General features: G+C 47.1%; 3 protein-coding genes, 1 long non-coding RNA gene and 3 pseudogenes across 10 annotated transcripts; 4 read left to right on the plus strand and 3 right to left on the minus strand.

Moving 5' to 3' along the window:
• Positions 1-3,490: 3,490 nt before the first annotated feature.
• LOC136500133 (receptor kinase-like protein Xa21) lies at positions 3,491-7,095 on the minus strand (annotated as a pseudogene).
• A 29,269-nt stretch (positions 7,096-36,364) lies between these two features.
• On the plus strand, positions 36,365-42,842 carry LOC136501229 (MADS-box transcription factor 51-like). Of its 3 annotated transcripts, XM_066496725.1 has the most exons (6): positions 36,369-36,883; positions 38,086-38,182; positions 42,067-42,119; positions 42,216-42,283; positions 42,436-42,513; positions 42,611-42,842. In XM_066496725.1, the coding sequence occupies exons 1-6, from the start codon at positions 36,393-36,395 to the stop codon at positions 42,709-42,711; spliced, it is 888 nt and encodes a 295-aa protein (XP_066352822.1). In that variant the 5' UTR covers positions 36,369-36,392; the 3' UTR covers positions 42,712-42,842. The 3 variants fall into 3 exon arrangements, with proteins under 3 accessions (XP_066352824.1, XP_066352822.1, XP_066352823.1); XM_066496727.1 differs by lacking the exon at positions 42,611-42,842 and having other exon boundaries at positions 36,365-36,883; positions 42,216-42,311; XM_066496726.1 differs by lacking the exon at positions 42,611-42,842 and having other exon boundaries at positions 42,216-42,303.
• A 4,168-nt stretch (positions 42,843-47,010) lies between these two features.
• LOC136500452 (uncharacterized) lies at positions 47,011-47,487 on the minus strand. The gene is made up of 3 exons (XR_010770040.1): positions 47,444-47,487; positions 47,197-47,325; positions 47,011-47,113 (listed from the first exon to the last, which is right to left on the minus strand). It is a non-coding gene; the product is annotated as an uncharacterized lncRNA (long non-coding RNA).
• Positions 47,488-68,073: 20,586 nt separating this feature from the next.
• On the plus strand, positions 68,074-90,122 carry LOC136499130 (MADS-box transcription factor 51-like; annotated as a pseudogene).
• Positions 90,123-99,028: 8,906 nt separating this feature from the next.
• On the plus strand, positions 99,029-114,666 carry LOC136499126 (MADS-box transcription factor 51-like). Of its 5 annotated transcripts, none has more exons than XR_010769912.1 (7): positions 99,029-99,497; positions 99,758-99,860; positions 111,569-111,621; positions 111,718-111,785; positions 111,938-112,015; positions 112,113-113,620; positions 113,832-114,666. XR_010769912.1 is itself a non-coding variant. In XM_066494819.1 (6 exons), the coding sequence occupies exons 1-6, from the start codon at positions 99,262-99,264 to the stop codon at positions 112,211-112,213; spliced, it is 639 nt and encodes a 212-aa protein (XP_066350916.1). In that variant the 5' UTR covers positions 99,029-99,261; the 3' UTR covers positions 112,214-114,666. The 5 variants fall into 5 exon arrangements, 2 of the variants coding, with proteins under 2 accessions (XP_066350916.1, XP_066350917.1); XR_010769913.1 differs by having other exon boundaries at positions 112,113-113,478; XM_066494819.1 differs by having other exon boundaries at positions 112,113-114,666.
• A 2,792-nt stretch (positions 114,667-117,458) lies between these two features.
• LOC136500337 (26S proteasome regulatory subunit 7A-like) lies at positions 117,459-118,855 on the minus strand. Its single transcript, XM_066495672.1, has 4 exons — positions 118,610-118,855; positions 117,892-117,980; positions 117,659-117,737; positions 117,459-117,572 (listed from the first exon to the last, which is right to left on the minus strand). Exons 1-3 carry the CDS (start codon positions 118,701-118,703, stop codon positions 117,696-117,698), a joined length of 225 nt encoding a protein of 74 aa, XP_066351769.1. The 5' UTR covers positions 118,704-118,855; the 3' UTR covers positions 117,459-117,572; positions 117,659-117,695.
• A 2,506-nt stretch (positions 118,856-121,361) lies between these two features.
• The window catches only part of LOC136499129 (MADS-box transcription factor 51-like), a 29,674-nt pseudogene continuing 6,856 nt past the window's right edge, over positions 121,362-144,179 (plus strand).

Raw genomic sequence — 144,179 nt, forward strand, 5'->3', positions numbered from 1 at the left:
GTGTTGCAACGTGAGTCGCGGCCTTGCGGGCATGCAGGAGTGCGGGCATCGCTAGCTAGGGCGTCGGGGACCGAGGATATGTGACTCTGTTATTGGACCGGGACGTATCCCATAAGGCCGATACGTATCAGCCCATGTATCCAATATTCACGAAAATTATTAAAATTCGGATACTCCAATGATACATATCCTTAGCGTATCGGACACGTATCCGTATCCAATACGTATCGGATACGCGATACGCGCCTTCCTGGACGTATCCGTGTAACATAGAGCAAAGTTATTGCCATCAGAAAATTCCCAGCAGATACTTTCTTTGTCTGTATTCATTAATTTGCTTCAATTGATTCATGCTGCCTATCACTCAAAGTTTATCAACCATGAAGTTGCCGGTTCATAGCCTGTGTTGCTTTCTTACGGTTGGTAATGGGTTTCAGGTTGTTGGTGAAAAGATATTTTCACTAAAACTGTTCTATGTTGCAAACAAAAAATTTGTACTTGTATAGCTGTCTTCATATTCCAAGCCATGGTCTTATTTTCTGGAACAAGTTGTTTCTAAGAGTTTCTTTTCCAGCCAGACTACCACAAGCAGGAGTATCAGTTCAAAGCTTAGCTGCAGTTAGGGTCTTGGTGCATTGCAGTGACTATCATCTATGCTTAATACGAGTCATTGACATGAATGACTTTTAATACAAGTCATTGAGATGAATGACTTTTAACTTAGTATTTTTTTATTTAGATGGACAAGAGGGCAAAGATTTGAATTTATTTAGCTACAGCACAGATGTTGCTTTCAATGATGGCTACCATTGTTCAAACTAGAAAAAGAAAAGGATGTGAACCTAGAGAAAGAAAGAATTACTTATGTGGTCCAATAGATTAGAGAGATAGAATGAGATCTGAGCATCTAAATAACAAAGTATTGGAAGAATGATGTAACTTGTGTGGACATGGAAATTATAATAAATTTACTTTTTCTGAAAGGACTTTTTTTTAGATGAACATATACATGATATCTGTGTTCGGGCATTGCAGTGACTGCCATCTATGCTTATTACGTGGCATTGAGATGAATGACTTTTAGCTTAGTAATTTTTTTTCATTTAGATGGACAAGAGGGCAATTTAAATTTATATAGCTGCTGCACAGATGTTGCTTTCAATGATGGCTACCATTATTCAAACTAGAAAAAGACAAAGATGTGAACCTAGAGACGCTTCAGGATTTGAGTGGCAGGACACTCGTGCAAGTTGAGGGCCCTGATTTGCCTTTGTTTGCGCTTGAGGATAGTGACTTTAGAATCTGAAAAGTGACAAGGTGCTATGAAACAAGCAGGTCAACATGCTATTCTGATATAGACATGTATGAAAACTGATTTCCATTGGCCATCAGCTGCTTTGATGTATACAATATTAAATCAGTTTGTGTCATTATTGGTTACTCTTGCAAAAGTTTAAAACATGATATGTTGAACCACCCAGAGTTACTGGAACTGAATGCCACCCTAGCATTTGAAGCAACTATTTGGAGGAAGCAACCATCATACCATTGTGTTTTTGTTGGCAATTGAAAACCCCACCGAGAATGACACTTGTCCAAGAGATATCATGGCTTTGGTACTACTATGAGCGTCCTGCTACTATGGAGATAACTTGGATTGTGGTGACCAGGTGGCCTTTAATAAATTGTCAAACAATTTTGACTCCTAAGCATGCTTTCTCAAAGATGTGTTTTCCTGTATATTTTGGATCATTGCCTTGGTTTCCCAAGCTATAGAGATCAAGCATGTGAAACAAAAGATGTTGATGTTTAAATCCTCTATGAAACATGCCTGTAAACGAGCTTGTCAAAGCTTGGCATCTCGTACTTCTGTTGAGTTGGACTCTGAGTCCGTCAGCTTGGATAGATATGAGGCTTGGCTTGGGTTTTTTTTTTGTGTTCGTATCATTTTTTTGAATCATAAGTCAATCCCATTCCATGTTTGAGTATGATTTGAATTATCTAATATCACCATAGCGTTAGCACGGACATTATACTAGTTTTAGGTAAATGATCGTCTGCAGGCATCGTTCCCATTTCTAGTTCTACGTATTCATTATAGTGGAAACTCATTGTGAACTGTTGCTACTCTCCATTTTTTTCCGATAATCAGATAAAGGATAAAAATCCGGCTTCATCTACTCAGGGTAGAATAAGACCACATTATTACAAACTATCTGAGCCCAAGTCCCAAACACAAACGCGTCCGAGCTGTTAGAGTGCATGGTTAGTTCAGACCCAAACAGATCTACTAACCGATGAACACGGAAGTATAACCACCATAAAAGAAAATACGTAAACGAGAACGATACCGAGGCACGATGTTTTCTCAATGAGATTCGGTGACGTGCCTAATCCTCAGGGCAATAACTATGGGCGCTCCTTCTCATAATATAGCAGCTACACCGACATCGGGTTGATCCACCATGCAAACACCCGAGACAAGATCCATCCAAGAGACTCCTTACCGCACATCAGGCCTGCCGCCTACCAATACCTAGACATCTGCCGCACCGAAAGTACACCCACCGCTCCATCAGAACAACACAGTCCACGACTGTGGCTTTTGCCACCATCATTGCTAATCATGCAATGACCACCCCGATCAAGATCAACCACCCGTTAGTCTGACCGCGAGTCAAAGCTGCCGTCTTCATTCACGACGTCTTTCAACCGCACCGTCGAACTTGGCCGTCACATCTGACCGACCCTTATCGAACAGCTGCCACCAGCCGTCATCAACCCGATCTCTATGTCTAGACGAATCCCTGTTGATTGCAGCCCATTGGACGGTCCGAGCCACCCGCTCGAAGTTTCCAACTACACCGATCGTGTCGTCGATTGCCGCTATGCTCCACCTTGCACCATGTCCTTTCTCGGACACTCGTGCAAGCCTTGCGCGGTGTGGAACATATACATTGCACCTCCCATGATCTTCTTCTATGAAGCTGGCTGTAGATACCACTTGTTAGAGTGCATGGTTAGTTCCAGACCCAAACGGATCTACTAACCGATGAACACGGAAGCATAACCACCATAGAAGAAAATACACAAACAAGAACGACACCAAGGCACAATGTTTTTTTAACGAGGTTCGGTGATGTGCCTAATCCTCGGGGCAATGATTACGGGCACTCCTCCCCATAAAACCAGCTGTCTCGTAGCCATCCAAACCAGCTGCCGAGTCGTATCATGGTTACAACAGGGATTGCCTCATATTTATGGCCTGCTAGGATACAGAGTTCGACTCCAACTCTATTCTAGCCCCTAATACAACTCAAGTTGTAGCGTAACCAAATTATACACATATTCGACGAATATCTAACACGAGCTGAATTTAAACAAATACCAGAGCAACACTAATGGAGACCCATCCGACAAGTAGATAACCAACCAAACGACGCAAAAAACGCAACGCGGCCTCCTCCAGTAGCCGAGCAGCGTGAAGGCGCTACTCTTCATGATCCACCAAATGAGATCTGGCAAATTTAAGATACAAATCTCTAATAGCATGCATCTCAATAGCTGCATCTTGTATTGGGATCCGTTCTCTAGGTTGTTTCTTCGAGCAGGATATTCCAAGAGCAACAACAGAAACCAAGCAATTCCGAATTCTACTTCTTGTAGCTCTGTTGTTAGCATCTATGTGCATCCAAATTGTTGGGTCAACAATCTCCCATATTCTCTCTGGAAGTGCATTCTCTGAAAACTTGTGCAGATCCAATGAATCACTGAACATCTGATCTGTTGGGCTCCTTCCAGTAAACATCTCAAGAAGTAATATGCCGAGGCTATAAACATCACCTTGTGTCGAGACAAAAGAACCTTCGCCACACTCTATGAATGTGCAAAAGAACAAAAGTCACTACGCTATGTTCATAAAAGAACTAGGAATAATGTGCAAATACCAAAATAACTATATCAATTACCTGGAGCAACATAACCGATGGTGCCTCTTATTCCAGTTGTGCTAGTTGAATTTTGTTGGGTTCTATTAGCACTTTCTGGAAGGATTTTTGATATGCCAAAGTCTCCAACTCGAGCACTCATGTCTTCTGCAAGAAGGATGTTGCTTGTCTTGAGATCGCAATGAATGATTGATGGCTGACAGTGATTGTGAAGATAGTCCAAAGCATCGAAGATATTGACAGCAATGTGTAACTTTTGTTCAAGGCTAAGAGTATTTGTCTAAGCAAGTGTGTCAGACTCTGGGTGGAGCCAACTCTTCAGGTCACCATTTGGCATGAACTCAAAAACTAGTGCCTTGAACTCTTCACCCTGGTGATTGATATTTGAGCAGCAAGTGATTATCTTAATAAGACAACGGTGACGCACGCTTCTCAGTGCCTCACATTCAGCCACAAAGCTTCTAGTGCAGTCCTAGACTGCTTTGTGTTAAAAACCTTTACAGCTACTGTAGTGCCCAGATCATGTAAAGTACATTATAAACCATGCCATAGCTTCCTTGTCCAACCAAATTGGCCTCGGAAAACCCATTGGTTCCATTTGACAATGCATGATAAGAAACTCTTTCATATTGTTCCTCAGTTGTGGATATGAGTTGAGTTTCATGCCTTTTTCTGAGCTTCTTGTGGATCAGCTGAATAAGTATAACTACTAAAACTGAAGATACAAGCACGCTGATTGATGTTAGGGTAATCATAAGGGATTTCGATAAATGCCTTTTCTTCTTTTTTGAAGCAAATATGGAACATGGAGCTAGATGAAGCTCAGGTATTCCGCCACAAAGCCCATCGTTCCCTAGCTTGAACCGACATGTTCATTCCATTTTAAAAAAACACCCTTTTTTGGCACTTCACCCTGTAAATCATTAAAGGACAGATCTAATTTTGACAATGATGTCAAATTCTGAAGACATGTGGGGATCAAACCTGACAAGTTGTTGTGTGCTAGATACAATTCTTGTAGGCCAACAACACTCAAAGGGCATCAGGAATACTCCCGTACAACTTGTTCATGGTCATGTTGAGTATATCAAGGCCGTTTAAATTCTTCACAGATTGTGGTACACTGTTCTCAAATGAGTTCTGGTCCAGGAATAACCATTCCAATGATTCGCATTTTCGAATACTATCAGGTATGTTGCCAGACAACTGGTTTCCTGATAGAAGCAGTCGATTAATTAATGCTTGTCAGGCTACCAACTTCAGTAGGAAGTGGTCCAGACTCCAGACAACGAATTATATGATAAGTCTAAGTAGAATGAGAGCGCAGTAAGTTTGAAAACCTCTCTAGGGATTGAACCATTCAGTTGATTCGTTGAGAGATCAAGGGCAACCAGATTTTTTAAGTTCCCGAAGCTTGCTGGAATTGGCCCCTCTAGGTTGCCATTGTATAAACCAAGCAAATTCAACTGTGTAAGATTTCCTAGTGATGAAGGTATGAGGCCTGACAAGTTAGTGTTGTAAAGGTATAAATCAACCAGGTTTTCAAGCCTACCAATGCTCTCTGGAATCGCTCCTGATATGGATGTATTCTCAATGCCAAATATTTCCAGACCAACCAAATTGCCAATTAATGTTGGTCGGAATAGACCCGAAAATTCTATTTTCTCCTAACATAAGATATCTGAGAGTTGTCGATAGGTTTGTAACTGAACTAGGAAGTTTTCCAATGAAGGAGTTATGGCTGAGATCGAGATCCTGAAGCTGACTGCAGTTCGATAGCATGGTGATGAATTCCCACCCCTCCTCATTCGCTTCTATCTTGCTGTCATATACCATTAGGGAACGGAGACCTTTCAATCTCCCCAAAGTAGGAGGAACGGGTCCTCAGAAATTGTTCTTAGAAAGCTGAATGTTCATGAGAGCAGAGAGGTTGGATAGTGAAACTGGGATAGTTCCATGAAACTTGTTGTCACAAAAGTTGAGAGTTTCTATGTTGGGGAACCTATCGCCGATATTAGTAGGGATAGTTCCAGACAACGAGTTTGAATTTACAAAGAAATCTTGCAACATAGACAAATTGTACAGAGTGTGGAAGCACACCTGAGAGGTTGTTATTTTGGAGATAAAGGAGTCTTAGGCCTCCAATGCTGCCAAGTTCAGTTGGTATTGGGCCTTCCAGCTGGCCGGTTTCTACGCGGATCAAGAATGTGTAGAGATGACATGTTGGCTAGTGATACTGGGATATAGCCCGTCAGGCTATTGTTTCCCAGAGAGAGGATTCGAAGGTTTGTGAGCTTGCGGCCAAGCTCAACAGGAATACGACCATGTAGCTGGTTAGTTCTGGCTCCCAAGAAATTTAAGCTGACGCAGGAGCTGAGGCTGGCAGGCAGTGCTCCGGAGAGCATGTTGTTGCTCAGGTCAAGCTTACGAAGACGTACCAGGTGGCCGATGCTCGGAGGGATGCTCCCTTCAAACCAATTGAAGGTCAGGTTCAGTGTCCTGAGGAAGGTGAGGTTCCCGATGGCCGGAGACAGGGTGCCGGTGAGTCCACGGGAGGTCAGGTTGAGGCCCACCACTTGGCGGTGCCTAGCCCCGCACAGGACCCCCTCCCAACCGCAGAAGCCACCAACGTTGCTGCTGTTCCGCGAAGCAAGCGGGTTGCCATGATCATGACCGCCGTTGATCGCCGCGGCTTTGAACGCAAGCAGCGCGGCCTCGTCGCCGGATTGTCCGGCGGTCACGGGTACCGAGATGGACACGGAGGCGGACAGCAGGAGGAGCGGCAACAGCAGTAAGCTCGCCGAGCCCATTACTGCCGTGCAGATTTCTTTGTAGCTTGTGGTGCTTCTTGAGCGCGCGATCGATCGATGGGTATGTGTCACACCCAATTTTAAGAACAAAAGAGGATGTATAAAAGTCTTATGTGCACCCCAGGAACGGTCGCACACATAAGTAGACAAATTGTAAATTGTACCATCACAATGTTTATTACATAGCGAATAAATATTCAACACATAGTCTCAAACATAAATATAATAACTACTAAGATAACTCTCTTGCGGAAGCTCCAACAGGGACGTCAACTGGTGAACACCAAGCCTAATACTCATCACGGTAATCTTCAATCCATTCCTGATCTGTTACCCATCCGGGATTTTTCCAACATAAAAGGTAAAGCAAGGCATAAGTACATGTCGTACTTAACAAGGTAACTGAGGGTTCATGAGGCTCAAGTAGCTGACACTGGTTTACTGCGGTTAGCATTTAAGTAATCATCAAGTTTAGCAATTATTAACAACAAGGTAGTACCATAATTCCCATAACACATGATCATTATACTGAGACATCAATTAGCTTAAAGACAACTTAGTTAAGCACAATTAATCAAGAGCTCATTTATGGTGTAAGAATCCCTTGGCCGCTCGTGACCGTGAGCACGGCTAGTATACCAGTTATTAACTCTGCGCAGAGGTGTACACTTTCACTGTGAGTCATGTTGTTCAAATGTATGGGTTAATTACGTCCAAACACCGAACACCATATAAAACTACTCAGAAGTTCGTCTAACCGGGAAGGGCCGCAGGGTCATCGGATATAGGAACCCCCCTTCCAAAAAAAAAGGGCCGCTTCCATAGCAAGGCACAACAGGATAGAGGCTGTCCTATACCCAACTCGCAGTATCCTCTAAGCCTGCTAGAAAAGGTCTCCCAAGCAACTAAAGCCAGAGCCATGTAGCCCTCACAGCTGTACTTTAAGTCCCGGATGATCACTTACAAACAAGTCCTTGAGGAGAGGGAATTAAACCCTCCTGTCATTGCTAGCAAGTCATCTTAAATTGTTTAAAGCTCAATTATCAGTCAAGTATCAAGATCATGGTTATTATTTAGCGCTAGCGTAACACTACCCAAATGCATAAATCCAGGTTTTCAAGGTATTCAAGATCAAATTCTAGGAAATCCTACCATAGGTAGCAAGGAAGACACATGCATATGTATTTTAGTGAGCGTCATGAATAGGACAACAAGGAAGGTCCTTAGCTATACTTGCCTTAATCAAAGTTCTCCTGAAAGTCTTGCTGGTCTTGCTGGTCGTAGAAGTTCTCTTGTTCACCAACGTAAACCTCACCGTCTGAACTCGATCAACAACACCAAGCAGCAACATACAATCATCCGAGCAATCATACACGAGGCAAACAAATAGATTTAATTAGAACAGTACACCACCAGCGATAAAAACAGTTTGAAAAGCGCATGAAAACATTCTACTTGTCACTACGATCGGATAGACGCGAAGATCACGAAAAACGGAGTTACGAAGAGAAAGTTATGATTAAAACAAGTTTTCCTATTAAAGAAATAGATTAAATATAAACTCAAAATTTAAAGTTCAAAAACATGGTGGCAACCTATATGAACAGATAGATCTCGAAAAGACGAATCTAACGCAAGTTGAATGATCCAATTTGGAGTTAAAACGAATAAGTTATGAGCAATTAAAGGTAGTGGCAAAACTGTAATTAATTAGAACTTCTATTTGAATCTGCAAATTGGAAAATACGTTTTCAAAACGAGAAAACGTATTCACTGGAATACGCCAAGGGACGGCGGGTTCTATATTTAAAAACGGCAGGGTCTCTTTAACAACAATGCCAACCGAAAGGGTACGGGGGTTAGTCAGCCGCTGGATCCAATCTGAACGGCCCAGATTAAATCGGGGAAAGGGGGAGGCGGCACTGTCGGCCGGAACGGAGGCAGACCGCGGCGGCGGCCATTGCCGACTGCGAGAACCTCGCCGGCGTTGCTGGTTAGGGCGACTCCGGTCACCAAACTAGGCGGGGCCGGTACCAAAAGAAAGAGGGGAACACGACGGACTCACCAGCGACGAAGATGGTGTTTGGGGGTGACAGCGAACGACGTGCGGCAGCGGATGGCGGACGGAGAAGACCTGTGCACGGTGGCGTCCTGAGATAAGCAAAATTGAACCAAAATAAATGACGCGAGGAGTTCACGATGACGATGCGAGACTCGTTTGCTTCTTACGGCGGCTCCGAAGATGACAAAGCGGCAGAATTAATCTCGGTGGCGGCCGAATAGGGTTGCGGCTGCACTCGAGCTCGGAAAACGATGGCGGCGGTTCGCTTAGGGTTGCCAAAGGCGTCGCGGACGCAGGCTCTTGGACTATATAGGGGAGACGGGTGACGCGAACGGCCACACGCAAGAACTCGGCGTCCGGTTTGGGATAAAGCCTGGCTCGTTGCCGAGTCGGAGGAGGAAGAAGGGTGCGGCCCCAGCGGTCGGCGGCTCAAGGAAGAAAAAGGCGGCTGCTGCCCGCGGCTGGGCCTCGGCCTCGGCCCAAGAAGGAGGGGAAGGCCGGCAACTGCGTTGGGCCTGGAGGAACGAAATGGCCAAGCGCCCGAGCAGGCTGAAAGCAAGGAGGGATGGGCCTTTCGGCCAGAAACAGTGAAAACAGGGTTTCTCTTTTTCTTTCTTTTTATTTATCAAGCACTTAGAATCCTTTTCAAAAGAACTTGAATTCTCTTTCGAAATCAAACAAAACCAAATCAATTCAACACAAAATATGCACCAGCATGAATGCTCAAGCATGTATTTAACTTTGACATTGATTTTATTTTATTTGACCTATGTTTACATGCTCACACAAATAAAAGTAAATCAATTTAGCTACTACAAATTTTCGGGTGTTACAAATCTACCCCCCTTAAGAGAATCTCGTCCTCGAGATTAGGCTATGCTTACTCAAACAACTGCGGGTATGTCTTTCTCAATTCATCTTCTCTTTCCCAAGTTGCCTCTGCTTTCGAATACCGATTCCACTGAACCTTGCACATCCTAATTGTTCTGCTTCTTGTAACTTTCTCTGCTATATCCAAAATCTTAATTGGAAACTCCTCATATGTCAGATCATCCTTAACAGCAAGTTCCTCTAATGGTATTTGCTCCTCAGGCACACGCAAACACTTCTTAAGTTGAGAAACATGGAACACATCATGCACTCCTGATAAATTTTCAGGCAATTCCAACTGATACGCCACTTCTCCACGTCTCTTTAGAATTTTGAAAGGACCAACATACCTCGGTGCTAACTTTCCTTTCATGTTAAACCTCTTTACACTCCTCATTGGTGACACCTTCAAGTACACATAATCTCCTTCTTCGAAAACTAATTCTCTCCTTCGATTATCAGCATAACTCTTCTGACGGGTTTGTGCCACTCTCAGATTCTCTCTAATCTTTCTCACTTGCTCTTCAGCGTTTCTAAGCACATCTGGTCCAAACACTTGACTTTCACCTGTTTGATTCCAAAATAAGGGTGTTCTACACTTACGCCCATACAAAGCTTCAAATGGTGACATCTTGAGACTCTGTTGATAGCTGTTGTTGTATGAGAACTCTGCATAAGACAAACTCTTATCCCAACTAGTACCATACTGCAACGTACATGCTCTCAACATGTCTTCTAGTATCTGATTAAGTCTTTCTGTTTGCCCATCTGTCTGAGGATGATAAGCAGTACTGAAGTTCAACTCTGTACCCAAAGAACTGTGGATTTGCTTCCAAAAGTGAGAGGTAAACTGTGATCCTCTATCAGACACAATTTTCTTTGGAACCCCATGCAGACACACTATTCTTTCCATGTATAGCTCTGCTAATTTTGGCCCATCGTAAGTAGTCTTAACAGGTAGAAAGTGAGCAACTTTAGTCAATCGATCCACAATTACCCATATCGAATCATAACCTTTCTGGGTATGGGGTAATCCTACTATGAAGTCCATACCAACTTCTTCCCACTTCCACTCTGGGATCTTCATCGGTTGCAACAATCCTGCAGGTCTCTGGTGCTCAGCTTTCACTCTCTGACATGTGTCACACAAAGCTACGTACTCAGCCACATCTCTCTTTAATCCGTACCACCAGTACTTTTCCTTAAGATCTAGATACATCTTAGTACTTCCAGGATGAATAGAGTAAGCTGACTCATGTGCCTCCCGCAGAATTGCATTACGAATAGATTTCACTTCAGGCACACAAATCCTCTTCCCAAACCACAAAGTACCATTCTCATCTATAGTGAATCCGGGTGCTTTCCCAATCACTACGTTCTCTGCGATCTCTTTTAACTTCTCATCCTCTAACTGACCTTTACGTATCTCCTGCTCTAACGTAGGAGTCACTTCTACCTCCATAACGTTTGCAACTATACCAAGATTCAAGTGTTTCAACTCTTCACATAACTTCTCTGACTCAGGTCCCTTGATACAACTATTGTCATATCTCTTCCTACTAAGAGCATCGGCCACCACGTTTGCCTTACCAGGATGATAGTGCACTTCTAGATCATAATCCTTGATTAGTTCCAACCAACGACGTTGTCTCAAATTCAGATCTGTCTGAGTGAATATGTACTTCAAACTCTTATGATCGGTAAAGATATCACTCTTATGCCCAATCAGATAGTGTCTCCAGATTTTTAAGGCATGAACCACAGCCGCTAACTCCAAATCATGAGTAGGATAATTCAACTCATGTTTCCTCAGCTGTCTAGATGCATAAGCAACAACTCTACCCTCTTGCATAAGAACACATCCCAATCCTTGACGAGATGCATCACAATAGATAGAGAATTTCTTATTTAGATCAGGCAAAATCAGCACTGGAGCTGTTGTCAATCGCTTCTTTAATTCTTCAAAACTAGCTTGACACTTACTAGACCACTCAAACTTAGCATTCTTCTCTAACAGGGCTGTCATGGGTTTAGCAAGCTTGGAGAAACCTTCAATGAATCTTCGATAATAACCAGCTAAACCAAGAAAGCTACGGATCTCACTTACATCAGTAGGTGGCTTCCAATTCAGTACATCCTTCACCTTGCCTGGATCCACTGCTATACCACCATTAGAAACAACATGTCCAAGAAAAGAGACTTCTTTTAACCAGAATTCACACTTACTACGCTTAGCATACAACTTATGCTCTCTAAGCTTCTGCAGCACCAATCTCAGATGTTCAGCATGATCATCTTCAGTCTTAGAGAATACCAATATATCGTCAATGAATACTACCACAAACTTATCAAGATACTCCATAAACACCTTATTCATCATATACATAAAGTAGGCAGGTGCGTTGGTCAAACCAAACGACATAATTGTATACTCATATAACCCGTACCTTGTAGTAAAAGTTGTTTTTGGTATATCAGTATTCCGAATCTTCAACTGATGATAACCAGAACGCAGATCAATCTTAGAAAACACACAAGCACCTCTCAACTGGTCAAACAAGTCATCAATTCTAGGCAATGGGTACTTGTTTTTGATAGTTACCTCATTAAGAGATCGATAATCCACACACATACGCTGTGTTCCATCCTTCTTGTCAACAAAGATCATAGGCGCTCCCCAAGGTGATGCACTAGGACGTATGAAACCTTTCTCTGACAACTCTTTCAATTGTTTCTTAAGTTCTTCTAATTCGTTAACCCCCATTCTATATGGTCTCTTAGCTATAGGTGCAGTACCAGGTAATAATTCAATTATAAACTCAATATCACGGTCAGGTGGCATACCTGGCAAATCATCGGGGAAGACATCTAGGAATTCCTCCACAACACGATCCTGGGGATTAGCATCATCATCTAGTTGATTCACTGTAGCTGTTGGTGGTGGTTGCACTGTCACGCCAACACTGATTCGTTCTCCCTTTGGTGTTGTCACTACCACAACTCTCTCCTGACACTGAATCACAGCTCGGTGTTCCTTCATCCAATCCATACCCAGGATCACATCGATCCTAAAGGTTCTCAACACAATAGGACTGACTGTGAAGTCTACCCCCCTTAAGGTAAGACTTGCTGAAGGGCAACAATGTGCAACTGGTATTGATCCCCCCGGTGAGTTTACTAGCATTTGAGTCTTCATTGTAATTAAAGGTATGCTATGTGTTCTAACAAATGCTTGAGAAATAAAAGTATGCGAAGCTCCAGAGTCAAAAAGAACATTAGCAGGGATAGAGTTGATGTTGAACGTACCCATCATAACTTCTGGTGCACCATCCACACTCTCAGGCGCCACATGGTTCACTCTTCCCGTGTTGTACGTGGGCTTCTGGTTGCTATTCTGCCTCTGAGGTATCTGTTGATTCGGCTTCTGTGGGCAATGATTAGCATAATGCCCCACATCTCCACACCGAAAACACCTATTGGGGGTACTAGGTGCACTGCTCTTCATCGGGGTGCTCTTGGGCATTCCCTGGCGTGGAGTCTGATTGCCCCCTTGTGGCGGAGCACGCTGGTTCCAATTCTGCTGTTGGTTCTGAGAGTGTTGTGGAAACTGACCCCGGTTCCACAGACTGACTGGACCTTGATACCTTTGCTGATTATTGTAGCGCGGGCGTGTGTTGCTTCCGGAGGCCTGTCCCTTCATCTTTCTCTTCCTGTCCCTCTCCAATCGCATATTGTCAAGCACAATAGCGCGATTCACTAACTGCTGGAAATTAGCATACGTGTTACCAGCCAACTGCAACCTGAGATCATAGTAGATTCCCTTGAGGAAGAGACGTTGCTTATCTGCATCCTCCCTCACGTCATTAGGAGCATAGCGAGCCAACTGAGCAAACTTGTCGTGATACTCACTGACAGACATAGAACCCATCCTGAGAGACCTGAATTCCTCCTGCTTGAGCTCTATCAAACCATCTGGAATATGGTGTGCCTTGAAATCCCTCACAAATTCTAGCCAAGTGATGGCAGGAGCATTGTTGGGACGAGCAGACTGATATGACTCCCACCAAGTCTGAGCTGCTCCCTGAAGCTGTCCCGATGCATACAACACCTTTTGTTGATCATCACACTGAGCGATGTTGAGTTGTTTCTCCACTGCGCGTAGCCAATCACCTGCCTCCAAGGGGTCAGCGGCATGAGAGAAAACTGGAGGATGTCCTTGCATGAATTCCCTCCGCTTGTCTCTCGGTGGTGGAGGGGCTGGCGCTCCAATCGGTTGGTTCTGAAAGAACTGCATCATGGACTGCATGAACCGTCCTTGCATCGCCAACACCTCTGCTGCGGTCATGGGTGGTGGTGGGGGTGGTGGAGCATCTCTCCCACGTCCTCTATTTCCTCCACGGCCAGACATCTGAAATCCAACACGAAACATCACCAATATGTAAGAGATAGGCAATTCTGAAAATTTCTGGGCGTGATGCAGAATCAGCAGGTCAGAAAAACTGCCATAACTCGAGTTCCATACATCCAAATAAGATGATCTTTATACGGTTGGAAAGATTAAGAAATTTTCTACAACTTTCATTTAGACCACATTTTCTGATTCTAAAGTTATGTTAATCAAAAACAGACCACAACAGAAACTGTTCTCAGATTCCAGACAGCACAGAGACTTCAGCTTGCAACCGTTATAACTTTTAATCCAGAATCGATAATGAGGTGGTTCTTGCGGCATTGGAAAGATACAAAGGTCTATTTATTCCCACAAAAATTTCATGTCCATAGCTCGAACAGGTGAAAAGTTATAACCAGAACATCACAGACTGTCCCAGAAAACAGCAAGCACAGAGACATGATAGACTAACCCAAACCATATATTATAGCACTTTTAACCTTAATATTTTTAACTAAGGAACTCGTGGACATGCCCACAAGGTTCCAGCACTCAACACAAAGATCCAAATCACACATATATCACAATAATAATTCAGCAAGCACACCAATAGTTCACAAACACTTAAAAGACTTGAATCGACTCCCGATACTAAAACGTGTCCATTACAGTGGTTTCATAAACTTAAGGGGCGGCGTTCTTCTTGGTGGAGGGCTCATCTAGCTTCTCAAACAGCTTGGGACGGCCTAATTCAGCGTTTAGGCCATCAATATCTTTCTGGTATTCTTTGATCATGTCTTGTGCCTTCATCAGCTCTCCTTCTAACGCTCCCACCTTATTTGTAAGTTCACGGTTTAACTCAACGGTGGCCTCAAGAGTCTTCGATCCTTTTACCACGACCTCTATGGTCCAACTATTTTCCTTCGGAAGATAGCATGGGTAATACAAAAGTCCATCGTCCTTCTTATCATCAGAGAGACGGCCACGGTAGTAGGCAAGTGCGATGGAAGCAGCATCCTCCATGCTTCTTTCCGCGGTAGCTTGACTTACACGGTGGGTGACAACTGCATCTATCTTGCGAGTATTCGGCGTCCTGATCAGCAACCGAGTATCCCAAGATGAACCAATCAGAGGGTGACTGTGCTCCGTAGTGTGATACTCCAGAGTGGCTTGTAGGTCTGGATAATAATACTCCAACAGCAATGTCAGCAAGTCATGATAGAAGGCATTGTCATCCGGCTCCTTGATGCTTGACTTGTCAGTCCAACCTATACGAGGCAGTGGCTGGAGTACTTCATCTTCATCATCGTTGGTCAAGTCAATGGCCTCCACACGTGCTGGGGATTGAGCTATCGGAGTTGAAGAAGAATGGACCTCTTCTCCAACCTCAATCTTCCAGTTTTTCCTCTGGACGTCCTCTCTAGGCTCCATTGGTTCATACACAGCACGCTGTGGTTGAAAGCATCCAACGTACAAGCGGGAAGACTTGCGGTCACGTGTCATCTACAGAAGTTTCAAATTAATTAGAATAGGATCAATTGATTTTATAATAGAATAAGACAAAAGAAGCACAAAAAAAAACTTAGCAGATAGCAAGATCGAGGTGGAAAGCATGAAACCAGTGAAGCAAAGGAAGCTAAAAACGGCCATTCTAACTAGGCTTGCGTCCTACAGTCAACAATGCTCTGATACCAATCTGTCACACCCAATTTTAAGAACAAAAGAGGATGTATAAAAGTCTTATGTGCACCCCAGGAACGGTCGCACACATAAGTAGACAAATTGTAAATTGTACCATCACAATGTTTATTACATAGCGAATAAATATTCAACACATAGTCTCAAACATAAATATAATAACTACTAAGATAACTCTCTTGCGGAAGCTCCAACAGGGACGTCAACTGGTGAACACCAAGCCTAATACTCATCACGGTAATCTTCAATCCATTCCTGATCTGTTACCCATCCGGGATTTTTCCAACATAAAAGGTAAAGCAAGGCATAAGTACATGTCGTACTTAACAAGATAATTGAGGGTTCATGAGGCTCAAGTAGCTGACACTGGTTTACTGCGGTTAGCATTTAAGTAATCATCAAGTTTAGCAATTATTAACAACAAGGTAGTACCATAATTCCCATAACACATGATCATTATACTGAGACATCAATTAGCTTAAAGACAACTTAGTTAAGCACAATTAATCAAGAGCTCATTTATGGTGTAAGAATCCCTTGGCCGCTCGTGACCGTGAGCACGGCTAGTATACCAGTTATTAACTCCGCGCAGAGGTGTACACTTTCACTGTGAGTCATGTTGTTCAAATGTATGGGTTAATTACGTCCAAACACCGAACACCATATAAAACTACTCAGAAGTTCGTCTAACCAGGAAGGGCCGCAGGGTCATCGGATATAGGAACCCCCCTTCCAAAAAAAAGGGCCGCTTCCATAGCAAGGCACAACAGGATAGAGGCTGTCCTATACCCAACTCGCAGTATCCTCTAAGCCTGCTAGAAAATGTCTCCCAAGCAACTAAAGCCAGAGCCATGTAGCCCTCACAGCTGTACTTTAAGTCCCGGATGATCACTTACAAACAAGTCCTTGAGGAGAGGGAATTAAACCCTCCTGTCATTGCTAGCAAGTCATCTTAAATTGTTTAAAGCTCAATTATCAGTCAAGTATCAAGATCATGGTTATTATTTAGCGCTAGCGTAACACTACCCAAATGCATAAATCCAGGTTTTCAAGGTATTCAAGATCAAATTCTAGGAAATCCTACCATAGGTAGCAAGGAAGACACATGCATATGTATTTTAGTGAGCGTCATGAATAGGACAACAAGGAAGGTCCTTAGCTATACTTGCCTTGATCAAAGTTCTCCTGAAAGTCTTGCTGGTCTTGCTGGTCGTAGAAGTTCTCTTGTTCACCAACGTAAACCTCACCGTCTGAACTCGATCAACAACACCAAGCAGCAACATACAATCATCCGAGCAATCATACACGAGGCAAACAAATAGATTTAATTAGAACAGTACACCACCAGCGATAAAAACAGTTTGAAAAGCGCATGAAAACATTCTACTTGTCACTACGATCGTATAGACGCGAAGATCACGAAAAACGGAGTTACGACGAGAAAGTTATGATTAAAACAAGTTTTCCTATTAAAGAAATAGATTAAATATAAACTCGAAATTTAAAGTTCAAAAACATGGTGGCAACCTATATGAACAGATAGATCTCGAAAAGACGAATCTAACGCAAGTTGAATGGTCCAATTTGGAGTTAAAACGAATAAGTTATGAGCAATTAAAGGTAGTGGCAAAACTGTAATTAATTAGAACTTCTATTTGAATCTGCAAATTGGAAAATACGTTTTCAAAACGAGAAAACGTATTCACTGGAATACGCCAAGGGACGGCGGGTTCTATATTTAAAAACGGCAGGGTCTCTTTAACAACAATGCCAACCGAAAGGGTACGGGGGTTAGTCAGCCGCTGGATCCAATCTGAACGGCCCAGATTAAATCGGGGAAAGGGGGAGGCGGCACTGTCGGCCGGAACGGAGGCAGACCGCGGCGGCGGCCATTGCCGACTGCGAGAACCTCGCCGGCGTTGCTGGTTAGGGCGACTCCGGTCACCAAACTAGGCGGGGCCGGTACCAAAAGAAAGAGGGGAACACGACGGACTCACCAGCGACGAAGGTGGTGTCCGGGGGTGACAGCGAACGACGTGCGGCAGCGGATGGCGGACGGAGAAGACCTGTGCACGGTGGCGTCCTGAGATAAGCAAAATTGAACCAAAATAAATGACGCGAGGAGTTCACGATGACGATGCGAGACTCGTTTGCTTCTTACGGCGGCTCCGAAGATGACAAAGCGGCAGAATTAATCTCGGTGGCGGCCGAATAGGGTTGCGGCTGCACTCGAGCTCGGAAAACGATGGCGGCGGTTCGCTTAGGGTTGCCAAAGGCGTCGCGGACGCAGGCTCTTGGACTATATAGGGGAGACGGGTGACGCGAACGGCCACACGCGAGAACTCGGCGTCCGGTTCGGGATAAAGCCTGGCTCGTTGCCGAGTCGGAGGAGGAAGAAGGGTGCGGCCCCAGCGGTCGGCGGCTCAAGGAAGAAAAAGGCGGCTGCTGCCCGCGGCTGGGCCTCGGCCTCGGCCCAAGAAGGAGGGGAAGGCCGGCAACTGCGTTGGGCCTGGAGGAACGAAATGGCCAAGCGCCCGAGCAGGCTGAAAGCAAGGAGGGATGGGCCTTTCGGCCAGAAACAGTGAAAACAGGGTTTCTCTTTTTCTTTCTTTTTATTTATCAAGCACTTAGAATCCTTTTCAAAAGAACTTGAATTCTCTTTCGAAATCAAACAAAACCAAATCAATTCAACACAAAATATGCACCAGCATGAATGCTCAAGCATGTATTTAACTTTGACATTGATTTTATTTTATTTGACCTATGTTTACATGCTCACACAAATAAAAGTAAATCAATTTAGCTACTACAAATTTTCGGGTGTTACAGTATGAGGGAGTACTAGTAGCGAACCGTGGCGGGAATACGTGAATAAAGAACTTGTATCCGATGACTTGACCGGTCAGTATCCTGTATCTGGCTGAGACCGAGAGCCATTCCCGAGACACCGCCGCGCCTCAGCCGCCACATGCTCACATGCACTAACTGAAACACGTACTACAACTATATTTTATGAGAATTGCTTTAATTTCCAGCTCATGATGCCCCCAACTCAGGACTAATAAGTGCCGTTTGGTTCGGCTCCCGCCAGCTCCGGCTCCTCCATGTCATTTCACGGTTTATTCACTGTAGCAAGAGCCGGTTTTCTCTCTTCTACTGCCTTCTTTCACTGTAGCGGGGGTACTGTTCACGGAGCCAGCGGAACATTTCGAGGTTGGCCGGTGAAGCCGCTGGCTGTGACTGTCTGTGAGAGGGAGAGAGAAGAAGATAGAAAACCGGTTCTTGCTACAGTGAATGAACAGTGAAATGACAGGCGGGAGCCAGAGCTGCGAGCCGTGCCAAATGGCACCTTAGTCTTGTTTGGTAGGTTTCTTCTATGGCTTCGGCTCCGCTTTCGAAGTAGCTCTAACAAACAATTTATAGAAGCTATTTGGAGCTGTTTTTTTAAATAAGGGCTAGTTTGGCACCGCTCCTGCGTGCGCCGGCTCCGGCACTGTTCATGTACTGTACCGGAGCCGCAGGAGCTGCGAAAACGAGCTCCGCCGGTTTCGTGAACAGTGCCCAGTGAGCAGTGAGACGAAAAAGTAGGAGAGAGAAAAACAGCTTCAATGAACAGTGTTGCTACAGTATAGGAGAGAGAAAAACGGCTTCATAAACAGTGCCGGTGTCGATGGAAGCCGGAGCCGTCGGAGCCGAAACAAACGAGTCCTAAAAGAAGAAGAGCCAGAACAGAGAAGACCTCTGTTGCACCGATCCATGCTGAAAATATGAGCTCAAATCACCGGCGGTCCAATGCAACCGGCTAATTGCCTAGCTAATGAATGGCCGTCACATATACGTCGGCCGGTGTTTGCAGTTGACTTGAGGTCGTCGTCGGTCTCCTGCGAAACGAGAAAGAAATTATGCCGGCCCTACGCACCCTTGGGAATCTTTCATCCAACTTGACCACCATACGCTCGGTCAAGTTTTCACCCAAACTTGTTGTCCATATATGCCATCATCCGTCTTTATTGGACGCGTCTCACGATCATTTCACCGTAGGCAATATTGTCAACTAGGAGTACTCGTACCTAACCTTCCCTTATCGCTTCACAACGCGTGAACCACATGCCAGATGTTGCTGGATTTTTTTTTTTTTTTGAGAGCTTCCAGATGCTCGAGGGCAGCTGAAACGCGCTTGACTACGGCCCATCTGCAGTTGGTGGCACCACACAGCCCATAAAACTCCTGCTCTGGGTCTCTATGGGCTGTTTCTTATGACGCCCTTGTCCTCGCGCCTCCGCGAGACCGCGGCGCCGCATCGCAACCGCTGAGATCCACCGAAGGGGCCGGGAGCGCACAGCCACGCGCCAGGGCACCACCAACGACGAGCCGACGACGGACGTCCGTTTGTTAGGACACGCCGCCACGGGTGTCCACCAAGTCGACGAGGCCACACGCGCGAGCCCCGGCCGCCGGCCCGCCGACCGGCGGGCGTGCCGTGTCGTGACGTGCGTTGCATGCACTGGCGTCAAGCATACTAGACTGCATAGTAAATAGTACTCCTGCTCTACTGCCCTCTGGGCTGGTGCCACGCTCCGCCACAGTGCCCCGGTACTACTGCAAAACTGTGGTACGAGTACGACCTAAACTTTAGGTTGTGGATTTAAACAAGGCCACGTCAGTACGGATAGGATAGATCACCGACTATAAGGCTGAGACCTTCCTAGCAGAGCTTATCTGATGTCAGGCCCGTTTAGATCAAAATTTTTTTTTAGATTTTGGCTATTGAATTATTTTCGTTTGTATTTGACAATTAGTGTTTAATTATGGACTAATGAGGTTTAAAAGTTTCGTCTCGCGATTTCTCACCTAACTGTGTAATTAGTTTTTTTTCATCTATATTTAATACTACATGCATGTGTCGCAAGATTCGATGTGTGATTCATGTCACAGGACATGACTTGTACGGACTACGGTGAGAGAGAGACTGCTCTTTCCCAGGTGCCTTCGCGGCACGGTCGCTGGTCGATTCGGCCTCGGCTGGCGGGTAAAACCGGATAAATATACAGAGCACCGGATAGAATACCATTCCAGAACAGTATTATGTTTTATTATATCAAATTTAATCTATTATAAAGTACTAGTAAATATACACATGTGAGGTACATGTATATATTAAAACATTTTTTTTATAATAGAGCAATATTAAAAAAACTCTCGATTCTTAGTTTTTTTTCTAACAATGCAAATTATCAAAATAAGAACAAAAAAACCAATTACATCGAAGCTGAGTACGTGCACAAGGTCAACTTACACTAGGTAGAAATGCTTTTTGACGTAGTGTTAATTGCAACATTCATTACAAGGCTATAATTACTTCATATTTCACTTAGATCATTGCGATATGCATAAATATGTTGAATACTTTATACTTTATAAATAACAACATTTGCACATCCTTCATTGCTAGAGTTTTTTTTTTGTTTCTTTGCAAGGTCGACTCTTCTGTCACCTCTCTAGCAGACAAAAGCTGCGTTCGGCTGATACAGTTTCAGCTAATTTCGATTGATTTCGGTTGATTTAATAGTGTTCTGTGAGAGAGAATAGGTTGAAACTGGATCAGCCAAACGCCCTAAAAATTTATGAAACAAACATTTATCATTAATCATTCTCTTCCTTAACAAGCCCTTTTTTTATTTACTATAATGTTAGATATTTGAAACTCCTTTGTTGGTTGCAAGTGAACCACATGTCTAATTTTGGTAATAACAAATATCAAATCTGTTGCATAATAGAGAATTCTTCACTGTATAACAATTAACAAGTGCTTAGCTGAAGGCAAACTTTGTGAAAAGAAAACCTCCAGTGCTTGTTCACGTTACCTGCAAGAAAGATCACAATAATATCTTAGCAAATTTTTGCTAGAGCGTGAAGAGAGGTAACGGATAAATGGGTTTGCAGATGCAAAATGTTAGCAACATGTTATATCTTACCAAATGTAGTTGAGGTGATATGCCAACAAAGAATCCTGGATTTATGAAAAGTATAAAAACTACATGCATGCCCGATGCCAAAGAAATATTGGTGCTGTTTGGTTTGGATCTTTTGGTCCGTAATCAATTTACACCGGTAAATAGATTTCCTTGGTTGGCGTTTGGTTGGACACAACTGCAAACAGCATCTCCTAATTCAACAGATATATTGAAACACCACCTAACAATTAGAGCTCTCAGCATGCATACCTTTTCCTTATTATTAATTTAACACATTTATTCAATCTCTCAAGCAAACAACAGCTACTTGTGAGGAATCATTAACCTGCATATCATTCAGCACAAATAAAAATCAAAAGGAAACTATGATTCATCTATATAAGTAAAGTGCACCGTGCAACAATAGATGAAGGTTCAGTAAACAAGAACTAAGAAATCAGTACCTGCCGTCCACTCTTATCCTTCTCATAATCGGTGTCCCTGTTGATTGCGACCTTTAAGTTTGAAATTTGGTTCAGCGACGCCATCACTGAAAAGGAACCAGTCAAGCAGATCTTTGTTTTGCGTGCAATCAAGATAAAATTAATTATTCTGCGTCAAACTGTATAAATAGTAGAGAGCACAGGTCAGTCTTGTATATATCCATTTGCTTAACAGCGTGTGATGGTATTGGTATAATTCTATATTTGAACCAAGTCAAATTCAAATCTATAAAAAATAGTATCAATATCTACATCTTCGGTGGATATATTCAATAGTTAACCTAATAATATCTATTTAATATTTTAAATAGTTTTCTTATAGATTTTATTAAATTTAAAATAACTTAGCTACTTGATGTTAGATTAATCCCACCAACTGGCCCAACGGTCAATTGGGTCTTGTTTCGCGCCCTGATCAGGGGCACCCAACCCTAACTATAGTTGGTGGGCCCCCGTCGCACAGCGCTATAAAAAAGGGAGGTAGAGGCCAGGGCACAAGGCACGAGGTTCACCTGAGCCGCCAGACATCCCACCGACATCCTAACCCTAGCCGATCTAGAGAGGAGGCGTTGCCAGCGACAAGAAGCACTGCCACCGGCTTCACCGCCACTCTGCAACCACGCCTCCAATGCGTCACCGACATCGACGCGATGGCCATCTCGTCTTCCTCCAAGGCGGCCGATGGTTTGCTACCTCCGCAACCCCATCTCTCTCTGTTTCCTCGCACTAGATCATGTTCTAGGGTTTACTCATGTTCTAAATTCAAGTAAGCACCTGCTAGATCTGCAACTAGGTGATCCTAAGCTTCTATCAATGGTACCAGAGCCTATCTAGTGTGTAGATCCAGATCGGGGTATAAAACCGAGTAGAAGAGTAGAAGGAGGGGATTCGATTTGTAGAAACGGATCGAAACCCTAACCCCAAACCCTAACCCTAACCTAAGAAAGTAAGGACGGAGAAGGGGAGGACCTACCTGGTTTTCTCGCCACCGTCGCTACCACCGCGGGCGGGAAGAAGGACCCACCGCCGCCTCGCCAACACGTGGGAAGACAACCAAGCCACGCTCGTCGCCGTGCGCGCGAGCCCCGACCGAGAACACTGTGACAGAACCGACCAATTATACGAAATTAAGTAAGAAAAATCATCCACCGGAGCAGACGATTGACAAACTTAAGCCCGTATAACCCGGTAGTCCGTGAAATCACGAAGGATTTCAAACCAACTCGTGTCCCAGCCATGATCGTAGTAAGTTTAGCGGTCACCATCACATATTACATAAAAGTTTGCGGTCTCAGATACATCAAAGTTTAAACATAGTTATTACAAACCAGTTCGAATAAAAGTAGCGGAAGTCATTTGTTCAAACCACACACACACTCACGCGGAGTTTAAATACAGTGCCAGCGGATGATCATCTCCAACAAAAGCATTAGATGAGACGTAAGGAATGACCATGCCCATGGTCCTAAGCATCACCCATCGCAGGATAAAGGCAGTTGATACAGTAGCCGTAATACATCTGCCCATCTGCAACAAGTGGGAATAAAACCCTGAGTACGAGAAGGTACTCAGCCAGACTTACCCGACATAACCGAAAATAAATGACACCAAGGATTATGAAGGGCTTTATAGTAGGGTAGCTGACTCATTTGCAAAAAGAAGCATTTTTAGCATTTCAAGAACCTTTCTAAAAGCATTATTGCCAAGTTAATTATTATTAACCTGTTAACTAGATTTGCACCTATGCTAGAGTAATCATGTGATTAAGCAGATAATGATAACCAATGATCATTAAACAATTTCCATACTGTCATATTCACTATAACTGTCCAAGTGTTCCATAACATTTACTACGATGAAGTAACTCAAGTCAAGTGCTCACTATCCAGGAGCGATGGCGATTCGAATCGATTCCTAACCAGCTGGTGATTTATTCCTTACACAAACCTCACTCACCCGCTAAAGTGAGATATTGATCACCGAGTCAACTTTCCAGGAATCTCGAGTTTGCCAGGAACCACATGTACCCGGGGGCCGACCGACTGCACTTTGGTCTTATCATCCCGCCCCCGTGTCCTACCACACCTGCTCCGGTACAGTGCATTGCGGGCAATCTACTCGGCCCGAAAAATCTCCCAGCTTCGCGGTCGGAAGGTACTTTATCCGGCCAGCTAAATGTAAGGCATGCGTTCAACATGACTCGAGGCCCAACAACGGTCGGTCCTTAATCGACACAGACGGAAACACTACAGTCCAAAACTCTGCAAGTCTCCGTCCGGTCTCAACTTCATTTAACACTTAGTTATACCATGACTTCATAGTCATCCAAGCAGATCCAGGTAACCACCTATAGCTCGCAGGTGATAGGAAATCACCCGACTTCTACCGGTCTAAGCCAGCTAAGCATTGACTCGACTGCGGATATCAGAGTAACAAGGATATAGTATAACAAAGGTGAGCAAGGTATAATGCAGCAACGGTTGCAAACAACTCCTGAACATAATGCATCAATTTAAAGTAAAGTATTTAATTAAATAATTGCAAACCGGGAGAAAATGCTCCAGGGCTTGCCTCTCTCGAAGGAGCTCGGACGGTGATCGGGGCACTCCGGAAGTTCCTCAACGTCCTCCTCGTCGACTTCTGGCACTTCCTGATGCTGCACCTCGAGCTGCTCCTTGGGTATGACGACTGGGTTCTCGGTTTGCGATCCTATATGATGCAATGCGCGTAAGTGATTATGCAAACGGTGCATCGAAGGAGATGAATGTAATGGGTATGTTGAAATGCAAGGTAGTCAACATCATCCAAGAACTATACTACAAGCACATGTCATCTACTGCATTCTCTTCTACTACTAATATGTTAAGTTAACATACCTTATGAAATGCTTCAAAGATACACCAAAGCTTTACTAATTTCCTAATCACACTTAAAGCAACACTTGCTTAAACTCTAGTTAATAATAGGTTTGAATAGCAACATATATTTTTGATGTTCCTAAAAATCTGAGAAAATTACAGTAGCATACTACTACACTAAACAGACTACCATAAAAATTTCATGGCATTTGGATAAGTAAACTATCCTACACAAAAATGACAAGCTATAGCATAAAAATGAGCATGAAATTACTTTGTACTATGAAAAGTGTCAAACAACAGAATTAGTATTTTTCCTAGGTTCTTAATAGCATATAATGACTGTACAAAAATTATCACATGTATGTTTTATACAAAGTTTGCTCTCTAACAAAAATAACAGAATTCAGCCATTAAAGGTACTTGAACTACACCTCAAAATTTTCCCACAACACATGCATGAAACATATTTTTCCTAAGAAGTACATGACACTAGAAGATTAACAAACTTAGAATCATATTTTTCTGAATCCTATAGATTTTTCTGCATATTTTTCAAGTTATCAGCAATATTCATGATTAAATAAAGTTCCACAGAAAAGTATTTCAAAAATGACATGCAATAAATTTCCCTAGTAGATCTGATGATAAGGAACCTAGCAAAATTTGTTTCAACAAATTTGGAGCAAGTTTGACCATCCAAATATTTTTCAAACCATTTCATATTTCAAATAATAAAGAATAATGAAAATCAATTCACTTAAGCGTTACTGGGCCGGCCCGAAGGGACCCGACGGCCCACGACACAGCGCAGCCCAAGCCTGGCTCCCCCTTCGGCTCAGCGACTGATGCGCGGGACCCCCATGTCAGTGACACAAAACAGGGGAGACGGCACACGTCGGCGCGGCGATGATCGAGCTCGCCGACGGTGATCTCCCCGGCGAAACCGACGGCACCAACGTGCACAGCACGCTGCCCCGCATCGATGGAAGTACAAAACGGACCCCCTAGCCATAACGGATGAGGTCGCCGGCGGCAATGGTGGTCGCGGCGGCGCTGCGCGAGGTACGCCGGCCAACTCCGGCCCTAGCGGCCCGCTCTGAGCTTGGCGTGAGCAATAAGGTGACACAGGGAAACAGATGGAAGGGAGAGAAAGGAGTGAGCAGGCTCCGGTGGTGCTTGGCCACGGCGAGCACGCACTCCGGCGAGGCGTCAGCCATGGCGGAGCTCACAGAATCAGCAAAAGGGATCCTCACCGGGGCTTGATTGACGCAAAAACTGGCGCAGCAGGTGCGGCTAAGCAAAGCGGGGCTCGTGGCTCACTGGAGACGGCAATGACATGGAGGCGAGCGAGCTGAGCAGCGGCGACTCACCCTGCGGCAATGGCGGAGGCGCGAGCTCGGCTCAGAGTGGACTAACGAGGCGAAGGGACGCGGGTGAAACAAATAGGCCAGCTGCGGGGCGCGTGGCGTCTTCGTGGCGGCGATGGCCTGACCGGTGGGGGCAGCGACGGCGTACGGCCACCACTTGGCCGCCGCGGCCTGACGATGTCGGCCAGCTGGCCGGCCTGAACCGTCCATCAGAGACCACCGAGACCGACTGACAGCGCGTTTTCGTTGCTTCCAAACTCCAAAACGGTGACGAGTTAGAAATTTTTCTTTGAAGCAAAGTTGTAGATCTACAATAGGGCTGCATTTGTTCTATAGAAATCCTAAGCTAATTCGCAAAGGACAGAGAGTAATTTCGTGCCAAAGTCGTGTTCAAGAAACTGAAAACTGGAATTTATACTTAGAAATTTCTAAGTGTTGAAATCAACCCAATTTCTGACTTGTGGGACCATTTTGAGCATGTTGTGCACATTTTCATGACTTGGTCACAAAATACTTTTTGTTCCTCATATAATTTGCTACAACTTTGTTTTAGGTCGCTCAGACATGCAAACATTCTAAGTGGCACTTTTTGAATAGTCAAACCAAAAAGTCCTAGGGTCAAAACAAGTCAAACCATGATTTGAAATCTTAATTTGGCAAAATGATCAACATGAACATTGCTCCTAATGACTTTCTAAGCATAGCTAAGATGTTTAATAATGTATTTAGCCATACCACACCTTGGTCATACAATAATCAAGCACTAAAGGTACTGAAACGATGAAAAACACTTGGAATGGTACTCTTGTTTCAAAGTCATGTTTCCCATGTTTCAAGTGATATATGCTCATGAATGGATGAATGATGCTCATGAACATGAAATGCAAGTGCAATTAGGCAAGAATAACACCAGGGTTGTTACAGCCCTCCCCCCTTATAAAAATCTCGTCCCGAGATTTGGGTTACGAACCATTTGTTATAAAATTCTTCATAAGCTTTTTGTAGATACTCTCCTGTTTCCCAAGTTGCATCTCCCTCATCATGATGATCCCATTGTATCTTGTATGTTTTCACCACACTATTTCGAGTAGCACGTTCCTTAGTATCTAACACCCGGACTGGTTGCTCACGATACACCAAATCTGATTTGAGTTGGATACCTCGAGGTTCTATTCTTTCTTCCGGAACACGCAAACATTTCTTGAGATGTGATACATGGAAAACTGGGAAAACGGTACTCATTGTCTCAGGTAACTCTAACTTGTAGGCTACCGAACCTCTTCGTTCCAAGATCTTGTATGGTCCTACGAATCTCGCGGCAAGCTTTCTTCGAATTCCAAACCTTTTTTTCTTCATTGGCGTGACTTTTAGATAAACATAGTCACCAACTTCAAACACAAGGGGTCTCCTTCTTTTGTCTGCATAGCTTTTTTGACGTGATTGGGCAGCTTTCATATTCTACTGAATAATATGAACTTTCTTCTCGGCTTCTTCTACAAAGTCAATGCCATAATACCTTCTATCACCAGGCTCGATCCAATTCAATGGTGTTCTACATTTTCTGCCATATAAAGCTTCGAATGGGGCCATCTTGATGCTTTCTTGATAGCTATTATTATAAGAAAACTCAGCTAACGGTAACCATGACTCCCATGATCCCTTAGAAGACAATACACAGGCTCTCAACATATCCTCCAAAACAGCATTTACTCGTTCAGTCTGACCATCTATCTGAGGATGATAAGCGGTACTGCGTATCAAACTAGTTCCTAAGCCTTTGTGTAAATGTTCCCAAAAATGAGCCGTGAACTGTGAGCCTCTATCAGACACTATGGTCTTTGGTATTCCATGTAACCTCACAATTTCTGCGATATATCTCTCGGCATATTGAGGTGGTCGATAGTCTGTTTTGACAGGCAAGAAATGAGCGGTCTTGGTAAGACGATCCACAATTACCCATATCGAATCATGTCCTTTTTGAGTAGTGGGCAAACCCGTGATAAAATCCATGCTGATGTCGTCCCACTTCCAACTAGGGACTGATAAGGGTTGCAACATACCGGCAGGTTTCATGTGAATGGCTTTCACTCGACAACATGTGTCACATCTGACAACATATGCTGTAATTTCTTTCTTCATTTTGGTCCACCAATAACGAGATCTTAGTTCTTGATACATCTTACTACTTCCGGGATGGATAGATAGCTTAGAAAGGTGAGCTTCATCCATGAGTTTTATTCCTAAGCTCTCGATCCTTGGGAACCACAAGACGGTTGTCAAACCACAACACGCCCTGTTCATCCACTTTAAAGGGTTGAGACGGCTTTTCTTTTATTTTCTCTTTGATGTGGAATATCCCCTTGTCAGTTTTCTGACCTTCTATTATCTTACTCTCCAAAGAGCAACTAATCTGAATACTATGTAACACAGCAGGATGCATTAGATCGAATCCATCTTCAAGTAATGGCTGCACATTCAAGTAATGTGACTTTCTGCTCAAAGCATCTGCCACTACATTGGCTTTACCAGGATGATATTGCACATTCAAGTTGTAATCCTTGATTAATTTCAACCATCTATGTTGTCTCATGTTTAGCTCTGGTTGGGTAAAGATATACTTAAGACTCTTATGATCTGTGAAAATATTGCACACATTACCAAGTAGATAATGTCTCCAAATTTTGAGGGCGTGCACAACTGCAGCAAGTTCAAGATCATGTGTTGGATAGTTGACCTCGTGCTTTCTCAACTGTCGTGATGCATAAGCAATGACTCTCCTTTCTTGCATAAGGACACAACCCAATCTAGTTTTTGATGCGTCGCAAAATACATCAAATGGTTTCTCAATATCTGGTTGTGCTAGAACCGGAGCAGTGGTCAACAGTTTCTGCAAAGTGTGGAAAGCTGCTTCACACTCTTCTGTCCACACAAATTTATGATCCTTCTGAATGAGGCTTGTCATTGGTTTGGCGATCTTCGAGAAATCTGGTATAAAGCGACGGTAATAACCTGCTAATCCTAAGAAACTTTTAACCTCAGGAACTATGGTCGGTGCTTTCCAATTCATAACTTCTTGCACCTTACTTGGATCGACTGAAACTCCATTCTCTGACAGAATGTGACCAAGGAAAGGAACTTCCTTCAACCAGAATTCGCATTTGCTAAACTTAGCATACAATTGATGATCTCTAAGTCTGGTCAAGACAGTTCTTAGATGCTCTTCATGATCTTTTTCGTTCTCGAAGTACACCAGAATGTCATCGATGAACACTACCACAAACTTATCCAATTCTGGCATGAAAACTGTATTCATTAAAAACATAAAGTATGTGGGAGCATTCGTCAAGCCAAAAGACATGACAAGATACTCATATAACCCGTATCTGGTGGAAAATGCAGTTTTCGGTATATCCTGTGGCCTAATCTTGATCTGATGATAACTGGATCTCAAATCTATTTTTGAGAACACCTTGGCCTTGGATAATTGGTCAAACAGAACATCAATATGAGGCAAGGGATATTTATTCTTGATGGTCACAGCGTTGAGTGGCCTATAATCTACGCACATTCTCAACGTGCCCTCTTTCTTTTTCTTCACAAACAAAGCGGGACATCCCCATTCAGACTTGCTTGGCCGAATAAACCCCTTTTTCGACAAATCTTCTAATTGCTTCTTTAGCTCAGCTAACTCATCTGGAGGCATCCGATAAGGTCTCCTTGAAATCGGAGCTGTTCCGGGGACTAGCTCGATTCCAAACTTAATCTCCCTATCTGGCGGAAGACCAGGTAGCTCATCCGAAAATACGTCCGGAAATTTACACACTACCGGAATCTGATGAATAGGTGTGACTGCCGTAGCACATGTAACACTTATAAGGTCTGTCCTTTGAGGCAATGGTACTTGGAAAGTACCCTTACCTAGGGGATCCTTAAGGGTAAGTACTCGACTTCCCGTATCTATGACTGCTCCCCAATCCTTCATCCAATTCATCCCGATAATGACATCCAAAACTAACCCAGGCATAACTATTAAATTCACTCAAAACTTCCTGCTACCTAATTCAAGGGTTGCCCCTCGAACCATCTGGTTGGTCAAAACATCAGCCCCTGCTGAACTTATACGGTACCCATAACCCAATTCTGTGCATAGTTGTCCATGTTTCTGTGCAAATGCTTGACTCATAAAAGAATGCGATGATCCAGAATCAAATAGAACAACTGCAGGGTTTTCGTTGACAGGAAACTTACCAGCAGTGACGGGCTCTCCCTCTGGAATTTCATCCACTATTGTACTATGCACTCTAGCATTATAAGTTCTACTGCTTCTTAGGCGGGTACGGACAAAACCTCGAGAAATGACCGGGTTGATCACAGTTATAGCAGGGTCCTCTTACTGTCCCGGCAGATCCCACAGCTCCCTTGGAACTGCCTTGCACCACAGTTGCGGCTGCTTTGTTGGGCTGTACTATCATCTTGTACGGCTTTTGAGGTCCACGGAAATTCTGACTTCTTGGTTAAGGTGGCCTGAATCTAGCGCCAGGTGCCGATGGGCGATAAGGAGGACGACCTCCCATAGGTGCCCTAGCTTGAGACGGCCCACCTTCAAAGGCTCTCTTGCGTGTCTTGGCTGTGGTGCTTGCGTTGTTATTCTTCTCCTGCTTCAGACAGTCGCTGATGAAGTCGTTGAATCTGACGCGGTTGTTGATACCAACATGCTTCATCATTTTTGGATTAAGACCCCTCTTAAAACTGGCTATCCTTTTAGCATCTGTGTCAACCTTGTCGGGAGCATAGCGACACAAGTTGTTGAAGGCATGCAGGTATTGCGTCACGGTTTTGGTGCCCTGGTTCAATGCTAGAAACTCTCCCAACTTCATCTCGGTCAGTCCGGGTGGAATATAGACTCCACGGAAGGCCTCAGCAAACTCTCTCCAAGAAATTTGAGCATTTGGAGGGAAGGTGGTGCGATGGTGGCTTCCACCACATTCTCGCCAGTCCTTGCAATTGAAGTGCAGCATATTCCGTTTTCAGCACCTCAGTCATTCTCAACACACGGAATTTATCTTCCATCGTGTTGATCCATTCCTCAGCATCGAGTGGCTCTGTTGCTTCCTTGAATACTGGTGGCCTGGTGTCCATGAAATCTTTGAAGCTGCTATATTGGTTCACTCCCATGCCACCACCTTGATTGTTACCACGTTGAACGTTGTTGGCGATGGTTCTGAGAAGATCCTCCATGTTCTTCTGAGATTGTTCTGTGTTGCGCTGACTCCCGAGCAGCTGTGCGAGGAACATTTCGGGGGTAAACGGGGGAGGAGGTGGCAAATGCGGTTCATGGGGAGGTTCATTGTTGTTGCTGTGGTTTCCACCACCACCACCACCACCACCACCGGTCCCCGCACCGTTGGCACCGGGCTCAGCGGCCTCATACGTGGTTCGGCGAGTGTTTGTCATCTGCATATTTCAGCAACAAGTACGATTGAGTGACGCTGTAATAATTGCGAGTGAAGGAAAAATTATGCCATACTGAATTTACTGGAGAGAATAAATTCATACAATAAAAACAGAGGCACAACAATCGCATTCCAATTAAAACAACAGCACTTAATCGAATTACTTCAACGGCAAACATTGCATCCATACAATCACATTGCCAGCACACATACACTGGACTTTTTATGCGTTCAGATATCGCATTCTAAAATCAAGTTCCAACCATATGCCAAGTCTCATACATTCGAAGCAACATACGATAGATTACATGCCAACAAAAGAAAGGTCATCGCGACAAGACCTAGATACTAGCACAAAGCAACTAGCCTACTCCTCGGGGCCATCGTCGGGATCGGAGACATCACCATCGCCCCCAGGTGAAACTGCAGGCTCGTCCTCGTTGTCGTTGTCAACGTCCATACCAGCGACATTCGGTGGAGCATATGGGCCAACCCCATTGTAGAGCGCGTGAAACTCCTCGTGCAAGTAGCCGTTGTATTCCTCTAGCTCATCGACCCTCTGCAGCAGAAGGTTTCTTGCGTTCCAGGCTTCATTCCTTTCTTGAACCAACTGTCCAATCATGCGGTCTGCATTGTTGTTGGCTTGAGTCAACGTATGCACTCGCTGCATAGCTCTATCACCTCTCTCAACCGCTTGGTCTCGCTGTAAGTTCATATCAGCTAACTGCTCCTGCAAGCTAGCTATAGCTCGTGCCTGTCTCTTCTTCTGCTTCTTCCCTTTGAGCATACTACTACCCTAAACAGACTACCATAAAAATTTCATGGCATTTGGATAAGTAAACTATCCTACACAAAAATGACAAGCTATAGCATAAAAATGAGCATGAAATTACTTTGTACTATGAAAAGTGTCAAACAATAGAATTAGTATTTTTCCTAGGTTCTTAATAGCATATAATGACTGTACAAAAATTATCACATGTATGTTTTATACAAAGTTTGCTCTCTAACAAAAATAACAGAATTCAGCCATTAAAGGTACTTGAACTACACCTCAAAATTTTCCCACAACACATGCATGAAACATATTTTTCCTAAGAAGTACATGACACTAGAAGATTAACAAACTTAGAATCATATTTTCTGAATCCTATAGATTTTTCTGCATATTTTTCAAGTTATCAGCAATATTCATGATTAAATAAAGTTCCACAGAAAAGTATTTCAAAAATGACATGCAATAAATTTCCCTAGTAGATCTGATGATAAGGAACCTAGCAAAATTTGTTTCAACAAATTTGGAGCAAGTTTGACCATCCAAATATTTTTCAAACCATTTCATATTTCAAATAATAAAGAATAATGAAAATCAATTCACTTAAGCGTTACTGGGCCGGCCCGAAGGGACCCGACGGCCCACGACACAGCGCAGCCCAAGCCTGGCTCCCCCTTCGGCTCAGCGACTGATGCGCGGGACCCCCATGTCAGTGACACAAAACAGGGAGACGGCACACGTCGGCGCGGCGATGATCGAGCTCGCCGACGGTGGCGAAACCGACGGCACCAACGTGCACAGCACGCTGCCCCGCATCGATGGAAGTACAAAACGGACCCCCTAGCCATAACGGATGAGGTCGCCGGCGGCAATGGCGGTCGCGGCGACGCTGCACGAGGTACGCCGGCCAACTCCGGCCCTAGCGGCCCGCTCTGAGCTTGGCGTGAGCAATAAGGTGACGCAGGGAAACAGATGGAAGGGAGAGAAAGGAGTGAGCAGGCTCCGGTGGTGCTTGGCCACGGCGAGCACGCACTCCGGCGAGGCGTCAGCCATGGCGGAGCTCACAGAATCAGCAAAAGGGATCCTCACCGGGGCTTGATTGACGCAAAAAACTGGCGCAGCAGGTGTGGCTAAGCAAAGCGGGGCTCGTGGCTCACTGGAGACGGCAACGACACGGAGGCGAGCGAGCTGAGCAGCGGCGACTCACCCTGTGGCAATGGCGGAGGCGCGAGCTCGGCTCAGAGTGGACTGACGAGGCGAAGGGACGCGGGTGAAACAAATAGGCCAGCTGCGGGGCGCGTGGCGTCTTCGTGGCGGCGATGGCCTGACCGGTGGGGGCAGCGACGGCGTACGGCCACCACTTGGCCACCGCGGCCTGACGATGTCGGCCAGCTGGCCGGCCTGAACCGTCCATCAGAGACCGCCGAGACCGACTGACAGCGCGTTTTCGTTGCTTCCAAACTCCAAAACGGTGACGAGTTAGAAATTTTTCTTTGAAGCAAAGTTGTAGATCTACAATAGGGCTGCATTTGTTCTATAGAAATCCTAAGCTAATTCGCAAAGGACAGAGAGTAATTTCGTACCAAAGTCGTGTTCAAGAAACTAAAAACTGGAATTTATACTTAGAAATTTCTAAGTGTTGAAATCAACCCAATTTCTGACTTGTGGGACCATTTTGAGCATGTTGTGCACATTTCATGACTTGGTCACAAAATACTTTTTGTTCCTCATATAATTTGCTACAACTTTGTTTTAGGTCGCTCAGACATGCAAACATTCTAAGTGGCACTTTTTGAACAGTCAAACCAAAAAGTCCTAGGGTCAAAACAAGTCAAACCATGATTTGAAATCTTAATTTGGCAAAATGATCAACATGAACATTGCTCCTAATGACTTTCTAAGCATAGCTAAGATGTTTAATAATGTATTTAGCCATACCACACCTTGGTCATACAATAATCAAGCACTAAAGGTACTGAAACGATGAAAAACACTTGGAATGGTACTCTTGTTTCAAAGTCATGTTTCCCATGTTTCAAGTGATATATGCTCATGAATGGATGAATGATGCTCATGAACATGAAATGCAAGTGCAATTAGGCAAGAATAACACCAGGGGTGTTACAAATATAGTATACATAATTGCATTTTGAAAGGATCAAGATGCCTGGGGTGTGTGTGAATTGGGCTAATATAAAATTCTCGTGAAGTTAAAACCTATCCCTTAGCCTAATTCACCCATTGTGCCTAAAAGTGTTTCTAGCCTAGGCACAAGAGTTTTGCAACCTAGTCCCAAACCTAAGATAATATGGAAATGCAATTTTAGGAACGTAAAAACATGTAAGTGATTGCACAAATGTAAATGTTCAATGTAAAGAGAGGGTTATGAACACAATGATATTTTCCCGAGATATCTAAGAGTCGACACTCTCCACTAGTCTTCGTTGGAGCACCTACACAAGAGCCCCTTGATCCACACAAGGACCAAGTACTCTCTACGAGTTAATTCTTCGCTGCTCCGCACGGTGAATTACCCACAACCCTTTAATTATACCATGACTTGGGCATCTCACAATCGCCTCCGAGAGATCACCAAGCTCCTCAACACCACCAAGTCTCGTAAGTGATGCCAATCACCAAGAGTAACATGCACAAACTCACACTTTACCTAAATAAGCCTAATGAGGAAGGTGGAGGCACACTTGCTACTCCCTAAACAGTAATGGAGTCCTTAATCTTACAATTAGCAATTCCTCATCACTCCAATAGCTTGAACTCTCCAATGGGTGTATGGCACGTACTATTCTGAATGGCAAGAGTGGTGCTACTGTCGAGGTGGAGTATAAATACTTCCCACTCTAGGAACTAGCCGTTTGAACCCTACTCATAGAAATCGGCGGCACCAGATTTCTATGAGTACTCCCCCTTTGAAGTGAGCACCAGACTAATATAATCCGGTGCCCTTCTAATAATGGCTCTATGTCAAACTAGCTGTTACTGTACGACAACACAGTATGGATCCATAAAAGAATGCAACTCAAGCTTTTTGAGGAGCGAAACAATCTGAACTTTGACTAAATTGATATAAAAAGAACACTAACATTCATGATACAAAATAAGTGTCGTTAGATTAGTCATAGAATATATTTATAGAACAATTTATTTGAAGATATAATGCTAGTACTATTTAGTATAAATTTGATCAAACTTAAACTAGTGTGACCGGTACGGATCCTATACTTGTATTTTTTTTTTTGACTTAGGGAGTAATACGGTGACCACTTGTCTTAATCCTGAAAAGGCCTCAGTGGCTCAGTTGATGTGTGTCAACGTCACAACCAGGTCAACAAAGGTAATTAATAACGTCTAAAAAAACAAATTCACAGCTTTATTCGATGACATGTCGATCTAGTGAAGTGCTTCCCTTCCATTAGGGCGAAGACGAGGCTTTGGCAAAGCAGACAAAACTATGAAGCCACAACCTTGCATTGCCATTTCTAGGTGGCAAATTCCTCTACACCACACTGTCCACAGTAGCGACCTCGCAGCATCCAATACCGTTGCGAAACGCGTCCTTGCGCCGAGCTCTTCGTCTTTCCGGGGAGGGGTCCGGACACTGACAGCAACAGCCGGGCTGCGAGCGGCGGTGTAGCCTTTACCCATCGCTCTAGGTGGAGCGGGAGATGGAGGACAGGAGGAGGCATGGAGCCCACCCATCCCGCAGTCCTGCTGCTATCCCTTATCCACAAGACACAACTTTCGCAGCAGGGAGGGGATTCATCGCCCCTGGGTCGCCTTCGCCCGCCTCACTCATCACCAAGATTTGTTCCGATCCTCTCTTTATATCCGTCCTTTCGTCCGGCTCCTCGCAGCAGCGAAGGTACAAGTTCATTCTCATTGCGAGGTTGCTGTTTGAGGTCGGCTTGGGAAGGAGGAATAATGGAGGCGGCGGCGAGGCGGTCGGCGGGGCAGCCGCAGCCGCAGCAGGAGAAGGGCAAGGGGAAGAGGAAGCGCGGCCCGGTGGAGCTGCGGCGGATCGAGGACCGGACGAGCCGGCAGGTGCGCTTCTCCAAGCGCCAGAGCGGGCTGTTCAAGAAGGCCTACGAGCTCTCCGTGCTGTGCGACGCCCAGGTCGCGCTCGTCGTCTTCTCCCCCGCCGGCCGCCTCTACGAGTTCGCCTCCGCCGACTCCAGGTGATTTTAACTTCTCACACAATCAATCATGCAGCAGGCTTAAGCTGGCCTTCCTGTGGGGGTTTTGGGCGTCGTTCGATTAGATCGCTCGCTCGATCGCTTTTCTTTGTGGGTCAATTAGTTTTCTTTTTGTTTTGCGGCGTTCGCGCGCGGCTGATCGATTCGTCTAGAAACCCCGCGTTCCGGCGCGCGCTGTTCGCTTATTAGCTGTATTTTTTTTTAAGTTAACGAACAATATTTTTCTCCCTCGTTAAATTAGCCAACAGTATTTTTAGCTATGGCTTATGAGGCAAGCCACATGCAGTGGCTAGAACAAGCTGGATCTGTCCACTCCAGGACGCCTCGTGAACTGTGCAAGGAGCATGCTATAATGATCTACAGCAAACAAGAACAATCTCACAAATGCTGCATTACCTGATATCAGTATATGCACAGTGGGACATTACCTTCATCATGAGATATGGTAGTGCCCTGACGAGAAACACTCAAACAAGACTGCATGCTTAGATCCCATCGTGCTGTTCTAGAACTTCTAATTGGCCAAGGGCCCAAGGCTACTGTGTAAACAACATGACTTAGTGACGACAATACTGGGAACTAATATAGATACTGTACAAGCAGATAGCCTCATACTACATGAGGAGGGTCAATGTTTTCTTAATAAATGGCATATATGGCTAGTTCGAAAACATGTGCATGAAATATGTGTGCAAATGCAAATCACAGCATTTTTTTTGAGAGGCAAATCAAAGCATTATAGAGAGCTTTTTCACAACAAACCAGATTTGAAGTGATTTGTTTGTAAGTCAGTTCCTTTGTGTAGTGAACACTCTTTGTGCTTTGAACATTATGCACATATATTTTTTAAGTGGTAGATTATCTTTAATTTTGTATGAAGTTTGTGATTAGTTTAGGGAACATCCATCTACTTAATGATCGAGCTACGATAGTATTTTCTTTATGAGAAACATATATAGAACTATTAACAGAGGTGAGCCCTTTATGATGTCTGCCTCTATTAATGGATTTACAGCGCCTGTAAACATAGCCCACTAAAACAGACCATGGCGGTCAGGCTGCTCGTCTTTGAAAATGCTAAAGGCCCGTCTTAGAAAATCGTTTTTGCAGTAGCTATGTATCCACAATTGCTTTTCTCTTTGAATTAATAAGAATATTTTTTGTGCATTGTATCTCTCTTGCAGCATTGACGAAACTTTTGGTCGATATTGGGACCTTGCCAACACATTAAACGATCTCAATATTGAAGCACGAGACTCAAGGATTGACTGCAATATACAGGTCAAGCATAAATAGTTGATAATATATATAAGCAATCGACAATTGCTATTTGTGATAATATATGCTGTTGTCATGAGTTGTCTGAATGCATAAATCTATACCAACACACCAAATTTGTCATTTCATTTATGCACACTTGACCAATATCAGCACATCATTGTATGATTTATCTCCTTCGCAAAAAAGTATGATGATATATCTTAAATATAATGTACTGTGAACATAATTACATATACGTCCCCCAACCTCAAATATATAGATGGAGCTTACATGGATGCATGCAGACAGACTTTACAAGCTCTTGCCACGAATATACACAGAACTATTAGTACTTTTCACATGGAAAATATGGTAGCTGAGGTTTCTTATGAGTAATAACACATTTTCATAGAATTCCAACAAAAGTTGCTTAAAAGAGTACGTAATAGTCAAGACATGAGTCTGTCAATGTCTAAAACATACACCAAAAGTAAAAAAGGGAAAAGGAGGCAGTAGGAAATATGCATGCCCAGCTTATAGGACCAGAAACTTCTCAACTCCAATGAAGATCATTAGATGATCATAGCCCTAGCTCTATCAACTCATCATCGTATCTGTTTCCAAATATTTAGAGTCTTCTATAAACTACATGTTCTACACTTCTAGGCAACTTTGGCCTTGGAGTCTTAACGCTCCTTTATTGCATCACTAACTAATAACTTCTTTTCCCATCGATGCACACTTTAGAGAGATTAATTGACTGTAAAATTGTCATTTTATATACCTCCTTATGATTCTTGTGTGCTTAGCTAACTCTAAAACAACAAGTATTATGATCCATAGAGTCTCCAGCACCTTGGATCCCAAGACTTGTATAGAGGATATACAAAAAGGTCGACAATCACCAGTTTTAAATAACCAGAAAGATAATATTTCATCCAGTATTTTTCTTGTCAGGTTTTAGAACATTTGTTCTGTGATTTTTCATTATGTTTTATGATTTTTCTAGATCTAGCTAGATGCCCATTATATATATCGATAGAGTTACTTAGGAAGGTTGTTAAACGTACTGCCTCCATCTTGAAGAACAAAATATGAAAACACACATACAATTTGTACGTACAGTCTATTTTTGTGAATTTTTTCTACTAGATCGTTTTCAGATTGAGTACACACTATTCACAAAAGGTTAGGTATACCCAATGACTGAAATGGTTTTATTCTCCGATTTCAAATCTCAGGAAACCATCATTCTTGTTTAAGCCTTTCTCAATGGTGAACTTGCTGTGATGGTTACCTTGGACATATATAGACAAATACAATATTTTGAAGTTTAAATTAAAGGGTAGCAGTCACACGCACGTGAAAGTTTATTTAGCAAAATCTTTGCAGCGAAGGTAGTCAAGTGGTGATAAAATGTGAAAGTTATGTTCAGATGTTCTAGTGGGTCATCAGATGAAGCAAATTTTAATTGAAAAGTGCTTGCGAGGTGTGAAATCATCAAACTTATAGTACCAAAAGGGTTAAAGAACAAAAATTTGAGGTTAAGATTCTGGTTTAAACTAGCGCTAGCTTTTGCCGGCCTGGGCCTAGCTCACCTGCACAGGTTCATTTCGAAGAAAAGATTTTATATTATCTACCACAATGTGTGGTACTATGTGGTTTACAATTTCACCATAAAGATAGATCTTCCATTGTCCCCCGATGCATGAAATTATTAGAATAACCAGGCCTAAAATTTGTAGCAGGTCTAAAATTTCACTGCAACTGAAAACACAATCTAAAGCATGATGAACCTATTACGGACCAAACACATCCCTCCCCCCGCGTCGCTCCCACGTGAGCGGCTCGGGCGGCTCCTCCCCCCAAACCCTAGCATCCCTCCCCTCCCCTCCCCCCGCCGCCGGAGCTGGCCGCCGGCATGGCCGCTCGGCCGGCAGGGATGGCAGCGGCGGGGCCTTTCTCCTTTATCTTGGCGGCGCATGCGGCAGCAGGCCGACGGCCCCTCCCCTCGCGTGAGCTGCCTGGAGCTCAGCGTGGAGGGCCATCGCGGCTATGGCGGCGCCGGCTGGTGCCCGAGTTGGCGCAGGGGACAGCGGCGGGCTCTCCTTCTCCTCCGCGCGTTCCCCTCCTCCTCTCTTGACGGCGACGGCGGCGACAGCTGGGGCCGCCGGTCCGGGCCACGTGAGGTCAGATCCGGTGCCCGGGAGGCCGGATCTGGACTCCAAGTGGCCAGTTCGGCTTCGGGGCCGGCGGCGGGCGGTGCCTGCGGTTGTGGTCAAGACGGGGGGCGGCGGCGGCATGGGGCGCCGGGTTCGGGGCCTGGTGTCCAGATCCGGCGGTCCCAGGGCAGGGGCGGCGCCCGAGATGGTGGGGCACACGCCCTCTAGCGTCTGGCGGCGAGGTCGGCTGCGACATCGGCGGGTGCCTGGGCCGACGAAGATGGTCAGTGGCGGCCTCGTCGTGCGGCACTGGGACGCAAGCGGCGGAGCCAGGTCCGGCTATGCGTGACCCGGACGGAGGGGGTGACGGCCGACGCAGCTGTGCGGCTGCTGCGTGCAGCCGGCGCGTCGATGCCCCTCTGAAGGGGATTTCGTGGGACGGCGGGACAGCAACGATGGCGGTGAAGGCTGGCAGGGGGTCCGGCTTCGCGACCCGGCGTTCGTGCTAGAGGGTTCTTGGGCGAAAGCCTTGGCGACGGCGACGCTATTGGGCGCCGCTTCCTTGTTGGGGGCATCGTGTTTCCCCTCTAGCATGTCATCCAAGGGTGAAAACCCGGTCCACTTTGGACGTGCGACGGTGGCGCCATCGGCGTCGCTCCCTTCCTGAAGGCGTCGTATCTGGATTATCGCCGTGGCCTCGATGCGAGGCATGGGTTCGCGACTGGAAGTCGGAGCTGCTCTTCGATGGTTGAGCTTGGCAACGATGACCGGTGGCGGTCGTTCCTTTGGACCCGTCGGGAGGTGACCAGTGGGTGGCCTGCCATGGGAAGTCCAAGCTGCTGGCAGCTGTGCTTCCATGCTCGGCAACGATGATCCATGGCGGTGTGTCGTGTTTGTGTTCAATCGCGTCACGTGGGGTGGTTAGCCCCTCGGGTGCCATTTTGGCTACTCGGTTGGCTAACCTTCTTGTACATTATTACTTTCTTTCGTCTTAATTGAGCGGCATAGCTTCTGCCTTTTGTTTCAAAAAAATGATGAACCTATTACAGCGCCGACTAATTAAACTCTCAATCTGTACTGTTCTCTTTGTTTTTTTTTCATTAAACTAACGCAGTAAGTTATTAACCAAATGAATAAGCAAAAGGAAAGAAATCTGCACTTCTCGGTCGGGTGAGGGGGGAATCACACTGTGCATATTGTCTTTCCAGGAAATTGCAGCATATATGCTACAATGCTACTGCCTACGTACTACGCAGATTGAATTTCTAGCCTGTTTTGGATAAAGTTTTTCTTTTTACATATAAATTAACTGATGAATTCCTTCCACAAATGATCCATATGATTCTGAAAATGAAACTATCTTGCATTGCTCTTGTTTTATTCCATGCACAAGGACCTTTCAAAGGACTGTAGACCGTCAGTAGACTACACCACTATGAATCTATATTCCAATCCTCCCTTTCTGTTTAAACTGATCTAGTGCTGATGGAAGGCCAGTATTTGCACAACTTTGGATACAGTTTTTTATGTGCATATAAGTTTCTTCTAGTATGTACCGCAGCAAAGCTTTTGCTGTCCTTTCTAAAAAAAATATGGATATAAGAATTAATTTTGGATTCTGGGAATATTATCTAGTTCATATGTCAAATATCTGATCAAGTACCTTTCTTTCTTTAAGTTCTCCCAGCATACACTAATATTGCCTGTCTTTTTTGTGCTTGCCCTCCTGCTTAACTTGCTCAGGAGCAGCCATCTACTAGAGGGTTACCTGATCAGCTAAATGTCGTTGCTCAATGGTATACATGATGTACTTGAACAATCTTTGGTTAGGTCTTGGAAGATGTACAATGTTTTGCATTACTTGCTATCAAAATTGGTTAAGTAAATTCCAGGGCCATGGAAGCAAATGCAAACGGAATGAGCATGGCCGACATAAGAAGCTTGGAGGAAACAATTACCGGTGCTCTGACAGCTATAAGGGTCATACTGTACTGTAGATATGTCTTGTAGTATCTATACCGCATGAACTTGACCTGCTGCATCACGAAGATGCAACGTTCGTGCAGAACACATGACATTATTTCTGACAGTATCTTAATTCGGTGATTGCAGAACAAACTGATGATGAAGGTGATTGGGTTGCCCAAACCTGTCATTTGTGTGAACTAGATTTTTTGCAGCAGAAAGAAGGTACGTTTCAAAAAGTTCTACCATATCCAGCTCGTATATAGTACTAAAATTCCTAATCCCGCTGGTTGAGTGGTTGTGCTTTATTTTTGGTGAGCAGAAAAGCAGAAGGCCTCTGAAGACAAGGAGGAGGTGACTATATCTGTGGACTCCAGAGAGACGAGTAGCTCGAAACTGGAAATGAGCCATATGTATGTGTGACTATGTGTATATATACATACTTGCCAGCTCCAAGCCTGGAGGGAATTCGGAAACAGGTTTAATTGGGGCCCAGTCATGGTCATGGTCATGGTCATGGTCAGCAACTATCATAAACACTACTAGAAATATCCACTTATATGACAAAAATTTTAATGACGAATCTGAAACTGTCATAGAAGGGCGCTTTTATGGTGAATATTTTCGTTTCATCATAGATCAGTGGTGATGATCCTCTAACCCTCCCTATCTATGACGAAATTAGGCATTGTTACAAAAAAAAACGTCATAGAAGAGCACATTTTCGTCACAGATCACTCGCGTGACTCATTTGTGATGATCTCCTTTAATATTGTGATGAACAGGGTTTGTCATTGAACTAATTACACATCTGTGACGAACAATATTCGATCTGTAACGAATGACGTTTTGTCATAGATCTTCGTATGATACTGTCTTCATTCAATGTGTACTTATGGGACCTGTAGTTACTTATCCGTGACATTTGCAATTCGTCATAAAAGTGTTTGCTCGATCCTTTCTTCATGTGACGTGTACCTGTGGGACCCTTCTCGATCCGACGTGTATCTGTTGGATCTGCAGTTACTCATTCGTGACGCTTGTAATTCGTCATAAAAGTCTTCGCTCGGTCCTTTCTTCGTTCGACGTGTACCTGCTGATCCCTTTAGCATCCGACCTGTGGGACCTGATGGCTTACGTGTCACGTGTACTTGTGGGACCGTCCTCCATCTCCATCCGACCTATGGGACCCGATAGCTTCCGTGCCACGTGTACCTGTGGGACCATGCGACCTATGGGATCCGACGGCTCACGTGTCATGTGTACCTATGGGACTTTTCTCCATCTTCATCCGATCTGTGGGACCTAACGGCTTGTGTGTCACTTGTACCTTTGTGTCGTAGGGGTCTAATAAATTAAAAACCCCCTCAATACCTGGGAGTCAAACCCGGGACCCGGAGGAAGGAATACACGGTCTTTACCATTGCGCTAGATGTTTGGTTGTATTGACATGTCTTTGGAGTCATTATAGTATTATATTCTCTGTGTGGATGCCCTACAGGTTGACCTATATTGGATATTCCCCTTCAAGTGGAAATAAATCTATGCCCGTTAGACTAGCGGCGGTGGAGGATCCCTGGTGTGTTGTGGTGACTCCAGCGTCCTTTTGGAGGCTAGGTGGCGGGGCTTGCCGGTGGAGCGCGATGGCATTGGAGTTCGTGTCCGTTGTGTGCCGCGACAGAGACGACATATCCGATCCGCAGGTCTCCTTTCTCGTCTTTTCCCATTCGCTTTATTATTTTCGTCCTTGCTTGAACATAAGGTATACAAGAAATATTCTAGCGTTGGAGATCTGGTTAGGCCAATGATATGACAATGAAAAGAACTAGGAGGTGGCACTGGTTAGTTTTCTGGTGATGTATTGGTTTTCTGCATATGTTCAGTTTTGTTACTGTAAATGCCTGTGTGCAACTAGGCCTGTTAATTGTCAAGTGCTTGCTTGATTATACCTATCTGTCTAGGCAAACAAATAGGCCCATTGCTTCTGCCTTCAAAACCGTTGTAATTATCGTCCTCTTATACCTATCTTTGTTGGATTATTTTTCTCGGCAGTGATCTCATTACTGAGCAAGCTCTCATCCTACTGCACACTAACGAAATGGAGGAGGGTCCCAACAAGAGGAACGCACTAGCCAGCCTCACGGACGATGTCGTTGTCGAGATCCTCCACCGCCTCCCTGCCTACTCCTTGTTCTGCTGCAAATATGTCTATCGCTCCTAGAAACGCCTCATCTCGCACAGCAATAAGTTAATGACACAGACTATGGCCGGCTTCTTCTACAACACTAAGAACGGCCATCGACACTACACCAGCATCATCGATGATGTCGATACAGGACCTCGGGGGTTCCCTATCAGGTGAACTTCTATGCTAGGCCCATGACTGGCCCACAGTCTGTTTGAAGGACACGGAGCAAGGTGGCGTGGACGTCAAGCCTTCAAGGATCGACCTAGTCGGCTTACTAGGAAAGCAAGATTCTGTAACATAATTAGGACTCTTCAGTTATAACTGACTAGGACTAGAAACGCACCTCTGCCCTCTCTCCCTATATAAAGAGAGGCACGGTGCACCCCCTTATACCTCTAACAATTATACAATCAATCCAACGCAAAAGGCTCATGCCATAGGGTAACTAGAACAGGGGTCAGGGTGGCGCACAATCACCCTACCGCCACCAATGGCACCAATACAGCAATAGGGACGGCAGAGGCGAGTCTGAGTACAGGGAAGCTGCCATCTCCCTAGATAGGTTCCCATGTTTCTCCAGCAGACTACTCTCTGTCCGGCTTCCTTACAAGTTCAAGCCGTCCAATCACAACAAGTATGATGGCAAGACGGAGCCGAATCAATGGCTTCGCATTTATTCCTAGTCGATCGAACTAGTGGGTGGAGATGGTGACATTAAGGCACTTTCATTTCCCCATGGCTCTTGAGTCGGTACCTCTCGCATGGTTTGACAAGCTGCACCCCGGTTCGATTACGTGTTGGGAGGATCTAACGAGAAAATTCTACAACAACTTTGCGGGAGTCCTTACCCATCCGAGTACTCAGATAAATCTTAGAAGTTGCCAACAACTCCCCAACAAAAGCTTCTGGGATTACTATCGCTGTTTTGCAGAATTACGGTCCCAAGTCTTTAATGTTACCGAGAGGGAGGTAATCGATAACTTTTCAAACAGGATCAAGGCCAAGTGGTAGTTTTAGGCCTTTTACAATGATAACCCAAAGATGCAGATGAGTTCAAGCACACTGTTCAGAAGATGATCGCCTCCAAGGAAAGAACTCAGGAGAGATTACCCGATCGGTAGGACAACCGCAACAATAGAGGTAACGACAACAGAGGCAACCAGGGTGGGCAGCAAAGCAGAAAGCGAGGCCCCGATAACACCCTGGCCTCCATTGACAAACCCAAGAAGAACAATAAGCCGAAGAAGTTCAAAGATCTAGGTGGACTACCTTGCCCTTTTCACAAAGGCGCTTGGCACATGGCAGATTAGTGCCGACAACTGAAGGAGTTGGGATTCTATCATAAGAATGACAAGGGCAAGGGCAAGGAAGTAGTTGGGATTATATTAAAGTTTTATATTTTTGAATTCAAATTCTTTAATTATATTAAATTTGTAGTACTCGACGGGATCTAAAACTTTGTAGTTTTTTTTTCATTTGAAGTCACTTGGGTCTGAATATTCAATACAAGATTCGTGAAAGTTATACAAAAGGATAGCATCCTAAACTTGGTCACAAGTGACCTTGTGGAACGGTGGTATAGGGGAGGCTTGTGTGAGCCTTCAGGTCTTGAATTCGATCTTGATTAAAAAACACTTGCTATTTTTTTGATCCAAATGCCTCTACATCTCTGTTGTAGGAGGGTCCGATTTAGATAGCTTGAAGTTGATCGGAGCAGAAGAGCTACCCATTGTCAATGGAGATGCACCCCTTCACTTTGAGGAGCTAAGCAAAGAGGGGAGAGCACTACATCAGATATGGTTTTTAGGGGCGGCTAATAGGCATTTGTAGGGGTGGTTCGGCCAGCCGCCCCTACCATACCGTCTCTACAAATCATGCATTTGTAGGGGCGGTTCCCAGACCGCCCCTATAAATCGATTTATAGGGGCGGCTACAGTACCAACTGCCCCTACAAATCATTTTTCCGCCAAAAAAAAATTTACAATTCAAATTCGATCATAACATATATTTTCATGCACAACTCCATCATGACTTATCTGTGTCTGAACTTGTACATGTAGGATGGGCGTTGGTCAGGCTTGATAAGCAAATCTGAGACAAGTTTTCAGATGCTTTGCGAAGACTAAAAATGAATGTAGTCAAGTACTCAACTAGATCTAATAGCTACACATCAGGAAAAAATAATACTATGAGCTCTTATTCTTCTCTAGACACACCTGCTACCCGACCACAGACAGCTCTATCGACATTATAGATTTGAAATGCCTTGGAAACTTCCTTCTCATTCTCAATCGCATCAGCTATCTGCAAATTAGATAATATAAATAATGGTGCTCCAAGCAGATAAAACTTGGGTTCCTAGCAACCGCACTTCATTTTAGACAGGTTAAGGCTGTGCATGGACCATAAATACAGTTCTAGTTTCATGAACATAGAATGATGAGTTGCTTTGATTGTTGATACTGGAAAATTAGGTTTAGTGGACAGCCATTAGTCAAGTTAGTCCATGTAACTAAGAGAACTTATCAAAAACACTACCTCAGGATCTGCAAGGATTGTCTCATCAAGAACAGGGCCATTAGAGTGGACGTCCTGGCTCCTAAGCTGGGAGCTGCTCCATTCGGGCAATCCAGCATTCTTATGTAAAAACCATTGATTTAAATAGAAAGCACATGGAAGATATGCTAATGCTTCAAATAATAATGGCTGCTAATACATACTGATAAGAGGTATCCAAGATCGATGTGCTGCGTTTTCACCAACGAGACATGCTTTGGTTTAAGCAAATATGTTCGCCCAATGATGTCATCTAGCTTCTCATAACCCAACTGAGCTAATGCAGCTCGAACCTAAATGAATTAACCAATTTTCAAAAGTTACAATTATCCCTAAAAAATAGGCAGGTCTTGCAACAATCAAGGAACAAGGCTAAGACAAACAGCATCAGTAATGAGAATCATGACATACCTCCTCGGCAACAAAGAGCAAGTAGTTAACCAAAGCCATATTCATCAGCCCCCATAGCAGAAGCCATAAGAACGTCTTGACCACTCCTGAATCCACCATCCACCCTAAGTACTACCCTCTCTCTTAATCCATTTTGTATAAGTGTCTGGAGGAAGTTAAGTAGCATTACAAAATAGAAAATAATTTCATGGAAAAACTGTTACAGCAAAAAAAATGTAGGAAACCTGATTTGTTTCTGTAAGACCAAGTTCCCAAGGACCCCCAGCATGTTTGATGGAGCTGATTGGGCTAGCTCCATGTTGGGAACCTAATACCGGGGTACCCCAGAAGGTGGAACCAATAAACCACCAAACGTTAAAAACTTCTGGACACATGAGAGCGCCGTTTGATCTCTTGTTCGAATGATAGGAGTTTGGTTCTGCCTCGCCCGACGCCTTTTGAGATAGCCCTGCCTCGCCCGAGGGCTCAGGGTTAGTCTCCGTCTCGCCCGACGCCTTTAGGGAGGGCTCGGTCTTGCCCGAGGGCGGAGGGATAGATTCCGCCTCGCCCGACCCCAGAGGGGCAGGGTCGGTCGCACCCAAGAGATAGGGATTGGTCTCTGTTTCACCCGATGGCAAGGAACGAGCCTCACCCTGCTCCATATCTAAAGACTGGATTCATCTTACCTGACAACTTCTCCCCGTTCCCTCAAGATGATAGGTACAGGGTGAGACAAGACGTTCGGGTCAACCATGGCTCTAAGGACCATACCCTGCGCCCTGGCAGGAAAAGTACTGCCAGGGGATGATAGGACAGGTGCTTTAGACCCTTCCGGGCGCCGCAGAGCCCGAAAGGTTGTACAGGTGTGTGCTCCTCGCCCTGTAGAGTTGTAGGCGCTGCCTTCAGCCCTAGGACACGGAACCCGACGAAGATATACGACAACCACTATGCTCCAGAGAAGGATTTGCTATCTCCACGAACGACGGATATTCCGTCACCACGCTATGGACCCGAGGGAGCGGCGCCCGCTTTCCGACCCCTCAGGTCCGCCAAGTCAGAAGGCCTTGACCACGGTGTTACGCCAGACCCAGACCCCTCGTCCCTCCGATGAAGACTCACAGGAACCAGAAGGCATGCAGAGCAAGGCCGGGAGAGGCTAATAAGTCAAAACCACTATACTATAGCCCATACCCTGCGCAGGGCAGCGTTCTGTAATCAACCTGACATTCTACAGAGACATCGACAGTACTATAGGCACTTATCTTCCTTCGCACTCATCAGGATGAAAAACGAGGCCGGGTAGACGTGAGCCACAAGATTAGGTAAAGCCCTCATCCTTGTAAAGCCAGCCCCTTCATCTATAAAAGGGGATGCGCTTCTCCCATCAAAAGGGGAGACTTTGGACCGAACAATACAAGAACACACACATACACACAGTCAAGCGGCTACGAAGCTCTTGACCTCCTTTCAACCCTTCCATCGGAGACTTTGGACCGAACAATACAAGAACACACACATACACACAGTCAAGCGGCTACGAAGCTCTTGACCTCCTTTCGACCCTTCCATCAGAGACTTGGGACCAGTCCCTCTCTCGATCGTTTGTACCCCTTACTACAGACCGTTTATGGTGCTAATAACACGAGAAGCAACAAACTGGACGTAGGGACATTCGACCCGAACCAGTATAAATCTTGTGTCCTTTAGCGCACCATCCGAGCCCAACGCGTATTACTATAAATTTACTTGCCGGTGCTCGTACGAAACACCAACAGTTGGCGCGCCAGGTAGGGGACTTTGCGCGTTCCAGAAAAGGCCTCGGATGGCCACCCACGCAATCAGCTAGGCCCCAGGCGCACATGTGCGTTTCGGCGACCTAGATTTCATCATCACACTAGAAAGAGAGCTGGCACTGACTCACACAGCGGCCCAGTCTCTCTCTTCCATCGACCTTAGCCGTCTTAGGCTTGAGGCCCTGCCGGGCAACTCCCTGGGACCCCAGTCATCAAGGGAGGCCTCGCACAATGTCACCCTGTGTTCGGAAGGTCCCGTACGGAGCGCCCCGACAGCGTTTCCATTTGGTCTCCGCAACGCTGCGGCGACCGCTGGCCACCTTCTGGCACTGTGTGTAGTTCAGTCACCCACAAACATCGAGTTTGTGGGGGCGATTGAGCATGATCCGAAGACCCTCTATGGGCTCCTCAATGAGGAGCTAGGATCGTTCTCCAGCTCGGATTCCAGTAGGGGGAGCCACCACCCTTCCCAGGAATGCTTCATGATGCAAACCCCCGAGGGTCACGTCGAAAGTGTCTCCAGGGAAGAGGTCACCCCTACAAGCAACCCTAACGGCAGATCCGGGGAAGAGACGACAGCCCCATCTCTCCTCAGGATGGAGCAGCTGAGGGCCCATCAGCAAGAGATCGATGAGGCCGGGCAAGGGCTCGTCTGGGAGTACGCGGACATCAATCGTGAGATTGAACGCCGCAAAGACAGGGGGCGCGCGTGCCACGGCCCGCACCATACACCAAAGGATCCTCACCGATGATGGGACCCTTCCTCACTTTGCCCGAGCCAGCTAGAACATTGCCGCAGCAACCGCCTTGCTGCATGGCCTTCCGGAGGCCACGACATCAGAAGATCGTCGGGCCCACAGGGAGATTTGCACGTTGCTTGAGCGTGCGGCGGCGCAGCAGGCAGAAAGTTCATTGTCTCGGTGACATGAACCCGACACCAGCCAGCGCACGCCCTCAGTACGTCCCAACAGGGACGTGTCCGTTCACTAAACACCGCCAGCCGGCAGGCAGCCCTCCGCCGTCCCAGTACATCAACGCCTTGGCCATGGCCACAACGTACGCAACATCATCGACACTCGGAAATGCGCCCATGGCGACGATGGAGAAGCAGCACGCCGTGGCTACCATCCCCGACATGGCGGATGCTACGACAGCAACGAAGATCGAAGCCCGAGCCCCGGCCTACTAGGTCCTCAGGCCTTCGGTCGGCACATCCTCAACGCTGCGTTCCCCCTAAGGTATCGACCGCCTACCAACATCCCTAAATATTCTGGCGAAACAAATCCCGGGCTTTGGCTCAAAGACTATCGGCTTGCATGTCAAGCCAGTGGTGTGAGTGATGACAATTTCATTATTCGCAATCTCCCACTGTTCTTGGCCGATTCGGTGCGAGCATGGCTAGAGCACCTACCATCCAATGCTATTCAGAGTTGGGCGGATCTGACGGAGATCTTCATGGGCAACTTCCAGGGCACGTACAAACGCCCTAGAAACCCATGGGACCTCAAGAACTGCCGCCAGAAGGCCAATGAAACCCTTCGTGGGTACATTTGGCGCTTCTCTTGGCAGTGCAATGAGCTCCCTAACGTCGCCAACGCCGACGTGATAGGAGCCTTTTTATCCGGAACAACCTGCGAATCCCTGGTCCACAAGCTAGGATGCAGGGGCCCGCAGACTACCAAGGAACTCCTGGACATCGCCACCAGTCACGCCTCTAGAGAGGAGGCGGTCGAAGCCATCTTTGATCGCTCCGACGGAAAGATGAGGCGGGATGAGGACGCCGGCGAAGGCGCCTCCAACTATCCTGCCAAAAGGAAAAATAAGAAGCAACGGCGTGACAACTCGCTCGTGGCCGTTGCTGACCGCAAAGGTGGCCGGAAGCCCATGGAGGGCACTCCGAACCACTTCGAGAAAATGCTCGAGGGGCCATGCCCAAACCACGCCTTCCCGGCCAAGCATCTATGCAAGGATTGTGGCCTCATGCGCAAATACTTGGCCAGGGGCCTTAACAAAGGGGAGCAGGGGAAGGAGCCTGTTCCCACCACAGATGACGCAGAGGAGAAGGACGATGCCTTCCCAATGCCGACCGGTGCCCTCATGATCTTCGAAGGATCGACGGTCTACGACTCTAAGCGTCGCCAGAAGCTCGCACGCCGCGAAGTCTATACAGCCGGACCGGCCATGCCAGCCTTCCTCCGGTGGTCGGAATCCGCCATAACCTTCGACCAAACCGACCATCTAGATGCCGTCCCACATCTAGGAAGGTACCCGCTTGTCGTCGATCCGATTGTCGGACCAAAGCGGCTCACAAAAGTACTGATGGATGGAGGCAGCGGCCTCAACATCATGTACGCCAAGACTCTCGACGAGATGGGCGTTGATCGAACGAACCTCCGCCCTGTCCGAGCGCCTTTCCATGGCATCGTGCCTGGTTGGCAAGCCGTGCCACTGGGGCAGATCGACCTGCCCGTCACTTTCGGGGATCGGTCCAATTATCGGACTGAGACCCTCACCTTCGACATAGTGGGGTTCCCGAGGACTTTCACGCCATTCTGGGATGACCATGCTACGCGAAGTTCATGGCCGTTCCCAATTATACGTACCTTAAGCTGAAGATGCCGGGCCCCCGTGGGGTCATCACCATCGGCACCTCCTTCCAGCGCGCTTATGAGTGCGAGGTCGAATGCTGTGGACATGCATCCGCAGTCATCACCTCCGAAGAACTCACCAGGGAAGAGGTCGTTGAAGAGGCACCCGATGCGAAGAAATCAACCAGGTCGTTCGAATCAGCAGAAGGCTCCAGGGAGGTCCTCTTGGACCCTAGCAGCTCCGAGGGCAAAAAAGTCCGTATCGGGACCGCACTCTCCTCCGAATAGGAAAGCGTGCTCGTCAACTTCCTCTGTGACCACAAAGACATCTTTGCGTGGAAACCCTCGGATATGCCGGGCATCCCGAGGGAGGTCACCGAGCATACTCTCCAGATCCTCCCGGGCTCCAAGCCGGTAAAGCAACGCCTATGCCGCTTCGATGATGAGAAACGCAGGGCCATCGATGAGGAGATAGCCAAACTGCTGGCCACAGGATTCATTAAGGAAGTATACCACCCAGAGTGGTTGGCGAATCCCGTTCTTGTGCGAAAAAAGAGCGGGAAATGGAGAATGTGTGTCGATTATACCGGCATCAACAAAGTGTGTCCAAAGGATCCGTTTCCTTTGCCACGAATAGACCAAATAGTCGATTCCACCTCAGGGTGCGAAACCCTCTGCTTCCTTGACGCATACTCCGGTTACCACCAAATCGTGATGAAAGAGTCCGACCAGCTCGCGACATCTTTTATCACCCCTTCGGATCGTTTTGCTACATTTCAATGCCTTTCGGTCTGAAGAATGCCGGGGCAACGTACCAACGCTATATGCTCAGTTGCTTCAGAGACCTCATCGGGCGAACTGTTGAGGCCTATGTCGATGACATCGTAGTCAAATCCAAACGAACTGACCACCTTATCGCTGACCTTGAGCAAACCTTTGTGAAAGTCCAGGCAAACAGCATCAAACTCAATCCCAAAAAATGTGTTTTCAGGGTCCCGAGGGGCATACTGCTCGGCTTCATCGTCTCCGAGCATGGCCTCAAAGCTAACCCGGAGAAAATATTAGCCATCGCAAGGATGGGCCCGATTCAAAACATAAAGGGGGTTCAGCGGATCACAGGGTGCCTTGCTACCCTCAGCCGATTCATTTCATGCCTCGGCGAATGAGGACTCCCCCTTTATCGACTTCTGAAGAAATCTGACCGCTTCGAGTGGACAGCCGAGGCTCAGGAGGCGCTTGACATGGTTAAGCGATTTTTAACTAAACCTCCGGTCCTAGTTCCTCCATGCAACGGAGAATCCCTCCTACTGTATATATCGGCCACCACCCAAGTGGTCAGCTCTGCCTTAGTGGTAGAACAAGAGGAAGAGGGGCACGCCTTCAGGGTGCAGCACCCTGTATATTTCATCAGCGAGGTGTTATCCGACTCCAAAACCCGCTACTCCCAAATCCAGAAACTCCTCTACACCGTCCTCATCACCAAAAGGAAGCTACGTCACTACTTCGAGTCACACCCCATGACAGTAGTGACATCGTTCCCCCTCGGCGAGGTCGTCCGTAGCCATGACGCTATGGGAAGAACCGCAAAGTGGGCACTCGAGCTAATGGATCAGGGCATTTCTTATACCCCCCCAAACAGCGATCAAATCCCAGGTACTGGCTGACTTCATCGCGGAGTGGACCGAGGTTCAGATGCCACCTGCGGCCATCGATCAAGAGTACTGGACAATGTACTTCGACAGGATCGCTGATGAAGAAGGGCGCCGGGGCCGGACTAGTTTTTGTATCTCCCCTTGGGGTCCACATGAGGTACATGGTTCGGCTCCATTTCCCCTCATCAAACAATACTGCAGAATACGAAGCGCTCGTCAACAGCCTACGAATCGCCATCGAGCTGGGCATCCGATGCCTCGATGTCAGGGGCGACTCCCAGCTAGTCGTCAACTAGGTCATGAAAGAGTCATGCTGCCACGACACCAAGATGGAGGCATACTGTCAAGAGGTTCGACAGCTGGAGGACAAGTTCGATGGCCTCGAACTCAATCACATCCCAAGGCACCTCAACGAAGCAGCCGACACGCTTGCGAAAGCAGCATCCGGCCAAGAGCCAATCCCGGCAGGCGTCTTTGCCAGCGACCAACAAAAACCCTCGGTACGCAACACGGAGTCGGAACAAGCCAATGATGGCCCATCTAGTCCGACACCAGGGGCCGATCCTCCAACTGCTTCGCCTGACCCCGAGGTCATGGAGCTTGAAGAGGACCCAGCAGCGGAGTTTGACCCTCCCGATGACTGGAGAACGCTTTACCTCGACTACCTCCTCCACGACATACTACCGGCAGACAAGACGGAAGCCCGACGGCTCGCACGATGCGCCAAGTCCTTCGTCCTTGTAGAGGGCGAACTCTACAAACGGAGTCACATCGGGATTCTGCAAACCTAGTATCCCTAGCGAATAGGGAAAACTCCTGCTGGGCGACATCCACGGTGGAGTCTATGGTCATCATGCCGCACCAAGAACTTTGGTTGGGAATGCATTCCGATAAGGTTTCTACTGGCCCACCGCAGTAGCCGATGCCGAGCAAATTGTACGCACCTGCGCAGGGTGCCAGTACTACGCTCGGCAAACACACCTCCCGGCCCAGGCTCTCCAGATGATCCCCATCACGTGGCCCTTCGCGGTCTGGGGGCTCAACCTGGTTGGGCCACTCAAAAAGGCGCCCGGGGGCTTCACCCACCTGCTTGTCACCATAGACAAGTTTACAAAATGGATTGAAGCTCGACCAATATCCACGATCAAATCCGAGCAAGCGGTGCTGTTCTTCCTCGACATCACCCATCGCTTTGGAGTACCGAACTCCATCATCACAGACAATAGCACGCAGTTCATCGATAGGAAATTCGTTCGATTCTGTGATGAACAACACATCCGAATCGACTGGGCAACCGTCGCACACCCCCGGATGAACGAGCAGGTCGAGCGCGCAAACGGCATGCTCCTTCAAGGCCTCAAACCTAGAATTTTCAACCAGTTGAACAAGTTCGGCGCGCGCTGGCTCGCTGAGCTCCCGGTCGTGCTCTGGAGCCTAAGGACAACTCCTAGCCGGGCCACCGACTACACACCCTTCTTCCTAGTCTACGGTTCCGAGGCTGTTCTTCCAACGGACCTTGACTATGGAGCGCCAAGAATCAGAGCATACAACAAACAGGGAGCCAAGGCATCCCACCAAGACACCATGGACCAGCTAGAAGAAGCCCGCGACGTCGCCCTCCTCCATTCAGCCAAGTACCAGCAGGCGTTGCGACGGTACCATAGCCGACGGGTGTGGGGTCGAGCCTTCAACGTCGGAGACCTCGTCCTCCGTCTTGTGCAGAGCAACAAGGACCGCCACAAACTCTCCCTGCCCTGGGAAGGGCCCTACATCATCATGGAAGTACTTCGCCCAGGCGCCTACCGGTTGAAAACCATCAACGGCGAGGTCTTCACCAACGCCTGGAACATTGAGCAGCTACGTCGTTTCTATCCTTAAAATAAGCATACACTCTTCCTTATCAGATTTTGTCATAACAAAACCCCGATCCTTAGTGACTTCCGACCCCTGCAAGTCACGAGGGGTCAGACCTCACTCGGGGGCTGGCATGTGATCATAACATGTGACATATGTAATACAAGTATTGTGCTTGCAAAAACCTCCTGTGTTATATTTATAAACATTCTCTAAGTTTTCCTATTCCTCTCATAAATGAGTCCTAAGGGCTAAGATTTTGGGAACCAATTCTGAATACGACTGGTAGGACTGTGGGACACCCACGCCCCAGCGGCTACAACCTCTTTGCTCACCAGCTCAATCAGAATTAGTTCGCCCACGTTCCTAGTTTATTATGACTTAGACCATGAGAGGGGTCGGAAAGCACTAAAATCTTTTCTACAAAAAGGAGAAAGATAAAAAATTACTTGCCATAAGCAAAAGATGTAAATTTGTTCATTTTTGCACAAATTCATCACTTGCAAAGCGATTTCATTACAAAAAGGAATAATGTACTTGTAAATTCAGAGGACTGTTTACTCGGGGGCTTCCCCACAAAGTTATTCAATTATAGTCTCTGCTTAGCTCTACTACAAGTACTACTGCGGTCGCCGTGCCATGCTCTCCATCGGCGACGCTCGGGGCATGTACACGGGCCAGCTCGTCTACTGCAGTCACCACGCCACGCTCTCCATCGGCGACGCCCAGGGCATGTACACGGGCCAGCTCGTTTACTGCGGTCGCCGCACCACGCTCTCCATCAGCGACATCCCGATATCCCACCGCTTCGCAGGACCCTCAAAGGTGCCACCATCTGTAACGCCTCCACCGGGGCGTCCGGGGACTACGCCATCGTCGTCAGCCGCAACCCCGATAGCGACGCCTCCGCCGGGGCGTTCGGGGACTACGCCATCGTCGTCAGCCGTAACCCCGACAGCGATGCCTCCGCCAGGGCATCCGGGGACTACGCCATCATCACCAGCCACAACCCTGACAACGGCGTAAGGGCAGGAAATGCCTCCCGCCAAAGGAGGAGCACAGCGGACGACGGCGCAGTCGACGACGTACGACGCCCACCGGCGCCTCTTCTCCTTCGGCAGCAGCGACTCCTCAGCAAGGGCGGCACGCACCATCTCATCTACGCTGAATAACCTCTGGCTCGACATCACGCTCCAGATTCATGAGCGAATCTATGAGTTTTCTCTCTCTCTGGCATTACTCTTCCTCACTCAGGAACCGCCGCGACGCACGGACGCATTCGGCGGAAAGTAAGGAGAAGGAGAAATAGCGGCTCAGAGGCAGAAGAGGAGGAGGGACGAGAACTCCCCTCCCCCTCCCTATTTAAAGAGGAGGCGCTGTAGCTAAGGAAAGGTGAAAGGTTGGACGAAAAACCCTCTCCCTTCCCCTCTTTAAATACGGAATCAATGCTGATTGATACCTAAGGGGACGCGCCGGAACTGACGGGACGCGCCTCGGTCGACAAGGCATCCCCCTTGGTCAAACTAAACACTGCCTGGGTATGGCCCGCCACTGACCCGCTCTGGACGCGGCAATTAAGGTGCCCACATAGGCAAACAACCCTTCGCCTCCCCATGTAGGACCACGGGACGATCCGACGATAGGACCTTTTGGATCTCCTAGGGCCGGCCATTTGGCCTAGAAGAGACGGCAAACGAACGTCCAAAGAAAGATAAGCATCTCAGCCTTCTTACTTTACGCGTTAAAATTCATTCTCGAGCTTCCGACCCCGTCAAACAGTGGGAACACGTACATCACTCGGGGGCTGCCGAGGATGTCTACCAATCTAGACATCCTCCTCACCCGACTCCCTCCATACGCTTGAAACTAAGGACGCGAAATACGGGCATAAAACTTTGAGTAAAACTAGACAAACTAGCAGACCCTACGCCTCGGTAGCTATGGTGTTTCTGTTCGCCAGAAAAATCTTGCTCAACGCCCCTCGCTTCTCCAGCTTCGACGTCTGCCTTCTAAGAAGGGTTCAGAGGGGTCCGCCTACATAATCTCCCCCAAAGGAGAAGCTGTCAGGTTGCCCAAGTTAATTAAATGGCTCGGACCGCCACCGAGATACGAAAAACAAAGAATAGCGATTCTTATGCAGGTTACTCCAACCTCATCGCGAACATCAGGGTCCGAACCCTGCATGAACACATCTGGTAGGAGCTTTTCGTCACTCATACCGCCAAGGTAACGTTACCGACCTCGCCTTCATTTCGATTATATTATACATATGCAAAACATCCCAACACTTCATGTCGCATCACGAAACTGATCGTCGCCTCATTCGATATAGGCAACCACAGGCCAAGGTTCGAAGGTCGGCCCGCGAAGGGCTCGAGGCCGCCTCATGCCGAATAGAGCCAGGGAGAAATAACCGAGATAAGCCCCAACGGCCCTGCCCGAACCCTGCTCAGAAGCGGACAGGGACGTCTCGACCTTTTCTCATTCGATTCTAACCTCGAGCCAAACCCACAGAATCTCCATCGAGGAGAGGCCATCGGGCCACCTGAGCCTATCGAATGGCTCAGGCATCTGCCGGGAGGCGGGTTAAGAAGATGTGGAGTGCCACTAGAGGGCTCTGCCGACCCCATCAGCAAATGATGGACCCAGGATTCCACATGAACGTACCCGTTAGTGAGCTCGTTGAGCGCGATACTCAAGCTATCGAGGCAAGTGTTGTTTACTCAGCCCCTCCGATTGCGAAAATCGAGGACGGGGTAACACGCAAATTATGGCCGACCCCTATCAGACCCTAACAAGGCCCGCGGGCTCGAGCCAATCAATCTAGGGACACAGGTTCCAAGGCCCCACCTTGCCGATCCCATAGAGTCCCTAGTTGGGGATTTCTGTTGGAAGACAGGGCGGGGAATATTGCAATGTCATCCAAGGACTTCGTCGACCCTGTCACCAAAACCATAGTTCCGATCTCCAGTAACCCCCAACCACAGCAAATGCAGGGGGTCAGACCTTACTCGGGGGCTGGTTAAGGTACGGCTACCTCCTTTCTTTCTTTCGAAACAATCTCCTCGCATCAAAGACCAACGGCAAGATTCGGGGGAACAGATTGGTAAGATCGCAAAAAATCAAACAAAACGAAATTACGACGCTAAATCACGAAACCGCGTCTAGACTCGAAAAATACCGACACTTGTCCACATATTACATATAAGTTCTCAAAATTATTCGACTAACTACTCTCGCGAAGGGAGAACCATCTCTTTCAGATTATCCGCCAGTTTTTTCGCAAGGGGAGCAACCATCTTCTCCATTTCCTCCAGCTCATCATCCTCATAGGTGGAGGGGAAACCTTCGCTCATCACCTTCAGGTTGATTTCCTTCTCGTAATGGGCATGGGCGACTGGTGAAGGCCTGGGTGATCCTGGCGTGAAAAGCACTCTCCTCAAGCTGGCCCACCCGAGCCGTGATACCTACGGCACGAGCCGCGAGCGGGCTGGTCTCCACCACCTTCAGGGCATAAGGACCACCCCGACTGTAGCTTGTAGAAGATCGTGCTCATCGCTCTCAACCTGAAGGGCCTTTTGTGCATAGGCAGCCTCTTTTTCTAGCTTGATGGAGACGTTTTCGGCGCTCAACCTTCGGCTCACCACGTCACTGAGCTTCGCCTAGAGAGAGCGGACCACCTCGACGTCCTCGTCCACCTTCTGCTGAAGGGCCATGGCCCTACTCTCGGCCTTCCGCCGGAGGTCGCACTCCATCTCCAGCTCCTTTAGGACTTCGCCGGCCTTCTCATTAGCCGTGGCATTCCTCTGCAGTAGCTCGTCTCGCTCCTTTTTGAGCCTGGCGATCTCCTCCCCATCTAGCTTGGACCTCGTCGACAAATCCTCGAACATCCCGTGGGCCTCCTCCGCATCTTGACGTGCCTGGGCCTCCTGCTCCTGGGCGGTAGCAAGCTGTACGGCCATGTCTGCTCGTAGCCGGGCCTCCTCGGAGAGGCGATCCCACTCCACCTTCTGCTCGCGGAGGAATCAGGATTTATTCCGGCTACGAGCAACAAGAACCTAAAGAGGAAGAAGACTAGAATCAGAAATGCAAAAACACAAAAACATGCAGGAGAAAGAAGAAAATCAAGCGAATACCTGGGTAGTAGGAACGACGATTTCACGCAGGGCTCCTCTGGCCTGGTCCAGGGCCTCTAGCATGGTCGAAATTCCGATGTCAAGACCCTCCCGCTCCATGCTCTCGGAATGATCATCGAGCGAGAAAAGAGCCGACGTCGGGTCCTGAGCGGCCATCCACTGAAGTGGCGGCTCCCCCCGCACGGGAGAGCAGCTTTCTCCCGACAAAGGGGTCGGGGGACAGCTCCCTCCTGACCCTATGCGGCACCACCGCCGCACTCGAGGACCCTCCGACTGGACCCTCCTCCGTCTGGGCCGCTTCGAGCGCCATTGGCGAATCCACCTGGGCCCCCGGTGGCGCGAATTGCACTACGCCCTCGAGCGCCACCACGACCGCGCCCGGCTGATCCTGGCTTGGCGTGGTCACGACCACCTCCATCGGCGGTATGCGGCCCTCGGCTGGCTGTACCACGTCCGCCATGGAGGAGGCCGCCTGCTCAGTAACCTCCATGGGCGTGGGTGCCACCATAGACGCCGTCGGGTTGGCCAACGCAGATCCAACGTCGGCACCACTCCCGCCCGAAATAGGGGTGACGCCAGGCGACGCCATCTGTCCCTCTTGAATGGACGAGACTCTTCTTAGGCACCAGCCCCAGGGGGTGACCCGTCCGCAAGAACCTACACAAAGGTATTAATCATTAGATCAAAATAGAAATGGAAAAAGGATGAAAATAGGGGAATCAATAGCTCATGTTGACATCCTCGGCCTGACGGAAGTGTTTTGGGGATGGATCCCCAGATCCCTGCCCCGACTCATCTGGGTGGGACCGTTTTGAGCCTACCCCTTGCTCCGGGGCAGGGGGCTCACCTCGTGGGGCGCAGCACTAGAGCCGCTCCCCTCCATCATCTCATGGGGCGTGGCACCAGAGCCACTCCCCTCCCCCTGTTGCTTTAGGGTCGGCAACGGTAGGCCCGCTTTCCTCCATCCACTAGTCCTCGGCCGGCACGCCGTGCGAAGCGGCGGACTCGCCGGCCTCCACCTGACCTCACTGATTCACTTCCCTCCGCGTGGAACGGGAAGGGTCCCTGCATGGATGGGCGGCCACTTGTCAGCGTGTCCTCGTCCTCCAGGACGTCCCAATCCACGCCAATGGCTACCTCATCATCATCATCATCGTCATCGTCGTCATCCTCACTGCTCACGTCCTCCCCCTGATCCCGTGCCTCCTGCTTCAGTTGTTTCGCCTTCTTCATCTCCTCCCTGGCTTTCTTGTCCCGCTCGGCCGCGAGTCGATTCGCCGCCGCCACGGCCTTGTCCTTCGGCAGTAGAACCAGACTATCCTTGAAAACTAGCCCCCTCGGCTGGTCCCAATGTCACAAAAGCAAGTATTAAAAAATGGAGATTCAGGAGAAAGAAAAGAGCACGGGAGAAGAGGGCTTACGAATTCAAAGAACCCAGGTTCTAGCCGCATTAGGGGATGTCCGGGCACCGGATACACAATGTCGAGGACGCTGCCTTTGGAATCCTTCGTCAGCTCTGTCGCCTCCTTAATGCGCTGCGCCACTTCTGAAAAAGGGAGTGCCTCATCAACAAGCACCGTCCCCTCGAACGACATTCTGAGCGTCATCCGATGCAGGGGGACCACGCGTGCCATCAGCGGCGCCACCCTCCTCGCATGATAGGCACCGATAATCCCCGTCCCCTTTATGCCCCGATCCTTCAGGGCTTGAAGGGTGGAAAGAAGGTCAGAGAGGTGTTTCTTGTCTTTGGACTGGATGCCCCTAGCTCCACGACTCCGGAGCCTCTTGAATACGGCGTCTAGTGTACCTCGAAGGGTGGCACTCGCATCGTCCCTAACATAAAACCACTGCGAGTGCCATCCCTTGTTGGATGTCGCCAGACACATGTATGGATAACCCCTCGACCGGGTATGGCGCAGATGAATGCTGGCACATCCCATTGGCGCGTTCACATCTTTCCCCCCAATCTTCCTCTTCGACAAACTAATGTTAAAGAAATACCACCACAAATCAAAATGGGGATCGATCCCCAGGAAACCCTCGCACAGGGCAACAAATGCCGCCATGTGTTGAACCCCGTTGGGAGTTAGATGCTGCAGCTCCACCTCATAATAATCCAGCAGCCCCCGAAGAAATCTATGCGCGGGTACCGCGAATCCCCGCTCATGGAAGATGGCTGAAAGAAACGACATACCCTTCGGGCGGCACCGGCTCACCCTCGTCGCTAGGTAGCAGCCACTCCTGGACGGCGGACAGCGGGCAGAGAAGGCCACGGCGGATGAGGCCCTCCAAACGCCAGTGGGGTGATGCTAGATCTGCCCCACAACTCCATCAAAGCAATTGGGGAGAAAGGTGGGCGCGAGCTCGACGGCGACTACGGGGCAGGCGCAAGCTTGATGGCGGCTGCGACACGGATGCAAGCCGGCTGATGGTGGCGGCGTGGGCGTAGGAGGCTAGGGCGATTGGCGGTGGGTGTTTCGAGACGCAGAGACATGGGAGCAAAATACGGAACCATGGGGGCGAACCCCGTGGTTTTATAGGGGCGACAGACGTAAGAAGGGCAACCATCTGCCTCGATCTTCGGGCCTGCCATGCGCCCCGCCACGTCACGTCGCGGAACACGCGCACACAGTCCCTATCCTCTCACCCCAAAAATCACGGTGGACGGTTCGCCTTCCCCAGGCGAATCCGGACTCTCTACCCGCCTGGGAAACGCAAGCCATGAAGTCCTTTTTTCTCTTTGGCCCACCTAGGGCCTAGAAGCTCGGCGGCTGGCCCAACTGAGGAAGGGTCCGCGAACGATCCGAAATCAAGGGCGCAAGCACCAGATAGGTCAGCCCTGAATAAGTTCCCCACGAATGGGATGCCACGATCCTCTCAGGGAAAACATCCACTTGACGAAAAACTAAGTCCTTCAGCCTTACCCGCGAAGGGACCAATACAACCCCCTGGGTGACTCTACTCGAATCACCCGGTGGCTTGGGGGCTACACCCATCGGGTGCGCTCGCGCTGCACCCTTCGGCAAAGTAACTTCGACGAAATCAAAAAACACCCTCCAGGCGGTTCTACCCGAATCACCTAGAGGCTCGGGGGCTACTGTCGGGGACCTAATACCGGGGTACCCCAGAAGGTGGAACCAATAAACCACCAAACGTTAAAAACTTCTGGACGCATGAGAGCGCCATTTCATCTCTTGTTCGAATGACAGGAGTTTGGTTCCGCCTCGCCCAACACCTTTTGAGATAGCCCTGCCTCGCCCGAGGGCTCAGGGTTAGTCTCCGCCTCGCCCGACGCCTTTGGGGCAGGGCTCGGTCTCGCCCGAGGGCGGAGGGATAGATTCCGCCTCGCCCGACCCCAGAGGGGCAGGGTCGGTCTCGCCCAAGAGATAGGGATTGGTCTCCGTTTCGCCCAACGGCAAGGAACGAGCCTCACCCTGCTCCATATCTAAAGACTAGATTCATCTTACCTGACAACTTCTCCCTGTTCCCTCAAGATGATAGGTACAGGGCGAGACAAGATGTTCAGGTCAACCATGGCTCCAAGGACCATACCCTGTGCCCAGGCAGGAAAAGTACTACCAGGGGATGACGGGATAGGTGCTTTAGACCCTTCCGGGCACCGCAGAGCCCGAAAGGTTGTACAGGTGCGTGCTCCTCGCCCTGTAGAGTTGTAGCCGCCGCCTTCAGCCCTGGGACACGAAACCCGATGAAGATATACGACAACCACTATGCTCCAGAGAAGGATTTGCTATCTCCACGAACGACGGATATTCCGTCACCACGCTATGGACCCGAGGGAGCAGCGCCCGCTTCCCGACCCCTCAGCTCCGCCAAGTTAGAAGGCCTTGACCACGGTGTTACGCTGGACCCCGACCCCTCGTCCCTCCAACAAAGACTCACAGGAACCAGAAGGCGTGCGGAGCAAGGCCGGGAGAGGCTATAAGTCAAAACCACTGTACTACAGCCCATACCTTGCGCAGGGCAGCGTTCTGTAATCAACCTGACATTCTACAGAGACATCGACAGTATTGTAGGCACTTATCTTCCTTCACACTCATCAGGATGAAAAACGAGGCCGGGTAGACGTGAGCCACAAGATTAGGTAAAGCCCTCATCCTTGTAAAGCCAGCCCCTTCATCTATAAAAGGAGATGCGCTTCTCCCATCAAAAGGGGGAGACTTTGGACCGAACAATCAGTGTTATCCTAAACGCTAAACGGTAAACAGTCGGTCACCTACCGTTTAGCCTATTATTCGGGCAAAACGGGTGTTTAAACGGGGAAAACGGCCGTTTAAACGGTCAAAACAACCGATTAAACGGAAACGGTGTACCACCGTGTAGCCTTTAAACGGTGTGTAAACGGGCTAAACGGCCGTTTAGGCGAACAGTGCGAACAATACAAGAACACACACATACACACAGTCAAGCGGCTACGAAGCTCTTGACCTCCTTTTGACCCTTCCATCGGAGACTTTGGACCGAACAATACAAGAACACACACATACACACAGTCAAGCGGCTACGAAGCTCTTGACCTCCTTTCGACCCTTCCATTAGAGACTTGGGACCAGTCCCTCTCTCGATCGTTTGTACCCCTTACTACAGACCGTTTACGGTGCTAATAACACGAGCAGCAACAAACTAGACATAGGGACATTCGGCCCGAACCAGTATAAATCTTGTGTCCTTTAGCGCACCATCCGAGCCCAACGCACATTACTATAAATTTACTTGCCGGTGCTCGTACGAAACACCGACACTCTAGTACCACCATCATGACCTAATATCTGTGTAATAGAATAGTTATTTAGAAGACAAAAATAAGTACACATAAAACTCTAATTCACCCAATACAGCATGGCCTTTGAGAGAACCATTTGCAAGCAATTGAATAAGATGGGCCAGTTTTGTATACATTTTTCACAAGTATATAAATGCATCATAGTGCTGTAGTAGAAATGAATGACTAAGTATGATATGGTAAAGGAAGAAAACACTTTAAGACTTATGATATGCTTAATTTGAAAATACAGGATGGCATACCCGACCCTCATCCCTTCCTCGATATCAGTTGGAGAGACCTTATCTCCTAGTCCAACCACAAACTGCAGGATTCAAAACAAGGCATAAGATAAAGGTGTACAGTTTTAGGTGGCATGAGATGGAAATAAAATGGCAAGCATGGCATACCTTTGCAATTTGTTTTACATTTATAACATATTTGGCATCATCCGTATTAGGGCTTATAATCTTTGTACACCTTGCTACCTGCAGGAGGATAAATATTAGTTATTAGTGCGCTGGCACATGTAAAACTGAAACCAAAAAGATTTTGTGCCCAACTATCATGCATGGTAGGTCATAATTCAAATCTGTAAAAACTACTAAGTAACATAATATCAGGTTCAGTTAATATTCTTGTAATGGTTGTTCTTCTTGCATCATCTGTTTATCTGAAACCAAATCCCACTGGCTAGGTGGAGCCAGCCCTGTATCAGACTCCTTTATCCCTGCATTTAGTATAAGAGCACATCTCGGGTCAAAAGGAGCTTGCTAACATTAAAACGAGCTGATGAATTACAGAACAACATAGAACATAATAGAAAACACCAGACATAAGACATAATAGAAAACACCAGACATAAGATGTGGTCTCATAGCCAATTCATCTTACTACACTATTAAGTTAATAACATGTCATTACTGCACTATTAAGTTAATAACATGTCAGATATCTAGAGTGCAGGGTAATATATAGTAGCACCCCCATGCCAGAACTATAGAGGCATCCCTAAAGAAACAGTTCCCATTGATTTTTACCCTTGTTCAGTAAACTAGAATGTTTCAAGTGTAACACACTAAATAATGCATCACTGCATCTTAACCATATGGATAACTATACGTGAGATCGTCAATTAAATGAAACTCCCTATTAGCGGCAAGTAAATAGCCAGCGGAAACAAGTGTTGCCAAGTGAATAACAATTCTCAGTGAGTCAGTGTAATAACTCCACAATCTAAGCCAGAAGATCAATAAAAAGACACAAAGTGATCAAACTTATCCTTAGGACCAACTCAAAAACAAACTGGCCTACATCTCCAATGCCACACCAAAAAAGTCATAATAAAATTATCACTCACCACAAAGGTCATTGATTTTCTTGGCCATTTCCTTGATCTCCTTCTCGACCTTCTTGATGCTGGTCGAGTACGGCCCAAGCCCCTGCAACAGCATCCAACAAACCAAAATTAGCAAATATCAACAGTTTATCCCATTAAACCACACACGGTGACCTAAATCTGGTAAAAGCACGATGCCGTCACAAACGATAGAGGAGATCAAAACCCTAAACCAATCTCGAGCCCGGACCACAACGAACACAACTACGAAGCCCCACCCCCAAGACCAAATCACCAAAGAACCCTAGATCCACGAGATCAGAGAGATCCAAACAGGGGTCGAGGGACCCTAGATCCAAATGGAGCAGACGAGATGTCGCATCAGGGGCAACCGAGCCAGCAACCACCGGTGGGCGCCGTGCCCGGGGACGGCAGCCGTTGGGGCCCCCGCAGCCAGGGGCGGCCACCCACCACCCGCTGCACCGGTGACTTGGCCGGGGCCGCCGTTGCCACGCCCCTGCGGCGCAAGGGGGGAGGGGGCGCGAGGGTGGAGAGGCGTGGAGGAAGAGGAGGGCGGCTGCGACGTCCTGCTGGCCCGCTCGTGCCAACCGCCGTCGCCTTGGGCGCTGCTCGCGTCGGGAGGGGGAGAGAGTGTAGAGGAGAGAAGAGAGGGGAGGGGTGAAGGAGAGAAAGAGAAGGGGAGAGAGCGTCAGGAGGGCGACTATGCTCGAATATATAGTCAGAGTTATTTGTAGGGGCGGCTGTTGATTGAGCCGCCCCTACAAATAGAAACACCGGGGGCGGCTGGTGAGTGAGCCGCCCCTATAAATAAGACCCATTTGTAGGGGCGGCTCGTATCACCAGCCGCCCCTGCTGTTCTATTTGTAGGGGTGGCTGGTCTCTGGGCTCACGAGCACGCCACTGTAGGGGTGGCTCTATCAGTAGCCGCCCCTAAAAAAATTTATCCCGTTGCTACAAACCATTTTTCACGTAGTGGAGACCAAAACAGGAGTTGGAAGAGCACTTGAGTAGTCGAGAGTAAAGACCGCTAGATTTGGTCTCCTTCGCATGGATTCAAGCAAGTGACTAGAGAGATGCACAGGTGGGTGGAAGTGGAGAGGAAGAGGGTAAATGATGGTGGGGAAAATGTAAATATTTTTAGTAACATAGGTTTAACTTAATTTTTAACCATTATGCCATTTGCAATGACAAATGTTCACCGACACATGGCCCAAGAAGAACAATAAGCCGAAGAAGTTCGAAGATCTAGGTGGACTACCTTGCCCTTTTCACAAAGGCGCTTGGCACACGGCAGATTAGTGCCGACAACCGAAGGAGTTGGGATTCTATCATAAGAATGACAAGGGCAAGGGCAAGGGCAAGGAAGACGGTAAGAAAGACGGGGAAGACCAGGAGGACAAAGCCTTTCAACATCCCAAAGGCATCGTCGGTGTCATCTTCACCGGTGTTCCGACTGCCAAGAACAAGCGGCAAGACAAGCTGGCCTTACGGAATATCATGGCGTTAGAACCCGCCACCCCGACTTATTTCAACTGGTTCGAGTACCCGATTCACTTTTCAAGGCAGGATTAGTGGACTAGTGTGTCTAACGCCAGACATTACCCACTAGTCCTCGATCCAACCATCGCAGGCATGACAGTCACCAAGGTCTTGATAGACGATGGCGCTGGATTGAACATCATTTTTGCTGATACCCTGAGGAAGATAGGTCTTGACTTCACCGGCCTACTCACACCCATGGACACCCCCTTTTACGGGATAGTACCCGGCAAAGGCGCTATGCCACTTGGATAGATCACGCTCCCGGTTACATTTGGATCCCTAGACAATTACCGAACGGAGTTCATCAAGTTCGAGGTGACAGATTTTGAATCATCATATCACGCCATCTTTGGGTGCCCAGCTCTGGCTACATTCATGGCAATTCCTCACTACCCGTATCTTCTGCTAAAGATGCTGGGTCCTAATGGGATACTCCCCCTTCGAGGCGACTTGAAACTCTCGTACTACTACGATATAGAAGCCGTCCAAATTGCTGCTAAAGCTCAGGCCGCACTCGAAGCACAGGAGATCGCTGCGTTCGCTAGCCAGACTAGACCTGGCGATTTGAAAATTTTGACAAAGAAGGCAGGTATCGTTGTACCGCCACAAGATGCAGATGTTATGAAGATTGATCTGGGTACTGGTGATTCCTCCAAGACGTCAAAGCATGGCTTGTCTATGAGAACGAATAAGCTGGGTTTTTTTATGTGTGTATGTGCGTGTAAAGAATGAGAATAATAAGCTGTTTCTCTTAACTGTAGCCTCCACCGTCACCATGGACCAATGGTGTAGCGAAACGCGTCGTGACGTAAGCGATCGTCATCTTGTCGGGGAAGTGGTCACTGACAGCCGGCCCGGGAGGGGAGGGATACCGTAGTGTTTACCCGTTGGTCGAGCAGGGAGCCACGGTGACCCTGCACACAAAGTTCCATCGCTCTGTGTCTCTGTCTCTGTCTCCCTCTCTCCTCAGCCGAGAATTTCTTCCGATCCTCTTATGGTTACGACCCGCTTTCCCTCCGCTGCCACACAGCAGCGGAAGTGACTGCGCAATCGAGCTCATCGCGAGGCTCTTGGTTGGTGGTGCTGCTGTTTCGGGTGGTGGGAACAAGCTCGAACAATGGAGGGGGAGGCGGCGAGAAGGGCGGCGCCGCCTCAGGAGAAGAAGAGGAAGCGCGGGCGGGTGGAGCTGCGGCGGATCGAGGACCGGACGAGCCGGCAGGTGCGCTTCTCCAAGCGCCGGAGCGGGCTGTTCAAGAAGGCCCACGAGCTCTCCGTGCTGTGCGACGCCGAGGTCGCGCTCGTCGTCTTCTCCCCCGCCGGCCGCCTCACGTGTTCGCTTCCCCAAGCTCCAGGTGAGCTACACTGATCCTCGGGTTTACTCCATGCATGGGGCATGGCTGAGCTGGTGTTTCTGCTGCGCTCTCGCTTTAAATTATCCTTCGTGTCAAGCTAGTTTGTGCACTATTGTGTACCGAGTGTGTCGAAGCGTGCTTTAATTCAGTCAGCATCTAGTTAATTGGCAACATATTTGTTCCTACTGTATGTGTATTGTATACCCACTTTTCCTTTGAGTTAATGAAACTTCCTGCTTTTGTTGCACTCTTTCTTGCAGCATTGAAAAAGTATTTGGTCGATACTGGGACCTTGCCAACACATCGATTGATCTCAATATCGAGGCACGAGACTCATCAAGGGTTGACTGCAATATACTACAGGTTAAGCATAAATTAATAGTTGATATATCAAACTACTTTCATATGCACAAAGAAGATTACCTCCCATATTCTCATTTTTCCACTCACGTGAGCAATTCTCTGCAACGCTCAATTTAATTAACTATATAACAATAAAATCTCTCTGTGTCATGGCTAAGGCACCAACCGTGAGGCATAAATTTTTTTCTAAAAAGTATTAGCATTTGTGTATATCGAAAAATCATTGGCAAATATTTCTTCTAGACCTAGAGAGGCCGCTTTCAAGCTACCCCTATGGTTCTAAGTCAAAACTAACATATTTTTGTGCAAATATATGTGTACAACTTTTTGGCTTCGTTCACTGATACATACACATAAATTTACAAGCACCTAATATTTTTTAGGTACGATTGGTTCATCATATCTATGCGTCTCCAGCAGCTATAATCAAAAGGTCAAATCCAGGCGTCGATATGAGCTGAGACTAACTATACATTAAACATAGACTCTTTAAAAACAACTTGTATTTTCATCCATAACTCCTACAAGGCTCTAGGGTCCTGCTAGCAAGAAACCCACTATACGGATCTAGGTGATGGCTAGAGGGGGTGAATAGCCAATTAAAATTCTACAAGCTCACCAAAAGAAGGGACGGCAAGATAACTTTAACTTCTCTCTCCCCCACCCCCCCGCCCGCGTCGTCGGCCGCCGCCGTCGCCGCTCCGGCTAGCGGTGGCGGCAGTCCGCTGCGGCGCCCAAAAAGGCTTCCCCGCAGCAGCTTCCTCCTCCCTCTTCCACTCCTCACCTTCTCTTTCTCCTCCGAGCTATGAACTTTCCAGCAGCAAGGATGGCCGCCGGCGAGCATGGAGCAGCAGATCCGAGCTCCCTGGACACGGATTCGGTGCCCCATGCCCCGGATCTGGCGTGTGGGAACCGAGCGGGCACGGCGGCCGGTGGGCGCGCTGGGGCACATATCCGGTAGCCTCTGCCCGGATCTGGCGCGTGGCGCGACAACGACTGGGCGGACGGAGGCCCCCGAGGGCGCCTGCCTGTGCAGCGTCGGGGTGGCCGGCTCCGGCTCCCTGTCCCTGCACGCACGGTAATGCCAGTGCGGCGCGCGGAGGGCGGTCACGCGCGTGGCCGGCACTGTCTGTGGGCGGGCGGTTCAACCCGCAGCTCCAAGGCGACCTGCTGCACCACAGCATGTTCCCAACAGTGGAGGCTGGGCTCGGGGTCCCCACGTGGGTGACACTTGCGTGGCCGCGGTGCTAGCGCTGGTGCGCTTAACAAGGACATGTTCGTCGATCCTGTTCTCATGGGCCCCGCCGTGGGCACGATGGTGGCAGTCCGTGTCCTCATCGAGCCTTGGATCCTCAGTGGCACCGCTGCACGCGCTCAACGGCCAGGTGGACGCCATGCAGAGACCGCTGGTGGATGAATTCCACGCGCGGAGCAAGCTCCACACGCTGTGCGTGCCCGGACCACGCCGCCGTGTGCCCGCGCTCGTACGCTCTGCGCTGGGTACTGCGGCCGCAAGGAGGTGGTGGATGCGCTCCTCACCGAGGGCCTCATCAAGCACCTCCTCTGCCTAAGACGACAGGCTATAGTTCACAGGTTTGGGGAGCTTAGGCGAAAGCCATGCACGACCCTGTCTGTGCGACCAACGGTGATGCCCTCTGGCGTTGTTTACCTCCTTGGAGGCATTGATGTGTAGGCTGCTCAACCCATGATTGTAGTAGTATCGCTCTACTCCTGGTGAAAACCTAGCTCTAGTTATCTGGAGCCGGTGGTGGTGGCGTCAACTGACGTCGTGTCCCTCTTGAGGGCGCCACTATGGAGGGGCAGATTTTGGCTCCCGCTATCGTGATGGGCAATCCGCGCTTGCTGCATATGCAAAGCAGGTTCCATGACATAAGCCCTTATGACCGTGGTGCTCTATTCATCGATGGTGGCATCTGTGGATGTTACTCTTTGTCTTAAAATGACCGCCTCTATGGAGGGGCTAGATTTTCGTTTGACGTTGGAGAGACACTTAGAGTTGTTTAGGACTTTGTTTTTCTTTTGGCCGTACTATTAAGGGGGTATGAACTAGTAACTTGACCTAGGTAAGTCTAATAGTTTAGGTGTGGTGCACACTTGTCAAACTTAGCACTAGGTAGCTCAAGGACAGCCCATAGATTAGTTGAAGTCGATGTCGTTCACAAAGTTGGTAGAATTTGAGGTGAATGGAGACTTGGATGATGACCGGACGCACAGGTGCCACGTCCGGTCAACGTTAGCTCGCGTAGCTAGGGCTTGCTCATCGACCAAACGTTGGCTCCTAGTCAGAATCGGACGTGTAGGTGTGCGCAACTATAGAGCGAGCAGCACTCACTGAAGGACCGGACGCTGTGACCTGACACACTAGAGGCCACGTCCGATCAACAACAGTAAGCATCCAGAGAAGGAAATTGCTGACCGAACACGTCAGATGAGTGGTGATCGGATGCTGGTCAGAGTCTGGTCTCTGATGACTGTGCTAGCGTCATGTAGCCATTGGCTACTGATCGGACACGTTCGGTCACTTTCACCTGAGTGTCCGATCACCCCAAAATGTGCTGAGTTGGACCCCAACAGGTATGTTTTGAAGTGGAGAGTATAAATGCATCCTCCACTCATCCAGCTTAGTTCTCTTGCATATTTGTTCAGCTATGAAACACATTTAGAGTGCAAGGGAGAGCAAGAGCCTAGTGGGGTGATTGAGATTTGTTAATCCAAATTAAGGACCTCATTAGTGCATAGGGAGTAGCAAGTGTGCATCCATCTTTCTCATTAGGCTTGTCTTGGTCAAGTGAGAGTTTTTACTTGTTACTCTTGGTGATCGCCATCACCTAGACGGCTTGGTGGTGTTTGGAAACATGGTGATCATCCGACGGAGCTTGTGGATGACCTAAGTCATGGTGTGAGCGGTCGTGGACAATTCACCGCGACGGAGTGTCAAAGAATCAGCCCGTAGAGAGCACTTGATCCTTGCATGGATCAAGGAGGAGCTACACCCTTACACGGGTGCTCTAACGAAGACAAGTGGAGAGTGACAACTCTCTGATACCTTGAAAAAACATCGACACGTTCCTTTCCTCTCTTTACTTTGAGCATTTACATTTGAGCAATTCAATTTATGTCTTTACATTCTTAGAATTGAGATGCTAGAGTAGGATTGGAACCTAGGGTGCAAAAACCCTTGCGCGATAGAACAATAGAAACATTTCTAGGCAAAAGGAGGTGAAATGGGCTAAGTTTAGGGCTTAATTCTTGAAATGAATTTAGAATTAACCCAATTCACCCCCGCCCTCTTGGGCATTTTGATTCTTTCAATTAGGTATCAAAGCCTCGTGCTCCTTGAATTAGACTTAACCACCTATAGCAAGATATCCCATGGGGATGGATCCCCTTTCATCTTTGAGGGTGATGACTTTCCATATTAAAAAATTCGCATGGAGGCGTACCTAGAGGCTTTAGATGTTGGAGTGCTTAGAGCCACCTCACAAGGTTTCCCAACACCTAAGGATCCCGCTAACCTTCAAGGTGATGAGATTCACTATGAGAAGTGGAATGCAAAGGCTAGAAACACTCTTTTTAGAGGCATTTGCAAGGACATCTTTAACCGTGTGTGGAACCACAAAGACGTCCATCAACTATGGTCAGACATTTGTGTGCTCCATGAGGGAACCAAGAGTGAGCGTGAGGAACGCTATCACCTCGTGATGAAGAAGCTTAATTCATTTGAAATGGTTCCTAGTGAAAGTGCTAATGAAATGCATTCACACTTGAATGTTGTTGTAGAGGAGGTGAATGGGCCTGGACTCACTCAAATACAACCATCCGATGTTGTGAGAAAGATCTTGAGTGTCATCCCCATTGACAAGTTTGGGCATATTGTGATGGTGCTTCATCAAGGTGATATTTCCATCGCTACGCCAACTCAAATATTGGGGAAGATCAATGCACATGAGATGTACATGCACATCACTCCTCAAGATGGCTCTTGTCGGTGTGAAAAGTGACCAACAAGTAAATATTTGTAGTTTTGTCGTGCGTTGTGACCGGATGTGGCCTAGCACTCAATGACACAGGGTTTATACTAGTTCAGGCAACGTGCCCTACGTCTAGTTCCAGTCGGTCGGTGACTTTATTCCTGAGCTCAGGTGCTCGAAGTTTGCTGTGGGGTTACAAACGAGTGGGAATAAGAAGGGAGGTGTTAAAGGTCTGGTCGGGCTCTGAACCGAAGGGCCAAGAGTAACTGGGAGCTCCAATGTGCACTAAGTATTGGAACATACGCTCTATGTAGCTTTAGAGTTCTAGAGCTGTGGAGCTATTTGAGTGCTCAGAATGTCTAAAGCTTAGCAGAGAGACAGTCGGAATGACCGTCATTCGTTGGGAGAGAGCGTATCCCCTTTTATAGGTGAAGGGGATGGCCTTACAAGTGAGAGAGAGAGTGTGTGTGTGTGCACGTGTGCTACTAAGTCTTGTTGCCCACGCTGTTGGGTAGAACACGGTCATCGACGCCCACAATATTGTTTATGTCAGACACATGTGGCAGGCTTTACCGTGTTTGCCTGGTATGGCAAATAACGACGCCCACAACATTGTAAGGCAAATGTCGACGCCCACAACACTGTTTGGGTTTTGACATGCCTGGAAGGTTGCAAAACACCCTTCTGGCATGGCTTGGTGGTATTGTCCTGCAGGTGTGCAGGGTACGGTCCTCGGTATAGCAGTTGACTTGAGTGTCTTGCCTTATCTGCTCCTCCTGATTCTTGGGTCCTCACCAAGCGGATGCCCCAGTCGGTCGTTCCTAGTCGACTCCAACCATGTTGGTCGGAGAAGAGCTATAAGCAGAGGTTCGGTGTATTCCCTGTCGGAAAAGCGGGTCAGAGTCGGAAGCAAGCGTCGTCCCCTTCCGGGCTAGGCCTTTCGGTCGGAGACAAGATCGCTCTTCTGGCCTGTCATTAGGTATCTGGGTCGGCCCATGAGTCGCGCGTTGTTGTAATGCCGTTAGCTGGGGTGAGCTTTTGTTGGAAAGTGGACCCATCGGGGGCCCTAGGTTTATGAACCTGATAGGAGCCCCCGAGCCCTTTTGGGACATCTGCGAAGTCGTGGAGGGGCTGTTTATACTACATTATACGAGAGCAACGGGTGGGTGTAAGATCGTGAGTCACTGTCGGGCGCGACGAAGCGTGGACCTAGGCATCGAGCGAGGCCGAGGGGTCTGGCGCGACGGAGCACGAACCCAGGCGTCGGGCTGTGACGGAGCAGTGGACCCAGGCGTCGGACCGATGAACCAGCATGCTGATCAATGTCCGTATAGGGAGTAGGCAACATAGTGACCATGCGTCCAGTCACTGCGGGTTGATGTGAGTCCCTAGGAACGACATGTCGTGGAGATGGGTCGTGCTGAGACGTGACCGCTCCCTGCAAGATGCCAGAAGTTTGACCTGGGGTTGTACTTTCTGGCCCATAGTGGTTGGCGGTGGCGTGAGCTTCCTGTTAGGAATTGTATTCGAGGGATCGGGCGAAGTGGAGCTAGCACTTAGACGTCGAGCGAGGTGGAGCTAGCCCTCAGACATCAGCCAAGGCGGAGCCTACCCTTAGGGGTCAGCCGACGTGGAACTAGCCCTCCGACGTCGGGCGAGGCGGAGCTAGCCCTCAGACATCGGGTGAGGCGGAGTCTGCCCTCGGGGGTCAGCCAAAGCGGAGCTAGGCAAGAGGTGTAGCCTTGGTGGCCCTAGAAATCACCTAGGGTTTTTTTGACTTGCCAGTGGGTGCGCGTGAGCGCACCCGGTGGGTGTAGCCCCCAGCGATTCGGGTAGAATCGCCTGGGGGATTTTTCGACTTGCCAGCGGGTACGCGCGAGCGCACCCGGTGGGTGTAGCCTCCAAGTGAGATCCGACCCCCTGCCATTGCTAGCGTCAGGTGTCACTAAAGATCGAGGAGAGGATAGTGGAATTAGTAGGAAAAATGTCTCTTGTTTTTCGCACGTCTCCCCTTCCTAGGTTCTGAGCCATCATTTCTGGGAGCGCGAACCTAGGCGTCGGGTCGCCAACCCAAACATCGGGCGTGGCTAGGGGGTCGGGCGCGATGGAGCGTGGACCCAAGTGTCGGGCGTGGTCCGAGGGGTTGGTCTAGTTTTGTGCGTTACCCCATCCACGGTTTCCACAACTAGAGGGGCTGAGCTAACATCGCTTGCCTCGATGGCTCGAGTGACGTGCTCGGTGAGCTCTCTAATGGGTATGTCCGAGTGGAATCTGGGTTCGTTGTTCGTAACAGGGTCGGCGCCCTCATGTGGCATTCCACTGCTCCTTAACCCACCTCCCGATAGATGCCTAAGTCATTCCGAAGACTGACTTAGGTGGCCCGCTGGCCTCCCCTCGATGGAGATTCTATGGGCATGGCTCGAGGTTAGGATCGAACGAGAAGGTTGAGATGACCCTGTCTACTTCTGAGTAGATCGGGCGAGGGCCGCTGGGGCTCATCTATGTTTTCTCCTCTGGCTCTATTTGATGCGAGGTGGCCTTGAGCCCTACGTGGGCCACCCTTCGAACCCTGGTCGATCGTCGCTCAAGTCGAATGAGGCGACTACCGCTTCGTGCTGCAACATGAAGCGTTGTGATGCATTAATTGCATATGCAATGCTTTGTATGTATGAGATGAATGAATGATTGTATGGATGAATGTGTGAATGCGTGTATGAGAACAGGATGAATGAATGGTCATGAGTTAGAAAATAAAATAAAATAAAGAAGAAGGTTTGGTAAAGTTACCTTGATGACTCGAGTGACGGGTTAGAGGAGCTCTTATCAGATATGTGTGAATGGGATCCGTGTCCATGATTCGTGATGGAGTCAGCATAGCCTGCATAGGGCATCCCACTGCTCCTTACTTGTCTCTCGGTAGTCGCCTGAGCCGTCTGATAGACTCAGGTAGCCCATTGGTCTTTCCTTGATGGAGATTCTATTGGTGGGCCCTTCCAAACCCTACCTGGGAAGGCGGAGGGTTGTTTGCGTGCAGTTGTGCCTTGTTTCCTGCTCCTAGGTTGTGGTAGTGGTGGGCCCTACCCAGGGCACATCCTGTTTTAACCAAGCGACGTTTCATTGGGTAGGGCGCGTCCCATCAGTCAGGACGCATCCCACCGCATGCCTATCTGCATTAAATAGGGGGAAGGGTGAGGGTTTTCTTCCCATTCTTTCGCCTTTCTCCAACTACTGCCTCTCCTCCTTCTTCCTTTTCACCAAGCCCATTCGTGCGTCGTGGCGGTTTCTAGGAGAGAGAGAGAGGGTAAAGCAAGGGAGAGGCAAACTCACAGATTCATTCGTGAATCCAGGGCATGATGTCGAACTGGAGGCCATCCAACAGTAGACGAGGAGGTGCTGGCCGCCTTTGCCAAGAAGGGGCTGCTCCCGTCGAAGGAGGAGGCGCATTGGAGGGCTCCTGCGCTAGGGGAAGCTATTCCGTGAACATGGGCCGATGAGGTTGTCTCCTTCCTCGCCTTCCACGAGCATAGGCTTGGATATCCTACGCATTGGTTCTTGCGCAGGCTTCTCAATGAGTGGGGACTGGAGCTGTAGCACCTCAATCCAACTGGGGTGCTGCACATCGCCAGTTTTGTCACCTCTGTGAGGTCTTCCTTGGGATGGAGCCGCAAGTGGACTTCTTCCGGTGGATCTTCAGTGGGCGAGCCTTGTCTGAGGGGAAGCCACCTAGAACTGTGTTGGTTGGGGGTTTCAGCCTTGCAGAAGAAGCCAAAGCCGTCGACCTCCTACCCCGCGTACTCCTCCTACGACTCCAATCGGGGGTGGCATGGCAAGTGGTTCTACATCAGGAACCCAGCGGAGGCACCATTCCCGCCATTCATCAGAAGAAGGCCAGAGAGGAGGGAAAGTTGGTCGTGGGGTCCCTCTGGTCGGCAGAACAAGCTGGAGGTCATTGAGGTGGAGCTTCAGAAGCTGGTGCAGCATGGCCTCAATGGGCTACGGGTCTTCCACACCTTCTTCCTGCCATTGGGTTACTCCGCTGGTAGAGAGGAGGCGGCCGATGTGGGCGTACTCTGGCCCAACGGATCCTGACCGCACGTCACCGGAGGAGTTGCTGAAGGATGAAGTCTAGAGTCGACTTGATCGGGTACTGCAACTGAGGGATAAAGACTCCCTTGAAGGAATGCCCGGACCTATTCACATCAGTGAAGCTGTCCAATCTAGTATGCTCCCTTATTCTTATTCCGTGACCTTTTCCCTCTTGTTCTCCTTTGTTTTGGTTTCGAGTTGTTCGTTTCGTAGGGACTCACGGGTTACAAATCCTGGCCGCATCTTCCTACGGGGCCGATGGGCAGTAGCTCGGCAAGCTGCCCAAAAGGAGGCAGCGCTTGCCAAGAAGAAGAGGGCTGAGAAGGCCTGGAGGAGGTTTGAGAAGGAGAAGGAGATTGGCCGGTGAGTCTGGGGAGGTGAAAGCCGGAGCGACCTAGAGGCAGAGCTTGAGTCGGAGGAGCCCATGGAGATGGGTGGCGACGCGAGTACCTCCAAGGACAAAGGAGAGAAGGGCGTCGTCGTGACCTCGGTGGAGCGTCGTGATCCTACGGCCACATCCATCGGCGGTGGGCAGGATACGGAGAAGCGCGGCAACGTTCCCGAGTCAAGGAAGCGCGCCGCGAGCGAAGATACCACCGTCGAATGAGAGGTGAAGCAGGCATGGTCGCGATGCCCTATGGAGGCGTCATTGGCTCCGCACCCCCCTTGCTTCGAGCATGGCGGGGCACACTAGCCGGTTGGAGGAGCGTGTTGGTCCCCCCACATCTTTGGGGTCGGCGCATGTGTGCGACCCACAATGGGGAGATGCCCCATCAGTTGCTCCGGTGGGTTCGCCATGAGCTGGCGGTCGTGGCCATTCGTGGGCCGATCGGGAACCAACCAGGGCGGCTCCTCCCTCAGTCGATACAAGGGGGCATGGGTCACGACCTATGAGCGGTCCTCATCTAGTGGGCTCATCGCCAGCGAGTCGGGGCTTCAGGGCTCTACCACTTTCGTCTAGGTATGCATTTATGTTCCTTCTTGATCTCACAGCTGAGTTTTTTGAGCGTGACTGACCTGCACTTATTTGATAGCGGCCAGGGACTGGTGGGACTGGGCATTGCCCTAACTCCCATGCGGGAGGAGTGGAGACCTAGCCTGCAGCGAGTCGTGACTGAGCGTCGGGGAAAGCAGATTGGCGGTGGTGCGACCTTCCCTTCTGGGGGTTGCGTCCTCTCGGCCGAATCGCGAGTACTGGTGGCAGTGGTGATGGCGGCGATCCCCATGGTGACAGTGGAGGTGACCCTTGTGATCCCTCCCCCAACAACTATGGTGGAAGAGAGGAGGGAAACCGGGCTCTCTGCGTTGCCCGACGGAGGAACGGACTACCCTTTTGTTTGGGTGAAAAGTATTACTATATGATAGTAAAAAAGACGGGTGGTATTGCACCCTTGTTGAGCCCCTGAGTGGCCCAGGACAAGAGCGCTCAGGCTGGGGTGCTTGTAGGAGCGAATGTTGAATGAAAGAAAATAGTAAGACCGAGCTTTAGGGGAAGAAACGATGTAATTGTTCGATGTTCTATGTGTTGGCGAGGACGTTGTCGTTGTCGTCTTTCAGCCGGTAGGTGCTCGGTCGGATCACCTCAGTCACTGTATAGGGTCCTTCCCATGGTGGAGAGAGTTTATGTTTCTCCTTGGTTGATTGGGTTCTCTAGAGCACGAGATCATCGACCCGAGGATTCTCCCCTGATTTTTCTTTCATGGTACCTATGTAGAGTTTGCTGGTAGCAAGCGAAGCGGATGATGGTCATCTCATGAGCCTCCTTGAGTAGGTCAACTGCATCCTGCTGAGCCTCCATGGCTTGGTCTCGGTCGAAGGTTTTCACTCTTGGGGCACCGTGGTCGACGTCGAAGGGCAACACTGCTTCAGCTCCGTAGGCCAAGAAGAAAGGTGTGAACCCTATGGATCGGTTCAGCGTCGTTCTTAGGCTCCATACGATCGTTGGGACCTCTACAACCCATCGCCCAGCATACTTATTGAGTCAGTCGAAGATGCATGGCTTAAGTCCTTGGAGGACCATGCCATTGGCCCGCTTGACCTAATCGTTAGTACGCAGATGTCCGACCGAGGCCCAATCGATCCTGATGCCGCCATCATAGAAGTCTAGGAACTTCTTCCCGGTAAAGTTAGTTCCATGGTCAGTGATGATATAGTTAGGATACCAAAACGATAGATGATGTCAAGGAAGAACTTGACCGCCTCTTCCGAGTGAATGTTGGTGATGGGCTTCACCTCTATCCACTTGGTGAATTTGTCCACCACTATGAGTAGGTGAGTGAAGCCACCCAGGCCCTTTTTGAGGGGTCCGACCATGTTGAGGCCCTAGACCACGAATGGCCAGGTGATGGGGATGGTTTGAAGCTCTTACGTCGATAAATGAGTTTGTTGAGTGTAGAACTGGCATCCCTCACACCTACGGACGTCCTCCTCTGGATCTCGCAGCGCGGTGGGCCAGTAAAAACCTTGGCGAAAGGCTTTTCTGACCAGCGACCTCGGGGCCACATGATGTCCGCGGATTCTAGCATGGACCTCGAGGAGGAGCTGTTTCCCTTGGTCGGTAGAGATGTACTTCATGAGTACTCCCGACGGACTTCGCTTGTAAAGTTTGTTACCGAATTGATGAATGTCTTGCCGCGTAGTGTGATTCATCGTGCTTCATTCCTTTTTGGTGGGAGAATCTCCTTGAGGAGGTAGGCGAGTTGCGGTGCTCTCTAGTTAGCTTGATCGAGTGCTACCACGGCGACGTTTGTGGGCGACGTCGTCATGGAGGCACTAAGGTCGGAGCCCCCGAGTGCCAGATTGGTCTTAGAGTGTGTCTGGATCAGACCTTCTTGGATGCGGGCAGATGGCTCGTGACGGCCATTGATGAAGACCCCATCTGGAGATGGAACCTGCCTGGCAACCAATTTTGTGAGAAAATCGGTGGCATCATTGTCCTTTCGGGGGACATGATGTAGTTCGATCCCCTGGAATTTGTCCTCAAGCTTGCGCACCTCCTAGCAGTATGTTGCCATGAGGGGGCTTTTGCAAGGACTCCTTCATGACTTGGTCAATGACCAACTCTGAGTCACCATGGACGAACAGCCGCGTAGCACCGAGCTCGATAGCGATGCATAGTCCGTTGATGAGGGCCTCGTATTCCATGGCATTATTTGAGGCCAAAAAAAGGAGACAGATCGCGTAGCGGAGCCTGCTCCCATCCGAGGAGATCAGAACCACTTCAGCCCCCGAGCCGAGTGCCATCACTGACCTGTTGAAGTAAATCGTCCAGTACTCGTGGGTGACGTCGGGGTCAGGAGCTAGACCTCCATCCATTCGGCGATAAAGTTTGTGAGAGCCTGAGACTTAATAGCGGTGCAAGGGATATACCTGATGTCATGGCCCATTAGCTCGAGTGCCCACTTGGAGATCCGTCTCACGGCATCGCGGTTGCGAACGATGTCTCCTAGCGGGTATGAAGTGACGACCATGACTTCATGGTCGGTGAAGTAGTGCAAGAGCTTCCGGGTCGCCATCAACATGGCATATAAAAGTTTCTACACCTGGGGGTACCGAACCTTGGCATTGGTGAGTACCTCACCGACGAAGTATACAGGTCATTGGACCTTCTAGGGGTGTCCCGGCTCCTCCCTTTCGATGACTAGGGCGGCGCTCATCACGTGGTTGCTTGCCACGATATAGAGGAGGGGTTCTCCCCGTTCGGGAGCGATGAGGATTGGGGCCGACATCCGTGAAGCTTTGAGGCTTTCCAAAGCCTGTTGTGCCTCCTCAGTCTAGACAAAATGTGTCTGTCTTTTTGAGAAGTTTGTAGAGAGTCATCCCCTACTCACCTAGCCAGGATTTGAACCGGCTCGGGGCAGCCAAACAACAGGTAAGCCTTTGTACGCCCTTGACGTTGCATATAGGGCCCATGTTGGAGATGGCCGTGATTTTTTCGGGGTTGGCCTCGATGCCGCGTTCGAACACGATGTATCCAAGCAGCTTCCCCTTCGGAACCCAAAAAACACATTTTTTTGGATTCAATTTGATGCTGAACCTTTGGATGTTTGCGAACGTTGCGGCTAAGTTTGTGATCCGGTTGCAAGCCTTAGTTTCCTCAATTGTGTGGAAGGTAGTCGAAGAGGTTGGCTTGTTGTAGTCTGGGACTGCTAGAGTCGATGAATTTCCAAGCTGAGGGAGCTCGGCTGAGTTGATGATGGTAGTGGCGAGCTCGTAATGCTCGCGATCACACGTGTAGGCGTGTGAAAAAGTGCTACCCATAGTGATGATGTCATTCGATCCTGGCATCTTCAACTTGAGGTAGGTATGTTGGGGATCGCCATGAACTTGGCATAGCATGGCTGCCCCAAGATGGCGTGGTAGGACCCTGGGAAGCCCACCACCTCGAAGGTGAGGACCTTCGAGCGGAAGTTGGCTCGGTCAACAAACATGATGGTCAGGTCGATCTGCCCAAGGGGGTATGCCTGTGTCTCCGGGATCACGCCATGGAAGGGAGAGCTCACTGGGGGATGCGCATGGTGTTGAGGGTGTCGATGTAGAGAATGTTGAGGCCGTTGTCTCCATCCATCAGCACCTTGGTGAGGTGCTTCTTGCGGACAATGGGGTCGACAATGAGCGGGTAGCGACCTGGTCTAGCGATGTGGGAAGTATGGTCCCTCTGATCAAAAGTGATCGGAGATTCTGACCAGCTAAGGAAAGAGGGGACGGTTGTTTCGGCGATGCATGCCTCTCTGTAGCGCACCTTGTGTTGGCGCTTGGAGTAGATGGCATCAGATTCCCCAAACATCATGAGGCATTCCTTGGGATCGGCAAAGCCATCATCATCCTTGTCTGTCGCACCTCCTTTATTGGTCGCTGCCTCCTTGCCCTTTCCTTGGGATCGGGAAAGCCATCATCATCCTTGTCTATCACAAAAAGCGCTTGAGGAGTTTGTAGTCCTTGTAGAGATGCTTGATAGGGTAGGCGTGGTTGGTACATGGGCTCTCCATGAGCTTATTGATGTGGTCGGACTAACCCTGCTGGGGCTGCTTGCCCACACGATCGGCCGCAGCGACCAAAGCGGAGTTGGCCGGTCGGCGCCGATCCTTCTTGTTCTTTTTGCCCTTTTGCATGGAGGGGCCCTTGCCTTGGTCCTCACGCTTGGCCTTGCCCTTGTCCTGGCCTCTGCTAAAGATTGCTCCGACCGCCTCCTCGCCAAAGACGTGGTTTGTGGCGATGTCGAGCAGGTCGTGGGTGGTACGGGGCTTCAGACAGCCGAGCTTGAGGATCAAGGACTCACATGTTGTCCCAGAGAGGAACACGCTGATGATGTCCACATCAACGACATTAGGAAGAGAGTTGCATCATTTTGAGAACCTATGGATGTAATCCTACAAGGACTTGTTGAGCTCCTACTGGCAGCTCTTGAGGTCCTAGGAATTCCCAAGACGGACATACGTCCCACGGAAATTCCCGATAAAGATCCTCTTGAGCTCCACCTAGTCGCAGATGCTGTTAGGCGGGAGGAATTCGAGCCATGCTCCCCCACACAGATGGGGAGGTATTGAATGATGAAGTGGTCATCATCCACTCCTCCAGCTTGACAAGCGAGCCAGAAGTCTTTCAGCCATATACTGGGATTCGTTTCTCTAGTGTATTTGGCGATATTGGTGGGTGGTCGAAAGCGCTGTGGGAACGGTGCTTTCTAGATGCAATGGCCAAAGGCCCGTGGTCCCAGGCCATTCGGGCTAGGACTCTGGTCGTCTGGTCGGCAATCATGCCTAGGGTGCGTGTCCCTGCTCCACTCGATGGTCCGGCCAGGGCCCGTGCCACCTGCTCTAACCGGCAAGAGAGGTAGAGGCGTGGTTCTTGGCCACCTCCCAGACCACGAGGCCCGCCGCCAGTAGAGCACTTGGACTTGAGGGCTGCCATAGCTCGGCAGGTGCAGCTGCTTTGCTTTGTGGAGGTTGAGCAGTGGTTCCCACCTCAGCATGATGAGAGGGCTTATACACTGTGCTCTAGGAGGATTTCTATAATGCATATCTGAACAGTGGTATAGCCTTCAGATGTCAGAGGGTGTGTCGGTTAGAGGCTATAGTGGTAGCTGGAGGAGAGCAGGTTTGTCCCTACCTCACTTTTCTACCTAGATTGGTAGATCTCTTAGGACAGACCAGTAGGTACGTTGCTAGTTGGGTCAGAGAGTTCTACGCCTCTCTGTGGATTGACCCCGGTCACAGGTTCATTCACTTCACCTTCAGAGGATGTGACCGTAGGTTGTACAGCGACAGGGTCCAAGAGATACTAAGGATTCCAGAGTCAGCCACCAAGATTCACCAGATTTGCTATGGACAGACTCAGCCACTGAGACGTCCTCACGGCGGAGCAGAGCCACCCACCGACCTAGTCAGGGCCTACTTTCGAGAGCCGTTCGGCGAGGGTTCGAGATGAACTCCTGGTGCCGTTACACCTATGGCTCGTCTTTTAGACGTCGTTATGAGGAGGACCTTGCTTCCAAGAGGTGGCTACCATGAGGGTTTGACTCGTATTCAGCTTTGGCTAGTCCACCACCTGATCTCTCAGGCGTCATTTGATATTTAGGACTTGCTACTTTAGAGATGGAGGACACTCTTGTAGAGGGATTCAAGGGTCACCGTCAACTACCATATGCCCATTGGATCGGTTTTCATATACTCTAGGCATGTTCACATATACCTCCTAAGGTAGTGTCTGAGTCGACTGGCACTACTACTGGGTTCCCCAAGTATGACATGTGCTAGCTAATGGGTTCCAGTACTAGGAGTAGGACACCGACGCCGAGCCATCGCCAGAGGCCAGAGGTGCAAGAGACTACAGTTGAGCAGGACGAGGCCATCAGGGCCATTGCCGAGACCAAGCTCGAGCATCTAGAGGTACAGTAGGAGTACGTGGTCAAGGGCTACCCGACTAACAACTCAGATGATGACTACTAGCCTATTCCATTGATGCCCCCATGGGCTCACGACAGCAAGGCCAGTAGCTCTAGCTTAGCTCCACCCTAGTCACCATAGACAGACCCTACTTTGATAGCCATACTTGACAAGATGCAGCAGGAGCAGACTCGCTAGGCATAGGCCATAGCTGCTGCTCTCGCTCAGCTGCAAACCCGTCAGGATCAGTTCCAGCAGCAGCAGTAGGCCATGCAGCAGCAGCAGCTAGTGATTCAACATCAGCTTTTTAGAATCATGCAGCATGTCTTTTTGGCTACAGGGATAGCTCCTCGCCAGCCCACATTGCAGCTCGGTCAACCCGCTACTACTACCCAGTGACTCCAGCTATACAGCCTAGTGGGCTCCAGAGTTAGGGACAGATGGCTGCACAGTTTGCCTCACCCGCCGAGCAGGTGTCTTAGTTGTTTGCTTCACCAGGGACAGAGCAGGCTCAGTACTTCACTCCTATAGTCACGGGCTTCACTCCTACTCAGTCCATGTCAATGCTCATGATGGACACCCTTGTCTCTAGGAGTCTGGGTGCTACTTTTAGTGATCTCACAAGACAGCCTACACCGCCTGAGTTCTGAGTTCTTGCTCCTACCACAGCCGCTTCGGTCATAGGGACTACTGAGACGATCCTGTCCTTTGTTGCTTCGTCCAAGCCGCCTCTGACAGTCACTCCGACCCCTAAGGTTTTAGCGATAGCGCCAGCGGCAGTTGTGGCTCCACTTACTCCAGTGACACCTTCTGAGCCACAGGGTTAGGCTACTACCACAGATTCGGCGTTACCATGGGCTGCCCCAGCTATCGAGTCCACTGAGCAGACCCAGACCGCTTCACCTCCACTTCCAATGACAGAGGGTCCAACCGCTCTAAGTTCAGGGTCTGAGGATGATGCAACTCAGTTTTAGATCTCTCACCACACCTCAGAGCCCAACACGTCGGCTGCTACCCCATCGTCCGACCCTTAGGTTTTGGCGCATGAGATGGACTCGTTCTTTTGTGTGTGATACTTCATGCATTCACGTTTACTCTCATGCATTATGTTATATGTAAAATATGTGTGATTGTAAGACTTATGTGACATGTGTGCTCTCTACCTTGATTTATACGTCATGTCATTTGATTATGCTCATTTGCTTTGCTTCCGCATTTCACTCTGATACAAATGAGTTTTACTTTGTGTACTTATGCTTATTTCATACCTTGTGAGTACATTGTGTTGGCTTGGATCATATAAGCATGCCTAACCCTCCTTTGTTCTTATTGTCAATTGCTTATATGAGCCAAGCATGTTGAAAACCTCACTCATCTTTTATACATACTTGAGGTTGTGTTGTCATCAATCACCAAAAAGGGGGAGATTGAAAGCATCTAGAACCCTAGTTTGGTTTCGGTGATTAATGACGACACAAGATTACTGTGACTAATGTGTGTTTTGTAGAGGCAACTTGAGTTAGGTCATGGTAATAGTGATTGATTGGGCAATTATAGTTTTCATGCCTCTGTCGATGGAAATCGTTTTTGTTTTCAAACGATGGACGACAAGGTTAATAATGGACTAGTTCTAAGTGTCGTTTGGCGTTGGAGAGACACTTAGAGTTGTTTATGACTTTGTTTTCCTTTGGCCATACTATTAAGGGGGTATGAACTAGTAACTTGACCTAGGTGAGTCTAATAGTTTAGGTGTGGTGCACACTTGTCAAACTTAGCACTAGGTAGCTCGAGGACAGCCCATAGATCAGTTGAAGTTGATGTCGTTTATAAAGTTGGTAGAATTTGAGGTGAATGGAGACTTGGGTGATAACCGAATGCTGGACCGGATGCACAGGTGCCGCGTCCGGTTAGCGTAGCTCGCGTAGCTAGGGCTTGCTCATCGACCGGATACTGGCTCCTAGTCAGTATTGGACGCATAGGTGTGCGCAACTATAGAGCGAGCAACACACATGAAGGACCGGACGCTATGACCTAACGCACTAGAGGCCGTGTCCAGGTCAACAACAGTAAGCATCTAGAGAAGGAAATTGCTGACCGGACATGTCAGATGAGTGGTGATCGGACACTGGTTAGAGTCCAGTCTCTGATGACTGTGCTAGCGTCATGTAGCCGTTAGCTACTGATCAGACGCGTCCGGTCACTTTGACCTGAGCGTCCGGTCACCCCGAAATGTGCTGAGTTGGACCCCAACAGGTATGTTTTGAAGTGGGAAGTATAAATACTTCCCTCTACTCATCCAACTTAGGTTTCTTGCCTATTTGTTCAGCTAAAAAACATCTTTAGAGTGCAAGGAAGAGCAAGAGTCTAGTAGGGTGATTGAGGTTTATTAATCCAAGATTAAGGATCTCATTAGTGCATAGGGAGTAGCAAGTGTGCATCCACCTTTCTCATTAGGCTTGTCTTGGTCAAGTGACAGTTTGTGCTTGTTACTCTTGATGATCACCATCACCTAGACGGCTTGGTGGTGATTGGAAACTTGATGATCATCCGGTGGAGCTTGTGGATGACCCAAATCATGGTATGAGCGGTTGTGGGCAATTCACCATGATGGAGTGTCAAAGAATCAGCTCGTAGAGAGCACTTGATCCTTGCGCGGATCAAGGGGAGCTACACCCTTGCATTGGTGCTCTAACGAGGACTAGTGGAGAGTGGCGACTCTCCGATATCTCGGAAAAACATCGACGCATTCCTTTCCCTCTCTTTACTTTGAACATTTATATTTGAACAATTCAATTTATGTCTTTATATTCTTAGAATTGCCATGCTAGAGTAGGATTGGAACCTAGGGTGTAAAACTCTTTGTGCGATAGAACAATAGAAACATTTCTAGGCACAAGGGGGTCAAATGGGCTAAGTGTAGAGCGTAATTATTGAAAGAAATTTAGAATTAACCCAATTCACCCTCCCCCTCTTGGGCATCTTGATCCTTTCAATCTCTCCAGTGTGTTCGAGGAAAAAAAAAAGATTAGACATGGGTTGAGGAAGAGAAATGAGGGTTGAGAAATAACAAAATAGTACACGAGAGGGAAGGGGTATGAACTAGTGGCATTGGTGGTTAATTACCCTTAACTACATGAGGAGGTTGAGAAAGTGAATTTCTAGACACCTTTAAGGATCTCCATCAAATCCATGGATTTGTCTCTAGATTTACGAATTCCACAATTTGAAGTTTAGGCTGAGTACATATTTTGGGCCCCTCAAAAAAAGAGTACATATTTTGGGATTCCTTTCACTCGATAGGTTGAATTTGGTATGGTAGAGGAGACCTAAACAACCCCTTAGGAGCAAATTTCAAAAGGTGGTTGCTTCTTTCAACTTTAGAAGCTAAATAGGATATGATCTAACACCACGATGGTTGAGATCTTGCAACACATCCTAGGTTGCTAGACTTCAAAGGCTTGATATGCTTGGCGAAGGCCTTTGAGCTGTTTTCCCACCTTGAAATCTTATTGACAAGGATCCATTTTATTCTATTTAGACACACTTGTACTCAAGCACCCTAGCAGCGAATCAAAGGTGGTCAGGTGCCCCTTATGAGGAAGTTCACCACGCCAATGAGTGAGTGTTCCCATACTTGGTTAGGTGCCCCTTTTATTGTCTTATGTCACTGACGATGGAGTTTTCTCTAACTTGGTTGGTCACCCCCTATGTTGACATCTACTGCTAACGAGTCTGTCCTGATAAAGGTGGTCGCCACCTAGAGCAAGTAGTGTTTAGCTCTGCCCCAATGACCTTGCAGGCGTGCACAATAGCTATTCTCCTTCCTTTGCGAGCATACACAGGAGTCACCATATGAGTCGTCCCTATCACTAATACGCCACTGATTACAGTTAATCTTTGCTACCGGTGGCAATCATTATCACCTTTGACAGGGAGCGTCATCAAGTGAGTTAGGGAGTGGTGGGTATTATAGTGGACGATGATCATGGCTTATATCTTCTTGTCCATGGTGAAGGAAAAACTAGAGTTGATGTTGTTTGGTGGAGCTTCATGTGTCTACTCTAGATATGATCCACTCTACATCCATGGATATGGAACTGAAATCTAGATCGACATTTGGGGCCCTACCAAACTGGACCTAAGGGTTGCTATAGTATAATAGGGGTATCACAACTAATCAATGGTATTAAATTTGTCTACATCTGGTGGGACAATTGCGATCATACAGCTCCACCGCCGCTGCCTTATTGACCCCATGGACTAAGTCGTCATCATCATCAAAGTAGTAGTAGATATCACTGTTATTTTTCATCCTCACATTCCCTGTTAGGATCTTTCTCTCCATAACACCCCCCCTCCCCCCACTCTTAGATCATCTTCTTCCTCATGTTGTTGTTGCTCCACCTTGACGTTATTGCCCTCCACCTTAGGTTCCTTAAGCACCATTGTAGATTGAGTCTCATTGCACTCATCCCCCTAGCGCTCCTAGTCCTCTTCATGTAGTTGAGTAGTTCCATGAGGGGTTGATCCTCGACAAGGAGAGACATCATCGTCCTCTACCCTCATGGTCTCTTTGTTATCTTCCTCGGTCTCTTACTTATCATGGAAAACCACCTAGCAGACAACAACCTCGTAAAGGAGAATAATGTTGACAACACCATGGACCATCCATAAGGTAGTTGTATCAGAGACCAATGCAAAGAAAAATGGATTTAAAGAATGTATTCATGTCCCAATGACCTTAGATATTCCATACAAGTCATTTTGAGCACCATATGTGTGATAACAATACTATCATAGATAGGTTAAATCAAGACCAACTCATCTATATCTATAGCATAGATGGTTCTCTTTTTATGAGCCATTTGTGAAGTGGGCGGTCATCGGTCATTGGTAGATCCATCTCTATCATATCACCATTGATCTGACTCGCTGTTTTTGGTTTTTCTATTTGTGATGTCTTTATTACGATCTGGTTTTGTTTTCCTTCTTTGATATGTCACAGATGTGGCCTTCTATATTAACCTGATGTAAAATAGAAGGAAAAGAATGTCCACATCCAAGTCCTTCATGCAAGTGGCCTGCAAGTTGCAACAAAACTAGTTGAATAAACTTCATGTATTTGATCTTGTATCTTGATGGCTCTGATACTTTTTCATCGGGCATAACTCAAGGACAATATGACATTTTTTAAAGGAAGGCAAAAGCTTTGCCACAAGTTTTATTATGAGAAAACAAAAATAAGAGTTGGCCTAGTTTTTAAGGAAAATTCTTGCGAATTGTGTTGTGAAGTTATATGTACTGAATTTTGTTCAACAACAACAATCATATGATCATGAAAATGTAATGTAACTATCATGTATTGGTTTGGTCCCCACCCCCCTGGCAAATAATACAATCAGCCAATAGGTGCAGACCAGTATGCTAGTTTCAATCTCATATATGCTAATTCACTTTCTGCTCTACCTCATGAAATGCCTTTGCAAAATCGAAGAAATTGATTAGTATCAGAAGTCCTTTCAGGACTTGGAATCTGAACATTATACAAATCACTGTTCATATGTCAAATATGTATTCTAATCAAGGACTAGTGTACTTTGTGTGATTTTCTCACAGTATGCATGTATTTTCTTGCTTTACCTGCAGCTTTCTCAGAATGAGGAGCCAATTGGAGGCTCGTTACCTGACCTGCTAATTATGATTGCACAATGGTAATGAAACAAATGCACTTTATGAAACAGCCACTGATCTATGTTGCCTTAATTTCTGTATCTAATTTTTCAAGTACTAAATTTCAGGGCCATGGAAGAAAATCTAAATGAGCTGAACATGGCTGGGATAAGAGGCTTGGAGGAAGCACTGGGCGAAGCTCTGGCACTTATCAGGGTGATCCTATATATCTAATTCTTTGATTCCATAGTGGAGTAGCATGAATTTGCAGTACTGATCTGCATCCCAGTGCAATGTTCTTGCCTGACGCATGAGTTTTCTGAGAGTATCTTAGTTCAATTGCAGAACAAACTGACGATGAAGGGGGTGGCCCTAAACCTGAAGTAAGCACGTTCTTTAATCGGCAGTAAGAAGGAAGTTTCAAATTGTATGATACTAGCATCTTGCTCTGGATCTACTACGGTTGCTAATTTCTCCAGCACGTCAGTAGACGAACTGATGAACATATAAACTAGTATGAAGCTAGCAACAATCAGTCTGGCAATTTAAAGCCATATGTTAAGAGAGTGGTGGCTTCTGGGGAAAAAACTTTCTGAAGTCACATCTCTCTGTACGTATGACTTTGTAATTATGTCTAGCAGACTAGCACTGGCTTAAGAGAGTGGTGCTTCTGGGAAAAACTTTCTGAAGTCACATCTCTCTGGGCTCTATTTACTGGGCTTCGTCGCCTATTTTTGGCCCATATGCTATCAGCTTGCTTGTTGATATATGCTTTTGTCAGGATCCACCTCCTGGCTGGCATTCACGATCTATCTCCTTCCCAGCTGAAGTTTTAGTTCTCAAAATTTGTCACGGACTTTTTTTTTTGGAAATTATAGTTTGAAAATTCAATCTTATTAGTTGCAGGCACCGAAATTCTGGTACACATTGAATTCAATTTCATTAGTTGTAGAAAAGCAAAAGTCATCATTCCCTAACCAGCCATGCTAGTTGTAGACATGAAAGCAATTCGAGCTACCTAACCAGGGATGGAAGAATTTCGTAGGAACCTTTCAAGAATCAGTTTGATTTCACAGGCGCAAGAACAGAAAAATTTCCTACATTCCAAATAGGCCCTGAGGTTTTTTGCCTCATCCCAAGAATTAAGACTCTCATGCGCAGAACAAAAAATTTCCAAACTTCTAAAAATATGGTTGTATATGGATTATATTTGTTTTTATAATCGTTATTTAGACACATATTAATTAAACTAATATAGTTATATATAAATTATATTTGTATATTATTATAGGTTATACGAGAGAGATACTTATGTGTTACATTTCTACCGTAATAGAGCGACTTGAAGACCAATATTATAAGTTACTAAGTAGAAACATATAATGGAGATCTACAGAATCAATTTCCATCTCCAACATTATGAATTTTAGATAGACTTATATGTGAACTATGTAAAGTAATAAAGTCAAATTCCAAGCAAAATAGCTTAATTTATTAAGTAGATTTCAATTCCTATAAAAGAAAGGGTCCAAATGGCCCTTAGAGAAAAGCACCAGAAATGCTTGCTATTGTAACAAAATGCATATCAACCAGCTAACATTGGTTTTGTAGAAGGGCACACCAGCAAATCTGGATCGTTTCAGTTCACATTGCACAAAGAAATGGTACCCGTGCGACCATAGTACATGGTTCAAAACAACTGAAATAGTCCAACACAGGCATACAAAGTCTAGCAATTTCTTGTAATCCAGTGAAGCAGCCAACAAAGGAGATACAAAGGAGACAAGAGTAGCAGCAACATTCAGTATTCATCGTTTCAACATCAAACCCTTAACCAATTCGTTCATCACAAGAGTTTTCAGCTGTCTTTAGCCATAGTTCAGGCGGAACATGTCATTCTGCACGAAGAAGGACCCACCCGCCGGCAGCAAATGGAATGCCTACAGAGACAGAGTATCACATCAATGAAATGCAGAATACTTGTGCTGGTGGAGGAACATAAAGAACCAACATAAGGCAAGATATGCACTCTGCATAAAAAGAATGCACTAGAAGCAATTTACAGTTCTACAAACCATGAATTGGATAAGCAGGGGTTGCTATCGGAATACAATCATACTTTACACAAACTATACAAGCCTTTGGCCAACAATTTCTTTGCCAATACATGATTTTTGTAATACAGAATTGATGTTACTAGATTCATACCGAAAATTATGCATGACTTTATGGGTATCATTTTGTATCACATAAATGACATACTAATATAGAGTAATTGATTGACGGTCAAACAATTCTCGCCGGAGCTGTCGGTCCAAAGGGCTTCATAGATTTTTTCCTATAGGATTTGGATCCTTCAAAATTCTTGTTTCTCCTCCATTCAAAAGGAAGCATAAGCTTTTGAGTTTCTTTTCTCCATTTCTCATGATTCCATTTTGCAGTGTTGGTGGGCCCCGAACAAACGGGGAGATCGGCCCACGTGAAAATTCAATTTTCGGCAAAAATTTCGCACCGCGCCGAGCAGTGCCGCCAACACGCACCAAAAATTAGATGTCTCTCTTTTGCCCTACGCGTGAAAATTAGGTTTACCATGCCATCGATTTCAAATAAAGGCATTTGTGGTACTGTGATGGCCACATAAAAGCGCAAGGAGTCGCTGTCTCCGCCTCCACCTCTGCCTCCATCTCCATCCTCCAGTCGCCACCGTCTCTCCTCCTGCTCTAAATCCTAGCCCCATGGCCTTCCACTACACTCTCCAGCCATTGCCTCTGCCACCCCTTTCCGAACCCTAGGCACCATCGGCACAGCAGCTCGACTCATCAATCTGCACTCTCCAGCCGCACCCTCTCTTATTGCTTTCTGAACCCTAGCCAAAGCCAGATCCCCTTCGAATCGTCGATAGCAGGTCAGCTGACGGTGGAAGGACCACCTCGACGATGGTATAGGCCGGATCTGGATCCCCTACTTCGGCACCTATCATGACCAACCGGATCCGAACCCTAGCCGAAGCCAGATCTGGTACCCCTTTGTCAACGCCAGTCGCACCTGTTCCGCGACCATGATGACAAGACGGTTGTGCCAACAATGAAGCGTGGCTAGGGTACGCGGAGGAAGAGGTACCCAAATTCCTTTATGATGTGTGTTGTATTGTAGTGGTTCAACCTAGGACATGTAGATAGCGATGGGGTTGTATACTTCCAATAGTTGAGTGTAGCTGACATGTGCTTTATTGGATTAATGACTTCCGTATAAGCTGTAGTTACTAGTTAGGCGCTTATTTGCATACTCTTGCTCTCTGTTATGTTGATATTCGCTAGAAGCTTTAGTTAATAAATACCTTTGTAATCTAGATGAACAGCCACTAAATGCTTTTGAACGAGAGCGGGAGGCAAAAGTCACAAAGAATCATAGGAAGATGGAAGAACCAGGGATGGAAGAATCATAGGAAGATGGAAGAACCAGATTTACAAGATGAGCTAGTGGCCTTTGCAGTTGAGGTGCTTATTTTACCTTGTATTGAGTTCGAGCGGGAGGGGTGGGGGTGCAGATAGCGATGCAATTTGTACATGCTTCCTACTTAAATTTGTTTCTCCAATTTCAGCGTCCGGTTCAAAGAAGCCGTAGAGGAGGCTCTGCCAGTAGGACAAAAGGCAGTACTGATATCAGTCCTAGAGGAAGGCAGTCCAAGAGAGTGAAGTCAACATGACCTAGAGAGTTGACTCATGGATCTGAGAAGAACAAGCAAAACCGTGTAAAAGTGAAGTACCACCAGGCTACAGGATCTCGCTCCTATGTTGTATAGCTATAATCATTTATAAGTGATGGTTGTGTTTTATTGTTACTCTAGCCTTTGTATAAACAGAAACTCATGTGCACTGTTAATAGAAGCAATAGTGGTGGCAGCCTAAGGCCCCCTTTGGAACGCAGGATCGGAAAAATGTAAGAACAGAAAAAAAAACAGGAATATGATTGGAATGCATGTGAAAAACAGAGGAATTTTGTTAGAAGGGGTGTTTGGTTTTGTACAGAAAAAATATACGAAACTAATACAATGAGGTTTCACTGGATGTTTTTTTTCTTTGTTTTTCCTACAAAAGTTGAAGAATTGGAAACTTTCCTATGGTTTTCCTTCTCCTATTTCTTCCTATGAACCCAAGGCCTCTACGATGCTGATTCCATATAATTACTAATTCCTATATTTTTTTCTGCGGAAATCCTATGAACCAAAGGGACCCTAAATTTGGCACCATCATTTAATTTTGAAGTTGCAATACTTGTGCATAGTGCTTATATAATCCATATATGTAACCTATTGTTTACTGCTTGAATTTCGTAGTATGTAATCCATATTAATACCTGTGCGTTGTGCTTATGCAACCCATATCAACATGAAACCTGTAATACTTGTTATGAACTAATCTCTTGGATTTTCAATTAAAGTCCTCTTCCACTATCTGTAACCTAATATTTACTGCCTGAATTTCACATGAAGCTATAGAAACTATGCGAGTAGAACCTGTTGCTAATGGGCACGAACCAATGACAAGTGTTGATGTTGTTCCCAAGGTCCTTTACCTCTCCCATGGCCAGGTCCACTCCCAGGTCAGCAGCAACACACTTTTTTTGAAGAATGCTGGTATCCGGACAAGCTCCGCTAGAATAGAGACATCGGCGGAGAGAATGCTTCGGGAATAGCTTGTTGCTGAACAGGAAAGATTCACTAACATCGTCGAACAAGTGGATGAACTGAAGAGGAAGACAGAAAAGACTGAAAGAGAGTTTGAGAAGTTCAAGATACAGCAACAGGAGGAGTACAATAAACTACGTGAGGATATCATGTGTTTCCGCTCTTATTCTAGTTACTCTCAGTCGTCAACTATGTTGGCTTGATGCAGTGAACATTTGTGGTTTGATGCGTGTACTCGTGTGCAGATTTGATGTGGTGAAACTATCAGTGGGTTGCTGCTGATGTGTAAACAGTAATTTGTTGTATTTGATTGCCATGTTGAATAATTATGCCGACATCGTCGAATAATTATGTATCAATCTGTGCAGCAGTGATGATCTTAAATTACTTTTATAATGAATGGATTGTTGGGCACGTGGTAGAATCTAGGTAGGCCACGTGATCAAATAAAAATACGACATGTGGATGAATTAGTGCATAACACGTAAAATAGCCATAACACGACACATGGGCTAATAAAAATCTGACATGTGGAAGAAAGTCATCAAGCCATGTGGTCGAATCAAAAAACAAAACGTGGACAGACAGCACCGTGACACGTGGTCGAATAAGAAACAGCCACATGGACCAATAAAAATACGACACATGATCCAATAAAGGAATTACAGGTGATCCAATCGCAACACGATACGTGTGCCAATAGAAAACTAACATTTGAAACAACAGGGGCCCGACACGTGGTCCATTAAGAATCTGAAACATGCAAAAACTAAAGATGGCCACGTTGTCCAATAACAAGGTGACACGTACCCAAACCATCTCCAATGCAACCGGCTATAGCAGGTACACGTGGAAATCATCTCCAACGGAAGCAACCGCCAGCATGGCTGCCCTCTGCCACGCATGCCAAAATAGTTCTATGACGATCAGTTTTCGTCATAGATCTATCCACTTCTATGACGGTTTTCTAGATTCGTCGTAGAAGTTCAAGAATGATGCGACTTCTACGATGAACTATTTTTCGTCATAAATTCATCGTAAAACAAAAATTATAACAAATTTAGCTCCATCAACGATGAAAGTAGTTCATCGTAGATATTCCCAGTAGTGAAACTAGTAATTAATTTCCCTTGAACATGGTCCGTGACCGTGTATATGTGTGTGTGTCGATACTTGCACCGTTGCAACACGTACACACGTCTCAATTCTCAGCGTGTATGTGTGTTTGCATAAACGTACGAGGAAAAGATGACTCCTTACGAAATCCCAGATATGTTATATGTACATGTAAAATACAATCTTCGTGGGCCGGGGGAAAACACAAATCTCTTTTGTTGTTTGCAAGTGAGTGGGCGAGTCGATTTGCATGGTGCTATACTGCTATGTGACGTGAGTTGTGTACTGTAGTTTTGTGGTACGTTTTTCACTGTGCCAAGAACGATTTTAAGAGGCGTAGTCATCTTTTAGCATTTTTTTAGCGGAGACGGCTTTAAAAACCGCCTCGGAATTTCTTTTTAGATAAAGGAAAGAATCCGACTTCATCTCTTAAAAATAATAGTTCTAGCTATGACTTGCTGTTTTGTCCAATGTGCAGCGATTTTGACCACGCCGTGCTGGCGTTGACCATGCCACACTGGCCCCTCTCTTTCCTCCCATCCTACGTGCGTGAAGGAGGCAACAGCGGCGGCGGCGCCCGAACAGGCTACAGCGCGACAGCGTGCGAGCAGGCTACATCGCGCTTCCCCCTGCACCCCAGCCAATCTTGCCGCGCCCACCGCCTCGTGCGCCCTGGCCAAGCTCGCTATGGCCATTGCCATGGTTGCTCGTTGCTCGCAGGCCGCCACGGCCGCCATCGCGTTCCTACTGCTCTGCCCTTCACCGAGCTGAACGAGCGCCACCGCCGGTTAAGCCAAGCCCTCCCGCACGTGGCGCGCTTCATCACCGGCTCACTGCGCCGCTGCGGCACCGCGGCCATGGCATCGCCACCGCCACGGCTGCCTGCGCCACGGCTCCTCCCCGCCGCTATGGCATCTCACCACCGCGGCCATGGCTGCTGGGCTACCGGTGCACGTAGCCAGCAGGCCACGGCCCACCTCCTGCCGAGCCGCGGCCGGCCCCGGGACTACGTGGGCCTGGCACTGCTCGTCGGTCAGCCTCTTCCGCTGCTGGCTGGTCCTGCCAGTCACTCCCCCGCCGCCTCCAACCGGGGAGTCACTAGGGAGCAGGGCCTGCGGATCCGACAGGCCAGGGAGTAGGGCGTTGCGGATCCGACCGGCGTTGAGGTGGGGAAGAAGCCAGCCCGCACTCTTGCCGGGAGCACCCGCACTGGGAGGCTGGCCCGCGTTGAGGAGACGCTCCTGCCGGGACCGCCTGCCGCGCGAGGGTCAGCGCCTGTGCCAGCTATAGGAGTGGAGGCTAGCGCCGCCGAGTCGGAGGGAGCAGCGCCCACGCCACCGCGCCGGAGAGAGGAGGCGGCGGGGGAGTGGCCGTGAGGATGGAGAGGGAGGGGATGAGTGGATGACGCGTGGGCCCCACATGTCACTGAGATGGAGGTTGGGTCCTACATGACGGTCAACGCAAGCGTGGCGTGGTCAAAACCACTCCACGTTGGACAAAACAGCTTTACCCGCGCCCAGGTGCTAAAAGTGAACGGTTTTGATAGTTGGGATACCAACATTAGACGGTTTTGTAGTTGAGAGTCAAAATTAGACGAACCCAATAGTTGAGGGGCTAAAAGTGGACTTAATCCTTTTATAAACTGTCTCTACAAATAGTACAATTATTTCTAGAAAATGGTTGGAAACAACACCTCTAAAAATTGATTTTTGGATGACAATGTGGTCAATCTTTAAAAATATGTGCAACAAAAAAAGCTTAACTTTTCCAAGTCAAATTGGATGAAGAAAAATTTATATCAAAGTTGTAGAGATTGTAGAGATTTATAACTTTACAGTTGATGACTTCTCATTTAAATTCATATAGGGTCATAAATTATATTAAAGTTTCATATTTTTGAATTCAAATTCTTTAATTATATCAAATTTGTAGTACTCGACGGGATCTAAAACTTTGTAGTTTATTTTTTTCATTTGAAGTCACTTGGGTCTGAATATTCAATACAAGATTTGTGAAAGTTATACAAAAGGATAGCATCCTAAACTTGGTCACAAGCGACCTTGTGGCATGGTGGTATAGGGGAGGCTTGTGTGAGCCTTCAGGTCTTGAATTCGATCATGATTAAAAAAAAACTCTTGCTATTTTTTTTGATCCAAATGCCTCTACATCTCTGTTGTAGGAGAGTGCGATTTAGCTAGCTTGAAGTTGATCGGAGCAGAAGAGATACCCATTGTCAATGGAGATGAACCCCTTCACTTCGAGGAGCTAAGTAAAGAGGGGAGAGACCAAAATAGGAGTTGGAAGAGCACTTGAGTAGTCGAGAGTAAAGACCGCTAGATTTGGTCTCCCTCGCATGGATTCAAGCAAGTGACTAGAGAGATGCACAGGTGGGTGGAAGTGGAGAGGAAGAGGGTAAATGATGGTGGGGAAAATGTAAATATTTTTAGTAACATAGGTTTAACTTAATTTTTAACCATTATGCCATTTGCAACGACAAATGTTCACCGACACATGGCCCAAGAAGAACAATAAGCCGAAGAAGTTCGAAGATCTAGGTGGACTACCTTGCCCTTTTCACAAAGGCGCTTGGCACACGGCAGATTAGTGCCGACAACTGAAGGAGTTGGGATTCTATCATAAGAATGACAAGGGCAAGGGCAAGGAAGACGGGGAAGACCAGGAGGACAAAGCCTTTCAACATCCCAAAGGCATCGTCGGTGTCATCTTCACCGGAGTTCCGACTGCCAAGAACAAGCGGCAAGACAAGCTGGCCTTACGGGATATCATGGCGTCAGAACCCGCCACCCCGACTTATTTCAACTGGTTCGAGTACCCGATTCACTTTTCAAGGTAGGATTAGTGGACTAGTGTGTCTAACGCCAGACATTACCCACTAGTCCTCGATCCAACCATCGCAGGCATGACAGTCACCAAGGTCTTGATAGACGATGGCGCTGGATTGAACATCATTTTTGCTGATACCCTGAGGAAGATAGGTCTTGACTTCACCGGCCTACTCACACCCATGGACACCCCCTTTTACGGGATAGTACCCGGCAAAGGCGCTATGCCACTCGGATAGATCACGCTCCCGGTTACATTTGGATCCCCAGACAATTACTGAACGGAGTTCATCAAGTTCGAGGTGACAGATTTTGAATCATCATATCACGCCATCTTTGGGTGCCCAGCTCTGGCTACATTCATGGCAATTCCTCACTACCCGTATCTTCTGCTAAAGATGCTGGGTCCTAATGGGATACTCCCCCTTCGAGGCGACTTGAAACGCTCGTACTACGACGATATAGAAGCCGTCCAAATTGCTGCTAAAGCTCAGGCCGCACTCGAAGCACAGGAGATCGCTGCGTTCGCTAGCCAGACTAGCCCGGGCGATTTGAAAATTTTGACAAAGAAGGCAGGTTTCGTTGTACCGCCACAAGATGCAGATGTTATGAAGATTGATCTGGTGATTCCTCCAAGACGTCAAAGCATGGCTTGTCTATGAGAACGAATAAGCTGGGTTTTTTTTGTGTGTGTATGTGCGTGTAAAGAATGAGAATAATAAGCTGTTTCTCTTAACTGTAGCCTCCACCGTCTACGTACTGTGTTACAGTAGCCGGTCACCATGGACCAATGGTGTAGCGAAACGCGTCCTGACGTAAGCGATCGTCATCTTGTCGGGGAAGTGGTCACTGACAGCCGGCCCGGGAGGGGAGGGATACTGTAGTTTTTACCCGTTGGTCGAGCAGGGAGCCACGGTGACCCTGCACACTGTCTTGCTATAGGCCACAAACTTCCATCGCTCTGTGTCTCTGTCTCTGTCTCCCTTTCTCCTCACCGAGAATTTCTTCCGATCCTCTTATGGTTACGACCCGCTTTCCCTCCGCTGCCACACAGCAGCGGAAGTGACTGCGCAATCGAGCTCATCGCGAGGCTCTTGGTTGGTGGTGCTGCTGTTTCGGGTGGTGGGAACAAGCTCGAACAATGGAGGGGGAGGCGGCGAGAAGGGCGGCGCCGCCTCAGGAGAAGAAGAGGAAGCGCGGGCGGGTGGAGCTGCGGCGGATCGAGGACCGGACGAGCCGGCAGGTGCGCTTCTCCAAGCGCCGGAGCGGGCTGTTCAAGAAGGCCCACGAGCTCTCCGTGCTGTGCGACGCCGAGGTCGCGCTCGTCGTCTTCTCCCCCGCCGGCCGCCTCCACGAGTTCGCTTCCCCAAGCTCCAGGTGAGCTACACTGATCCTCGGGTTTACTCCATGCATGGGGCATGGCTGAGCTGGTGTTTCTGCTGCGCTCTCGCTTTAAATTATCCTTCGTGTCAAGCTAGTTTGTGCACTATTGTGTACCGTGTGTGTCGAAGCGTGCTTTAATTCAGTCAGCATCTAGTTAATTGGCAACATATTTGTTCCTTCTGTATGTGTATTGTATACCCACTTTTCCTTTGAGTTAATGAAACTTCCTGCTTTTGTTGCACTCTTTCTTGCAGCATTGAAAAAGTATTTGGTCGATACTGGGACCTTGCCAACACATCGATTGATCTCAATATCGAGGCACGAGACTCATCAAGGGTTGACTGCAATATACTACAGGTTAAGCATAAATTAATAGTTGATATATCAAACTACTTTCATATGCACAAAGAAGATTACCTCCCATATTCTCATTTTTCCACTCACGTGAGCAATTCTCTACAACGCTCAATTTAATTAACTATATAACAATAAAATCTCTCGATCTGTGTCATGGCTAAGGCACCAACCGTGAGGCATAAATTTTTTTCTAAAAAGTATTAGCATTTGTGTATATCGAAAAATCATTGGCAAATATTTCTTCTAGACCTAGAGAGGCCGCTTTCAAGCTACCCCTATGGTTCCAAGTCAAAACTAACCTATTTTTGTGCAAATATATGTGTACAACTTTTTGGCTTCGTTCACTGATACATACACATAAATTTACAAGCACCTAATATTTTTTAGGTACGATTGGTTCATCATATCTATGCGTCTCCAGCAGCTATAATCAAAAGTTCAAATCCAGGCGTCGATATGAGCTGAGACTAACTATACATTAAACATAGACTCTTTAAAAACAACTTGTATTTTCATCCATAACTCCTACAAGGCTCTAGGGTCCTGCTAGCAAGAAACCCACTATACGGATCTAGGTGATGACTAGAGGGGGTGAATAGCCAATTAAAATTCTACAAGCTCACCAAAAGAAGAGACGGCAAGATAACTTTAACTTCTCCCCCCCCCCCCCCCCCCCCCCCCCGCGTCGTCGGCCGCCGCCGCCGCTGCTCCGGCAAGCGGTGGTGGCGGCCCGCTGCGGCGCCCAAAAAGGCTTCCCCGCAGCAGCTTCCTCCTCCCTCTTCCACTCCTCACCTTCTCTTTCTCCTCCGAGCTATGAACTTTCCAGCAGCAAGGATGGCCGTCGGCGAGCGTGGAGCGACAGATCCGAGCTCCCTGGACACGGAATCGGTGCCCCATGCCCCGGATCTAGCGTATGGGAACCGAGCGGGCACGGCGGCCGGTGGGCGCGCTGGGGCACATATCCGGTAGCCTCTGCCCCGGATCTAGCGCGTGGCGGCCGGCGCGCGGCGCGACAGCGACTGGGCGGACGGAGGCCCCCGAGGGCGCCTGCCTGTGCAGCATCGGGGTGGCCGGCTCCGGCTCCCTGTCCCTGCACGCACGGTAATGCCAGTGTGGCGCGCGGAGGCCGGAGGGCGGTCACGCGCGTGGCCGACACTATCTGTGGGCGGGCGGTTCAACCCGCAGCTCCAAGGCGCGCTGCTGCACCATAGCATGTTCCCAACGGTGGAGGCTGGGCTTGGGGTCCCCACGTGGGTGATGCTTGCGTGGCCGCGGTGCTAGCGCTAGTGCGCTTAACAAGGACGTGTCCGTCCATCCTGTTCTCATGGGCCCCACCGTGGGCGCGATGGTGGCGTCCGTGTCCTCATCGAGCCTTGGATCCCCAGTGGCGCCGCTGCACGCGCTCAGTGGCCAGGTGGACGCCATGCAGAGACCGCTGGTGGATGAATTCCACGCGCGGAGCAAGCTCCACACGCTGTGCGTGCCCGGACCGCACCCCCGCGTGCTCGCGCTCGAATCTGCGCTCCGCGCTGGGTACTGCGGCCGCAAGGAGGTGGTGGATGCGCTCCTCGCCGAGGGCCTCATCAAGCACCTCCTCTGCCTAAGACGACAGGCTATAGTTCACAGGTTTGGGGAGCTTAGGCGAAAGCCATGCACGACCCTGTCTGTGCGACCAACGGCGATGCCCTCCGGCGTTGTTTACCTCCTTGGAGGCGTCGATGTGTAGGATGCTCAACCCATGATTGTAGTAGTATCCCTCTCCTCCTGGTGAAAACCTAGCTCTAGTTATCTGGAGCCGGTGGTGGTGGCGTCAACGACGTCATGTCCCTCTTGAGGGCACCACTATGGAGGGGTAGATTTTGGCTCCTGCTATCATGATGGCCAATCCGCGCTTGCTGCATATGCTAAGCAGGTTCTGTGACGTAAGCCCTTATGACCTTGGTGCTCTATTCATCGATGGTGGCATCTGTGGATGTTACCCTTTGTCTTAAAATGACCGTCTCTGTAAATCGATTTTATGAGGTGCTTATTTTTTTGCTGGCCTCCGTAAATCGATTTTATGAGGCGGGTAGATATGACCACCTCTATAAATGAAAACGCCAGCCTCTCTTAATCCTTCGGCATTTTTGGAGGCAGTTGGATTTTGTGACTGCCTTGGTTAATGTTTGGGCATCGCCTCGCAAAAATATGTGTAGTAGTGATCTCTGAAAGCATCTAGGCCGCTAGTTTGGTTTCGATGATTAATGATGACACAAGATTACTGTGACTAATGTGTGTTTTGCAGAGGCAACTTGAGTTAGGTCATGGTAATGGTGATTGATTGGGCAATTATGGTTTTCATGCCTCTGTCGATGGAAATCATTTCGGTTTTCAAATGATGGACAACAAGGTTAATGATGGACTAGTTCTAAATGTCGTTTGACGTTGGAGAGACACTTAGAGTTGTTTATGACTTTATTTTTTCTTTGGGCGTACTATTAAGGGGGTATGAACTAGTAACTTGACCTAGATGAGTCTAATAGTTTAGGTGTGGTGCACTTATCAAACTTAGCACTAGGTAGCTCAAGGACAGCCCATAGATTAGTTGAAGTTGATATCATTCACAAAGTTGGTAGAATTTGAGGTCAATGGGGACTTGGATGATGACTGGACGCTGGACCGGACGCACAGGTGCCGCGTCCGGTCAGCGTTAGCTCACACAGCTAGGGCTTGCTCATCGATCGGACGCTGGCTCCTAGTCAGGATCGGACGCATAGGTGTGCGCAACTATAGAGCGAGCAACACTCATGAAGGACCAGATGCTGTGACCTGACACACTAGAGGCCGCATCCGGTCAACAACAGTAAGCATCTAAAGAAGGAAATTGTAGACCGGACGCGTCAGATGAGTGGTGATCGGACGCTGGTCATAGTGCGGTCTCTGATGACTGTGCTAGCGTCATGTAGCAGTTGGCTACTGACCGGACACGTCCGGTCACCCAAAAATGTGCTGAGTTGGACCCCAATAGGTATGTTTTGAAGTGGGGAGTATAAATACATCCCCCACTCGTCCAGCTTAGGTCTCTTGTCTATTTGTTCAGCTTAGAAACACCTTTAGAGTGCAAGGGAGAGCAAGAGCCTAGTGGGGTGATTGAGATTTGTTAATCCAAGATTAAGGACCTCATTAGTGCATAGGGAGTAGCAAGTGTGCATCCACCTTTCTCATTAGGCTTGTCTTGGTCAAGTGAGAGTTTATGCTTGTTACTCTTGGTGATCGCCGTCACCTAGACGGCTTGGTGGTGATTGGAAACTTGGTGATCATCCGTTGGAGCTTGTGGATGACCTAAGTCATGGTGAGCGGTTGTGGGCAATTCACTGTGATGACGTTTCAAAGAATCAGCTCGTAGAGAGCACTTAATCCTTGCGCGGATCAAGGGGGAGCTACACCCTTGCACGGGTGCTCTAATGAGGACTAGTGGAGAGTGGCGACTCTCCGATACCTCGAAAAAACATCGACACGTTCCTTTCTCTCTCTTTAGTTTGAGCATTTACATTTGAGCAATTCAATTTATGCCTTTATATTCTTAGAATTGCCATGCTAGAGTAGGATTGGAACCTAGGGTGCAAAACCCTTTGCGCGATAGAACAATAGAAATATTTCTAGACACAAGGGGGTGAAATGGGCTAAGTGTGGGGCTTAATTATTGAAAGAAATTTAGAATTAACCTAATTCACCCCCCTTTTGGGTATCTTGATTCTTTCAATTGGTATCAAAGCCTCGTGCTCCTTGAATTAGACTTAACCGCCTAGAGCAAGATGTCCCACGGGGATGGACCCCCTCTCATCTTTGAGGGATATGACTTTCCGTATTAAAAAATTCGCATGGAGGCATACCTAGAGGCTTTAGATGTTGGAGTGCTTATAGTCGCCTCACATGGTTTCCCAACACCTAAGGACCTCGCTAACCTTCAAGGTGATGAGATTCACTACGAGAAGTGGAATGCAAAGGCTAGAAACACTCTTTTTAGTGGCATTTGCAAGGATATCTTTAACTGTGTGCGAAACCACAAAGATACCCATCAACTATGGTCGGACATTTGTGTGCTCCATGAGAGAACCAAGAGTGAGCGTGAGGAACGCTATCACCTTGTGATGAAGAAGCTTAATTCATTTGAAATGCTTCCTAGTGAAAGTGCTAATGAAATGTATTCACACTTGAATGTTCTTGTAGAGGAGGTCAATGGGCTTGGACTCACTCAAATGCAACCATCCGATGTTGTGTGAAAGATCTTGAGTGTCCTCCCCATTGACAAGTATGGGCATATTGTGATGGTGCTTCATCAAGGTGATCTTTCCACCGCTACGCCAACTCAAATATTGGGGAAGGTCAATGCACATGAGATGTACATGCACATCACTCCTCAAGATGGCTCTTCTTCCACCAAGAAGATAGATTTGGCTTTCAAGGCTAGTCAAGAGAAGAGGGGCAAAGCAAAAATTAATCATGATAGCTCAAGTGATGAGGAGATTGATGATGCAAGCCTTGCTCTCATGGTGAGAAGAACCGCCAAGATGCTCAAGAAGCTTAACAAGAATGGTGTCAAGTTCGATGGCAAGAAGAAGAAAATTTTCACTAGTAGTAGAAGGAAACCCATCTCCGAAATGGATTGCTACAATTGTGGAGATCTTGGTCATCTAGCTCATCAATGCCCTAAACCTAAGAAAGACAAGTACAAGAAGAAGTACAAGGGCAAGAAAGATGATTCAAGTGATGATGATGATGAGAAAAACAAAAGCAAGCCATATAAGAAGAAGGATGGCAAGAAGAAGGAATTTCACAAGAAGAAGAAGAATGGCAAGGCCTATATTATTGGTGATTGGCTTACGGACATTGAATCATCAAGCGGCTCATCCGATGATGAAAGTGAAAATAAGGAGAAGGTGGCCGCTCTTGTGATTGGTTCTTCACTACCTTCACCGACATCGTCGTCGTCATCTTCTACACACCTATGCCTCTTGGCCAAGGGTGAACGAAAGGTATAGAATGATGATGATAGTGGTGGTGATGACAATGCTAGTAATGATGAGAATTGTAGTGATAGCAATGAAGAATTTGAATCACCTTCTTATGATGATCTTATCAAATTGTTAAACCAATACACTAAAATCATTAGAAAGACAAGAGCTAAAAATGAGAAGCTAGAACTTGTGAATGACTCACTCTTAGCAAAGTATGACATAGCCAAAAAAAGCTAATGATGAGCTTAGAGAAGAGAACAAAAGTGTGTCATCCAAACTCAAGGAACTCAAAACCTCTAAAAGGGAGCTTAGAGAAAAACATGATAAACTTGAGGCGATACACAATAAGCTCACCACTAGTTACAACTTGCTAAAAGAAGAGTACACTAATCTCAAGGTTAATCAAGATAATCTTGTTCTTTCTCATGAGTTATTGCCAAATGAGCCACATGATGCTACTAACAATGTCGTTAAGATTGATATAGCCACTTCATGTGATGACTTGATTGTTGAGAGCATTGAGTAAGGTTCTAGTAGCAAAGGCAAGAAAGTGTGATTGAGTCTGACAACTATGATGATTATGTTAAGCTCAAAAATGAAAATGAAAAGCTCAAGAAGGATCTTGAAAACTATCGACCACAAACACAATTGTGATAGAGAATCTTGACAATGATCATGATATGGCTCTTGAGAATGAGATGCTTAGAGAAGAGAACAAGAGACTCAAGATGGAGAAGAATCATGATGAACTTAGAGAAGAAAACAAGAAACTCAAGTTGGAGAAAGAACATCTCAAGACCGGTTTGAGCAAGTTCACAAGAGGCCAATATCTCCAAAGTGAGCTACTGATGAACACCATGATGAAGATGGATAGAAGTGGTATTAGGTTCTTGGCAAATCAAGAGAAGAAAGCTCAAGCTCAACATCAACAACAATACAAGTCAAAGCTTAAGCCAAAGAAATGCTTTGAGTGTGGACAAGAAGGTCACTTTGCTCATGAGTGTGAAACTCCACCACCACAACCCTTTCCCAAGCATGCTAGACCCTTTGCCTTAAATGCTCACTACATGCTTAGAAAAGACTCTAGTAGAAAGATAAAAGTCATGTTCTTAGGTCAACCCAACAAGAATAGACCTAACCAAATTTGGGTTGCTAAGTCACTAGTTGAGAAAGTCAAGGGCCCTCATCAAGTTTGGGTCCCAAAATAACAAGCTTGATCTCTTGGGTGTAGGTCAACTACAAGACCGGTGGAAGTCATTGGTTTATTGATAGTGGTTGCACTCAACATATGACCAGTGATCCTCGTATGTTCACCTCACTAGATGAATAAGTAGATGGTCAAGAAAGGATTACATTTGGTGGTAATTCAAAGGGCAAAGTACAAGGATTGGGCAAAGTTGCAATATCAAATGATCACTCAATATCAAATGTGCTATATGTTGCTTCATTGAGCTTTAACTTGCTATCCATAGGTCAATTGTATGATCTTGGCTTTCAATGTTTGTTCACCGAGAAGGAAGTGGTTGTATCAAAGAGAGATGATGATCAAGTTATATTCAAGGGCTTTAGATACAACAACCTATATCTAGTGAATTTCACCTCTGAAGATGCAAACTTAAAGACATGCTTATTCACCAAAATATCACTTGGGTGGCTTTGGCATAGAAGACTTGCACTTGTTGGGATGGGCTCACTCAAGAATCTAATGAAGAATGAATTGGTGAGAGGTTTGAAGGATGTGACATTTGAGAAGGACAAGCTTTGTAGTGCATGTTAAGCCGGTAAACAAGTTGCAAAAACTCATCTAACTAAAGCTTACATGTCAACAACAAGAGTACTAGAGTTTCTCCACATGGATTTATTTGGAGCAACAACTTACAAGAGTTTGAGAGGCAACCTCTATTATCTTGTGATAGTTGATGACTACTCTAGATACACTTGGGTGTTCTTCCTTCATGACAAGACCAAAGTGGCCGCATGTTTCAAGAAGTTTGCCAAGAGAGCACAAAATAAATTTGAAGTGAAGCTTAAGAAGATAAGAAGCGATAATGGGAGAGAATTTGATAACACAAACATTAAAGCATATTGTGATGAAGTTGAGATCAAGCATGAGGTCTCCACAACCTACACTCCTCAACAAAATGGTGTAGTAGAGAGAAAGAACCGGACACTAATCACCCTTGCAAGAATAATGCTTGATGAGTACAATACACCTCAAGATCTATGGGTGGAAGCTATCAACACCTGCATGCTATGCATCCAACCGTCTATTTCTCCAAAAGTTTCTTGGCAAGACCCCTTATGAGTTGCTCAATGGGAAGAAGCCGGATGTCTCATTCTTCCAGGTGTTTGGTTGCAAATGCTACATCTACAAGAAGCAGCAACACCTAGGGAAGTTCAAAGATGTTGTGATATTGGTTTTCTTGTTGGTTACTCATCAAAGTCTAAAGCATATCGAGTATTTAATCATGCCACCGGCTTGGTTGAAGAAACATATGATGTGGAATTTGATGAATCTAACGGCTCCCAAGGAGCACATGAGAACCTTGATGATGTAGGTGATGAACCATTGAGGGAGGCCATGAAGAACATTTCGGTTGGAGACATCAAGCCCAAAGATGATGAAGATGATGTACAAGTGATTGATCCACCCTCTTCATCAAATGTGCCACAAGATGATGATAAAGATGGGAGAGTAGAAAATAAAGATACTCACGTCTCCCATGACCAAATGGTGGTACAAGCCCAAGATGTTGATGCTCGACAACCTCCTTCTCAAGTGGTTGATAGAAGAAATTCACCCCTACTACAAGCACATCCACAAAATCTTATCATAGAGAGTCCTTCAAAGGGTGTAATGACTCGCTCTCAAAAACTTGCTTCATTTATTAAACATCACTCATTTGTTTCTTGTATTGAGCCTAAGAATGTAGAAGAAGCTCTTCAAGATCTGGATTGGATAAATGCCATACATGAAGAATTGAACAACTTCACCCGCAATGAAGTTTGTGCACTTGAAGAGCGACCACAAGATGCAAGAGTCATTAGGAACAAAGTGGGTGTTCCGCAACAAGCAAGATGATCAAGGCATCATTGTGAGGACCAAGGCAAGGCTAGTTGCAAAGGGGTTCTCTCAAGTTGAAGGGTTGGATTTTGGAGAGACCTTTGCACCGGTTGCAAGACTTGAAGCCATTTGTATCCTTCTTGCATATGCGTCTCATCATGAAATGAAATTATATCAAATGGATGTTAAAAGTGCATTTTAAATGGCTTTATAAATGAACTAGTCTATGTTGATCAACCTCCCGGGTTAGAAGACCCTAGATATCCTAATCATGTTTATAGGTTGTCCAAGGCGCTATATGGGCTAAAGCAAGCCCCAAGAGCTTGGTATGAGCGCCTTTGAGATTTCTTCATTGAGAATGGCTTCACCATTGGGAGGGTCGACACCACACTATTCATCAAGAAGCTTGATGGAGAGAACTTTATTTGTCAAGTATATGCTGATGATATCATATTTGGCTCATCAGATGAAGACTATTGCAAAGAGTTTGGTGAATTGATGTCGAAGGAGTTTGAGATGTCTATGATTGGAGAGTTTACATTCTTTCTTGGTTTTCAAGTCAAGCAAATGAGAGAAGGGATCTTTATCTCTCAAGAAAAATATACTAAGGATCTTCTCAAGAGGTTTAAAATGGATGAATGTAAGCCAATCAAGACACCAATGCCATCTAATGGACATCTCGACCTAGATGAGAGGTAAATCGGTTGATCAAACTCTCTACCGTTCCATGATTGGTAGCTTGTTATACTTGACCATATCTAGGACCGACATCATGTTTAGTGTGTGTATGTGTGCTAGATTTTAAGCTAATCCTAAGGAGGCTCACGTGGTTGCCGTTAAAAAATCCTTAGGTACCTTAAGCACACACCAAGCATTGGTCTTTGGTATCCCAAAGGAGCTAGATTCCAACTAGTTGGCTATTCCGATTCGGATTATGCCGGTTGCAAAATTGATAGAAAAAGCACATACGGAGGGTGCCATTTGCTTGGTAGATCAGTAGTGTCTTGGACCTCTAAGAAGCAAAATAGTGTGGCCTTGTCCACCGCCTAGGCGAAGTACATTGCCGCGGATGCTTGTTGTGCATAAATTCTTTACATGAAGCAAACTCTTCTAGACTATGGTGTAGTTCTAGAAAGAGTACCTCTCTTGTGTGACAATTAGAATGCGGTAAAACTTGCTAATAACTCGGTTCAACACTCTCGCACCAAGCACATAGATATCTGTCATCACTTTCTTAGAGATCATGTTGCTAAAAATGATATATTACAAGAAGGTGTAAGGACCGAGTATCAATTGGCGGATATCTTTACAAAACCGCTAGATGAGGCTACGTTTTGTCGGTTGAAGAATGAGCTCAATGTGCTTGATCTAAGTAACTTCACAAAAAAAGCTTATGTTGTCCCTTAAATTGCATTGTAATATAAAACATGTTTAATTTTTAACAATGCACTTAGGGCTTGTCTAACATGGTTAAGATAACCGCCGAAAAGCGTGTGAAGAAGGTTAACCTTGGATCAAACTTGATAAGCAACTAGATTTTCTTTCAAGTATTGCATTGCATATGCATGTGTGTTGCTTTGTCCTTTCATTTTGGCTATCTTTTGAGCATCCACTGTATTCATCAACAAATAGAGAGAGCATTTGAAGCTCCTATTGGTTATAAACCCTATTGAGTTGCCACATGTTGCTCTTCGACTCTCTTGTTGCTTATTTTTCTAGAAAGAACTGTAGCCGAAGGCAAATTATTTAAAAAAAATTGAGGGTTTGAGAGGGGTCTCTCATATCTGTCCCAATTGGTGTTCATTTTGGTCTTATCGAAGTTTGGGACTTGATTAGGAGAAAGCGTCGCTGGACAAAGAAGGAGGAATTGCTGCGGAACAAGGACCGAACGCTAGATCAGACTCACTGCATGCCATGTCCAGTCGCTCTGCCTGTCGCGTTCGGTTGTTCAGCACTCATGTGAACTGACCCATGAATAGTATCTCTTCTGTGTCCGGTCCGTAACTCGGTGTTGCGTCCGATCGTTAAGTGCTTCTCGGAAACTGATCGCGACTCAGCTGGCGCGTCTGGTCATGAGTGATCGGACGCGTCCGGTCGCGTCAAGAGCAGTTTCTGGAGCTCTCTGTTACTGATCAAACTCAGGAGATGCAGCGTCCGATCATATGCAAAGGCACGTCCGGTCACAACGGTGCTCGCGCGATCTATTTCAAACTCTAACAGTCATGTAGGGCCCGCACCAACTCCTCCATTCGGCAACCGCTAGTGCTCGCATCCCTAATCCGTCGTTGTGCCTCTCTCTCGCCGACGCTCGGCAAACCACCTCTTTACCGAGTGTTTTTTTTTTTTTGCCGAGTGTTTTTATGGCAGCACTCGACATAGAACTTGTTTGCCGAGTGCCCGAGAGAATACACTCGGCAAATTTGACGTTTCCTGGTAGTGTTGGACATATATAGACAAATACAATATTTTGAAGTTTAAATTAAAGGGTAGCAGTCACACGCACGTGAATGTTTATTTAGCAAAATCTTTGCAGCGAAGGTAGTCAAGTGGTGATAAAATGCGAAAGTTATGTTCAGATGTCCTAGTGGGTCATCAGATGAAGCAAATTTTAATTGAAAAGTGCTTGCGAGGTGTGAAATCATCAAACTTATAGTACCAAAAGGGTTAAAGAACAAAAAATTGAGGTTAAGATTCTGATTTAAACTAGCGCTAGCTTTTGCCGGCCTGGGCCTAGCTCACCTGCACAGGTTCATTTCGAAGAAAAGATTTTATATTATCTACCACAATGTGTGGTACTATGTGGTTTACAATTTCACCATAAAGATAGATCTTCCTTTGTCCCCCGAAGCATGAAATTATTAGAATAACCAGGCCTAAAATTTGTAGCAGGTCTAAAATTTCACTGCAACTGAAAACACAATCTAAAGCATGATGAACCTATTACAGCGCCGACTAATTAAACTCTCAATCTGTACTGTTCTCTTTGTTTTTTTCATTAAACTCTAACGCAGTAAGTTATTAACCAAATGAATAAGCAAAAGGAAAGAAATCTGCACTTCTCAGTCGGGTGAGGGGGGAATCATACTGTGCATATTGCCTTTCCAGGAAATTGCAGCATATATGCTACAATGCTACTGCCTACGTACTACGCAGATTGAATTTCTAGCCTGTTTTGGATAATTTTTTTCCTTTTACATATAAATTAACTGATGAATTCCTTCCACAACTGATCCATATGATTCTGAAAATGAAACTATCTTGCATTGCTCTTGTTTTATTCCATGCACAAGGACCTTTCAAAGGACTGTAGACCGTCAGTAGACTACACCACTATGAATCTATATTCCAATCCTCCCTTTCTGTTTAAGCTGATCTAGTGCTGATGGAAGGCCAGTATTTGCACAACTTTGGATACAGTTTTTTATGTGCATATAAGTTTCTTCTAGTATGTACCGCAGGCCGCAGCAAAGCTTTTGCTGTCCTTTCTAAAAAAAATGTGGATATAAGAATTAATTTTGGATTCTGGGAATATTATCTAGTTCATATGTCAAATATCTGATCAAGTACCTTTCTTTCTTTAAGTTCTCCCAGCATACACTAATATTGCCTGTCTTTTTTGTGCTTGCCCTCCTGCTTAACTTGCTCAGGAGCAGCCATCTACTAGAGGGTTACCTGATCAGCTAAATGTCGTTGCTCAATGGTATACATGATGTACTTGAACAATCTTTGGTTAGGTCTTGGAAGATGTACAATGTTTTGCATTACTTGCTATCTAAATTGGTTAAGTAAATTCCAGGGCCATGGAAGCAAATGCAAACGGAATGAGCATGGCCGACATAAGAAGCTTGGATGAAACAATTACCGGTGCTCTGACAGCTATAAGGGTCATACTGTACTGTAGATATGTCTTGTAGTATCTATACCGCATGAACTTGACCTGCTGCATCACGAAGATGCAACGTTCGTGCAGAACACATGACATTATTTCTGACAGTATCTTAATTCGGTGATTGCAGAACAAACTGATGATGAAGGTGATTGGGTTGCCCAAACCTGTAATTTGTGTGAACTAGATTTTTTGCAGCAGAAAGAAGGTATGTTTCAAAAAGTTCTACCATATCCAGCTCGTATATAGTACTAAAATTCCTAATCCCGCTGGTTGAGTGGTTGTGCTTTATTTTTGGTGAGCAGAAAAGCAGAAGGCCTCTGAAGACAAGGAGGAGGTGACTATATCTGTGGACTCCAGAGAGACGAGTAGCTCGAAACTGGAAATGAGCCATATGTATGTGTGACTATGTGTATATATATATACTTGCCAGCTCCAAGCCTGGAGGGAATTCGGAAACAGGTTTAATTGGGGCCCAGTCATGGTCATGGTCAGCAACTATCAGAAACACTACTAGAAATATCCATTTATATGACGAAAATTTTAATGACGAATCCAAAACTGTCATAGAAGAGCGCTTTTATGATGAATATTTTCGTTTCATCATAGATCAGTGGTGATGATCCTCCAACCCTCCCTATCTATGACGAAATTAGGTATCGTTACAAAAAAAACGTCATAGAAGAGCACATGGTTTCGTCACAGATCACTCGCGTGACTCATCTGTGATGATCTCCTTTAATATTACGATGAACAGGGCTTTGTCATTGAACTAATTACACATCTGTGACGAACAATATTCGATCTGTAACAAATGGCGTTTTGTCATAGATCTTCGTACGATACTGTCTTCATTCGATGTGTACTTGTGGGACCTGTAGTTACTTATCCATGACATTTGCAATTCGTCATAAAAGTGTCCGCTCGATCCTTTCTTCATGTGACGTGTACCTATGGGACCCTTCTCCATCCGACGTGTATCTGTGGGATCTGCAGTTACTCATCCGTGACGCTTGTAATTCGTCATAAAAGTCTTCGCTCGGTCCTTTCTTCGTCCGACGTGTACCTGCTGGACCCTTCAGCATCCGACATGTGGGACCCGACGGCTTACGTGTCACGTGTACCTATGGGACCGTTCTCCATCTCAATCCGACCTGTGGGACCTGACAGCTTGCGTGTCACATGTACCTATGGGACCATGCGACCTGTGGGATCCGACGGCTCACGTGTCATGTGTACCTATGGGACCTTTCTCCATTTCCATCCGACCTGTGGGACCTAACGGCTTGCGTGTCACTTGTACCTTTGTGTCGTCGGGGTCTAATAAATTAAAAAACCCTCAATGCCTGGGAGTCGAACCCGGGACCCGAGGAAGGAATACACAGTCTTTACCATTGCGCTAGATGTCTGGTTGTATTGACATGTCTTTGGAGTCGTTATAGTATTATATTCTCTGTGTGGATGCCCTACAGGTTGACCTATATTGGATATTTCCCGTTCAAGTGGAAATAAATCTGTGCCCGTTAGACTAGCGGCGGTGGAGGATCCCCGGTATGCTGTGGTGGCTCCAGCGTCCTTTTGGAGGCTAGGCGGCGGGGCTTGCCGGTGGAGCGCGATGGCATTGGTGTTCGTGTCCGTTGTGTGCTGCGGCAGAGACGACATATCCGATCCGCAGGTCTCCTTTCTCGTCTTTTCCTATTCGCTTTATTGTTTTCGTCCTTGCTTGAACATAAGGTATATAAGAAATATTCTAGCGTTGGAGATCTGGTTAGGCCAATGATATGACGATGAAAAGAACTAGGAGGTGGCACTGGTTAGTTTTCTGGTGATGTATTGGTTTTTTGCATATGTTCAGTTTTGTTACTGTAAATGCCTGTGTGCAACTAGGCCTGTTAATTGTCAAGTGCTTGCTTGATTATACCTATCTGTCTAGGCAAACAAATAGGCCCATTACTTCTGCCTTCAAAACCATTGTAATTATCGTCCTCTTATACCTATCTTTGTTGGATTATTTTTCTCGTCAGTGATCTCATTACTGAGCAAGCTCTCATCCTACTGCACACTAACGAAATGAAGGAGGGTCCCAACAAGAGGAACGCACTACCCAGCCTCACGGACGATGTCGTTGTCGAGATCCTCCACCGCCTCCCTGCCCGCTCCTTGTTCTGCTGCAAATATGTCTGTCGCTCCTAGAAACGCCTCATCTCGCACAACAATAAGTTAATGCCACAAACTATGGCCGGCTTCTTCTACGACACTAAGGACGGACATCGACACTACACCAGCATCATCGGTGATGTTGATACAGGACCTCGGAGGTTCCCTATCGGGTCGACTTCTATGCTAGGCCCATGACTGGCCCACAGTCTGTTTGAAGGAAACGGAGCAAGGTGGCGTGGACGTCAAGCCTTCAAGGATCGACCTAGTCGGCTTACTAGGAAAGCAAGATTCTGTAACATAATTAGGAGTCTTCAGTTATAACTGACTAGGACTAGAAACACACCTCTGCCCTCTCTCCCTATATAAAGAGAGGCATGGTGCACCCCCTTATACCTCTAACAATCATACAATCAATCCAACGCAAAAGGCTCATGCCGCAGGGTAACCAGAACAGGGGTCAGGGTGGCGCACAATCACCCTACCGCCACCAATGGCACCAGTACAGCAATAGGGAAGGCAGAGGCGAGTCTGAGTACAGGGAACTGCCATCTCCCTAGACAGGTTCCCATGTTTCTCCAGCAGACTACTCTCTGTCCGGCTTCCTTACAGGTTCAAGCCGTCCAATCACAACAAGTATGATGGCAAGACAGAGCCGAATCAATGGCTTCGCATTTATTCCTAGTCGATCGAACTAGTGGGTGGAGATGATGACATTAAGGCACTTTCATTTCCCCATGTCTCTTGAGTCGGTACCTCTCGCATGGTTTGACAAGCTGCGCCCCGGTTCGATTACGTGTTGGGAGGATCTAACGAGAAAATTCTGCAACAACTTTGCGGGAGTCCTTACCCATCCGAGTACTCGGATAGATCTTAGAAGTTGCCAACAACTCCCCAACAAAAGCTTCTGGGATTACTATCGCTGTTTTGCAGAATTACGGTCCCAAGTCTTCAATGTTACCGAGAGGGAGGTAATCGATCACTTTTCAAATGAGATCAAGGCCAAGTGGCAGTTTCAGGCCTTCTGCAATGATAACCCAGAGATGCAGATGAGTTCAAGCATACTGTTCAGAAGATGATCGCCTCCAAGGAAAGAACTCAGGAGAGATTCCCCGATTGGTAGGACAACCGCAACAATAGGGGTAACGACAATAGAGGCAACCAGGGTGGGCAGCAAACCAGAAAGCGAGGCCCTGATAACACCCTGGCCTCCATTGACAAACCCAAGAAGAACAATAAGCCGAAGAAGTTCGAAGATCTAGGTGGACTACCTTGCCCTTTTCACAAAGGCGCTTGGCACACGGTAGATTAATGCCGACAACTGAAGGAGTTGGGATTCTATCATAAGAATGACAAGGGCAAGGGCAAGGAAGGAGTTGGGATTATATTAAAGTTTTGTATTTTTTAATTCAAATTCTTTAATTATATTAAATTTGTAGTACTCGATGGGATCTAAAACTTTGTAGTTTTTTTCATTTGAAGTCACTTGGGTCTGAATATTCAATACAAGATTCCTGAAAGTTATACAAAAGGATAGCATCCTAAACTTGGTCACAAGTGACCTTGTGGAACGGTGGTATAGGGGAGGCTTGTGTGAGCCTTCAGGTCTTGAATTCGATCTTGATTAAAAAACTCTTGCTATTTTTTGATCCAAATGCCTCTACATCTCTGTTGTAGGAGGGTCCGATTTAGTTAGCTTGAAGTTGATCGGAGCAGAAGAGCTACCCATTGTCAATGGAGATGCACCCCTTCACTTCGAGGAGCTAAGCAAAGAGGGGAGAGCACTACGTCAGATATGGTTTTTAGGGGCGGCTAATAAGCATTTGTAGGGACGGTTCGGCCAGCCGCCCCTACCATACCGTCTCTATAAATCATGCATTTGTAGGGGCGGTTCCCAGACCGCCCCTACAAATCGATTTGTAGGGGCGGCTACAGTATCAATCGCCCCTACAAATCATTTTTCCACAAAAAAAAATTAAATTTACAATTCAAATTCGACCAGAACATATATTTTTCATGCACAACTCCATCATGACTTATCTGTGTCTGAACTTGTATATGTAGGATGGGCGTTGGTCAGGCTTGATAAGCAAATCTGAGACAAGTTTTCAGATGCTTTGCGAAGACTAAAAATGAATGTAGTCAAGTACTCAACTAGATCTAATAGCTACACATCAGGAAAAAATAATACTATGAGCTCTTATTGTTCTCCAGACACACCTGCTACCCGACCACAGACAGCTCTATCGACATTATAGATTTGAAACGCCTTGGAAACTTCCTTCTCATTCTCAATCGCATCAGCTATCTGCAAATTAGATAATATAAATAATGGTGCTCCAAGCAGATAAAACTTGGGTTCCTAGCAACCGCACTTCATTTTAGACAGGTTAAGGCTGTGCATGGACCATAAATACAGTTCTAGTTTCATGAACATGGAATGATGAGTTGCTTTGATTGATGATACTGGAAAATCAGGTTTAGTGGACAGCCATTAGTCAAGTTAGTCCATGTAACTAAGAGAACTTATCAAAAACACTACCTCAGGATCTGCAAGGATTGTCTCATCAAGAACTGGGCCATTAGAGTGGACGTCCTGGCTCCTAATCTGGGAGCTGCTCCATTCAGGCAATCCAGCATTCTGATGTAAAAACCATTGATTTAAATAGAAAGCACATGGAAGATATGCTAATGCTTCAAATAATAATGGCTGCTAATACATACTGATAAGAGGTATCCAAGATCGATGTGCTGCGTTTTCACCAATGAGACATGCTTTGGTTTAAGCAAATCTATTCGCCCAATGATGTCATCTAGCTTCTCATAACCCAACTGAGCTAATGCAGCTCGAACCTAAATGAATTAACCAATTTTCAAAAGTTACAATTATACCTAAAAATAGGCAGGTCTTGCAACAATCAAGGAACAAGGCTAAGACAAATAGCATCAGTAATGAGAATCATGACATACCTCCTCGGCAACAAAGAGCAAGTAGTTAACCAAAGCCATATTCATCAGCCCCCATAGCAGCAGCCATAAGAACATCTTGACCACTCCTGAATCCACCATCCACCCTAAGTACTACCCTCTCTCTCAATCCATTTTGTATAAGTGTCTGGAGGAAGTTAACTAGCATTACAAAACAGAAAATAATTTCATGGAAAAACTGTTACAGAAAAAAAATGTAGGAAACCTGATTTGTTTCTGTAAGACCAAGTTCCCAAGGACCCCCAGCATGTTTGATGGAGCTGATTGGGCTAGCTCCAGTACCACCATCATGACCTGATATCTATGTAATAGAATAGTTATTTAGAAGACAAAAATAAGTACACATAAAACTCTAATTCACCCAATATAGCAGGCCTTTGAGAGAACCATTTGCAAGCAATTGAATAAGATGGGCCAGTTTTGTATATACATTTTTCACAAGTATATAAATGCATCATAGTGTTGTAGTAGAAATGAATGACTAAGTATGATATGGTAAAGGAAGAAAACACTTTAAGACTTATGATATGCTTAATTTGAAAATACAGGATGGCATACCCGACCCTCATCCCTTCCTCGATATCAGTTGGAGAGACCTTATCTCCCAGTCCAACCACAAACTGCAGGATTCAAAACAAGGCATAAGATAAAGGTGTACAGTTTCTAGGTGGCATGAGATGGAAATAAAATGGCAAGCATGGCATACCTTTGCAATTTGTTTTACATTTATAACATATTTGGCATCATCCAGTATTAGGGCTTATAATCTTTGTACACCTTGCTACCTGTAGGAGGATAAATATTAGTTATTAGTGCGCTAGGCACATGTAAAACTAAAACCGAAAAGATTTTGTGCCCAACTATCATGCATGGTAGGTCGTAATAATTCAAATCTGTAAAAACTACTAAGTAACATAATATCAGGTTCAGTTAATATACTTGTAATGGTTGTTCTTGCATCATCTGTTTATCTGAAACCAAATCCCACTGGCTAGGTGGAGCCAGCCCTGTATCAGACTCCTTTATCCCTGCATTTAGTATAAGAGCACATCTCAGGTCAAAAGGAGCTTGCTAACATTAAAACGAGCTGATGAATTGCAGAACAACATAGAACATAATAGAAAACACCAGACATAAGACATAATAGAAAACACCAGACATAAGATGTGGTCTCATAGCCAATTCATCTTACTACACTATTAAGTTAATAACATGTCATTACCACACTATTAAGTTAATAACTTGTCAGATATCTAGAGTGCAGGGTAATATATAGCAGCACCCCCATGCCAGAACTATAGAGGCATCCCTAAAGAAACAGTTCCCATCAATTTTTACCCTTGTTCAGTAAACTAGAATGTTTCAAGTGTAACCCACTAAATAATGCATCACTGCATCTTAACCATATGGATAACTATACGTGAGATCGTCAATTAAATGAAACTCCCTATTAGCGGCAAGTAAATAGCCAGCGGAAACAAGTGTTGCCAAGTGAATAACAATTATCAATGAGTCAGTATAATAACTCCACAATCTAAGCCAGAAGATCAATAAAAAAAACAAAGTGATCAAACTTATCCTTAGGACCAACTCAGAAACAAACTGGCCTACATCTCCAATGCCACACCAAAAAAGTCATAATAAAATTATCACTCACCACAAAGGTCATTGATTTTCTTGGCCATTTCCTTGATCTCCTTCTCGACCTTCTTGATGCTGGTCAAGTACGGCCCAAGCCCCTGCAACAGCATCCAGCAAACCAAAATTAGCAAATATCAGCAGTTTATCCCATTAAACCACACACGGCGACCTAAATCTGGTAAAAGCACGATGCCGTCACAAACGACAGAGGAGATCAAAACCCTAAACCAATCTCGAGCCCGAACCACAACGAACACAACTACGAAGCCCCACCCCAAGACCAAATCACCAAAGAACCCTAGATCCACGAGATCAGAGAGATCCAAACGGGGGTCGAGGGACCCTAGATCCAAATGGAGCAGACGAGATGTCGCATCGGGGGCAACCGATCCGGCGACCACCGGTAGGTGCCGTGCTTGGGGACGGCAGCCGTTGGGGCCCCCGCAGCCAGGGGCGGCCACCCACCACCCGCTGCATCGGCGACTTGGCCGGGGCCGCCGTCGCCGCGTCCCTGCGGCGCAAGGGGGGACGGGGCACGAGGGGGGAGAGGCGTGGAGGAAGAGGAGGGCGGCTGCAGCGTCCGCTGGCCCGCTCGCGCCAGCCGCCGTCGCCCTGGCCGCTGCTCGCGTCGGGAGGGGGAGAGAGCGTAGAGGAGAGAAAGAGAGGGGAGGGGTGAAGGAGAGAAGAGCGAGGGAGTGAGCGTCAGGAGGGCGACTGTGCTCGAATATATAGTCAGAGTTATTTGTAGGGGCGGCTGGTGATTGAGACGCCCCTACAAATAGAAACACCGAGGGCGGCTGGTGAGTGAGCCGCCCCTATAAATCAGACCCATTTGTAGGGGCAGCTCGTATCACCAGCTGCCCCTGCTGTTCCATTTGTAGGAGCGGCTGGTCTCTAGGCTCCCGAGCACGCCACTGTAGGGGCGGCTCCATCACCAGCCGCCCCTAAAAAAAATTATCCCGTTGCTACAAACCATTTTTCACGTAGTGGAGGCCAAAACAGGAGTTGGAAGAGCACTTGAGTAGTCGAGAGTAAAGACCGCTAGATTTGGTCTCCCTCGCATGGATTCAAGCAAGTGACTAGAGAGATGCACAGGCGGGTGGAAGTGGAGAGGAAGAGGGTAAATGATGGTGGGGAAAATGTAAATACTTTTAGTAACATAGGTTTAACTTAATTTTTAACCATTATGCCATTTGCAACGACAAATGTTCACCGACACATGGCCCACCTTTATCGCTAGACTTAGCCACGAACATTGCCCATGCCCTAAACTTAAGGCCCTATGATATTCTAACCAACCAAAGGTCCATTCCTCCCCTGGCCTGTAAGGCCAAGCCCAAACCATTCCATAATAAAACCTACATTAAACTGTAGCTTAATTTTCTAAATAACCCCATGACTCCTTAATAAAATTAGTTTGACAATTTTTTAACCGGTTAATTTGCTAGAAATTCAAAAGCCCAAACCTAAGTGAGGACCATTTTCTTTCAGTTTTTCTATTTGACACCCACTGGCGGAGCCTAGTGGAGGCCACACTGGGCTCCGGCCCCCTCTTGGCTAACAAAGTTTAATGAATATTTATGTATATATATTGATTATTTGCATGTCTAGCTACACAGTTTATTTCAACAGCTAGATATCCTAAGCTCGCTTCCTTGCAAACTGTGCATGTAAATATGTAATTGTCTCATGACCCATCTATCTCCAGCAAATAGTATTAGCTGACCACCAAACCATGATTAATTTGGTAATAAACCTAGTATATATTCATATTATCTACGGACAACTTAGCCCCCCTTGATTGTGAGTCAGGTTCCGCCACTGTTGACACTCATGGTAGTTGTGTAGTAGTGAAATCGAGCTAGTCACGTAGTATTTTCGCAACCGCTTGAACGTTCTGTTTTACTCTTTGTTGCATCATGCATGAATCCCTAGCTATAACATACTCTTCCCATCAAAAAAAAATTATGCGGTTGAATTTTTTGGTCTATGATTGAGTTTTACATTTGATTATTATCTTTTAGTTTGCCCCAATAAAATATAGATATATCATCTACTACTAAGTCTAAGATTGTGAAAATTAATTATTTCTAACACAAATATATATATATATATATATATATATATATATATATATATATATATATATATATATATATATATATATATATATATATGTGTGTGTGTGTGTGTGTGTGTTTTGTTATGTTTCCATTATGAATTACTGATCGAATACTTTTTTTAGTCTTATTGATGGACAGTTTTTAGAAATTGGATATGGATTTTTGGTCGAGGCATGGAGTACTCGTGATGGGAGATAGTACTGTACTCCATTAATTATATAGGCAGCAGCCAGTAGGGCAATGGCCGTGTTCGCTTCGCTGAAAAGCCGGTTGAAAAACACGGTTCGTTGATTTGTTACGGGTGAAAACACTGTTTATAGCCGACCGCGTGTCACCTGTTTACAGACCGAAACGAAAATTTCTGATGGATTTCCGGTCAAAGCATGGCTTGTCTATGAGAACGAATAAGGTGGATTTTATTTGTGTGTGTATGTGCGTGTAAAGAATGAGAATAATAAGCTGTTTCTCTTAACTGTAGCCTCCACCGTCTACGTACTGGACCAATGGTGTAGCGAAACGCGTCCTGACGTAAGCGATCGTCATCTTGTCGGGGAAGTGGTCACTGACAGCCGGCCCGGGAAGAAATTCTCGGTGAGGAGAGAGGGACACACTGTCTTGCTATAGGCTAGCTGCTGCCATCAGGGCATCCAGGCCCGGGAAGAATTTCTTCCGATCCTCTTATGGTTACGACCCGCTTTCCCTCCGCTGCCACACAGCAGCGGAAGTGACTGCGCAATCGAGCTCATCGCGAGGCTCTTGGTTGGTGTTGCTGCTGTTTCGGGTGGTGGGAACAAGCTCGAACAATGGAGGGGGAGGCGGCGAGAAGGGCGGCGCCGCCTCAGGAGAAGAAGAGGAAGCGCGGGCGGGTGGAGCTGCGGCGGATCGAGGACCGGACGAGCCGGCAGGTGCGCTTCTCCAAGCGCCGGAGCGGGCTGTTCAAGAAGTCCCACGAGCTCTCCGTGCTGTGCGACGCCGAGGTCGCGCTCGTCGTCTTCTCCCCCGCCGGCCGCCTCTACGAGTTCGCCTCCCCAAGCTCCAGGTGAGCTACACTGATCCTCTCGGGTTTACTCCATGCTTGGGGCATGGCTGAGCTGGTGTTTCTGCTGCGCTCTCGCTTTAAATTATCCTTCGTGTCAAGCTAGTTTGTGCACTATTGTGTGTGTTTCGAAGCGTGCTTTAATTCAGTCAGCATCTAGTTAATTGGCAACATATTTGTTCCTACTGTATGTGTATTGTATACCCACTTTTCCTTTGAGTTAATGAAACTTCCTGCTTTTGTTGCACTCTTTCTTCAGCATTGAAAAAGTATTTGGTCGATACTGGGACCTTGCCAACACATCGATTGATCTCAATATCGAGGCACGAGATTCATCAAGGATTGACTGCAATATACCACAGGTTAAGCATAAATTAATAGTTGATATATCAAACTACTTTCATATGCACAAAGAAGACCACCTCCCATATTCTCATTTTTCCACTCACGTGAGCAATTCTCTGCAACGCTCAATTTAATTAACTATATAACAATAAAATCTCTCTGTGTCATGGCTAAGGCGGTTGTCTTAAAACGACCACCTCCGTAAATCGATTTTAGGAGGTGCTTATTTTTTGCCCGTCTCCGTAAATCGATATTATGAGGCAGGGCAGATGTGACCGTCTCTGTAAATGAAAACGACAACCTCTCTTAATCGCACGGTATTTTTGGAGGTGGTTGGATTTTGTGACTGCATCGGTTAATGTTTGGGCATCGCCTCGCAAAAATATGTGTAGTAGTGATCTTTGAATAGTTTGGTTTCGCATGATTAATGACGACACAAGATTACTGTGACTAATGTGTGTTTTGCAGAGGCAACTTGAGTTAGGTCATGGTAATAGTGATTGATTGGGCAATTATGGTTTTCATGCCTCTGTCGATGGAAATCGTTTCAGTTTTCAAATGATGGACGACAAGGTTAATGGCGGACTAGTTCTAAGTGTCTTTTGACGTTGGAGAGACACTTAGAGTTGTTTAGGGCTTTAATTTTCTTTTGGATCGGACGCGTAGGTGTGCGCAACTATAGAGCGAGTAGCACTCACGAAGGACCAGACGCTGTGACCTAACACACTAGAGGCCGCGTCCGATCAACAACAGTAAGCATCCAAAGAAGGAAATTGCTAACCGAACGTGTCAGATGAGTGGTGATCGGACGCTGGTCAGAGTCCGATCTCTGATGACTGTGCTAGCGTCATGTAGCCATTGGCTACTGACCTGGACGCGTCCGGTCACTTTGACCTGAGCGTCCGATCACCTCGAAATGTGTTGAGTTGGACCCCAACAGGTATGTTTTGAAGTGGGGAGTATAAATGCATCCTCCACTCGTCCAGCTTAGGTCTCTTGCCTATTTGTTTAGCTATGAAACACCTTTAGAGTGCAAGGGAGAGCAAGAGCCTAGTGGGGTGATTGAGATTTGTTAATCCAAAATTAAAGACCTCATTAGTGCATAGGGAGTAGCAAGTGTGCATCCACCTTTCTCATTAGGCTTGTCTTGGTCAAGTGCGAGTTTTTACTTGTTACTCTTGGTGATCGCCATCACCTAGACGGCTTGGTGGTGATTGGAAACTTGGTGATCATCCGACGGAGCTTGTGGATGACCCAAGTCATGGTGTGAGCTGTCGTGGACAATTCACCACGACGGAGTGTCAAAGAATCAGCCCGTAGAGAGCACTTGATCCTTGCGCGGATCAAGGAGGAGCTACACCCTTACACGGGTGCTCTAACGAAGACTAGTGGAGAGTGGCGACTCTCTGATACCTCGAAAAAACATCGACGCGTTCCTTCCCTCTCTTTACTTTGAGCATTTACATTTGAGCAATTCAATTTATGTCTTTACATTCTTAGAATTGCCAAGCTAGAGTAGGATTGGAACCTAAGGGTGCAAAACCCTTTGCGCAATAGAACAATAGAAATATTTCTAGGCAAAAGGGGGTGAAATGGGCTAAGTGTAGGGCTTAATTATTGAAAGGAATTTAGAATTAACCTAATTCACCCCCCCCCCTCTTGAGCATCTTGATTCTTTCAATTGGTATTAAAGCCTCGTGCTCCTTGAATTAGACTTAACCACCTAGAGCAAGATGTCCCATGGGGATGGATCCCCTTTCGTCTTTGAGGGAGATGACTTTCCATATTAAAAAATTCGCATGGAGGCGTACCTAGAGGCTTTAGATGTTGGAGTGCTTAGAGCCGCCTCACAAGGTTTCCCAACACCTAAGGATCCCGCTAACCTTCAAGGTGATGAGATTCACTATGAGAAGTGGAATGCAAAGGATAGAAACACTCTTTTTAGAGGCATTTGTAAGGATATCTTTAACCGTGTGCGGAACCACAAAGACGCCCATCAACTATGGTTGGACATTTATGCACTCCATGAGGGAACCAAGAGTGAGCGTGAGGAACGCTATCACCTCGTGATGAAGAAGCTTAATTCATTTGAAATGCTTCCTAGTGAAAGTGCTAATGAAATATATTCACACTTGAATATTGTTGTAGAGGAGGTCAATGGGCCTGGACTCACTTAAATGCAACTATCCGATGTTATGAGAAAGATCTTGAGTGTCCTCCTCATGGACAAGTTTGGGCATATTGTGACAGTGCTTCATCAAGGTGATCTTTCCACCACTACGCCAACTCAAATATTGAGGAAGATCAATGCACATGAGATGTACATGCACATCACTCCTCAAGATGGCTCTTGTCGGTGCGAAAAGTGACCAACAAGTAAATATTTATAGTTTTACTGTGTGTTGTGATTGGATATGGCCTAGCACTCAATGATATAGGGTTTATATTGGTTCAGGCAACATGCCCTATGTCCTAGTTCTAGTCGGTCGATGACTTTATTACTAAGCCTAGGTGCTCGAAGTTTGCTGTGGGGTTACAAACGAGAGGGAATAAGAAGGGGGTGTTAAAGGTCTGGTCGGGCTCTGAACCGAAGGGCCAAGAGTGATGGGAGCTCCAACGTGCGCTAAATATTGGAACATACACTCTGTGTAGCTTTAGAGTTCTAGAGCTGTGGAGCTATTCGAGTGCTCAGAATGTCTAAAGCTTAGCAGAGAGGGAGAGAGTCAGAATGACCATCGTCCATTGGGAGAGAGCGCATCCCCTTTTATAGGTGAAGGGGATGTCCTTACAAGTGAGTGAGAGAGAGAGTGTGTGTGCACGTGTGCTACTAAGTCTTGTTGCCCACGCTGTCGGGTACAACACGGTCGTCGGTGTCCCACAATACTATTTATGTCAGGCGCATGTGGCAGGCTTTACCATGTTTGCCTGGTATGGCAAATGACGGCGCCCACAATATTGTAGGGCAAATGTCGACGCCCACAACACTATTTGGGTTCTGACATGCCTGGAAGGTTGCAAAGCACCCTTCTAGCATGGCCTGGTGGTATTGTCCTGTAAGTAGTGCAGGGTACGGTCCTCGGTATTGCGGTTGACTTGAGCGTCTTGCCTTATCTGCTCCGCCTGATTCTTGGGTCCTCACCAAGCCAGTGTCCCCTGGTCGGTCGTTCTTAATCGGCTCCGACCATGTCGGTCGGAGAAGAGCTGTAAGGCGAGGTTTGGTGTATTCTCGGTCAGAAAAGTGGGTCAGAGTCAGAAGCGAGCGTCGTCCTCTCTCTAGCCAGGCCTTTCGGTCCAAGACTAGATCGCTCTTCCGACCTATCGTTAGGTATCTAGACCGGCCCATGAGTCGCGTGTTGTTGTAATACCATTAGCTGCGCCGAGCTTTTGTTGGAAAGCGGGCCCATCGGGGGGCCTAGGTTTACGAACCCGATAAGAGCCCTCGAGCCCTTTTGGGACTTCTGTGAAGTCACGAAGGGGCTGTTTATACTCGTTGTACAAGAGAAACGGGTGGGTGTAAGATCGTGAGTCGCTGTCGGGCACGATGGAGCATGGACCCAGGCATCGAGCGAGGCCGAGGGGTCAGGCACGACGAAGCACAGACCTAGGCGTCGGGCATGGCTGAGGGGTCGGGTGCGATGGAGCACGGACCTAGGCGTCAGACCGATGAACCAGCATGCTGATCAGCGGACGTACAGGGAGTAGGCAACATAGTGACCATGCATCCTGTCACTGCAGGTTGATGTGAGAGCCTTGGAACGACATGTCGCAGAGATGGGTTGTGCTGAGACATGACTACTCCATGCAAGATGCCAGAAGTTTGACCAAGGGTTGTACTTTCTAGCCCATAGTGGTTGGCGGCGGCGTGAGCTTCCGTTAGGAACCGTGTTCGAGGGATCAAGTGAAGCAGAGCTAGCCCTTAGACATCGGGTGAGGCGGAGCCAGCCCTCAGACATTAGCCGAGGTGGAGCCTACCCTCGGGGGTCAGCCGAGGTGGAGCTAGCCCTCCGACGTCGGGTGAGGCAGAGGTAGCCCTCAGACATCGGGCTAGGCGGAGTCTGCCCTCGGGGGTTAGCCGAAGCGAAGCTAGGCAAGAGGTGTAGCCTTGGTGGTCCTAGAAATTGCCTAGGGTTTTTTTGACTTGTCAGCGGGTGCACGTGAGCGCACCCGGTGGGTGTAGCCCCTAGGCAATTCGGGTAGAATTGCCTGGGGGATTTTTTGACTTGCTAGTGGGTACGCGCGAGCGCATCCGGTGGGTATAGCCCCCAAGTGAGATCCGACCCCTTACCATTGCTAGGGTCAGGTGTCACTAAAGATCGAGGAGAGGATAGTGGAATTAGTAGGAAAAATGTCTCTTGTTTTTCGCACGTCTCCCCAGTCCTAGGTTCTGAGCCATCATTTCTGGGAGCACGAACCCAGGCGTCGGGTCACCAACCCAAACATTGGGCGCGGCCAGAGGGTCGGGCACGACGGAGCATGGACCCAAGTGTCGGGCGTGGCCGAGGGGTTGGTCTAGTTTTGTGTGTTACCCCATCCATGGTTTCCGCAACTAGAGGGGCTGAGCTAACGTCGCTTGCCTCGATGGCTCGAGTGACATGCTCGGTGAGCTCTCTAATGGGTATGTCCGAGTGGAATCTAGGTACGTCGTTCGTAATAGGGTCGGCATAGCCCTCATGTGGCATTCCACTTACTCCTTAACCCACCTCTCAATAGATGCCTGAGTTGTTCCAAAGACCGGCTCAGGTGGCCCACTGGCCTCCCCTCGATGGAGATTTTATGGGCATGGCTCGAGTTTAGGATCAAACGAGAAGGTCAAGATGACCTTGTCTACTTTTGAGCAGATCAGGCAAGGGCCGCTTGGGCTCATCTGTGTTTTCTCCCCTGGCTCTATTTGATGTGAGGCGGCCTAGAGCCCTTCGCGAGCCAGCCTTTGAACCCCGGTCGGTCGTCGCTCAAGTCGAATGAGGCGACTACCTGCTTCGTGACGCAACATGAAGCGTTATGATGCATTAATTGCATATGCAATGCTTTGTTTGTATGGGATGAATGAATGATTATATGGATGAATGTGTGAATGTGTGTATGAGAAAGGATGAATGAATGGTCATGTATTAAAAAATAAAATAAAATAAAGTAAGAAGGTTTGGTAAAGTTACCTTGATGACTCGAGTGATGGGTTAGAGGAGCTCTTATCAGATATGTCTGAATGGGATCTGTGTCCATCATTTGTGACGGAGTCAGCATAGCCCGCATGGGGCATCCCACTGCTCATTACCTGTCTCTCGACAGTCGCCTGAGCCGTCCGATAGACTTAGGTAGCCCATTGGTCTTTTCCTTGATGGTGATTCTATTGGTGGGCCCTTCCAAACCCTACGTGGGAAGGCAGAGGGTTGTTTGCATGCGGTTGAGCCTTGTTTCCTGCTCCCAGGTTGTGGTAGTGGTGGGCCCTACCTAGGCCACATCCTATTTTAGCCAAGCGATGTTTTGTTGGGCAGGGCACGTCCCATCAGTCAGGACACATCCCACCGCATGCCTATCCGCATTAAATATGGGGAAGGGAGAGGGTTTTCTTCCCATTTCTTTGCCTTTCTCCAACTAATGCCTCTCTATTGACACATAATTTCATCCTGTGCCGAGGACAGACATAGCAAGCCAGAAGGGTCCGCTCGATGGAGCAGATTCACCTAGCTTCAGCGTAGGAGTGATCGATCCTATGCAATCCTCCTATGGCGTGCCAGTCAATTTGACCCTGCAATTGATAAGGAGAGAAAGTTCATCAGTAATTAAGAGTGGAACTTGCCGGTGTTGCTAGACAATTCTGAATGTACGGCTGTGAGAGCCGATATAGGAGGAAATCGGCTAAATAGCCGATTCCAGTATATTCATGAGAATAAGTCAGTTAGAGCTCATGGGGTCATGTGAAGAGAATTGGTTATCATTCAGGATAAACATTATTTAAATGAATATTAATCAATGGCAATAAGATATCAATGATGATCGGTCCATACTGAGCCAATGATTATGACTAACCGAACTCCTTCTTATAAAGAAACAATTCAACATCACTTAATCATTTAATAAAGATAAATCTAATAAACATGTTAGATCTCATCTATCACCATGACCAGTGGGGCATGAGGTAGAATCATGCATGCCGTAGAAACAACAATAGACTCGACGACCCTAACTCATTACTAATATCAGTGGGGCATGAGGCAGAATCATGCAGGCCGTAATACAATAACAAGATCATGGGGCTAACACATCTTTCAACTTATCCCTACTTCAACGATCTCGTGATGTGAACTGTTCGTGAAAGCATTCGATATTGGCTAAATAGCCGATTTAGGCATAGCGCACTAGTTAAGGTCATGTCTTCTCAGGAACGGGTCTATCAACCAACGATCCCCACTCCACGGTGCCAACAGTGGGGTGAGAGGTAGAATCCCAAAGGCCATGATGACGGGCCATGAAACGGTTCTCGCTAACCGATAGATCTACTCAAGATCGAACATGCCTTAACCGCACGCTATGCACGATTAAGATTGACGCAAAACAGCTGATAAAAACATAACTCATCACTTAAGATGCAGATTAGATCAGTTCTAAATTAGCAAACGATGAGTTAAATAAGATATAAGGCCTGATCCAGATCAATCTCAATCGGGTAGAGTGATATTGCTGTAATTTGATAAACAATGAAAGCAATAAGCAATATCGGTAACATAATGAATCTATCAAAGACTACCACTCTAAGATAGAGCTTATAACTTGACCTTGATCCAATTCAAGCAGTGGGGTGTGAGGCAGAATCACACAGGCCATACTTGAATTAGACAAGAGTCGATAACTAGCTTATACCAGAGCCGTAGTGGAGGTCAACCGGATCGATGCAGCCATACGAACAGAGGTATAAACCATGATGGTACTTACAACAAGCAGTGGAGGTTCGACCAGATCAATGCAGCCATACTTGTCGAAGAACTCGCCGAGATCTACTCTACTCCTACTCCTAAGGGGTGGTCAGAGCCAAAAAAAAGTAATTGACTTGTATTTGATTGATTGGTTCCTTTTCCTACAATAGCCGGGGTTTGGTATTTATATCCGGAGCCTAACACGAACCCTATTCGAGTATGACTTAATACAATCTTTGGCATAATGAAAACATTCCTAATTTAAGATAACTTGGACTCTAATCTTTCCCTTTTTATAGAGTCCAACACATTTTTGTCCTGGCGTTAAGCGTAGCCTCCATCGTTATCTGCCGACGCTGTCCGAAGAAAGTCGATTCCTAGATTTTGCATCTGAATCAGCTATTTCTGATCCGCCCACAACTAATCCCTTGATGATACGATCCTAGGAGCTTCTGGGTCCCTGTGACTCTCCTTCCAAATTTTGGTGTAAACACATGCCCCTCAATTTTGGGACAAAAGGAATTTTGTTCCAAAATTACCATGTTCGTGCTCCCGATAGGCCCGTTGTACATGCACAAGTGGTAATTTTTCCGATAGACCCGATGAAGCATGGGCTCATGAGTTGATATGGGCGATGACGAATAGTAGACCCCAGATCAAGATTTTTCTGTATCGGGAGCACGGACATGGTAATTTTTTTCTGTAGGTCAGAGATCATGGAGAACAGCAAGTGGTTTCCTGAGAAGGTCTTCATCGGGTCTGCATCATCGCGTCAGTGCCTTTATCGTTAGGAGGGTATATCCCGTGATGCCTCTGCTGCCTTGGGGAACAGGGCCAACTCCGTTCGGCCTTCAAGGCCTTCCTCGTCGATGGCTTGCCGCCAGCCCCTTTGCCATCAGATGAGGCGGATTGATAATGATGATCTGCTTGCCTCCATTGATCGATAGGGCCAGAGTCTCGTTGAGTGTTTATCCCTCGCAGAATCAGCCCTGGCCATGGTTTGATGCCGATCACCTCCTACGGTCGATTCGGTGGAGGATAGGTTGGCCAAGGCTGAGGCTAGAATTGCGGGTGAGATACTTGTTGTGACCTCTGCTTTCTTTTCAATTTTGTCTCTGAGACTCCGATCACCTCCCCTTTGAATCTTTTAGATCTATCTACCCAACTAGAGTGCCTTCGATCAGCTACGGATCATACGGCGGGATTTGTCAATGCCAAGGGCGCCGTTCCGATGGTTCGTTTGCATGACATCCAGAATCGTGTTAGGGAGGTTGCTCTCCATGGTGTTCGTCATGGCGCTGCCACGACGTTGGCTGCTGCCCAAGCCTGTTCAGGCCAAAATCTTTAGCTTCTTCCCCATGGTTTTCTAGACTGCAGCATACCCTTGGCCGATGACATAGTAAGCAAGGTTTTCCTCTGCCCATAGTCTGTAATAGGTGATATTTAGCAGATAATTTTTCCTATCTTGGCACCATGCGCATTACTTTTGTTTATGCTTGCTTTTCCCCCACGGATGATACACATTGTATCAGCTTTTACTCTTCTGAATCTATTTTCGCACCAGCAGCGATACCTTTCTGGTATCGGCCATTAGAGCTGTTAGTCGAGCGAATTAATCATTGAGTATTAATCCAAACATTAGGGTAATATTCCTTCAAATATTCCCTATTGATCTACTGAATCCTTCTCCTCTTCCCAGCGTTTCCAAAATGTACCAGACGCGCAATGCCTGAGCCGATAAGGTTTCCCCTGATTAGGCGACCATACCAGCTGTCTCGCTTTTTGATTGTCATAAGTGTGTCTTTAAGAGCATTTCTAGATCAGCTAGAGAAGTCAATAGCTTGTGGGAGCTGATGTCATTTGACTAGAAATGCTGAGAGCGACCCATGGTGCCCCAGACTCAAGATCTGCATGTCATCACGGATCTTGTGTAGAACCGATCATATTCTCTATTGTTTACTCATGCCTCCTTCTTTGGCTAAAGAGCCGATTTGATATAGCCAATCCAGGCCCTTGGTTTAACCAAATCTGAAAACCTAGCTTTTATTAAGAGAACCCTTCGATTTCCTGCCTTTTCAGTTGCTTAGTGTTGTATTTTCCATTAGCATTAGTGAAGTGGCGCTTCGCCTCCTATTAATTATGGTTGCCTTTTGCGCGTCCCGAGGCATCTGTCCCTTCGCTTCATGTCTTCAAATACCAGTCGATGTCTTTCGCCTCGAACACATCTCCATCCGCAACTGTTCCTTTGTTCTTCTCCACCTGCTGAAACCCTGTAGCGGTTAGATCCAACCATTCTTCATGGCCGGTGAAGATAACCAAGGCAAGCGCGCGGCGGAGGAAATCCTAGAAGAGAATATGCCGATGAATCAGTGCCTCCGGCGCATGAGGTGAGATTGACATTTCTTGTTCATGATGATGAACAGTTCTGATCCGCCCATAGGTTTGTTGTGAATGACAGTCTCCGTCCTCTTCCCAGGGCCGGTGGGCCCTCTAACGCCGCATCTTCTATGCCGGCCTCGTCGTCGGATTCTTTCGATTCCTACAACGGCGACAATGCCCGACGCTATCTTCATGAGTGGAGGATGGCTCAAAACCGTTACTCTAAGGTGACTTGGGAGAACGGCCAACTAGAGATTCGCCTCGGGGTTTCCCAGGCCGCCCTTCACGCAGCCGAGGAGGAGGCCAGCGCCGTCCGAGTGTAGCTGGTTGAATCCGACGCCATGGTGGCGGGTAAGATGAATCCCATGAAGGCTTCTTACTTTGACTTCTATTATCTTCATCTTAACTGTCTTCTTGTTCTTGTGATTATCAGCCCTGATAGCATAGTTGGAATCTCTCCAACTAGCGGCGAACATGGCCATAGATGCTGTCAATGCCCAGGGTTCCTCCATCGACGCTCGTCTCCAAGACGTCCTGGTCCGTGTTTGGGAGATCACCCTCCATGGCGTTCGACATGGTGCGGCGGTGGCGCTGACCGCGGCATAAGCCCGAACTAGGTACAAGCTTCATGCCATGGAAACTAGTTTCCCAATGGGCGATGGCCCTGAGGAGCACGAGGACCTGCTTGAAGAATTCATCGTGGTAGCGGAGGCCGTAGTAGACATCACATCCGCTCAGAATGTGGTGAACAAGGTCTTCGATTAGTTTGTATTTAAGATAAATCAATGAATGAAGACTCCTGTTCTTTTATGACTGTGTTTCAATGCAATGCCTTCATGTACGACCGTGAATGTTTCTTGCTCTTTTTGTTTTTTGCTCTATAGGCGATACATATCGTATCGGCTATTACTGTCTTTGAAGATGTTTATTTTTTGAACTAGAGGCGGTACCCTACTGGCACCGGCTATTAGAGCCGAGAATGAATTGGCTATTGAATGTTGCTCGGGTGTCAGGACAACGTACCATAGAAACTTTCACATCAAAAGTCGAATGAGCAATCAACCTAGGTCGAACATCCTGTTAAGTGAAACAAGACTTCTTCAAATCCATTAACTCCGAGTCACACTTACACTTTAACTCAGCATTCACATACGTCGGCCTAAAACTCATCTCCACGACTTAATACTCATTTTTCCTTTGATCCAACGGCCGACGTGAAGCTTGTCACTTTTCCACTAAAACAAACTCTCAGAGCCGATCGCCTACATCGGCTGTTGGCTTTTATTGCTGATTTTAATAAAGCCTCCTTCCCATGTCTTGCCAGAGAAACATTCGAAATCTCCTAGTTCCCAAAAGACTGGATCGGCTGTTGCGATGCTTATGGACTCATCAGCATGAACCAGTTCAACATCATCTCTATGCCATTGAATCAAACACTGATGCATGGTCGATGGTATGTAGCAATTCGCATGAATCCAATCACGACTGAGGAGTAAACTGTATGATCCTTTCCCATCAATGACAAAGAACATGGTGAGCAGAGTTTTACTCCCGATTGTCAGTTCGACATTTATTGTCCCCTCGGGTCTTGGATGCATTTCCTCTGAAGTCTCTAAGCATCATGTCGGTCTCAAGCAAATCTCCTGGTCCCTTGCTAAGCTTACAGAAAGTGGTGTATGGCATAAGATTGATAGAAGCATCTCCGTCCACCAACATTTTGTTCATCGGCTTCCCATCAACAAAACCTTTCATATATAAAGCCTTTAAGTGCCGATGCTTGACTGACTTATCAAATATTGCTTGCTACACAACTATTAACTTGGCAACCATCTCTTTATACTCTGACTCGTCATAGTCTGAATAAACTTCCCGATCTGCCAGAACTCTGAATTCTGATGGTAACAGAAAAGCCATTTGGATATTAGCCGATGGTTGCCTCTTATCAGCTATCTGCTTGGTACGCCATACTTGAGTTTTACCGGGTGCCTGAGCCTATTCCATCTCTCTGTTCCTTAGGCACTGCACCCTCCTCTTTTGGCTTCTCATCAAATCTCCTAGGCACCACTGGCCTTTCTACCACGTGTATCTTCTTTCAGTACCTTCCTCTTCATGATCAGCCCAGTCCTTTCAAATGACTCTTTTTTCCAACCGATCATGAACACTTTCATTTTTTAAGCTTCGATCCATGTTGTTATGATAATATGCATCTTGACCATAGATAGACCGACGGTTGGTTCGAGATTGCCTATACTCCCGATATTGATTGCTACATTCTGGACTGCCATGTCTGGTAGGCAACTTTAAACCTTTATTCCAGCAATGCCTAAAGAAGGGACAATTCTAATGTATTTTAGCTTGTTCCCTTTCATACCTCTCTTCTTCTAATTGATGCTGGTATGCTTGATCTTTTAACCAATGTTGATAATCCTTTTCCTTCTGCCGCTGCCATTTATTCAACAGAATCCGAGATGTGACCCGTGGCTTTGATGTCTCTGCTTTCGACGTCTTCCTTTGCTCGTATCGGCTCTTTTGTTCGGCACGACATCTTCTAATCTCTCTGTACTCATCAGTTGATATTTCATTTCAGGATCGACTGTTCTAGCTTCTCTCGATTTGGTCGATGTTAAGACCTTGGTTTTTCCTTTGAACAGCCCAGCATCAACCATGTTCTGATCTCCTAAGAAAGGATTATCATCGACTTTCATCTTCCAAGGTGTATCGAATTTGAGTCTCTCTTGCTGAATAGCTCTTTGTATATGCTGCCTGAAGATTCTGCATTCATTAGTGGAATGAGAAGTAGCGTTATGGAATTTGCATAACTTCTTGTTCCTCAACTGATCAGGGGGCAACATGACATGACCATCGGGCAACTTGATCTGCCCCTTCTCAAGCAAGAAATCAAAGAGCTTGTCTGATTTGGTAACATCAAAGTCATAACTCTCCTCAACTCCTCTTCCCCAAGGATTTGGCACCATCACTGTCTTCTTGCTCCCAATTCCATTCAGCTGCAGCAACCTCTTCTTCTTCGTCTTCATAGCCATCATCGACTGAATATGGATCATAAGCTTCGGCTACTGTGGTGTTCTTCTGGAATCAGGTATCTCTACGCATACTCTGGAATTGGCTATTGAGCGCTGCTACCTATTGAGCCAATGTCCCAAGTTGTTAAACTGTTGTCCTAGCAGCTTTTCTTTCCACATTGGCAGCATTCCTTGAACGGCTAAAGCAGCTAGTTGATCATCGGCCAAGCTCAATGAGAAACATAGATTCTTAGTCTCTCGGAATCTCTAAAGAAACTCAGTGCCCGATTCATTAGTCTTCTGTCTCATGGTTGTCAAATCAGGTTATTTTCTTCTCTCCAGTCCTAGTGTAAAAATATGTATGAAACTTCTTCTCTAGGTCGGCCCAATTGGCAATGGAGTTGACTGGTAATGACGAGAACCAAGTGAAGGTCGGCCTTGACTAGGGACAAGGAGAAGAAACGAACTCGATGGGCATCCTCAACTGATGCTTCGCCCTAATTGTGTAAGATATCGACTGACATGTTCTATTGTGTTTGTACCGTCTTGACTAGTGAACTTGGTGAACTCTGGGAGCCTATAATTTGCAGGAAGAGCGACCAAATCATACCTATTCCTAGATATGGGTGTTTGTACGAAAAAGTCACTCCTTTTGGCTTCAGACCAAACTTATTCTTCATCATCTCAGTCACCTTGAGCAGCAACTCGTCAGCTTGCAGATTTGGATTTCTCGGTACTTGCTGACCCATCTGTGGATTGAAATCCCATGTGCCTTGATATCCTAGATTTGGTATCATGTGGAGGGTGTTATAATCCATGCCATAATGATAGTCTTGTGGAATCTCAATCTGTTGGGTCCTTTGCTGGCTTGCTGCTTGAAGTCTCTGATTATAGACATAAGGATCCATATCTCTATGGACCCTCTAAATGGATGGTGCTACCTTCTGAGCCGATGACAGTATATGGCCTGATGTGCCAAAATTGATCATCTGGTTTTGACTTTGCCCCACCGGCTACTGCTCATGCTATACTGACGGTCCATGATTGTATTGTATCTAATTTGTAGCAGTACCCGGAGTTTGTCTAGATGAACCTTGAAGTGTCTGGACGCCACCACTACCAGTTGGTGCTGCTTCTTGATGACTGGTACCGACTTGATTAGTCCCTTGGGTTAACGAATCTAGAATATTATAACAAGTCGATCCAACTTGACCAACTAGAATTCCATGAATCGCCTCTTTTATGGCGTTGTGAAGCACGTCAACAAAAGCTTCATTGCGACTTGATATGGCATCACGAATAGACTTGTCTATGGCTTCCGTAAAGAAATGCCTATCTTCATCTTCGACCGTATCTGTCTGCCCATGTAGTAGAACTCTTGGTAGTGGAAATTTCTAAATAATTGTGCTAGTCACGTGTTTTGGTGTAGGACAACAAACACTTCTTCTGAAACTCTTCCGTAGCTTTGTTGATGGTATCTTTATCTTCATCAGGCAGGTCTTCATAATGTACCATAAGAATGTTGTCATTGTTGTGAACCGCCATGACGATTGTGGGGTCCCACCGGACGTGCCAGAAACATGTGTCGACACAGAATTTCGTCCTGTGCCGAGGACACACGCAGCAAGCCAGAAGGGTCTGCTCGATGAAGCAGATCCGCCTAGCTTCAGCGCAGGGGTGGTCTATCCTACACAATACTCCTGAGGCATGCCAGTTAATTTGAACCTGTAATTGAACAAGGAGAGAAAGTTCATCAGTAATTAAGGGCGAAAACTTACCGGTGTTGCCTGACAATTCCGAATGTATGGCTGTGAGAGCCGATATGGGAGGAAATCGGCTAAATAGCCGATTTTAGTATATTCATGAGAATAAGTCAGTTAGAGCTCATGGGGTCATGTGAAGAGAATCGGTTATCATTTAGGATAAACATCATTTAAACGAATATTAATCAATGGCAATAAGATATCAATGATGATCGGTCCATACTTGAGCCAATGATTACGAGTAACCTGAACTCCTTCTTATAAAGAAACAATTCAACATCACTTAATCGTTTAACAAAGATAAATATAATAAACATGTTAGATCTCATCTATCACCATGACCAGTAGGGGCACGAGGCAGAATCATGTAGGCCGTAGAAACAACAATAGACTCGACGACCCTAACTCATTACTAATATTAGTGGGGCATGAGGTAGAATCATGCAGGCTGTAATACAATAACAAGATCATGGGGCTAACACATATTTTAACTTATCCCTACTTCAATGATCTCATGATGTGAACTATTCGTGAAAGCATTCGATATCGGCTAAATAGCCGATTCAGGCATAGCGCACAGTTAAGGTCATGTCTTCTCAGGAACGGGTCTATCAACCAACGATCCCCACTCCACGGTGCCAACAGTGGGGTGAGAGGTAGAATCCCATAGGCCATGATGACAGGCCATGAAACGATTCTCGCTAACCGATAGATCTACTCAAGATCGAACATGCCTTAACCGCACGCTATGCACGAATTAAGATTGACGCAAAACAGCCGATAAAAACATAACTCGTCGCTTAAGATGTAGATTAGATCAGTTCTAGATTAGCAAACGATGAGTTAAACAAGATATAAGGCCGATCCAGATCAATCTCAATTGGGCAGAGTAATATTGCTGTAATTTGATAAACAATGAAAGCAATAAGCAATATCGGTAACTTAATGAATCTATCAAAGACTGCCACTCTAAGATAGAGCCGATAACTTGACCTTGATCCAATTCAAGCAGTGGGGTGTGAGGCAGAATCACATAGGCCATACTTGATTTAGACAAGAGTCGATAACTATCTTATACCAGAGCCGCAGTGGAGGTCGACTGGATCGATGCAGCCATATGAACAGAGGTATAAACCATGACGGTACTTACAACAAGCAGTGGAGGTCAACTGGATCGATGCAGCCGTACTTGTTGAAGAACTCGCCGAGATCTACTCTACTCCTACTCCTAAGGGGTGGCTGGAGCCAAAAAAAGTAATTGACTTGTATTTGATTGATTGGTTCCTTTTCCTACAATAGCCAAGGTTTGGTATTTATACCCGAAGCCTAACATGAACCCTATTCGAGTATGACTTAATATAATCTTTGGCATAATGAAAATATTCCTAATTTAAGATAACTTGGACTCTAATCTTTTCCTTTTTGTAGAGTCCAACATGTTTTTGTCCTGGCGTCGATTGTAGCCTCCATCGTTATCTTCCGGCGCTGTCCGAAGAAAGCCGATTCCTAGATTTTGCATCTGAATCAGCTGTTTCTGATCCACCCACAACTGATCCCTTGATGATCCTAGGAGCTTCTAGGTCCCTATAACCCTCCTTCCAAATTTTGGTGTAAACACTCTCCTCCTTCTTCCTTTTCACCAAGCCCGTTCATGCGCCGTGGTGGTTTCTAGGAGAGAGAGGGTAAAACGAGGGAGAGGAGAACTCACAGATTCGTTTGTGAATCCAGGGCATGACGTCGAACAAGCTGGAGGTCATTGAGATGGAGCTTCAGAAGCTAGTGCAGCATGGCCTCAATGGGATGTGGGTCTTCCACACCTTCTTCCTCCATCGGGTCGCTCTGCTGGCGGAGAGGAGGCAGCCGATGTGGGCATACTCTGGCCCAACAGATCCTGACCGCTCATCGCCAGGTGGAGTTGCCGAAGGATGAAGTCTAGAGTTCGACTTGATCAGGTACTTGCAACTAAGGGATAAAGACTCCCTTGAAGGAATGCCTGGACCTATTCACACCGTAAAGCTATCCAATCTGGTATGCTCCCTTCTTCTTATTCCGTGACCTTTTCCCTCTTGCTCTCCTTTGTTTTGATTTTGAGTTGTTTGTTTCGTAGGGACTCACGGGTTACAAATCCTAGCCGCATCTTCCAAGGGGGCGGTGGGCGTAGGTCGGCAAGCTACCCAGAAAGAGGCAGCGCTTGCTAAGAAGAAGAAGAGGGCTGAGAAGGCCTAGAGGAGGTTTGAGGAGGAGAAGGAGATTGGCCGATGAGTCCGGGGAGGTGAAAGCCGGAGCGACCTAGAGGTAGAGCTTGAGTCAGAGGAGCCCATAGAGATGGGTGGCAACGTGAGTACCTCTAAGGATGAAGGAGACAGGGGTGTCATCATGACCTTGGTGGAGCGTCGTGAGCCTACGGCTACGTCCATCAGTAGTGGGTAGGATATGGAGAAGCGCAGCAACGATCTTGAGTCAAGGAAGCGCGCCGCGAGCGAATATACTGTCATCGAATGAGAGGTGAAGCGGGCGCAGTCGCCATGCCCTATGGAGGCGTCATTGGCTCTGCACCCCCCTATTTCGAGCATGGCGGGGCACACTGGCTGGTCGGAGGAGCGTGTTTGTCCCCCCACATCTTTGGGGTCGGTGCATGTGCGCGACCCACAATGGGGAGATGCCCCATCAGTTGCTCCGGTGGGTTCACCATGAGCTGGCTGTCACAGCCATTCGCGGGCCGATCAGGAACCGACCGGGCGGCTCCTCCCTCGGTCGATACAAGGGGGCATGGGTCACGACCTATGAGCGGTCCTCATCCAGTGGGCTCATCGCCAGCGAGTCAGGGCTTTAGGGCTCTACCGCTTTCATCTAGGTATGCATTTATGTTCCTTCTTGATCTCATAGCTAAGTTTTTTGAGCGCGGCTATCCTGCACTTATTTGATAGCAGCCAGGGACTAGTGGGACTGGGCATTGCCCTGCCTCCCATGTAGGAGGAGTGGAGACCTAGCCTACAGCGAGTCGTGACGAGCGTCGGGGAAAGCAGATTGGCGGTGGTGCAACCTTCCCTTCTGGGGGTTGCGTCCTCTCGGCCGGTCACAAGTATGGTGGCAGCGGTGATGACGGCGATCCCCATGGTGATGGCAGAGGTGACCCTTGCGATCCCTCCCCCAACAACTGCGGTGGAAGAGAGGTGGGAAACCAAGCTCTCTACGTCACCCGATGGAGGAACGGACTACCCTTTTGTTTGGGCGAAAAGTATTACTATATGATAGTAAAAAAGAGGGGTGGTATTGCACCCTCGTTGAACCCCTGAGTGGCCTAGGATGAGAGTGCTCAGGCTGGGGTGCTTGTAGGAGCGAATGTTGAATGAAAGAAAATGGTAAGACCGAGCTTTAGGGGAAGAAACGATGTAATTGTTTGATGTTCTCTGTGTTGGTGAGGATGTTGCCGTTGTCGTCCTTCAGCCAGTAGGTGCCTAGTCGGATCACCTCAGTCACCATATAGGGTCCTTCCCATGGTGGAGAGAGTTTATGTTTCTCCTTGGTTGATTGGGTTCTCTAGGGCATGAGATCACCAACATCGAGGATCCTCCCCTAGATTTTTCTTTCATGGTACCTATGGAGAGTTTGCTGGTAGCAAGCGAAGCAGATGACGGTCATCTCATGAGCCTCCTCGAGTAGGTCAACTGCGTCCTGTTGAGCCTCCCTGGCTTGGTCTCGGTCGAAGGTTTTCACTCTTGGGGCACCATGGTCGAGGTCAGAGGGCAACACTGCTTTAGCTCCATAGGCCAGGAAGAAAGGTGTGAACCCTATGGATTGGTTCGGGGTCATTCTCAAGCTCTAGAGGATCGTTGGGACCTCTGCAACCCATCTCCCAGCATACTTATTGAGTCGGTCGACGATGCATGGCTTAAGTCCTTGGAGGACCATGCCATTGGCCCGCTTGACCTGACCGTTAGTGCGCGGATGTCCGACCAAGACCCAATCGATCTAAATGTCGTATCCATCATAGAAGTCCAGGAACTTCTTCTCGGTGAAGTTAGTTCCATGGTCAGTGATGATATAGTTAGGAACACCAAAATGATAGATAATGTCAAGGAAGAACTTGACCGCCTCTTCCGAGCGAATGTTGGTGATGGGCTTCGCCTCTATCCACTTGGTGAATTTGTCCACCGCTACGAGTAGGTGAGTGAAGCCACCCAGACCCTTTTTGAGGGGTCCAACCATGTTGAGGCCCTAGACCATGAATGGCCAGGTGATGGGGATGGTTTGAAGCTCTTGCGTCGGCAAATGAGTTTGCCGAGCATAGAACTGGCATCCCTCACACCTACGGACAACCTCCTCTGCATCTCACAGCGTGGTGGGCTAGTAAAAACCTTGGCAAAAGGCTTTTCTGACTAGCGACCTTGGGGCCATGTGATGTCCATAGATTCTAGCATGGACCTCGAGGAGGAGCTGTTTCACTTGGTCGGTAGGGATGTACTTCATGAGTACTCTCGACGAACTTCGCTTATAAAGTTCGTTGCTGAATTGATGAATGTCTTGGAGCATAGTGCGATTCGTCATGCTTTAGTTCTTTTTGGTGGGAGAATCTCCTCGAGGAGGTAGGCAAGTAGTGGTGCTCTATAGTTAGCTTGATTGAGTGCTACCACGGCGACTGTCGGTGGGTGACATCGTCATGGAGGCACCGAGGTCGGAGCCCCCCAAGTGCCAGATTGGTCTCAGAGTGTGTCTGGATTAGACCTTCTAGGATGCAGACTAGATGGCTCATGAAGGTCATTGATGAAGACCCCATCTAGAGATGGAACCTACCTGGCAACCAATTTTGCGAGAAAATTAGGCGACATCGTTGTCCTTTCGAGGGACATGATGTAGTTCGATCCCCTAGAATTTGTCCTCAAGCTTGCGCACCTCCTGGTAGTATGCTGCCATGAGGGGACTTTTGCAAGAGGACTCCTTTATGACTTGGTCGGTGACCAACTCTGAGTCACCGTGGACGTATAGCCGCTGTAGCACCGAGCTCGATGGCGATGCAGCAGTCCGTTGATGAGGGCCTCAGTATTTTGTGGCATTATTTGAGGCCAAAAAATGGAGATAGATTGCGTAGCGGAGCCTGCTCCTATCCGAGGAGATTAGAACCACTTTAGCCCCTGAGCCGGGCGCCATCACCGACCCATCGAAGTACATCGTCTAGTACTCGTGGGTGACGTTAGGGTCGGGAGCTAGACGTCCATCCATTCGGCGATAAACTCCATGAGAGCCTGAGACTTAATAGCAGTGCGGGGGATATACCTGATGTCGTGGCCCATTAGCTCGAGTGCCCACTTGGAGATCCGTCCCACGGCATCATGGTTGCGGACGATGTCTCCCAATGGGTATGAAGTGATGACCATGACTTCATAGTCGTTGTAGTAGTGCAGGAGCTTCCAGATCGCCATTAACATGGCATATAAAAGTTTTTGCACCTGGGGGTACCGAACCTTGGTGTTGGTGAGTACCTCACCGATGAAGTATATGGGTTATTGGACCTTCTAGGGGTGTCCCTGGCTCCTCCCTTTTGACGACTAGGGCGGCGATCACCATGTGGTTGCTTGCCATGATATAGAGGAGGAGGGGTTCTCTCCGTTCGGGAATGATGAGGATTGGGGCCGACGTCAGTGATGCTTTGAGGCTTTCCAAAGCCTGCTTTGCCTCCTCAGTCTAGACGAATGTGTTTGTCTTTTTGAGAAGTTTGTAGAGAGGCATCCCCGCTCACCTAGTCGGGAGATGAACCGGCTCAGGGCGGTCAAACAGTAGGTGAGCCTTTGTATGTCCTTGACGTTGCATATAGGGCTCATGTTGGAGATGGCCGTGATTTTTTCAGGGTTGGCCTCGATGCCGCGTTCGGACACGATGCATCCAAGCAGCTTCCCCTTCAGAACCCCAAAAACACATTTTTTGGGATTCAATTTGATGCTGAACCTTTAGATGTTTGCGAACGTTGCGGCTAAGTTCGCGATCAGGTTGCAAGCTTGAGCCGTTTTGACCACTATGTCATCTACTTAGACGGTGATTATTGGTTTTGGCCACTCGACTTAGTCAGGCTAGTCGAGCGGGTTGATTTGGTCAGCGAAGCATTGCTGCATGCACCATTGATAGGTGGCGCCAGCGTTCTTCAGACCAAAAGGCATGGTTACATAGCAATACGAACCATACGGGGTGATGAATGAAGTTGTGAGTTGGTCGGATTCTTTCATCATGATCTGGTGGTAGTCTGAGTAGGCATCCAGAAAGGAGAGGATTCCACATCCTGAGGTGGAGTCAAATATCTGGTCTATGCGTGGCAAAGGAAAATGGTCCTTTAGACACGCCTTGTTGAGGTCAATATAATCAATGCACATTCTCTATTTTCCGGTCTTCTTTTTAACAAGAACAGGATTGGCTAGCCTGTCCGAGTGGTATACCTCCTTGATGAATCCAGCTGCCAGGAGTTTGGTGATCTCGCCTTTGGACCTACGCCTCTCGTCGTCAAAGCGATGTAGGCATTGCTTGGCGGGCTTTAAGCCTGAGATGAGGCATAATGCATGCTCGACGACCTCCCACGGTATGCCCGGCATGTCAGAAGGTTTCCATGCGAAGACATCATGATTGACGCATAGAAAGTTAGTGAGCTCGCATTCCTATTTGGCCGAGAGCTTGGCCTCTATCCGCACCATCTTGGTTGGGTCGGTGGGGTCGATCCCCATAGCCTTAGTTTCCTCAATTGGGTGGAAGGCAGTCGAGCAGGTTGGCTTGTTGCAGTCTGGGACTGCTAGAGTCGATAAATTTCTGAGCTGAGGGAGCTCGGCTGAGTTGATGACGGTAGTGGCGAGCTTGTAAGGCTCGCGATCGCACGTGTAGGCGTGCGAAAAGGTGCTACCCATAGTGATGATGTCATTCGATCCCGGCATCTTCAACTTGAGGTAAGTGTAGTTGGGGATCGCCATGAACTTGGCGTAGCATGGCTGCCCCTAAGATGGCGCGGTAGGACCCTAGGAAGCCCACCACCTCGAAGGTGAGGACCTTCGAGCAGGAAGTTGGCTCAATCACCAAACATGACGGTCAGGTTGATCTGCCCGAGGGGGTATGCCTGTGTCCCTGAGATCACGTCGTGGAAGGGAGAGCTCACTAGGGGATGCGCATGGCGTCGAGGGTGTCGACGTAGAGAATGTTGAGGCCGCTGCCTCCGTCCATCAGCACCTTGGTGAGGCGCTTCTTGTGAACTATGGGGTCGACAATGAGCGGGTAGCGACCTAGTCTAGCGACGTGGGAAGTATGGTCCCTCTGATCAAAAGTGATCGGAGATTCTGACCAGCTAAGGAAAGAGGGGACAGTTGTTTCGGCGATGCATGCCTCTCTGTAGCGCACCTTGTGCTGGTGCTTGGAGTAGATGGCATCAGATCCCCCAAAGATCATGAGGCATTCCTTGGGATCAGGGAAAGCCATCATCATCCTTGTCTGCCACACCTCCATTCTTGGCCGCTGCCTCCTTGCCCTTTCCTTACTTCAGCCCGCCGGCCTATCGTAGAAAGCGCTTGAGTTTGCAGTCCTTATAGAGATGCTTGATAGGGTAGGTGTGGTTGGTATATGGGCTCTCCATGAGCTTGTCGATGTGGTCGGGCTGACCCCGCTAGGGCTGCATGCCCGCACAATTGGCCGTGGTGACCAAAGCGGAGTTGGCCGGTCGGCACCAATCCTTCTTGTTCTTTTTGCCCTTTTGTGTGGAGGGGCCCTCACCTTGGTCCTCGTGCTTGGCCTTGCCCTTGTCCTAGCCTCCACTAAAGACCGCTCTAACCGCCTCCTCGCTAAAGACATGGTTTGTGGCGATGTCGAGTAGGTCATGGGTGGTATGGGGCTTCAGACAGCCGAGCTTGTGGGTCAAGGACTCATAGGTTGTCCTAGAGAGGGACACGCTAATGACATCCACGTCAACGACATCAGGAAGGGAGTTGCATTGTTTTGAGAACCTATGGATGTAATCCCACAAGGACTCATTTGGCTCCAACTGG

Source organism: Miscanthus floridulus, chromosome 13, assembly GCF_019320115.1.
Source record: "Miscanthus floridulus cultivar M001 chromosome 13, ASM1932011v1, whole genome shotgun sequence".
In the NCBI taxonomy this organism is placed as follows: domain Eukaryota; kingdom Viridiplantae; phylum Streptophyta; class Magnoliopsida; order Poales; family Poaceae; genus Miscanthus; species Miscanthus floridulus.

What these genes read in the sequence shown, in the direction of transcription:
- LOC136501229 (XM_066496725.1), top strand. Translation starts at nt 36,393, where the DNA reads ATGGAGCCCACCCATCCCGCAGTCCTGCTGCTATCCCTTATCCACAAG. An exon ending in CTTGGAGGAAACAATTACCG is followed by an intron (nt 42,284 to 42,435) that starts GTGCTCTGACAG and finishes CGGTGATTGCAG; the next exon opens with AACAAACTGATGATGAAGGT. An exon ending in TTTTTTGCAGCAGAAAGAAG is followed by an intron (nt 42,514 to 42,610) that starts GTACGTTTCAAA and finishes TTTGGTGAGCAG; the next exon opens with AAAAGCAGAAGGCCTCTGAA.
- LOC136499126 (XM_066494819.1), top strand. Translation starts at nt 99,262, where the DNA reads ATGGAGGGGGAGGCGGCGAGAAGGGCGGCGCCGCCTCAGGAGAAGAAG. An exon ending in CTAAATGTCGTTGCTCAATG is followed by an intron (nt 111,622 to 111,717) that starts GTATACATGATG and finishes AGTAAATTCCAG; the next exon opens with GGCCATGGAAGCAAATGCAA. An exon ending in CTTGGATGAAACAATTACCG is followed by an intron (nt 111,786 to 111,937) that starts GTGCTCTGACAG and finishes CGGTGATTGCAG; the next exon opens with AACAAACTGATGATGAAGGT.
- LOC136500337 (XM_066495672.1), bottom strand. Translation starts at nt 118,703, where the DNA reads ATGCTGTTGCAGGGGCTTGGGCCGTACTTGACCAGCATCAAGAAGGTC. An exon ending in GAAAATCAATGACCTTTGTG is followed by an intron (nt 117,981 to 118,609) that starts GTGAGTGATAAT and finishes TACTAAATGCAG; the next exon opens with GGATAAAGGAGTCTGATACA. An exon ending in TGCAAGAACAACCATTACAA is followed by an intron (nt 117,738 to 117,891) that starts GTATATTAACTG and finishes ATCCTCCTACAG; the next exon opens with GTAGCAAGGTGTACAAAGAT.